Source organism: Corvus hawaiiensis, chromosome 33 (genome assembly GCF_020740725.1).
Source record: "Corvus hawaiiensis isolate bCorHaw1 chromosome 33, bCorHaw1.pri.cur, whole genome shotgun sequence".
Classification (NCBI taxonomy): Eukaryota; Metazoa; Chordata; class Aves; order Passeriformes; family Corvidae; genus Corvus; species Corvus hawaiiensis.
This window is the reverse complement of record NC_063245.1, coordinates 218673-360758: the sequence shown is the minus strand read 5'-3', so window position 1 is coordinate 360758 and position 142086 is coordinate 218673. Positions and strand designations below refer to the sequence as shown.

Below are 142086 nucleotides of genomic sequence, written 5' to 3'. Positions count from 1 at the left end.
AGAAGGCAAAGGGAAAACCATTTCCAGATTTTACCTCCATGGCCAAATGGAATTCCTGGGAGGTGAGGCTTTCTAAGGGGGAATGAGGAAAGATAAAAAAACCAAACCCACAGGAGCGCCCTGAGAAGAGACCCTCTGTCAGGGATGTTGGACATCCCTGACAGAGGGATGCCTTTGGACATCCTTGTGTCAGATAGCTGGTGTCCCCCTCAAGGAGGAATCACCAGTGACCCAGTGACGTCATTCTTTCTTCACAGGAAAGGAGGAGGAGGAAATTGCAAGTGCCCTGGAATCCAGGTTGCAGAAGAAGCTCAAGAATCTCTGTCGAAAAATTGAAGATCTGGAAGAGTATGTACATAAATGGCCGGAGTCCACGAAGCTTGATCTTCAGCTCCTCAGTGCAGACCTGGAGAAGATACACGGTGAGCAGGGCCATTGCCAAGCAGACTTTCATCTCTCTAAAGGCAAAAGCTGCTCTACAGCCCAACCACTCTGAGAGCTCACCCTGTTCAGCTGTTCAAAGGGGACAGGGAGGGGCCTGAGAGGAGACCCTCTGTCAGGGATGTTAAATCAGAGCCTTTGGACATCCTTGTGTCAGACAGCTGGTGTCCCCCTCAAGGAGGAATCATCAGTGACCCAGTGACATCGTTTTTTCTTCACAGGAAACAAAGAGGAGGAAATTGCAAGGGCCCTGGAATCCTGGATGGAGAAGGTATTCCAGCATCTCTCTCAAATAATTCAAACTCCAGAAGAAGCTTTGGAAGAAATTCAAACTCCAGAAGAAGCTTTACAGAAGAGGAAGGGGTTCTGAAAGCATTAGCTCCAGCTCCTCACAGGAGACTTGGAGAGGAATCAAGGTGAGCAGGGCCATTGCTGAGCAGACTTCCATCTCTCAGAAGGCAAAAGCTGCTCTACAGCCCAACCACCCTGTGAGCTTGTCCTGCTCAGCTCCTCAGAGGGGATGGGGAGGGACAGTCCCTATCTGGGTAGAGGCCCAGAGAAGCTGACTTTAGTTATGGGGTGCACCTCCACAATCCATCCTGCGACTAAAGTCAGCTTTTCTGGGCCTCTCAGCTTTTGTGATCCATGACTCTGAAACAACTCTGTGCTGAAATGTTCTCTGCAGGTGCTCAAGACCCCTCTTTGTTCTGTTGTCTTTGAAGAGAGTGTGTAGGTACAACGTGATGTGGTAAATGTATCCACGTCCTACCCACTCGCCTTCCTCATAACAGAGTGTTGTCTCCCATGGCCCACAGATCCTGTCTGGGGAGATGGAGGGAGAGGGTCCCTGCTCTCCATCCTGCCCCGCAGGCCTTTGCCAAGTCCTCAAGAATGCCCACAGAGCCTGCGCTCTTTCCCCAACCTCCTGCAGTCAATCCATCCAAACCAATTGAAAGAACCTGGGAAGGAATAAGCCCAGCACCATTCCAGGCTCAGGGCTGACCCGCTGGGAAGTAGCTCTGCAGAGAAAGACCTGGGGGTGCTGGTGGCCAAAGAGCTGTCCAAGAGTCAGCAATGTGTCTTTGTGGCCAAGGAGGCCAGTGGCTGCCCGGGCTGCCTTAGGAAGAGCTTTGCCAACTTCCAAGGGAGGAGCAGCCCTGGTGAGGCACATCTGGAGCTCTGTGTTCAGTGCTGGGTTCCTCAGTTCAAGAGAAACCTGGAGCTCTTGGGACAGGCCTAACTGAGGACTACAGAGACGATCAGGGGACTGGAGCATCTCTCTGGTGAGGAGAGGCTGAGGGAGCTGGGCCTGTTTGGTCTGGAGGAGAGAAGGCCAAGAGGGGACCTCATCAATGGACAGAAATGTTTGAAGGGTGGGTGTCAGGAAGATGGAGCTGGGCTCTTCTTGGTGGTGCTGAGTAATGGGATGAGAAGCAATGGGCAGAAACAAAAACAAAGGAATTTCCACCTAAACACAAGGAAGAACTTCATTACTGAGAGAGTGACTCAGCACTGAAACCAGTTCTGAGAGAGATTGTGGAGACTCCTTCTTTGGTGATACTCAAAATCCAACTAGACATAAATCTGCCTAATGGTCTCTAGGAGACCCTGTTTGGGCAAGAAGACTTCAAGTGGTCCCTTCCAATCTTACCCATTTGGTGATTTGTGAGGGTGGGAAGGGCTTTTTAATCCTCTCTCCTCTCAAGTGACAGAACCCCAAGGAAGGGCTGGAGCTGTGTCGGGGGGGGGGTTTAGGTTGGATATCAGGGAAAGGTTCTTCCCCCAGAGGGTGCTGGGCACTGCCCAGGCTTCCCAGGGAATGGGCACGGCCCCAAGGCTGCCAGAGCTCCAGGAGTGTTTGGACAACGCTCCCAGGCCCAGGCTGGGATTGTTGGTGATGCCTTGAAGGCCCTAGAAATAAAACAACACACTTTTGAGATAATATTGGTGTAGGAGCTAATATAAAGGCTGGTCTTGATTGGAGGCTTCCAGGAGCAGATAGGGAAAAATCCACAAAATGCCCACCCCCCACAGGGGTGCATACAGTTTTGTACGTTTAGGAAATTAGTATATTTGACAAAAATCACCATTTAGAGACATAAGAGGTGAGGTCATTTACCCCGATTCCACTCTGAATCGTCCCCCCTCAGATGGAACTAAAGTTTGTTAATGAAAATGTGTCTTGAAGAGCTATTTTCAGCCTTGGTTCCCAAGAAGAATCAAGGTAGCATAGAGGCCCTGTACCTCCCGGAGCTTAGAGCTCTGGAATGTGTTTTGTCTTTCTGCCTAAGGAAAAGGTAGGGAAATGCACTGGGACTAGCTACTAATACAATAATAAGCTACAAATATATGCGTAAAGAATACAGAGAATACATACAGAAAAAAGGCAAAAATCACTCAGCATCATTTCCTCCATTTTTTAGAGACTAACAAGGCTCTACCTTGTCTAGTCTCTACGCCATAGTTAACCACAGCATCACATCGTACAGCCAGCTACTATGCAAAGGACAACTACAGATATAAGTAGTATGAACAGTTTCTTTTATCCAGGCCCAGTTCAGTAACCATATATAGCAGATTTCACATTTGCTTACTATAGATTGTACAATATCTGTTATTTCTTTTTTTATTACTTCCTTCTTCAGATGTTTCAAAAGGTTTTCTGTTCTCTTATGAGTGTCTTCATGTTCTCACTGAGGTGGGACTACAATCTGTGCCTCTGGTGTAACAGTCCATTCGCTTTCTTTGATTTCAGCTTTTGTGCCAGAAAACTGATGGTCCTTTTGATAACACTTTGGGGAAGACATTAACAAATTAATTTCCCTCTGCGGCACCACCGTTAAGATGCCTTTTTCTGCAACCCCTTTTACTATTTTATCAGCAAAATGATTCTTTTATTTGGGACTTGTTTCCCTGTTTTGATGAACCTTGCAATGCATAAAAGCTGCTTCTCTAGGCTCCCAAATACTCCGTAGCCGTGCATGGATCTGTTCAGTGTGTTCAATTCCAGTACCTTGTATAGTTGCCAGTCTTCTTTCCTTCCAGATGACTTTGCTCAGCTCTAGATTTTTCATTGGTGGAATCAGTTTAGCTCCCTGCAATGACACATCTGATGGCAAGGCTTCTTCCCCAGTCACCCAGTTCGTGGTTGTCACTGGATAACTCGTTTGCTGCCTTGCATGAAGCTGCTCTCCTCTGCATACAGCGTCCAGTCTGGATCTTCTGGAGGCACGTTCCCCAGGTGTCAGAGACTGAAAATAGTTCATGCCTCAAACATTGATAGAAAGTTTTGCTCATTATAAAGAAGCTACAACCAAAGAAGCTTCCCTGAAGAGTTGGACTTTGAACTGAAAGTCAAACTGCTGATTAGATAAAGGGAAACGCATAGTTCAGTCATCTCAGGCTGAGGGAAAGGAATGCAGCCACAAAAGGCCAAAGCCACCAGCTGCGCTGAGAATCATTCCCGGCTGAGTTTGGGGTGGGGGAGAGCACAGCTCACAGAAGCCGGGTTTACACAGACTCCCCCACAACCGAGGAGGGAGGAGGAGTTTTCAGGGGCTGGCGTAACCTCTGCTCAGAGACACTGAACACCCATCCTCAGTTACACAAACCGGCCCAGCTGTGGCACCCTCAGCCCCACAGGCCACATTCACGGGACTTTCACGTGAGAGACAGCCCAGGGGGAGTCACAACCCGTCAGAGACCCCCCAAAGTGCTCCCCAGAGGCTTTGCACCACAGGACTGCACGTGATGCTACGGACCCAGAGTCTGCTGTGAGAGACTGCCCCCCTCCCCCAGGGGGACAATGCCTGGCCATTGCCACCTGGCTTGAGGGTGTATCAACCCCTGGGATCCTATGCTTTTCGGAGGGACCTTCACCACCAAGAAGACCAGCTGGAGAGGATCAACGGAACATCGCTGGGATCCACAGAGCAGCGGTATTTTCCTTATTCTGTGTCCATCACTCTCTTTCTGTCCCGCCCCCCCGCCACCTATTTTCTATTTCTTTCCCTCTCTCTCTCTCATATTTGCTACCAATAAAACCCATACTATTGTCACTGGCATATGGTCTCGTTTGCACCTCATTTCGGGCAGAGGTATTTCTAAAGAACCTTAATAATCGGATCTTGACACCAGGTCTGGTGTGCTGGAATAGGCTTCTTCCAGGGTCTGCAGACAGTCATACTCACATACATTATCGGTTGGTGCTGGGAACAGAGAGGTATCAGGGTTGACAGCAAACATTTTCAGAATAACATTACCCTATTTCAGTAACATGGCACGAGGTACATGTCGTTGATGTTCACAGCACAAACTCACGCTGAGTTGGATGCAACTGTTGGATGCAGCAATTCTCAGCTGCTGATTTCTTCAGTTCTCCAGTTTCTTTGCCAGCCGATTTCTGATCATAGTTGGGCTGTTCCTTAAACCCTCAGGCAGGACTGTCTTGGTGAGCTGTTTTTTTTCCCTGTGTCAAGATTCTTCCACATAATAGCAAAGAGTCCTTGGTCTCTCTTATTCACAGGGATGCAGGAGAAGGTATTTTTAAAATTTAATTCAGTAAATCATCCTGAAAGGGTTAAAATCGTTTTACTTCAGCATGCTTGGGTATACTGAGGCTAGAATAAGGTACATTGTAACCAGTGTAGAAGCTAGCTGAATAACTTGGCAAAAGAGATAGGGAACAGAAGCTGGCTAAAACCAGTGAGGAAACTGCTGAAACAGCTGCCAAGAGACTGCGCATGCTGAGGGGAGAAAGGTGAAAAGTGCAGAGCGAGGAGGACGTTCAGCCTTCATCAAATGCCCACCGAGCCTTCCTCAGTGTGACCACCAGGGAGCCCTGGGCCTGCGCTCCGCATGTGCTACTGATAATAACGAGTTCTGAGAAATGGTTTGCACAACCACACCTTTTCTAGGAAAAACAATGAATATACCTGAAATGGAACTGTTGGGGTCTCCTCCCCCGCCGTGTAGCCCTGGGAGAGGGGCCCTGAGGGGACAGACACGGGGTTTCCCTGCCCCTGCTCAGCCTCGTTCCCGTTGGTTGGTTTGTGTTCCCCTGCGCGGGCAGAAGGACCCTTGGTTCGGTGACTGTAACAGTTCCTGGGCAGAGCTCCGGCCATGCGGCTGGAGAAATAAACATCTCTGAAACATCTAGCAAGAAGTTGTCCATATATATTTCCTTTCCATGGGACTCCTGGTTTGATATATGCGTGTTGCAGTATCCCCACTGCAACATAATGGTGGAGATTTGTGAACAGAACGATCCCCGATCCCTAAGCGACTGATTTGTGTGAGTAAACCCTGGAAACTTTGGATTCCTCTTCTTGGTTTTGCTTTGCTATTCCATATCTAAACTATGGAGGAACCGTGGGAAGACTCTTGGCTCTCAGAGCCGCATACGGACATTTATCTTAAAATGATTCTTGAACAACGATTTGTAAATTTTAGCTTGATTCAAGCTCAAAAAGAACTGAAACACTTCCTGGCATGGTTGTTTAAGAACTTTTTCTATGTTTCTTGGGATTTAATTCTTACCAAGGGCTTTTGGAAAACCGTTTGGACACAGTTAATACTGGAGTCAAAATATATGCTGATGGAAGAATATTTTCGTGAATATTATTTAATTACTGAGACTGTTGAGCAATGTCAGCTGTGTCCTGGCTCAGGGACCATGCGGCCCAGGCCATGTGCACCGAGTGCTCTGCAAGCAGCAGCGAGGCAGTTCCCGCGCGCGGGCGGAGCCACGCGAGCCGCAGTGTCGGTGGCGGAGCGAGGCGCGGCGGGAGCAGCGGGACCCGGCGGTGCCCGCCCAGCCGCGCGCAGCGGGTGGTGGAGCGAGCCCCGTGAACGCCTGACCGAGAGGGGCGGCACGCGGGCAGCGGCGGGCGGCGATGGCGGTAGAACGGAGCCGCGCCCAGCCGAGACGCGCGCTGGAGCGGGGCGCGGGGGAGTCGTCGCTCGGGAGCCCGGCCGAGACGTGGGTGCAGCGCCCGGCATCAGCAGCGAAGCTGCGACCAGAGGAGGCGACGCACGGAGAACTGAGCGGCACGGCCCAGCCCGGCCCGCGCAGCCCCGAACACGACCCCGGGAAGAGCGCGCAGGCACCAGCAGCTCCGACAATTCCAACACGGGAGCAACCAAAAGAGAGAGCAAAGACGCAGCGAGACAGAAAACGGCAGCCACTCGAAAAAAGGAAAAAATCATACTAGCTAAGATCTTAGGGATAGTAAAATGGTATAATGTTAAGCAAAATTATGGTTTTATAACAAGGTGTGACAACCAGCAAGACATATTCATGCATAGAACTGCTATTAAAAAGAATAACCCTGAAAAATGCATCCCAAGCTTGGGAGATGGAGAAGTCGTGGAATTCAAAACTATACGAGGTAGAAAAGGGTTACAAGCATCGCAGGTCACTGGGCCTGATGGTGTTCCTGTAAAAGGCAGTATATATGCAAAAAATCGTAGTCATGTTAGACAATATCTCCATTGTAAGCCCCCCCTACAGTCTCCCTTTCCTAATCCCACTTTTCCCTTTTACCCTATGTCCTATTACCCCCAGTGTATTCCCAATCCGTTTTTTCATCCATGGTTTCCCTCACAAAACCATGCTTTTGCCAATTGTTTCCCCAAAAATCCCTTTCCAATGCCGAGTGGGGGATGAAAAGGGGGAGGGAAGAAGTTAAACCCTCTCCTGCCTCAGTTTCCCCACAAAGCATGCTCAGAGAATTCTGTCTCCCTTCTGTCAGCCCTAAGATGTTCCACAGAATCTGTTTGGACATTTAAAGACTCAGGAGGGTGGCTTGTTTTGTTTTGAAACTGTTCTTGTTATGTTTATCCAGTTGTTTTCATTCTCCTTTTATTAAAATAAAACGGGTGAAATGTTGGGGTCCCTCCCCCGCTGTGTAGCCCTGGGAGAGGGGCCCTGAGGGCACAGACACGGGGTTTCCCTGTCCCTGCTCAGCCTCGTTCCCATTGGTTGGTTTGTGTTCCCTGCGCGGGCAGAAGGACCCTTGGTCCCGTGACTGGAACAGTTCCTGGGCAGAGCTCCGGCCATGCGGCTGGAGAAATAAACATCTCTGAAACAGCTATCAAGAATCTGTCTGTCCATATATATTTCCTTTCCACGGGACTCCTGGTTTGATATATGAGTGTTGCAGGATCCCCACTGCAACAGTACATAACATGAAATCAACAAGAAAAAAATTTTTTAAAAAAGACAAAAACAGAAGAAAGAAAGAAACAAGGAAAAAAGAAAAAATAGAAAGAAAGACACAAGACAAAAGATACCAAAAAATTGAAAGGAAAGCAAAAAGGAAAGAAAGAAAAAAGAAAGAAAGCAACAAAAAGGAAAAAAGGAAACAGAAAATAAAAAGATAAAAAATAAAAGGAAGACAGGAAGAAAGAAACAGGTAGCAAAAAAAGGGGAAAAATTAAAAAATGAAAAAACAAAGTAAAAAGACAGAAAGCAACAAGAAAAGGAAAGAGAAAAGAAGAAAAGTAGAATAGAAGAAAAAGAAAGAAAGAAAGCAACAAGAAACAGAAACAGAAAAAGAAAGCAAAGAGATAAGAAAAGGAAGGAAGAAAGAAAATGAAAAGTGAGAAATCAACAAGAAATTGAAAAAAGAGAAGAAGAAAGAAATGAAGAAAAAGTAAATAACATGAAACCAACAAGAAAATAACAGACAAAGGAAAAGGAAAAAAGAAAGAAACAAGGAAGAAAGAAAAAAGAAAGACACAAGAAAAAATAAATGAAAAAAAGAAAGCAAAAAGAGAAAGAAAGGAACAAAACACAAAAAAAAATTTTAAAAAGATTAATAGAGGGAAGGAAGAAAGGCTCAATATCATGAAACCTACAAGAAAAAGGGAGAAAGAAAAGAAAAGAAAAGAAAGAAAGAAAGAGAAAGAAAGAAAAAGAAAAAATCAACAAGGAAGAAAGAAACAAGGAAGAAAGAAAAAAAAGAACAGAAAGAAGGACAGAAGAATAAAAAGTAAAAAAAGAAAGAAGAAAGACAGAAAGCAACAAAAAACAAAAAAGGACAAAAAGGAAAAAGATTTAAAAATTAATAAAGAAAGAAAGCTAAAAGAAATAAACAAGAAAATGAAAAAAGCTAAGAAAAATAAAAGATAAAGAAAGACTCAATCATGTGAAACCAAGAAGAAAAATGGAAAAAAAAGAAAGAACAAAGAAAGAAACAAGGAAAAAAAAGAAAGAAAAAACATTTAAAAATGAAGAAAGAAAGAAAAAAAGGAAAGAAAAAGATAAAAACATGAACAAAGGAAAGAAACAAGACAAGGAGAAAGAAGAAAAGTATGATAAAGGAAAAGAAGAAAGAAAAAGCAAGCAACGAGAAACAGAAAAAGAAAGAAAGCAAAAAGATTAAAAAATGAAAGCAAGAAAGCAGGAAATGAAGAAAGGAAGGAAAAAAGGAAGAAAGAAGGAAAGAAAGAAAACGGAAATGAAAAGAGAAATCAACAAGAAAATGAAAAAAGTGAAGACAAAGAAGGAAGAAAGAAAGACTCAATAATGTGAAACCAACAAGAAAAATGAAAAAAAAAAGAAAGAAAGAAAGAGACTCAGTAATGTGAAACCAACAAGAAAAAAGGAAAAAAAATGAAAGAAAGAAGAAAGCAACAAGAAAGAAAATGAAACAACAAGAAAGGAAATGAAAAGACAGAAATCAACAAGAAAAGGAAAAAAGTGAAGAAAAAGAAAAGAAAAAAGAAAGAAAGACTAAACAGCATGAAACCAACAGGAGAAGGGGAAAAAGGGGGGAAAAAGAAAGCCAAAAAAAAAAGAAGAAAGAAAGCAACAAAAAACAACAAAAAAAGGAATAACAAAGATTAAAAAAATGAAGACTCAAAAACGTGAAACCAAGAAAAAAAAGAATAAAAAGAGAAAGCAACAAGAAAGTAAAATAAAGAAAAAAGAAAGAAAAAACATTAAAAAATGAAGAAAGAAAAAAAGAAAGCAAAAAGATAAAATAAGAAAGAAAAAAGGAAGACAGAAAGCAAAAAGAAAAGGAGAAAGAAAAGCAGAAAAGTAGAATAAAAGAAAATAAGAAAGAAAGCAACAAGAAACAGAAACAGAAAGCAAAAAGGTGAAGAAAAGACTAAAAGAAAAAAAAAGAAAGAAAATCAAAGACAGAAACCAACAAAGAAAATGAAAAAAAAGAGAAGAAAAAATAAAAGAAGAAACAAAGAAAGACACATGAATCAGAAACAGGAAAAGAAAAGAAAGCAAAAAGATGGAAGGAAGGAAGGAAGGAAGGAAGGAAGGAAGGAAGGAAGGAATTCGGAAGGAAGGAAGGAAGGAATTCGGAAGGAAGGAAGGAATTCGGAAGGAAGGAAGGAATTCGGAAGGAATTCGGAAGGAAGGAATTCGGAAGGAAGGAATTCGGAAGGAATTCGGAAGGAAGGAAGGAAGGAAGGAAGGAAGGAAGGAAGGAAGGAAAACAATGTAAGTAATGAATGAAATTTAAAAAAGGTAAATAACTGAGTTCTCTTTTAAAAAATATCAGTTATCTCTGAATCCAAAGTTGCAGAAGACTTTTCACTCCACATTTGGGTTTTGTTTTACTCTCTCATAGTTTTTCTGGTTCTTTTCTTTTTTCTCTTGTTTTTAATAGATAACACCTGCTAGGAAAGGAATGCAGAGCAAAATGAGACCCATTTCTGGCAGGCAATGAAAGTGTCGGCTCCTGGTCTGGTTCCTTTTGTGTGGATCCCTCATCTCTGCGGCACGGGGGGAATAGCAGTGCTGGGAGGCAGCGGCGGGCTCAGGAGCATCCCGCTCTGGCAGCTCTGAGCAGGTGGCACATGTCCTGCTCTCCTGCTGCCCTCCAAAGCACAGAATGCATGGGCAAGTTTAGGCACAGCTCTGGGCACAGCCAGCATGGCCTGGGCACGGGAACGGGGGGCAAAGCGGGCGGGATCCTTCTGCAGCTGCCTGGTGGTTTCTGCTTTCTGTGCCCAGAGTGCCAGGATGTTCTGAAGAGGTGCTTGTCCATGCAGCCCTTGGCCAGGCTGTCCTTGGAAGAGCTCTTCAGTGAGCCTTGGCTGCAGGGTGTTCATGTGCCCTAGAGGATGGCAGAGAGCCACGGGCACAGTGTGATCCAGGGGCCTGGCAGGGAACAGCCCCACCCATCTCTTGGCAATCAGTGGCAAAGCAAAGCAGACTCTTTTGTCCTGCCTGTAGCTCTGAGCAGGGAGCATCAGAAGGGAACACGCAGCTCTTGGGCTGCAGCTGAGCTGGAGGCCTGCTCTGGCAAGCACTGGTGGCCACCATCCCCCCTGGTTTTGCTTGTCTGGTTCACTGATGGCTGGGGCCCTGGGCAGAACCCTGAGAGCCTGGTGTGGCCCCAGGGAAGGAGAAGGAGCCCCTGGAGAAGCTGTAGCAGGTGGGGCTGCTGCTGCTGGAGACACCAAGGACGAGCTCAAGGACGACAACCTCTTCCTGGAGCTGGCCAGCGGCAGCTGAAGATGATGGCCTTTGATTGTGGCACCTTCTCCAAAGACACGCTCCACGCCCAGTGTGCAGGTGAGTCCAGAGGCAGGGGGATGCTGCCAGAGCTGGGCATGGCACGGCCTGGCCGGGCACCAAAGGTTGCCCCTTTGCTGGGGCGGCTGCAGGGAATTCTGCAGTGGCTGCCAAGCTGCTTTTGGGCTCTGGGCAGTGTGGGAGTGTCTCTTGTTTGGTTCAGTCCGGGTCTCCCCTTTGGGTTTCGTGTTACTGTACCATCCCAGTTTATACCCTCCTGGTTTCGTGTTCATAACCCTGCTTTCTCTATTTGTCTCCTCCCAGACCCCTGCCAATCGCTCCGACACCCCTCCCAAGCTTCTAGAAAGTTCTGGCAGGGGCGTCGAGTGATTGGTCTTGGGGGGAGGATCCCTCCCTTCCTTTCCCAAGATAGGTTCCCTTGTGTGTCCCTCATCCCGCAGACCCGTCCTTCTCCTTCCCTGATTCGATGCCGTTGTCATCCCTCCCCTGTCGCCACCCCCCCATAAAACCCCTGGCAGGCGCGCTCAGGGTTGCTCATTGCTGGGTACCCCCGGGGGGCGAGGTCCCCTGTTCGGAGACACAATAAACCTTCCGGATTTCATCCACAATTGAGCCTGCCTCCTTCTTCCACCACCTGCCTCTATTGCCACGGTCCTGTGGAAGGACCCACGAGCCAGACCTCTGGTCTCCCGGATTCCGGAGGCTGGCCCCCGCAGCCTGCTGCGTCCAGAGCTGACCGGGCAAAGTGGGAACTGCTCCAAAAAGGACGCAGAGGCAGGGCAGCTGCTGAGGAGGTGGCTGTGCCATGGCTGGCTGCAGGCTGGGCACATGTCCTGCCCTCCTGCTCTGCTCCCAAAGGCAGCAATGCTGGGCAGCTTTGGGCCCGGCTCTGAGCACGGCCAGCACGGCCTGGGCACTGCGGGCGGCTGGGACAAGGGGACAGGAGGCTTCAGCTGACGGGCGGGTTCTGGTTTCTCTCCTTGCAGCCGGGCTCTGCCGATGCTGAGGCTGCTCCAGGCTCTGCCAGGGCTCTGCTGGGGCTCAGCCCTGGGCACGGCTGGGCCCGCTCTCCCCTCACAGGGCTCTGACAGCTTTGCATCAGACGAGCGAGCCCCTTGCGAGCTTTCTGCTTTTGGAGGTGAGTGAGACTCTCGTGCAGGCCAAGAGATTGCACTCAGGGACACACATGCCACTGGCAAGAACCCAAACTCTCCACAGTCCCAGCTGAACGCCTGGATCTGCAGAGGGTGTTCTGTCTGTCCCACTCTTCCTTTTGGGCTGGAATTGTGCCATTGCACTTTCTTCCTCCTCTGGAAGTGCCACGAGTGGGCCCAACCTGGCGAGTGGGCCGTGCTCCTGAGGCAGTGCAGTCTGGAGCTGATGGATGAAGAATTGCCCTTCTCCACTGCCAAAGCAGAGCAAAAAGCCCTGAGTGGGACTTTGTGTCTTTAAGAACCCCTGACAATTTCCAAGGGAATGTGCAGCTCAATGGCAGGGTGAGAAGGAAGGGCATCTTCTCCATGAGTTGGGGTGGGACAGAGTTTAGATTGCCAGTCCTGCTCGGAGCTGGCAGGGCATAATCAATTTCCTATTGCTTTGACCACAATTTAAAATAACAATGTTGGTAACAAAGCCCAAAATCTTTAAAAAAGGACTGCTGAGGTCAGTAAGATGGATCAATGCCCTCAGCATATTTACAAATACCCGAGTTGTCTTTCTGAAAAGATCAGTTACCTCTTAATCCAGAGTTACAAAAGATTTTTCACTCCACATTTGGGTTTTGGTTTTATGTGTCATAATATTTTCTGGGTTTTTTCTTTTTTGTTTTTCTATTAATTAAAACATGTCCTAAATGATGGAGCAGCACTGCTGAACATGGGGACACGCAGAGGGACCAGAAGCAGCTGCCTTTGTCCCCCTGCAGCTCCAAGGCCCAATCTCTGAGCAGACAGGGCTGGCAGAGACTCACAGGCTCCCTGTTTGCTGTGCTGCCCCACTTGTGAGCGGCCCAGCTCTGCGTGAGGCACAGGGAGAACAAGGGGCAGCTCCCTGCCAGCCCCGCAGCCCAGGGAGCCCTCGGGCCCCGGGGCTTGGGGCACTGTCAGCACCCACTGCTCCAGCGCCCGCTCCTGCTGGCACTGACAGCAACACCCAAACTGTGCCTGATCCCGAGGGAGCAGCAGCAGGGCCTGGATCTGATCCCTGACTCTGGGGCAGGGCTGGACAAATGACCTCCCCAGCAGCAGCAGCAGCAGCAAATGGAGCTGACTTTCAGCACAGCCCCTGCCGCTGTTCCCTCCCGTTGGCAGCGGTGTCACAGCAGCCTGGGGCACCTGGGAGCCCTCAGTGCCAGCAGGGACTGGAGATGGCAGCCCTGGGCTCCTGGAGGGTGGGCAAGGAGCAGAGGTGGGCACTCCCTGTCCATGTGGAGCTTGCAGATGGAAAAGGCTGCTGTGAGCAGGCAGCTCCAATTGCAGAGAAAGGAGGGTCTCAAGCACTGGATCTGTGCCAGTGCCACAGCCCTGGGCAGCAGCCACCGAACCCCGGGGGCACAGAGGGCACAGCAAGAGGGACAAAAGCAGTCAAGTGCAGAGACTGGGAAGGGCGAGAGCTGGGAGCAGGAACAGCTGCTTCATTGCACTCTTGGAGAAAGCTCTTGGCTGTTTCAAAGCGCTGAAAGGCGTGAAGGGCACAGAGGAGGCCACAGCAAACAATGCTCCTGTTTTCACAGCCTCCCCTCTCCGTGTTCCAGAAGGAATTGGATGAACTGTATTCTTCTCTCCGAGTCGTCTCGTTCAGCATGAGCAGCTCAGCACCAGGAGCTGAAGGAGCTGAAGCCTTAGGCCACAAGAGCTGAGCAAGAGGAGTCTTTTTGACCAAAGTAATGCTGGTGCCATGGACCTGGCTGAATGCAGCAGACAGAATCCTGGAATTACAGAATCCTTTCTGTTGGAAAAGACCTCTGAGCTCATCGAGTCCAACCATTAACCCAGCACTGTCAAGCCCAGCACTAAACCACATCCCTGAAGTGCCAAGGCCTGAACAAGAGGCCTGACTGAGGCCTGAACAACAGGCCCTGAGCCAAAGGTGACCTCTGGATGAACCTTCCAACCAAAGGTTATCTTTGTATCTCCTCATTACCAAACTATGCATGATCATTAGCGCTGTGATAGATGTATCCACTCATTAGTGAAACATGTATTGACCTTTCTGTGTTTAGAAGTGAGACAAGGCCATGAAATCCAACATCTGGCCTTGTTTGGGGCTGTATGGTCAAAGTCAGCTGCCTTGGCTCCTCCTTGAGCCCTGGCCAGGCTTAGGAGGAAGCCAAGAGGAGGATGAAAGCAGATGTTCCCGCACTAGAAGTGCTGTCAGTTTGTTTCTGCAGCACTGTCAAAGCTGGGCCCTCTCCCAGCGGGGTTGGAGCCTCAGCTGTGGCTGGAGGCAGCTGCAGGAATTCCCAGTGTCCGGGAGTGGCTCTCCAGTCCTTGGCTGGGACAGCTTCCCCCAGCTGATGGGTGGCTCTGGGTGATGGTAAAGTCTGAGGGGAACTGGGGCTGGATCTTGGTTAATCACTGCAGGCAATCTTCGGCAGTGATGATTGGGGGCATTGCTGAGCTGCTCCTTCTGCTGTCCCTGCTGCTTCTCCCCCAGCCGCTGGCGGGGCACCAACTCCCAGCCACCCACTCCTAAAGCCACAGGCTCACTGGGACACTGCGGGGGCTCGTGGAAGCCAGCGGCCACTGTGACACAGCGGGGCTGCACAGAACCCACGCTGCTTTGTGACCCGTGGCTCCCAGGAGAGCCTTTGTGATGCTGGGGACCTACACGGAACCCTGGCTCCACTGTGACACCAGCACAGAAGCTCAGGGAGCCCTGGAGACCGTGGGGACGCTATGGAAGCTGATGGAACCCTCGCTCCACTGTGACACCACAGAAGCTCGGGGAGCCCTGCAGACCGTGGGGATGCTAGGGAAGCTGATGGGATCCTGGGCACCACAGTGACACTATGGAACCTGGTGGAACCGAGGGGCCATAGTGACACTCTGGGGGATTTAGGAAGCAACAAGACCCTGGTGGGAACCCAGGGGATGATTAATCCTGGCAGGAACCTGCTCCAGGTGGGCTCCTCTCTCCCGGCTTCCACAGGTGCTGCTAGGATCCCACTGTGGCACTGGCTTGTCACGGGCTCACGGCTTCCTTTGGGAATGGCTCTGCTCCAGGATGGCATGCTGCAGAGAATGCAGGTAGATTTTGTGCTCACTCCTGGCATGCAGGTTGACAATAAAGCCTGATCCAGCCTCGTCCCAGCCCGTGTCCAGCTGTGTCATGGGAGCGGGGGAAATTTGGGAGCAGCCCCAGCTCTGCTCCTGGTCCTAGCTGGGCACAGAGCTGCTGGGACACAGGTGTGTCCTGATGGCCCTGCCTGCCCCCACACCCGTGGACAAGATCTGGGGCACTTCGAAGCCATTTTAAGGGTGAATTAGGTCGGTTCAGAGAGGGCAAAGGGACAATTTCAGAGGCTTTCTGGGCTGTCCTTGTTTTGCCCCCCACTGCAAATCTCCCCCCTCTATTTGTATTCCCTGCCCCGCCCCTACCGGTTCCTCCCGTCCCCTCCAAACCCCCCTGCGGAGGGGGAGGTACCCTCAATAGCTGCTGTCCCACGTATATGGAAACCCCCTCCCCTGTTACCCTCCGCTCCGTCCTCGTCCCCGTGGCCTTGCAGCCGTCAAATGGGACAAAGCCGGAGCGAGGAGCGGACCCCACGATGGCCCACTGTGGAGGGCTTCCCGTGGCTCCGCAGGCGCCGCCGCTCGCCCCATTGCCAGAGGGAATGCCTACGGCGGCGGGCGAGCAGCCAATCCAAATGGGGCTAGGAGGACAGGGGCGGGTCGCGGGGCCATGCCGCGGGGCCCGGGAGCAGGGTGGGCTTTGCTTGGGGCCGAAAGCGGGGTCGGAGGGCCAACGAGGGGGGGCGGACATACAAAGTCCCTTTCGAGTGTTGACACGAGCGGCCTGCTGAGCCCGCTCAGCGCGGGGAAATGCAGCGGTTTCAGGGCCACACGCGGGCGCGGGGCCGGCACCAGGTGCGGGCTGGTTGGGGGAGGCAGCGCACGAAGGGGTCGGGCAGGGCATGGGCCCTGCTCCCAGTCCTACACTTCTGCATTTGGTCCTGCTGCTTCCCATCACAGAGAAACACCTTTAAGTCCTTGTTTTCTTCTTGTTTTCTTGTTTTCTCTGTCCTGGAAGCCGGGAATACAAAGAACCTGTGGCTGGCCCTGGATCAGCTGGGAAATTTTGAGGATAAGTGCCTTCTGCTGCTACTTGCCGTAATCATGTTCCTCCACACTTGCCTTCAACCAATCCCTTCCCAACATACCAACACCATCCATCCTCTGTTGTCGAGACCCCTTCTCGACTCCCCTTTTTAGCAACCTGGGCATGGATTGTCGAGACTCTTTCTCAACTCCCCTGATTGCCTCTCCCCTCCGCCCCCACCCCCGATCATGGACTGTCTTTAATTACCTCTAGAAGAATGTGCAAACTACCTCAACATTCTCCCAAGGGACTCTTTGGAGATATTTCAGTATCATCATCCCTTTTGCTGGGACCCATTCCTGGCTTTATGTTTGCTACCCTCCATGGGTGCCCTGGTTTACCTGTGGTACCCTCCATGGGTGCCCTCCCAGGTTTACTCCCTGAAGATCCCATTGTACTCACCAGTGAGATTTTCAGTGGTCCTTCCCTGCAGACTCTTCATGGACCGCCCCTGGTCCACCACTTGTCTGTCTCCTGGACAGTCTTGGGAACCCAATCAATCACCCAGTGCTGCCACCACTGAAGGGAGCTGATCACCTAAAAAATAAGTGAGGTGTGCCTTTAGCTCCGCTCGTTGTCTGCTTCACCAGGATGGTGGAAGGATTGTAGACGAGTCCCCATTTTGTCAGGAAAATTAATCTACAAAACCAGAGGTTTATGTCCAAAAAGAAGACAGAGGAGTCCTGCAACATTATTCGAATAAAAGGAGAGGCCATGGGGCATTTCCCATAGTCTCTCAAATGATTGGGGGACGCAGCCTCCTTTTTTATCCTAAGTTCCCTGCCACATCGCCCTCTTTTTCTTCTCACTGGCTGAGGTACTCGGCAGGTACAGACTTCCTGAATTGCTTACTCCATGCCCCACTCTAATATGTGTGAAAAACAAGGTTCACTCTCCTGTGAGGATTTAAAAAGTTTAATATAAAGACAATAAGAGACACATAAAATAAAGCAAAGAGGTAACAACCAGGTGCCTTGGCGCTCTGCCAAGAGCACACCTGATGCTCGAGGTGAGTCCTTTTTATACCATTTTTACTGTCTGTTCTTTATGCATATTCAAACTTTTCCTGGAGCTGTTCTGCATGGCCACTCCTTGGTTCCGCCTTTTTAGAGCATGCATATTCTTCTGCCTGGAGGTTTTATTTCTTTTGATTCTTGGGCTTGGGCTCACTAGGTGAGAGTTGATAGTGGACTGGACCTCTTAATTCTCCAGACAGTCAGGGTTGATTGCAGCTTTGGGCCTCTTTGTCCCCGGGGCAGAGTGGTGATAGAGGCTCTGGACCCCTCTGGCCCCCCATTCTCCGGGCAGAGCAGCCTTTGGGCCCCTTTGTTCTCTGGACAAAGTGTTAATTAGCAGCTTCTAGGGCCTCATCCTTTGTTCGCTTGGAGGTTATCTTACTTGCTCACACTTGCTAATATTCTTGCTAAAAAGAAAGAAAACTACATACACACAGCAAAATGCATTTCTAACATTATATAATATCTACCTTAATACTTGCGAGAAGCCAATATTACAATATATGTTTATGACATATGCATCCCGCTTTTGTTATATAAAGGAAAGAAAAAGTAACTATTCATAGTTCTATTAAGTCTTGCTGTCCTGCTCCAGGTTTAGGAATTTAACATGGCCTTGGCTGAGCAACAGCTTATGTTGATTAGTAACAGTTTCTAGAACTAATAGTTTCTCCTGTTCTGTAAGTTCCTAGTCCTATCTACAAGCAGATTCACACAGTCTGTTTGTAAAGACACATTCATATCATTCCTTTCATTCCGACACCTACTCAGCGGCAGGGTGGCTCCCCCGGCACCACACATGCTCCCACACACACCCCCCCCCCGGCACACACACACACCCCTAACCGGCACACCACTGCACACACACACACCCCCCAATTGTTGCTGCCTGTTCTGAGCTTCCCCTCCCCCTCCCAAAGACACGTGCTCCTGCCATGTGCTCCGAGCTCCTTTGTTCTAAGCGCGGGCAAAACCAAATGTAACTCAGACTCTTTAGCAGTGTCTGATTGGCCGGTCACCCCGGGTCTGCCCCCAGTCCTCCCCTTTCCCCTTCTCCTAATAAAAGAGACAGTCGAGGGAGGCCCCGCCCTCTCTTGGCTCAGCTACCTTCCTGTGAACGTCTCTTGTTGTCTGTTTCTTTTGAAAGCTTCTAACTGCAGGAAATTGAGTGGGCAGGGAGCTATATTTCTCCATCTTTGCTTCTGCTGATGGTATTTGCTTTGCAGCTGATACAGGTACCGATTTTAGAGCTACTAAAGTGCTAGATCACCCGTGCTACCTCTCTAGGCTGCTCGAGGCTTTCTAAGGCATTAAACCACTAGCCTAGCCTATCTGAAAAGATACCTTCCACACCCCATCACACACACACACCCCTGCACACACCCCCCCCACACATACAGAGTCCCCTGCCACACCGCTCGCAGCTGCTGTACCCCTGCCACCATGGCCGGTTGGCAGAGCCCACTACTCACACGCTTCCCCAAACCTTGCATTGCATTGCTGCTGTCTCTGTAGCCCTCCCTCGGCCTTACTTCACTTCACTGCCTTGCATTGACTTGCTCACCCATCCCCCACCTAACTTCCCTTCCCATTTGTCTAGGTCAAACCTTTCATTTCCTTCTCCTTCGAGAACTCTCATTGCCTTGCCTACCTGTCCCTTGTTTTGCCTTGCAAAGCCACCACTTGCCTTGCCTTGACCTTGAAGCCATTCCTTGCCTTGCATTAATTTGCTCACCCCTCCCCCACCCGGAATTCAAGATCCCTTTTCTCCTGGCATTTCCCAGCCTTGTCCTGCCCTGTCTGCTCCTCCTAGGACTCTCAAGGCTCTCATATATCCCCAGTGTTTCAGGAGCATGTGAGAAGAGGCCCAGGGGAGAACACATGCTGCCAGACTCATCTTTATGGGCAGCTTTGTCTGGAACCAATCCTTGCATGTCTTGAATTTTGGAGGCAATTCATATTTTGCCCTTGGGCTCTGAGACCAGAATGAGAGTTCTTTTGTCTACAAAGGCAAGCAGGTAGCTCAAGTGTTTAAGGTGCAGATTAGAGATGGCCCATGCAGGATCAAGGCTGGATAGAGCAGTCGGTCCTTTGTCTCCCAGCAATCCTTGAATGTACCTGTCACTTGCCTTGCCGTGGCAACCAAAAAGTTTCCTTGCCTTGCTCTGCTAATTCTCCCTAGCCTTGCATTCCCTTTCATGCCCATGCCTCACCCTTGACCTGCCTACTGCTTTCCTCCAGGGCATTGCCTTGCCTAGCCCTTCTGGCCTACCCATCACTGGGCTTACTTTCTTATGCCCAGCTCTGCCTACAACTTCTGGGCCTTCCCTCGCCTACCCCTCCATTTGCTTTCCCCTCACTGCTCTGGCCTTGCCTCCTGATGCTTAGGCCACAAGATAATGCTTGAGCTATGGAAAAAGCTGTAGCTGTGTAGAAAGTAGTTACTTTGTAACAGGGTATGTGAATGAAGCACTTCTTAGAAATCAGCAAATTTAGCAGAACAAGCTAACTGCAAAAAGCTGACCACTGGCTATTTGAACAGACAATCTTACAGAGCATGTGCAGAAAACAGAGGTGAGAAGTTCAAGCCCGAGGAAGACTTATGAGCCTTCATCAAAAATGACCACCAGGAGGCTGACGACCGCCTTGTGCAGAAACCGCCCATGTGCTACAAGGACTGACATCATCATCATGTGATTAGAAAATTTGTTGCACTATGAAGGTTAGGAAAGTATAATGGGCACATTAAGTTAAGAAGTATAAAAGCTGGTACTGTGCAAAGAATGGATGAGTGAGTTCGTGGTGGAGCTATTCCCCTCACTCCTGGTGTTAAATAAACAAATACCTGCTCTCTAGGCCTTATAATATGGAGCACTGTTTTCTTGCCTAGTCCTTGGGCATCACTACCTCTCCTGTGACTTGCCTACAATTGCCTACACTTGTTTTGCATTGCATTGCCTTGCCTGCATGGAAGGCAAGGTAAAGAGTGGTAGGCAGGGCAAAGCAAAGCCAGCAAGTTGTAGGTAAGGCAGCCATAGGCAAGGGAAGCAACAAGGGTAGGTTAGGAAAAACTAGGCAAGGTACTGAAGGCAAGGTCAAGTGACTCAGAGTGCCTTTCCTTGGGAAGCAAAGGACATAGTGCCAGTGTTGCTGGAGCAGATGTTAAGGTACCATGGGGAGGAATAGTCCAGCAAGACATTTCTCTTCTGCCCCCTTCTGTGTAGGAGCAATTGTTGGATGTATGCAATAGTGGAGGTGGTAAGCGACTTTCACTTGGTAAGTTCCTGAACGAGAATGGCAATGCTTTTTCATGGGAAGGAAAGAGCGTAGCCCCAGTGTTGGGGGTGCAGAGAAGAAGCTGCCTGGTGGAGGTCAAGGGTGGCAGCAACTTTCTGTCCTGGCACATTTGGTGTGGAAGCATTCCCTCAATTCATACAATTATGAAGTCAGTATCCATCTTTGGAAGGTGGTCTCCTGACAGAATCAATTTGGCATATGGTTTCCGCTTCACAGAGGTGGCCTTCTGAAATACTGGCACCACACATCTTTTGGACAAGGTAAGAACCTACACTGAATCTTGGTGTGCAGCTGATCTGGTGCCCAGGCTGGTAATTCCCAATAACAGTGTTCTGGCACCTTCATATGGGATCAGTCCCTTGATGTTTTGTATTTTGGAGGAGGGGATGCCATTTGTTTTGAGATGGGCTTCTAGTTCCTCTCACTGGCAAAGAAAGCAAGTTTGGATACACACTTTGGGTGCTCTTAGTGAATTTAAAGGCTTTTCCCAATAGGCAGTTCCCTGGGTTAGAGCTGTTGAACTATCAGTGGGAATGCAAATGCCAAGCTGTTGAGCTTTTTCTCCTGGTACCTTTAGTGTGTGAGCAGTCCCTGGTGTGGTTGCATTTCCATCCTGACTCCATGAGGCTGAAGGCTTAGGATGGTACATAGATCTGAGAAGGAAAGTGCGGATAGCATTGGCGTGTGCTGAGAGTTCAATGGGTGCAGCTGAAGTTGTAGGCAGCAAGAGCTTTTTCTTTGTGAGCTCTGTTTTTGCCAGATGCTTTCAAGTTTGTAGCTGGACTCTGCAAGAGTGAAAAGATTTGTTAGGGCTGATAGGAAAGATGTGTGCTAATGCCTTTACAAACAATTCAATATGTGAAGGTATGGGTGTTAATGTCTCTACCAGCCTCACACTAGTTTGCTGCAGAACCCAGGCAGTTTGACTCCTGAAATAGACAAATAGGTCCACACAACCCTGATGTGTTGGTTTTGCACAGCCTGCTTTTTTTGTAGTGGAGGGGCAACAGAGGTGGCTTCTGTGAGAAGCTGCTAGAAGCCTCCACCATGTCTGTCATTGCCAGTCCCTGATGGCGCTGAAGATGGACATGCCGCTGGTCGAGGCTGGGCCAATTAGGGATGATGGTAATGCCTCTGTGATAACACATTTAAGAAGAAAATCAAAACCAAGTGGGGCATTCAGTTTTAATTCATGGTCAGTGGAGAAGGAAGAGGAGAAGGTGATCCAGGCGCCAGAGCCCTGGTTTCTCTGCAGGCCATGGTGAAGAACATGGTGAAGCAGCTGTGCCTGTGCAGCCCATTGGGGGTCCATGTGGGATGCAGAGATCCACCCGCAGCCTGTGGGGGAGGTGCCCACGCCAGAGCAGGTAGATGCCTGGAGGGGGCTGTGATTCTGTGGGAGACCTAATGGAGAGAGGGGACCCCTTCTTCCAAGCTGGAGAAGCCTGTCCTTGGAGGACTGCACCCTGTGGAAGAGTGATCCATGCTGCAGCAGTTTTGGGAGGACTCTTTGCCTGTGGGAGAGCGAGTGAGCGACTATCATGGTTGCCTGGCATTTGGGCAGTGTCAAACCACGACACCTGAGTTTCTGAACTTTGGAGGAAAATGACATATTCAGGGTGGGGAATATGTGATAGGTGGTTTGGGAAGTCTGTACCTTCCTAGTACCTCAGCCAGTGGGGAAAGGAAGAGGGCAACATGCCAAAGGACTTCAGGATAAAAGGAGGCTCTGTCCTCTGAAACCTCGAGAGAGAAACCCCATGGGGATATGTCCCAGTGGACTCTCTCCCTTTATTCAAATAAAGTCACAGAACTCCTCTGTCTCCTTTATGGACACTGGTTTTTCATAGCATGATTTTCTCGCACAAATGAGTGCTCGTCCGGTGTCCTTCCACCATCTTCCATGGCAAGGGGAGCTGGAGGAACGCCTCACCCAGTTTTGGTGATCAGCTCCCTTCTATGTTAGCTGGCACTGGATGATTGATTGAGTTCCCGAGACTGTCCAGGAGATTGACAAGTGATGGACCAAAGGGGTTTGTGAAGAGTCTGCAGGGAAGGACAACTGAAAATCTCACCACGGATTACAATGGGGTCTTCCAGAAATAAATATGGCTGGACACCCAGAGGGGGCAGTAAAAGAAAGTCGAGAAGGGGTCTTGACTATAGGGATGACGTTCCCGAAATATCTCTGAAAGGTCCCTTGGCAGACTGTTGAGGTAGTTTGCACATTCTCCCAGAGGTAACTGAGAACGGGGATGCCCAAGGGGGTTAGTAAGAGAAAGTCAAGAAGCAGTCTCAGCAATGAATGCCATGAGGGGGCAGTGAGGGAATGTCAAGAAGGAGTCTTGACAACAGGGGATGGATGGTGTTGGTTTGGGAAAGGATTCACTGAAGAGGGGTGTCAAGGACTATGGTTGAGGCAAATAGCAGCAGGAGTGTAGAGGGATTCCTTATGGAACAAGGGCGTATGATAGCCCTGGAAAGATTGGAAAACCCAGGGTTGCTGAGGAAAAACCCCTGAACAGGCCCCTGGCTGCAGGAAGGCCTGGAAAGCACCTGGCTGCAGGCAGCTCTGAAAGTCCTCGGTAAGTTATACACTGGTCGTCTCCCCCGCTGATTAGAGGCTGTCTAGAGGGACTGGGCGTGAATCTTTGCAAAAGTAGATATAAGCTTGCATAGTTGAACAATAAAGAGAGAACGATGCTCAAATCGCATCGGTGTACATGTCGTTTATCCGGCCAGCTCTCTGGACTCGGTCCCTAATGCAGGAGTCTATGTGATAAGGAAAGAAAAGGGAAACAGTGATGTTGGGATGTACTCCTCTCTATCTGCAACCTAATACAGGTCTGGCTGTAGGATTCCAGGACAGGAAAAACAGAGGCATTGTTCCTACAGCCCCCACCCCTCCCTGGGCCATTATGGAGCAAGGGTAGAAGGATTTGGGTTTGTATGCTTACTTCTCAGGACTCGAGGGGGTTTCTCTATGGCGAGGAGTGCCTAGGCCAGGTGAAAAAGTGCAGGACTGGAGGCATGGACTGGGGGCCTGTGGGGGAGGTGCGGGACTGAACTGAGGCTGTGGGCTCAGCGCTGGGCAGTGCCTGACACTGCCACCCCCACGGGCAGGAGCTGCAGTGGCCGCCTGGCTCCAATAAGGCTGGCAGGATGTCCCATTTGTCCCTGTGGTGCCTGCCTGCTGAGATGCGCTGGCACCTGGTGCTTTACAGCATTTGTGGTGCTGTGAGAGCGGCCAGAGGGCCTGGACGGGTGTGCTGGGGGGGTGCATCTGGACACTGCATCAGGACAGGGACCGGCTTTGGTATACAGTGTAAGGTACAATTTGTCACTAAAGCCTGCCTTTATGCAAGAAGGGATTTTTTTGCGGTCACCAGAGAAACGAGTGATTTTGCAGACAGCTCAGTGTCTTTAGGAGGGTAAGAGCCCACAGGCAGCGTGAGCACGGGTTGAAGAGGTGGCAGAGTGGGCCCCTGGAGGAGTTGGTTAAAAAGGCACATCAGGTATATGTAAGAGGTGATGAGGAAAAGGTAAAGGTAAGGGCAAGGATAATGGCACAGTTTTTACAACTCCCAACAGAAAAAATGCAGGGAGCCCCAAGACCAAAGGGAAGGAGGCTGCCACTGGGATTTAACAGGAATTCGTCTTCCCCAGTGGGATGGGGTCAGCCAAGACAGCAGTTGGGAAGGAATCAATGTGCCATATGTAGGGAAAAAAAAGAGAACATTAGAAATGGATTGTTAAGGGTGTCAAAGTCTCCTATTGTATCAGGGGCTACCCATTCTGGAGCCCTTGATAACATGCAGGGTGGGTCTGAACTGAGAAGGGTGTTTCCTAGTAGACACAGGAGCCACTTAGATTACTTTGAATTTTATGCCAAAGCGGGGACAATTGTCCAAATGGTTTTTTCCTTATTCAGGAAGTAAGTGAGAAAGATGAGCAGTGTGTTTTATTCAGCCACTGCTGGTGAATGTGGAGGATGGGTTTGAAATGTATACGTTTCTGTTTGTTCCTAGTTGTGGTTACGGTTTGCTAGGAGGGGATTTGATGACTGAGTTGGGAACGTGGTTGTGGGAAGTGTTGTGAGGGGTGATGGGGAGGCTAGCACTGTTGTGCTGATAAAGCTGATGCTAAAATAAACCCAGAAGTGTGGGCAGTCCCAGGGAAATTTGGAAAAGTGGATATGGAGCCTCTCCAAATTACTCTGAAGCAATTAGGACAAGTGGTGTCTAAAAAGCAATGCCCTATTTCAAGGGAAGGAAGGAAGGGGTTACTGCCAGTAATTGAGTCCCTGTTAAAGTGGGGTCTTTTGGTGCCATGTATGTCTCCCTATAACACCCCTATCCTGCCAGTTCTGAAATCAGATGGAACCTATAGAATGGTGCAGGACCTAAGAATAATAAATGATGTTATTAAACCCAGGCACCCCATGGTCCCAGGTCCTTATGCCACCTTGAACTTCCCTCCTCACACTGCTATTATTCAGTACTTGGTTTAAAAAATGCTTTCTGGGGATGTCCACTTACAGAGGATAGTAAACAGTATTTTGCTTTTGAGTGGGAACAAGAGGAAAAAGGGAAAATGGTAAAGCAACAATTGATATAGACGGTCCTTCTGCAGATATACATAAGCACCAGTTTTATTTGGGAAAGCCTTAAGAATTCACCCCACCCCCAGGGACTAGGTTATTGCAGTATTTGAATGACTCAATAAACCTGATGAGCAGAAACAGCCCGTTGGACCTCCTGCAGCACTCGTCGCGCTTCTGGAGTCAAGTCCTGAGGTGAATTCAGATCAGGATCCCCTTTTAATATATTAAAAAGTGAGGAAAGTTGCTTTGGGGTTAGACCTAGATAAGGTCGTAACCAATTGATGACACCCAGCAGTTTCTGAGCATCATTCAAGGTTTTAATCGAATCCGGGAATTGCACCTCTTGGCGTTGGATAGTTTGGTCCAAAATTTTCACTCCTAAATATTTCCAAGGAGGATGCTGTTGAACTTTCTCCGGAGCTACCTCTAATCCATAGGCATGCAGAGCAGCGAGCAGCTGAGGCTGTATTCTCAGCAGTTCATCCCGAGTGGACGCTGCCACCAGGATATCATCCATGTAATGGTAGCAGCGTGCATCAAGAAACTGCTTGTGAACTCCGGCTAAAGCTTGGGCGACATACCACTGACAGATAATTGGGCTGTTCCTCATCCCTTGAGGGAGGACCTTCCATTGGTATCTCTTAGCAGGTTCAGCATTGTTAATGGCAGGCACAGTAAAGGCAAATTTTGGTTTGTCATCAAGATGCAAAGGAATTGTGAAAAAACAATCCTTTAAATCAATGATCAGGATGTCCCACCCCGTAGGAATCATGGTGGGAGAGGGCATGCCAGGCTGCAATGCCCCCATACCTTCCATTACTGAATTAACTTTTCAGAGATCCTGCAGTAATCTCCATTTCCCTGATTTCTTCTTAATTACGAAAACAGGAGTGTTCCAGGGGCTAGTAGAAGGTTCAAGGTACCCCTGTTGTAACTGTTCCTGAACCAGCTGATGAAGGGCGTCTAACTTCTCTTTTGGTAGGGGCCACTGCGGCTCAAAGACTGGTGTGTCGGTCAACCACCGCAAAGGCAGTGTAGGATGCTGTGCGCCCTTACACACAGTGACCCCTGCTAAAAATTTGTCCCAATCCATACCCCCCAAGCTGCCAACACATCCCGCCCCCAAAGGTTAAGGGAAGTGGTAGCAACATAAGGCCTAATTGTAGCTGTGTGCCCCTCTGAGTCCTTCACCACCACAGGCCGTTCGCTTGGATAGCTCTGTGTGGATCCCCCTAATCCTGCCATGGCCGATCCCACCGGGGCTAAAGGCCATGAGGGAGGCCACGCAGAGAAGGAGATGACAGTTACATCAGCACCCGTATCAATCAAACCTCGAAGCTGAATCCGGGGCAGATGGGCGTTCGGCAGGATCAGGGTACATGTCATCTGTGGCCTTTGGTCAGAGATGTCTGCAGTCCAGAAGGCCTGCGGAAGTCCCGTAGATCCACTGCCGTTATCTTCGTGAGTTTGTTGTTCTATCCTGGGGACACAAGACTTAAAAGGCACTAATTTAGCAAGGCAGGTCTTTTCAGGAATAGTTACAGGGGGTTTTTGTGTGGAGACCATAGCACAAATCTGACCTTTAAAGTCAGCATCAATAACTCCTGAGTGCACTAAGATTCCTTGATGGGCAACGTCAGGTTTTCCCACCAGCATTGCACTGGATCCCTGGGCTAAGGGTCCATATGCATCCAAGGGAACCTTATAAATACCGCTGGAGTCTAAGACGACTGCGGCTGCGGTGTGGACGTCAAACCCATCTGATCCGTGGGTGCCGTCTGATCCCTGGGTGCCGTCTCTAGAGTGGCTGGGTAGGCCTGTGCCTGTACCACTCTCTGGGGGAGAGACTGCATCGGAGAGCAATTCCCCCTCTTTGCATCCTGGTGGAAGTTTCCCAACAAAGGCTGACCTTTGGCATGAGTCTGGGATCTACAATATGTAGCAGTGCAGGTGGCTGCAGCTATTCTTTCTCCTGAAGAGAACTCAGACAACCAGCTGTGGTGGTTAGCAACCCAAGTTTAGCATGTAACTTTGCAGTCATGGTGAGAACCCACGATTCCCTTGTTTTACCTTTTGCATGTTTTCCCCGACTGGTTAATATTTTGTTACCTTGTTTTATGTATGAAGTTATGTATATTCATTTTCCTTGTTTAATATGTATTAGTTCTAGAAAGTTCTTTGTTCCTCGACGCCCCATTGGATCCTTCCCTAAGTCCCTCCTATGTGTTGTTCCCATTGGTTCCCCTCCTGTCAATACCACCTGCTTGTCTATCCCATTGGCTGAGATCCCTTTCCCCACCTATTCTGTACCCAGTATAAGATCCCTGGACCCTCCCACCAATTGGTCTCTTCATCCCTGTCGTTTCACAGCAATAAACCTGCGTGGAACACATCTGGAGAGTCCCCTCTCTTTACTTCTTTGCCTTTGCCTGCGTGCCTGCTAAATAGCGACAGAAAGATACAGCCCCTTTTGGGTGAGGAGCTCTACCCCATTTTCATTGTGTGTTGGGCACTGAGTGCCGCCTTCCAGAGGGGTTTCAGCGTTGACCTCTGGGCTTCGCGTCAGCATGTGAGGGGTTAAAACCCCCTTCTGCCAGCTCTCAGTGGCTGCAAACCCCTCCAACAATAGTCTGAGCAATGCCCTGCTGTGCCGCACCTCTTGCACTGGGGGATCGGTGTGTTCTCTTTTTGGCTTGGCTTAGGCCATTTCCCTATTTTTGTGTGTTTGGGTTGCTTTGGTTCACGACCAGAAGATATGTGAACAGGCTGCAGGAACGCAGCCAAAGCAGACCTTCTCTGGTTCCCAGATCCCACCTTGGCACAGGCTTCGACCATGTCTGTTACCTCAGGGTCTCCTGGTAAGGCATCTATGATTTTTCTGCACTCCTTGTTTGCATTATCTCTCACTAACTGCCTTAACAACATCTGCCTTAACCTGTCATCCTCAACCTGCTTCTTGAGAGAAGCAGCGACTTCCCTTGACTGATTTCCCTTGAACTATTTCAGTATATCTCTTTCTGGGCGCTGACAACTCTATGGTTTTCAACAGGGCAGCCATGCCGACCTGTTGAGCTTGCTGCAGGACGCTAGAGGACAAGTTACCCTGTAGACTGGGATCAGAGAAGGGACCAGTCCCCATCAAAGCATCCACTCCTGCTGTCTGTCTAGTATCAGCAGCAGGGAGCTGCATATTCGCTAATGCAGTCCTGTCGGCCAGCTTTCTCCAGGTTTTCTCAAAAACTGTAAATTGTATAGGTTGAAATAGAATTTGATCCAGGTGTCTGATATCAAATGGAGCAAGCAAATCCGTGTTTATCACCCTTATTATCTGCATAACCTCAGCAGAACCTAGCCCATGTTGTGTCACCTTGGATTGCAGATCCTGTGCAACCTTCCAAACAATCACCTCATGCTTATCATGCTCGCCTGAATTTGGGAGAGCCTTATACACTGGGAAAGCTTGGATCTCCCCTTTCAGGGAGTCACTACCATCCTGAACTACTGGCACAGCCTCAGGATGCAGTCTAACAGCTTCCTGATTACTCCCATAATCCTCAAATCGGTTTGGCATCCCAAGTGTTTCCAATAAATTCCAATCACCCTCCTCCAATGCTTGCATCTTAACAGACTCTAAGAAGCGATTGTAGTGGGTCGGACGCACTGTTACCGTGCAGTCCTGAAAGGTCCAAGGGCGAGACCGGCGCAGCCTTTTCCTTCACTGCCTGGCTGCGGCAGCTTTACACCCTGGGGCCAAAGCCTCCTCTGCCTCACTGCCCGACGATGAGTCATCAAGTAAAGGCAACTCTGAGGCACTGGGAATGAACAGAGGTTGGCGGGGAGGAACGGACTGACCAGAAGCAGAACAGGAAGCACAGGTTACAATCGGCCGTGCTGTGGTTTGAACTGCAGGCTCTTTTGAGGATGCGATCTCGGCCGGCTTCGACCGATCTGGTACTGGAGTTGCTGCGGCCGTCTCTGGGGCTGCAGCCGCTCGCAGAGCTGCTGCTGTATCTTGCTCCACGGCAGTGTTCGGTGCTGCCGCTGGCCCCTGTGCTGCGGTCGCTTCCAGAACTGCAGCCATCTCCTGCGCCATGGCAGCTCTCTGCGCCGCCGCCGGCCGGGACATGGCCGCCACTGCTGTCGCTGGTCTCGGCTCCGCAGGCAGCTGGAGCGCCGGCCCTGCGCTGGCTGCTGACACCGCGGCCGTGGGTTCCGGCTTCGCCGGTGGCAGTGGCACTTCTGGGTTTGGCGCTGGCCGTGTCCCTTCCGGATTCGGAGCCGCGTCTCTCGGGGGCGGCGTGGGCCCGGCCCACCCCACACAGCGGGGTGCCTCCAGCCCCTGCAGCAGCTGCTTTTGCAAGCTGAGCAGTTCTGGTAACTGCCGTGAGATATTCGGCAGTTCCGTCAACAAAGGCAGATGACATCTTAGAATGCCAGCTGCTCGGGTCTGTGACTGCGCAGAACAGTCCGGCGCTATGGAAGGCGATGTCTTATATCCAGGCGTTCTCAGCGCAGCAGACACATGTGTGGATGGGCTAGGAGCCGCCATGGGGGTCCAACAGGCCAGACCGCTGACCTGCGGCCGCGGATAAGCTGCATCCGCCACTGAGCCAAACAGCAAGGCGGGCTGCATGCCCGCCTGCTGCCCCGACACCGCCGCCACTGCCGGCACAGGGTCCTTGCGGGGCGCGGAGCCCTGTGACTGCGCAGGGTGACCCGGTGCAGGCTCCGGGGCAGGCTCCGCCCGTGGACCCGGAGGGGTTTTTTCAGATCCACCACCACGCGCCCCTGGAGCCCGGTCAGTGGGGTCCACTTCGGCTATCTCTCCTTCACTCGCCACCAAGACAGACAAGCCAGCTCTGCTGCCACAGTTAAGGTCTGTCAGCAGAATAAACATTGAACACCAAGTTTGGAATAATTCCAACACTGCCAGGTCCCCAAACGAGAGCTTGTGCCATATAGCACAGCCGAGTTCCTGCCACAGCCCAAAGTCCAGGGCAGTATCTCTGTCCATGGAAATGCCATGCAGGGCAGCCCAGTCTAATAACTCACAAAGTGAGTTTTCAGGAATGGAGGTGTGCATTATACTGAAAACATCTTTCCAGACCAGGACCACAGCGTTGGTGTATGAGCCGCTGTTCGCCATTTCTCAGTCCCATCGGGCCTCCTGGTCCAGGGGTGGGGGAGGAATGGAACAGCGTGCCTCTAGAGGAATTCGGCTTGGCTCACAGCAGCAGGACATGTCGCAGCATGCAGATCACATCGGCGTACACCAATTAATGCGCAGTAAATATTACCATATCCTGCAGCTGTAGGGAGGAGGAGAGAAATCCAGCAGGCAGGAATTGTGCAGCAAGATTGATTTATTTAATTACTTTACAAACTCTTTTATAGACTTTTTTCTTCATAGTCTAATTGGACAAAGGATCAGCCACCCCTTGGGGTGATTGGCTAAAATCCTAAAATATCCATTATCAAAATATTTTCCTACTGTACTATAAACGAAGTTCTACAAGGTCGCAGGTGTTCACGGTTTACAGAACTTCTGCTAATCTCTTCATGAGAGAGAAAAGTATCCCACGGCTTAGAAAGCAATGCTAACAGCATTTTTGTATCCACACTGTGGTTAGCCCTAAATATGGACGTAACCAACTGATGATACCCAGCAATTTCTGAGCATCATTCAAGGTCTTAATATAACCCAAGAATTGCACTTCTTGGTGTTGCATAGTCTGATCCAGAATTTTTACTCCTAAATATTTCCAAGGAGGATGCTGTTGAACTTTCTCTGGAGCCACTTGCAATCCATAAGAATGCAGAGTATTGAGCAGCAGAGGCTATATCCTCAGCAGCTCGTCCTGGGTGGATGCTGCCACCAGGATATTATGGTAATGGTAATGGTAGCAGTATGCCTCAGGAAACTGCTCACGGACTCCGGACAAAGCCTGAGTGTCATACCATTGACAGATAGTCGGGCTGTTCTTCATGCCCTGAGGTAGAACCTTCCATTGATATCTCATCGCAGGTTCAGCATTGTTAACTGCAGGCACAGTAAAAGCAAATTTTGGTTTGTCATCAGGATGTAAAGGAATAGTGAAAAAACAATCCTTCAAATCAATGATCAGGATTTCCCACCCTGTTGGAATCATGGTTGGTGAGGGCATACTAGGCTGCAATGACCCAATACCTTCCATTACTGCACTGATTTGTCGGAGATCCTGTAACAATCTCCATTTCCCTGATATTTTCTTAATTACAAAAACAGGAGTGTTCCAGGGACTAGTAGAAGGCTCAAGATGTCCCCTGCTTTAATTGTTCCTGAACCAGCTGACGAAGGGCGACTTTTCTCTTTTGGTAGGGGCCACTGGGGAATCCAGATAGAGGTGTTTACTAGCCACCGCAAAGGCAGTGTAGGATACTCTGTGCCCTTCAGCACAGTGGCCCCCATTAAAAATTTGTCCCAATCCGTACCCCCCAGGCAGCCAATACATCCCACCCCCAGAGGTTAAGTGGAACTGCAGTGACAAAGGCTTGAACTGTAGCTGTTTGTCCCTCTGGGTTTTCTACCAGTACAGGTCATTCGCTTAAGTAGCTCTTTGTGGTTCTTCCCAACCCTGCGATGGCCGACCCCAGAGGGGCTAAAGGCCACACAGGAGGCCACGCAGAAAAGGAGATGATTGTCACATCAGTGCCTGTGTCAATCAAACCTCGGAGCTGTAGCTTGGGCAGCTGGGCATTTGGCAGGATTAGGGTACATGTCACCTGTGGCTTTTGGCTAGAGATGTCTGCAGTCCAGAAGATCTGCGGAAGTCCCATATATCCAAAGCCACCATCTCCATGATTTTGTTGTTTTGACCTAGGAACAGACGACTTAAAAGGCACAAGTTGAGCAATGCGCATCATTTCAGGAATAGTGACAGGGGGGTGGGTGTGGAAACCATAGCACAAATCTGGCCTGTAAAATCAGCATCAATAACTTCTGGGTGTACAAAGATCCCCTGAATGGTAACACTAGACCTGCCCACAAGCAATGCGCTAAAGCCTTGACCTAGGGGTCCATATGCATCCAAGGGATTGTTATAAACACTACAGGATTCTAAGGTGACTGTAGCTGTCGTGTGCACATCCACCCTGGCTGATCCCTGGGTGCTGCCTCTAAGCTGGCTGAGTAGGCCTGTGTTGGAGGAGCCATGCCCCGGGGAAGTATTTGTGTCTGAGCGCACATTCCCCTTGTGCTCCTGGTCAAATTTCCCAAGCGTGTCAGAAGTCGACCATTGGCATGGTACATGGATTCACAGTATTCTGCACAATGACCTGGCCTACCGCATCTCCTGCATTGAGCAGCTCCCCTGTTCTCCTTATTTCTCTGCTTTTTTCTAATCTGTTTCTGACTGCTCTCAACCTTAGATTGCTTTTTTGTCCCATGATCAGAATTTAACTGAATAGGCCACAGAAGTGCAGCCAGAGCAGACTTATGATCTCCAGATCCCACCTTAGAGCAGGCTTCAACCATGTCTGTTAGTGTGGGTTCTCCTGGCAAAGCATCAATGATCCTTCTACACTCATCATTGGCATTATCTCTTGCTAGTTGCCTGCACAACATCTGCCTCAAGGTCTCATCTTCGACCTGCTTCTCAAGGGCTGCAGCGTTCTTTTCCACAAAGGATAAGAAATGCTCCTTCTGCCCCTGAGAAATTTTCACATATCGTGTTTTAGGAGCAGCCATGTCTATGCTTTTTAATAAAGCTCCCATGCCAACATTTTGAGCCTGTTCAAGGACCAGAGGATCCCAATTAGCTTGGAGCTTGGGATTGGAAAAGATACCAAGTCCCGTAAGAGCCTCCACTTCAACTCCTGCTCTGGGATGATTTGGAGGTAACATCATATTCTGAGCTGCAGCCTTGTCAGCCAGTCTTCTCCAGTTCTCAAAAACTGTATATTGCACAGGTTGAAATAACACCTGAGCTAAATGCTTAACATCAAACGGAGAAAGCAGCTCAGTATTCAACACTCTAATAACCCGCATAACTTCAGGAGAACCATGCCTGTATTGTGCTACTTTGGATTGCAGATCCTGGACTACTTTCCAGGCAATAATTGCATGTTAGTCAGGCTGACCCGAATTGGGAAGAGCTTTCTCTACAGGAAATGCTTCAATAACTCCCTCTGAGGAGGCACTATTGTCTTTAACTACTGTTGCACCTTCCTGAGGTAGGTGAAACATAGATTTAGAGGAAACATAAAGATTTTAGTCATACGCTTGGGACTTCAATAGTAAGTTTGGGCCCAGTAAGAGTTAATCAAAATAGTTAGGAGAGCTGGACCTGAAATAGAGTTTTAGATGCTAGTAACTGATTACCAAATAATTGATGATCTGTCATTTGCATGTTTGTTCAGCTGTGCTTAGAATAACGAGCAGAAACATTGATAAGCTGGTGTATAGAATAAAGACAATTACCAATTTCCTCCCTTTGTGGGAGCCCATCCAAAAGTCACGCAAGAGGAAACTTACAGGTCACTAAAGTAATTAGAATTGTTAAAACTCAGAAAGGCAAAAAGGTCAAAATGAGGAAGATGAGTTACTTCATCTTTTTTGGGACCACTGACCCAATTCAAGACCACCGACTCAATTCAGGACACACACTACGCATGCTTAATGACATTTAAGGCTCATTTCCATACGAAGCAGAGAATGGGAGATGTTAATGTTATGAATATGCATTTTGTATTTTGGATATTCATAATATTTGGAAATAAAAGGTATCATGTTTGCTTGGATCGGGGCCCTGCATCTTAGGGAGCTATCCCACGCAGAGCCTGGCGCCAAATAAAACATGCACTTTCTAACTCTAAACTGTTAGAGAGTTTTTGTCCGTCTCAGTTGGATATCGGTATTAGATCGATATTCAGTTTTTTGGTAAATCATAGGAACCTGCATAGGTTCCTCCTGAGGCATCTGTACAGCTCCCTCTGTTTCTCCAGGCATGCCCACCTTCTCTACTAAATCCCAATCTCCCTCTTCTAGAGCACGCAGTTTAACCACCTCCCAGAACTGTTTCGCATGTCTTGGACGTACCGTCACCCTACAGTCTGGGCGTGTCCAAGGACAGTTTTGTGGTACTCGTGTTAGCAATTGCCGGGCCAGCGGACGGCGCAGCAGCGGGGGCTGTAGATGGTTGCGTGGAGCAGTCATGTGGCATTGCTGACTGCAGCGGTACCGGTGTCTGTACGGGCGCGGCCGGAGCCGCTGCGACTTCCGCGTTCGCCACTTCCGCCTTCGCCGCGTCGGTTTGCACAGCCGGCTCGGGTCTCTCTGGTGCAGGCCAGGCCGCAACACGTCCGGCAGTGCTGCAAGCTGCTGCATCATCTCCGGCAGCACTGCCAGCCACCGCGAAATGTCTTCTAGAGCTGCGGAGATTTCCGCCATCGACAGCTGCCCTGTCTGCGCTTGTGCGGGGAAATGCCCGGATGATGGCGCTTGCGCGGAGAAGCCGGGCGCCGCTGACGCATGCGCAGCGCGATAGGGCGGCTCAGGTGCATGCGTGGAGCGGTTGTGGTATATAATCCATAAACTACGGGTCCCGACGGCCGCGCCGCTGCTCCAGCTTAAAGGCGGCTGTGGCGGAGGCGCCGCGGGCGTGCCGGGCGGTGCCGCCAGGGCTGGCTGTGGGGCGACCGCTGGGACGCCTCCCGCTGCTGCGGGCTGCGGCATCGGGGGGGCTGTAGGAATTACGGATCCCCCCCTGCCGCAACTGAAGTCGGTGGCTGTGCAGCCATCTGGGCTGCGGAGGAGGGAGGGGTGGCCGCTGGGGCGAAAGGTGGGGGATGCTCCATCTTGTTACGTTGTTCGGTTATCTTTGGTAACTGCCCAGCAGGCGAGGAGTATTTCGGCATCACAAACTCATGCAGGGACGGATATTTAGGCGGAACATAGTTCTGGGGCAAAAGGTAGGACCCCTGCGCAGCCTCCGCGTTTCTCTCCGGTTCTGCCGGTACTGGAGCTGCGGGAGCGACCTCCATTTCAGGCGGCGCCGGCGATGGGTCCGTAGACTCGGTACCCACACTGCTCTGAGTCTCTAGACTCTCTGATGACTCTGTCTCCTCGGGAATTGTATCTCCCTCAGGACTCCCCGAACTGGGCTGTCCCTTTCCTTCGTGTTTCGCATAAAAGTCTTGTAAGACATCAAGTAAGAAACGCCATGCACGAAGTAGGTCATGCACACCAGTATCTCCATATATGAACTCATGAAGTAATCTATCCCCTAACTGTATCCAAGTTTCCAAGCCAAAAGCAGTATCAGGCTCTGCTGAAAAGCCGTGATCTGCCGCCTAACGCAATACATTACAAAGAGCGTCATCAGAAATATTGGCATTCGTGGCCGATAAAACAGCTGTCCAGGCAGCAAGGACCGTGCTTTCCTTTGAATTTTTATGCCCCATCTTTCAGTTTAGAGTTCCATCGCCATAGCCCCAGGGCAGGGGCGGGGGGGAAAATGGCACACGTACCTCCGAGCTGCCGGAGAGTCTCTGAAGTTCGGTTGTGGTCGTAGTGAAACATAGATTTAAAAGAAACATAAAAATTTTAGTTACAGGCTAGCTGTGTTGAAATTAGTTAGAATAAGAAAGAATTGGAGCTGGACTAGAGTTAATTAAAATAGTTAAGAGAGCTAGATTTGAAATGGTTTTTAAGATGTCAGTAACTGATTACAGAATAATTGATGATCTGTCATTTGTATGTTTGTTTAGCTGTGCTTAGAACGAGGAACAGAAATATTGATCAGTTGGTGTAGGGAACAAGGACAATTACCAATTTCCTCCCTCTGTGAGAACCTGTTCAAAAGTCACTCAAGAGGAAATGTGGAGGTCACTAAAGTAATTAAGATTGTTAAAGTTCAGAGAGGCGAAAAGGTCAAAATGAGGAAGATGAGCATGCTTCATCTTTTTAAGACCACTGACCCAATTTGAGAGCAGCGACTCAATTCAGAGCATGCACTACGCATGCTTAATGACATTAAAGCTCATTTCCATATGAAGCGGAGAATGGCAGGGGTCATTGTTATAAATATGTATTTGTATTTTGGATATTCATCACTTTTGTGGATAAATGAACTCTGTAACCGTTCATACCTGGACACTGCGCATTAGGAAGCTGTTCCACGCTGCTGTCTGGCGCCAATAAAACATTCACTTTCTAACTCTAAACTGTTAGAGAGCTTTTGTCTGTCTCAGTTGGATATCGATATGAGATCGATATTCATATGTTGGTAAATCAGTAGTACACATCACGGGCCACAAGATGTAGCTATTGTACCGAGAAACGGCAAGAATCACACCATAAGTCCAAGGAGAAATGGAATTATTTTATTAATTACAAGCTGGGTTATATAACTTGATTCACAAGAGAGCATGATACGATTGGTCCCTTGATCAACCACCTCTTAGAATGATTGGTGGAGGTTCCACAACGCCCATTCAAAATATTTTCTCCAGTGTACCAAATCAATAGTTGGAAAACAAGTTTGGAGGCGCAAGATAAAGTCTTGGTTTACAAAAATCTCAAATCGTTTCTCAGCTAACTTGCATGAGAAAGGAAAAGCTTTACAGAATGCTTCAGCAGCTGGAAAATTCCTCTGCTCCTAGCTTTTTAGCATCCACAGGGACGTCTAAAGGGAGGGCACAAGTGATGGAGAGAAAGGTTGAATGTTTGGAGCATATTTTGACTGAAGGCTTGCAGTGTGTTGGCCCAGAGGGGGTCCAGGGAATCTTGGAGGTGATGTTGCCCAGGACTGAAGGGGAGCTGTGACAATTTTTAGGATTAACAGGATATTGGAGGACCCGGATTGAGGACTTTTTTGTTCTAGCCAGACTGTTGTGTGATTTTTAACTCAAGATAGCCGCACTGTTGTGGTATGGACACCAGAGCAAAATTTGAGAAAATTAAAAGATGAATTGATTACTGTCCCAGCCTTAGCTTTTGCAGACTCAGAAAAGGAATTTGAATTGTATGTGGATGTTAAACAGGGCTGTGCCAAAGGAATTCTAGTGCTAAAATATTTGACCCATTGATGAGGAGGTGGCCCCACTGTTTGCTCTAAGGGTGACTGAGGCTCTGTTGTCTGCAGAACTGTGCAGCCACGACTTTGATGGCAACTGATAGCAGGATTGTTAAAGTCTAGCATCAAGTTCTAAATGGATGACCAGCACTAGATTGTTACAGTATGAAACCTGCTTAATGGAACAAGAGAGTTTAGAATTGAGAAGCGGGGAAGGGTTTAACTCAGCCTCCTGTTTAACTGGTCCCGAGGAAGGAGCCTTAAAGGAGGCTCATGATTGTATCCAGGCAATAGATCTCCAGACCTGAGCTAGGAAGATTTATAGGATACCTCTCAGCCAAAATTATTTCTATAACTTCAAGAGTAATAGAAGGAAGACGAATTACTGGATATGGTATAGTTAAAGGAACGGAACTGAAAGAAGAGGGTGTGAAAAATGAGGTTCACTCTTCGTAAAATTTAAAAAAAGTTTAATAAAAGGGACAATTAGGAGACAACAGCAAAAAGGGTATTACGGCTGGGTGCTTTGGCAGAAATCCAAAGGCACACCTCTACATCCAAAAGATCGTCTTTAAAAGTATATCTCTTATTGCATATTCAGCACAATCATGCATGAGTCATAAATTCTTTGGAGTTTCTGTGTATCATCCCATCTGCCTTATCTTCCTCCTTGGCTCCATTCCATCTCTGCTCCCTCCATAAATTCTTCTCTCTCTGGTTTCTGGTTTTTCTTCTTCTCTGATAAGATATTCCAGGAATGTGAAGGCTTTCTCTGCCTATCTTTTCTAAATTAACTACAGAAACAATAGACATTCTATATCATGTATTACATTACAGAACCTAGGTAAAGTTTTTCTAACTTTAAGGAACATGCAAAAAGCCAACATCACAATACATTCATAACAATTATATAACATGAGAAAAGCCATCATCACAATGCATTCATAACAAGGGGAAGTTACCATGCACATGGTCAGCACAGACTGCAGAATTATATGCCTTAACAAAAGCCTGCAAATTGTATCAAGGACAGGTGGTGAATATATTTTCAGATTCAAAGTACGCATGTGGGGTGGTAAATCTGTTTGCAAAACTAAGGACAGAGGTTTATTAATGTGTAGGGGAAAAAAGTTGTCTCAGGAGAGCTTTATTACTTACCTATTGGAGGTGGTGAAAATACCAAAAGAGGTAGAAATAATACATGTTAGGGGACATCAGGCAAGGTACTCAGCAGAGACTGGCAAATGGAGAGGCTCAGAAAGCACCACTTTTGCCAGAGGTCTTCGGGATCCTCCCTTTGCTGCCAGTGGCTCAGCCATTGCTGGGGGAACTGTCTTTTCCACCGGAGGAGTTGGAGATAATTATGAGTGGTGGGGCAGAAGAAAGAAGGGAGAATTGATTTACAAAGGACAGTAAGCAGTGGATTCCAGGAGCTTTGATCCTGCAAATATTAAAACAACTCCATGGGGGGAGTCATTTGGGCTCTCAAGGATTGGCAGAAGCCTTCCTCAAGATGTACTGCTTTGGGTCTTTCTGTTTTAGCAAAATGAGCAGTTGAGGGCTGCCTGATTTGGACCAAATTTAATAGCCAGTCTACAAAGGAGATTGCAAGGCCAGGGAGTGACCCTGGGCTACACATCCTTTCCAAGGATGACGGGTGTATTTTGCTGAGATGTCTCAGGTGAGAGGGCTTAAATATCTTCTGGTAGTGGTATGCCAGCTGGCTGGTGGCCAGAGGTGTCTCTAGTTGCTTCAGCAACTACTGGATCAGTTATTAAAGTATTTTTAGAACAAATGATTCCGGAATATGGGATTGTGGGGGCAGTGGACTTGGACAGGGGAACTCATTTTGCAAGGGGATCCTTCAAAGGATTATGGTTCCTTTGGGAATTCAGTGGGACCTCCATATCCCTGGCATCCTGAGAATTCAGGTCAAGTAGAAAAGAAAAGAACCAAACCCAAGGAGATAATTCTCAACCTAGTCAAAGGAACGGAGGTAAGTGATGTATGTTTAAACCAATATGTGACCAGAATATTGGGTCTAGTGAAATCTCTTTGACAGGAAGCCCAATTAGCACAGACACTGCCTTTGGACTTTGCTGTTTGTAGCATCCAACCAGGACCACAGAAACAGAAGTCAGGACAGCTGAACACGGGTGGACCCATCATACTCCAATCAAGGCCTCTAAAACCCCAGAGATTTGGACTTATCAGCAGGAGGGAAAGAATGGGAAACCTCAGCTAACTCCACAAAAGTGAAACAGATCAGTACCATGGATCTCTGTGGATTAGTGGGTTAATACACTATTTCCTTGCCACACTTGGTTCAGGGGCCAGATGTGGAAAAGCTGGGAAGGGGAAGTTCAGATGTTAATTTTTATACCATGCCAGGTGGTTAAAAAAGTTTAATTAATGATAAGTAAGGTTTGTAAAGATCAATTGAGAAATAAGAAGAGGGGGTATTCATAGGAAAGATGTGTGCTAGTGTCTTTAGAAACAATTCAGTGTGTGAAATTATGGGTGTTAATGTCTGAAAGGGGTCTTAATGTCTCTACCAGCCTCAAGCTATTTTGCCTCACTGCTCTGGCCTTGCCTACCTCTCCCTTGACTTGCCCACAATTGCCTGCACTTGGTTTGCAGCGCCTTGCCTGCATAGAAGGCAAGGGCAAGAGTGGTAGGCAGGGCAAAGCAAAGCCAGCAAGTTGTAGGTAGTGCGAGGCAAGGCAGACGTAGGCAAAGGAAACAAAGCAAGGGTAGGTTAGGAAAAACTAGGCAAGGTACTGAAGGCAAGGTCAAGTGACTCAGAGTGCCTTTCCTTGGGAAGCAAAGGACATAGTGCCAGTGTTGCTGGAGCAGATGTTAAGGTACCATGGGGAGGAATAGTCCAGCAAGACATTTCTCTTCTGCCCCCTTCTGTGTAGGAGCAATTGTTGGATGTATGCAATAGTGGAGGTGGTAAGCGACTTTCACTTGGTAAGTTCCTGAACGAGAATGGCAATGCTTTTTCATGGGAAGGAGAGCGCATAGCCCCAGTGTTGGGGGTGCAGAGAAGAAGCTGCCTGGTGGAGGTCAAGGGTGGCAGCAACTTTCTGTCCTGGCACATTTGGTGTGGAAGCATTCCCTCAATTCATACAATTATGAAGTCAGTATCCATCTTTGGAAGGTGGTCTCCTGACAGAAAATCAATTTGGCATATGGTTTCCGCTTCACAGAGGTGGCCTTCTGAAATACTGGCACCACACATCTTTTGGACAAGGTAAGAACCTACACTGAATCTTGGTGTGCAGCTGATCTGGTGCCCAGGCTGGTAATTCCCAATAACAGTGTTCTGGCACCTTCATATGGGATCAGTCCCTTGATGTTTTGTATTTTGGAGGAGGGGATGCCATTTGTTTTGAGATGGGCTTCTAGTTCCTCTCACTGGCAAAGAAAGCAAGTTTGGATACACACTTTGGGTGCTCTTAGTGAATTTAAAGGCTTTTTGCAATAGGCAGTTCTCTGGGTTAGATGGTCTGTTTCTTCTTTTTTGTGGGTCCAGCAGCTGAATGTGTCTAGTTTTGTAACTGGAATCTGTTAGACTGGAAGTGCATGAGGGTCCATAGAGTTGAGCGCACAGACCTGTGTGTGCTGCACTTTGTATGCTGCAGTGTGTGCATCCAAAATTAGTTTCTTTGCCAGAGGAAGCATGAGCCCATCTCAAAAGAAATGAAATCCCCTCCTTGAAAATACAAAACATCCGCGAATTAATCCCCTACAAAGATGCCAGAACACTGCTACTGGACATTGCCTCCCCTGGGCACTAGATCAGCTGCACACCAAGACTGAGCAGAGCTGCTTACCTTGCCCATAATAAATATACTGCCAGAAAGTCCAGAAGACGAGCTCTAAAAGCTGGAAACAATATGCCAAAAATTGAATCTTTCAGGAGACCACCTTCAATATATGGATACCAATCCATGGTTGTACAAGTCAAGGGAATGCTTCCACACCAAATATACCAAAAAAGTTGCTGCCACCCTTTACTTCCACCAGGCAGCTTCTTCTCTGCACATGAAACACTGGGGCTACATGATTTCCTTCCTGTGAAAAAGCATTGCCATTCTCATTCAGGAACTTACCAAGTGAAAGTCGCTTACCACCTCCACTATTGCATACATCCAACAGTTTCTCCTACACAGAAGGGGCCAGGACAAAAATGTCTTGCTGGAGTTTGCCTCCCCATAGTACCTTATCATCAGCTCCACCAACACTAGAACTGTGTCCTTTGCTTCTCAAGGAAAGGCACTCTGAATCATCTGGCCTTGCCTTTCCTTCAGTACCACTGCCTAGCTTTGCCCAGCCTACCATTGCTTTTGCCTTCCCTACCTACCTCTCCTTCCCTTTCCTTGCCTTCCATTCCCCTCCTTTGGTTTGCTTTGCCTTGCCATCCAAGTAGGTAAGGCAATGTAGTCAAAGTTTAGGCAATTCTAGTCGAGAGAGGTAGGGAAGTCAAGGCCATACCAATGAGGGGGAAGCAAAGCAAGGCAGTGGAGTGGCAGGCAAGAAAAGGCCGAGAAATTGTAGGCAAAGCAGAGCAGTTGCTTAGATGCTTCGTCCTTTTCCAGTTTCCCAAGAAAGACACAAGAGATCCAACTTTGGGTGCTCTAGATCACTTTGGTGAATTAATCTGTATACAGAAAAGTAAGAGAAGTTATGGTGGACTTCATCCTCTTCCCCCTGCCACACATCTCCTGATATCTCTGCTCTCCCAACTACCTTTGCCTCTCTAGCTGCTTCCTGGAGCATCCCAGTTGTCTTTTGCTGAAGAAGGTGAATGCTCTCTTCAGATTCTGGATCTTTTCTCTGCTGCTCTCCTTCCCCCCTTGTGGTGGTGCGATGTTTTGTTGTATGTTTTGTCCACATGCTCTGGATGCTTCAATGGTTTAACTCTATTACTCCCTTGCCCCCATTCCCAGTTGATACACCCCAAACCCTAGCTGCTCCCCCAGTGCTCCCTACATGGTTGTTCTCCTCCCCTCATTCTAGTTGGCTCTCCATCAATCACCCAAGCCCCTCGCATTGTTCCAGAGGGTTCTGTGTCCATCACCTAAGCCCTCCCTGATTATCCTTATATGGTTCTTGTCAATCCCCAGAGACCCTGCCCTTTGTGGTACCTCCCCTCTGGAAATCCCCTAAACCTCGATGCCCCATTGGGGCATGTGGCCCCTTTCCCTCCGCCCCTTAAGGCCATTGGTCTGTGTGTACATCTGTCCCTGTCCATATCCCTCCCCCAGAGGTCCCTATTGGCCTATGGTCGAGCCATTCCCCTTGTAACACCCTCCTTTGTAAGTTGTTGCCCGCCCTTGATCTGCGCTTGTTCTCCCTGGACTCCCTCATGGCTGTAAATGTGGATCTGTATCCAGAGGCAAACCTCCTCACAACCTTTTATCTTTTCCCTCGTTGGGGTTGCTGACAGCCACAGCACCTGGGGTTTCAGCTCCCCTGGGCAGAGCTGAGACTCCAGAGGAGCAGCCTTAAAGCCGAGTGCCTTTGGCTGCTCCCCACTCCTGCCGCACACTGCGAGTGCTAGCTGGGCTGTGGAGAAGTGGTCGCTGTGACACCCCCTCCTTTCACCATCTTGAACTCTGCTAGTTTGTGGACCCCACATCCAAAGTTCCAAAGCACAAATCCATAGCAACAGATCCCTGTGTCTGTTTCCCATGGCCCTGGTCCCTAGCAATGGGCCCTAGTGCAGGTTCCATGGCAACTGAACATCACAGTGCATCCATGTTTTGGCTGCTTTGGGACTTGAACCTGGGCAAGTGTCACATTGCAGGTAGGTATCGAACTAAATGTAAGAACAAGTCCTTATCATGGTTGCCATGGTAATCATCCTTAGTAATGGGAGCTTTGGATGGTTGCAGTGGCACCTGAGTCTAGCGGGGGGGGGGGGGGGGGTCCTTATGATGGTTGTCATGGCAACCAACATGTCAACAGGACTTTAGGGTGGTTTACATGGCAACCGACTCACGTAAGTGTCCATGGCATGGTCCCTAGGAATGGGCTTTATAGATGCCATAGAAGGTGACCACAGCAATGGATCTTCATGGAGGTTTTCATGGCAACTGATCCCAACAATGGGAACTTATGCTCATTGTTATTGGCACCTGCTGACAGAAAACTGTATCAGTGCAAGTGAGTGTAGCAACACTCCTTAGCAGCAGTGGTGTCGGTGACTGAGGCATGGACCCAGACCAGCAGGGAATCTGAATTGTTTATTCAAAGAAATGAGCTGGTTTTATACACTTTTTCAAGGCACAGTATTTCCTTATATGGCAATTCTCACTATGTGACCTATCCTGTGTTGCCACATCAGCAACACACTTTCCAAATATCCTTCTGTGGGATGATCACTCGCTGTTCACCTGTCCATCAGCTCCTGGCAGGCTCCTCTCCATAGGGGTCTGCTGTGTGACACCTCCCCCCAGGGTCCAGTGGAGACAAGCTTCTCTGTGCCGCCATGTGCTCCTTTGTGCTGCCATGTGCCTCTGCAGGCACATCCCACAGCTCACAGCTCGATTCTATCTTATCTCTCCCCATACAGGGGTTTACTGATGATTATCATGGCAACCGACTAGCAATGGGTCTCAGTTCAGGTATCCATGGCAACAGTCCCCAGCCACAGGCCTTAATACAGATTGCCATGGCAATCCACCATCACAACAGGTCAAGTGCTTGTTGCCATGGCAGCCGTTAATGCAGCAATGTGTCTCAGTGCAAATATCCATGACAACAGGTTTTATGTTGGTTTCTACAGCACCTGACCGTATTGATGGGTTTCAGTGCAAGTGTCCATAGAGATAGTTCATACCAGTGAGTTTTAATGATGGTTGCTAGAGCTTCCAACCTTGGCAACTGGATCTAAGGATGGTCTTATACCTTTTGCTATTATCTCGGCACTCTGGGTTCCTACACTGTTGCTCTTACTCTTTGTTTTCTTATCTCATTGCTTTTTCCAGTAAATTGTTCTTATCTCAACCCATGATCTTTTGTGCCTCCAATTCTCAACTCCATCCTGCTGCAGCAGGAAGAGGTAGAGGAAGCAGAAGTAAGAGAGTGATGTGTGATTTGGGACAGTCTTGCTGGGGGCAGTGAATTGGGAAGTTCCATTCCTAAACCACAACACAGACACAAGCAGAGATGAGGCTGAATGTGCAGGGCTCAAGAGAGGCAAGTGGTAGGAGGTCAGTACAGCTTTTGGAGAAGGGTCCGTCCTGCCTTGTGTAAGGCCCCAAAAACTTGCTCGAGGAGCCTCTTACATTTTTTTTATGAACTCTGAATTAGACACATGGGTGAAATAGTGACAAGATACTCTCAGAAAGTCAAAACAACAAAACTTTACTGGCAACTTCAATAAATCAGAGGACTTTAGCAAAAGTTTAGAGCAGCATTCAATCAACAGAAAACATTTCACAAAGCACTACCTTAGCCCATTCAACTTAGCAAACTCCAAGCCCATTCAATTTTAAGTTACTCAAAACTCCAAGAAGATGGAGCTAGAAAAAGGAGGAGAAAGAGAGAAGATTTAGAAAAGAATGAATGTAGCTACTACTCCTGAGTTCCAGCAGTGTCTCTGATGATATAAAATCCTGGATGAGGTAGGGTCAAGCCATGTGCTTTCCTTGTATCCTGGTTTAAGTACGTTTTGGTTTTCGTGGGCTGTGGAGAGAAACAATGGACTCTACATGCTCCAGTGTGAATCAGGCTGAGGCCATTTTATTGATGAACTACTGTCCCTAATACACAGTTCTTGCTTTCCTACACGCGATTGTGCATAATTATTATTGGTTAAGGCCTATTTTCACACAAAGCTGCTTTATGCTTTACGATTGGCTCTTGTATGTGTGTCACATCGTCCATTGTGTATGTCACAACTGTCCTTCAGTTGGCATTTTCTTATCCTTCCTTTGCTTGTTCCTCATTCACATCCTTCCCAATGCTGCTTGTTCCTTTCTCACAACCTTCCCATGGACTTTTTCCCCTGTGTATGTGCTTAAGTCCTTCTGTCTTACGTGCTCTGGATTTTCTATCTTATGGGTGGTTCACAATATGTATCATTTTCTAGTAAAAACATGGTTTCCACATTGGGCCCTTCCCCAGGTGCGACTTCTGGTCTGGTAGCCACTCTGGAGATGGGTTAGGGGCTCCAGGGCGGCCAGTGAAAGATCACCTCTGGTGTGCCAGGGATCGGCGGCCACTGGAGGGCTGAACTAAAGGCCCTGGGGGTTAGGGTGTGGGTAGCAGGGCAATTCCTCACCAAAAGCAAGGCCCGACCTTCCCCTTCTCCCACACATGCATCCAAAATGTTTTGAGCCAGCAGTCTCCTCCAGTCTTTCAAACTTTATCCTGAGCTATGGTTTCATGATGCTGGTTTGGGCCCTTGGCCATCAGAGTCTTCCACAGGTTCTCCAGGCATCACAGGGTCCTCCTCCAGCTCCCAACCAGGAAGGAAAACCAAGTCCACAAAGGCACCCCAGAAAGGGCTGAGCATGGCTGTGACCTTCAAATTGTCAGCTGCTTTCCATCGGAAATAACAGAAGCTCCCACAGACTCTAACCCCTGCCATGTAGCATGACATGAGGAGGAGATTCCTCCTTTAGAGGTCAGAGAAAGGAAAAGGAGCCCCAGAATTGAGGGACTGTGCCTTTGAGAGCTTTCCTTTACAAATGCATGGAATACCCTCTGCTCTAGGAGGATGTATCTCTCCTCAAACAGGGACATCCTTCTGGCCAAAATCACCCCAACCCGAAGGCCAGGCACTGGAAGGGGTTCTGCAGGTAATGTGCTCTGGGCACAGACCTCAACTGGCCTCGCTTCTCTCTGCAGTGACAATCACACCCCAGGGCTCTGCAGCACCACATGGGCTTTCACAGGGAGGTTGCTCGGGCCTCACTTGGCCCCTTCCCTTCCTGTGACCCCACACAGGGATTGTTCTGCTCCTGCCCTTCTCCTCCCAGAACCTCCCCAGAACAGCATTTTTTTTGTGCCTGGAAATTCCTTAACAAGTCAGTTGGGTTCTTCGGGCTTGACTTAGAACTTTGGTTTTTCCTCTGTCAGCACACGGCAGAGCTGCTCAGGGTGGAAAGGAGCACAGGAGGTGTGTAGTGGGGTCTCCTGCTGAGAGCAGGGTCTGCCCTGAGGACAAAGCTGAGGGCTCAGGGCTTCAGCCAAAGGGGTGGTGAACACTCCTGGCACCAGAGAGGTCAGGTTTGTATCTCCCAGTGGTGCTGCAGAGAGGAACCCCACAGCCAGGTGAGAGATACTCCAGTATGAACCTGGTATAAGAACAGTCCAAATGCCACCAGGAGCTTCTGCCAAGGTCACCAACACGGCCTGGTCAGGTGGGCTCTGTGCCCACGTGTCCACACGTGCCCCCAGGTGTCTGCCACAGCCCCATCTGCCATGGCTTCGTCAGCTGCACTTCTTCCTTCCCTTGTGTTCGCATGGTGGTCCCTTCCTGGGCATTTGTCAGCCCTTGGGGACCTCTCCAGATCCAGATGAAGCTCCATGCACAGATCTCAGAAGCTGTGAGTGGTGTGAGCTCAGGAGAGCTGTTAGGGTAGTGTCAGTCCTGCCTTGCCATGAGCAATGGTTTCCTGGGGCTGGTTTGGGCCCTTGGCCATGACACTCTGCCACAGGTTCTCCAGGCTTGGCTGGGCCCTGCTCCAGCTGCCAGCCAGGAAGGAAAACCACATCCACAAAAGCCCCCCAGAAAGGGCTGAGCATGGCTGTGCCCTCGGACACCACAGAGCTGGAACAGCTGGCACTGGACTGAGGAAACGGGACCTGTCTCCAGCCATGGCTGCAGAGGCAGAGATCTCTGGAGAGGCCCTTGCCAAGGTGGGAGGCACCACTGACACTTCAGGGAAAAAGGTCCAGCTGTGATGAATGAGCTCCACTGGAGGCTTGGGGGAGGATGAGAGCAATGAAGGCAGAGGAAGGGACCCTTCTAATTCACACCAGGAAAAGTCCCCCAATCCCATCCTCCTTCCTCCCCTTGCCTCTGGGTACCATGGTCCACCCAAGCTCTCAGCTGCCGTGTGGAGGCATCTCCCTTCTGCCTCTGGATAACAGATGAGCACATGGGAAACTTCTACCTGAGGAGAGCTCAGAGTGAGGAAGGTCTGTGGGCCAGAGCAAGACTTCCCTTGGTGTTTCATCCTACTTGTTAGACTAGTCTAACAAGGAGCTGAGAAATGCTCCCTTACAGTCAAAGAGTGAAACAGAAACCCAAAAGTGATGTGTAAAGCCCTCAGCCACTTCACCTGACCTTTGTGTAGAGCATTCCTCTACCAAGCATGAGGAACAGCCTCTGCTAGAGCAGGTTCTGCAGAGAAATTTCTCACAAGGATTGATCTCCCATGGCCTTGCTTCTGAAAACATGAGGTCCTGTGAACCAAGAGCCCTTGCCTTGAAATACAAGAACAGCACCAGCAGCCAATGTGAGAAGGAATAAAGGGAGTTGTATCCAGGAAGCAGAGACCCACTGAGATGCACCTGGAAAAACAGAACCTTTGAAAAAAATTATCTGAGTGTCATCTGGCAATGTTCAATCTTACCCCCAAACTTAAGCACCTGCCCAAAGAGTTTCTGTGGAGATGAATGCAGAAATAGTCCCAGTTCTTCATGGGTGGGTAGAGCCTGCCTTCCCTCGGGATGTGCACAGCCTGTGGGGCAAGAGGGACCCTGCTCATTTCTCACTGCAGCCTGTCCTGCCTGCAGTGCGCCGTGATGCTCTGGGATGGGTCTGGCTGGACTGGAGAGCTGTTGCCTTCCCTGGCACTGGGAAGGACCTCACAGGGCTCCTGTGACCATGAGCCTCCAGCAAAGACTTCTCAGGATGATGGGACTCACCTGAGAGGAGCACAGTAGTTTCCTTCTCCACCTGCAGCAGAGGGTTCAGGATTTGACAGGTGACTTTTCCCACTTGCTCTCCTGTAACTGTGGCTTTGCACACATTGAAGAGTTTCTCACTGTCCTTTCCAAATGAAATAATTTTATGATTCTATGATTCTGTGCTCTTTTTGATCAGTGAATCCAAGCTAAGCAGCTCCACCTGATGTTATCAACACCTGCATACAAACGGTGCCCACAGATCATCTCCTTAGCCCAGATGAGAAGTCACAACAGGGAGGGCCCCATTCCCCTCAGTTCCACAGCCAGGGATGCTGAGCACTCAGGCGTCTCTCAGGTGGGCTCACACCTCCCCAGCAGGGATTATTGCAGCTCGCCAGCCCCACATGGGTCAGAACAGGGCTCAGGCTGGGCATGGAGCATCCAGAGCATCTCTTGGCACAGGAACTCCCCCCAGGCTCTTTTGCACCTTAACCAAGCTGTTCCTGCCTGCTGCATTTCACCACACAATGAAACTGCCTTCGAACCTACTGCAGTCCAGGCTGGGTCTCCTGGAACATTCAGGTTTAGAGCTCCTTCCTTGCCTAAAACTCCCAGAGCTGCCATGACCATCATGGGGCTGGTGAGATCACCAGTTCCTGGGTTCCCTCCTGGGTGGTGGTACATGGGTTGAATTTTCATGGCTCCTTACAGATCTCTCAGTGACTCAGAAATAAAGTTATCACATTAAACAAAAGGCAGGTGCCATTTAGCCCACGAGCTGCTGGGAGCCGGCACATGAGACACTCTCTCCCATTTCCTCCACTCAGCTTCTCCAATCTCCAGCTGTCAATTTCCCAGACAGAATGAAAGTGCTGATCTTACTCCTGATCCTATGGAAAGACATTATAAGCTGTTTTTACATGAAGTAAGCAGAGGATCCTATGATCAGAACCAGGGAGACCCTGCATCCAGCTGGGAGAAGGAGAGGGACAAACAGTTTTACTGGAGTGTGTGCATCTGATGGCCTGGCACAGCAGCCCCACCAGAGTACAAAGTTCCAGCAGACACTGGGGCACAGAGTACCCCAACACCATCAGGCTACAGAGGGGTAGAACCTGTCTGTACTTCTGGAGTGATGTAGGATCCCAGCAAGTGACTGTAATGGAGGCTGGAATCAGCCTGACTGGGAATGAGTGGCTCAAAGTGCCCCACTGTTACTGTCCCAGAGGCTCTGTAGATTCTTGGCAAAGGCCATCTAAGGAGAAGGGATTTCAGTTTTCTATAGCAGCTTCTCACAGGACTTGTCCTCCAATGCTTGCATCAGTTTTGTTGCCACCCTTCAAGTACCTCCACTCCATATTCTTTTTAAATAGTGGGGCCCAGAGTTGCACATGAGGTGAGGCTGCAGCAACACTCAGTGCAGCAGGATCATTGCCTCTCTTTACTACTGGTTCTGATGTCTTTAATAAAACTTCTGCAGGGCTGCTCTGTAGCCACTCCTCTCCCAGTCTGTATTTTTCTCTGGCATTACTCTGCCCTAAGCGCAGATGTCAACACTTGTTCTTGTTGAATCTTATGCCTTTGACAATTGCCAAACACTCAAATCCATCCAGACCCCTCTGCAAAGCCTCCTGCCCCTCAAGAAACTCAGCAGCATCTCCAGTTTGGCATCATCAGCAAACTTGCTAATGATACATTCAATTCCTGCACCCAAATCACTGATAAACACAAGGAACAGACATACTCTAGGACTGAGCCTGCAGGAACTCAGCTGATGACTGTCCATCAGACAGAGGTAGCTGTATTTTCTACAACCCTGGAGCCCTGGAAATCAGGCAGTTCTTCACTTAGGGTACCATATACCAGTTTGTCTCACAGCTGGGCACCTTGTCCAGAAGGCTGATGTCAGGGTCACTATCACTATAACCCAGGAAAGCTTCATCCAGCACCTTTCTATCATGAGGCAGGTGACTTATCGTAGGATATCAAATTAGTTAGAGAAGACTTTCCCAATATCAAATAATTTCTAGGGCAATGAGAAATACTTCTGACACAGTCTTTGAAGGAAGAAACAGCTGAGAAAAGTGACACTAAGGGGCAAGTTGAATGGGAATCCAAGAGTACTTCAGATGTCATCCTCTAGAAAAACAGAATTTCTCCCATTTCAAGTTGATTTCTCTAAAGGGTGACTGTAAGTTCCAGGAAAACCCCACCTTCATTCCCTAGGTAACCTGTCAACAAAAACATCAGTCTAACAGAATAATGATCCTTGATCTTCAAACAGAGCCACACCCTGAGTTAATCCTCCAGTGTTTAATTCTTCATTTCGGTTTCGTTCTTGAAAGTTATTTCCTTAAAGAGCTGATCAAAGTTCACATTTCATCTATAGATTGAAGACGTGGAGATCGTTCTTACCTGACAACAGGTAAAATCTAGCTCTAATTCTAAAACAGGGCACATTTTGTGGGTGTTGAGTAGGATCTCTGCTTGTCTTAAACCTCTCATTGACATAGAAGCTCCATTTGCACTTAATTGCCTACATCACCAACACAGAGCCCTCATATAGCAGATGAGATGTGACCTTCAGGAAGCAAAGTGACTTTTAGGCAAAGAAACACCATATTTGAACTTCAGGATCTGATTCTTCTGTTCATTTTCCTTCCCTTCTGCAGCTGGAAATTTCTCTGGCAAGAAAATACCAGTCCCATATCAGTGCTCATCTTTGCTGACCGAGGCAGGTAAGCAGCTCTCTGTTGTTTCTTTCTCTCCTGAACAAGTGGTGAATGTGCTGCTGCTGTCGGGGTGGAAAGGAGCCACTCTCTTCCCTTCACCCCAGCTGTATACACAGGGCCCAGCGACCCCGAGGTGTCCTCAGGCAAAGGTGGCAAGAACTGGGGTCATCAACAGCACAGCTGTTCCAGAAGGTCTCGGAGATGAACTAAACATTATGGGGAATGGTCATTTGGGGGAGAAGTTGAGATATGGACTGGCCCTCTGGGTCTGGTGTTTGTTTCCCAAGGATCGTTCTGATGCTGTCCAGGGGGAGGTGGCAGAGCAGGAGAGAAGGGCAGAATTTCCCCTCTGGAAAGGGCTGTTGGGCCCAGGGACGCCCTTAGGGCAGGGCCTTGAGGCAAAGCAGGGCTGATGATAATGCTGGAACTTCCTTCTCAGAGAGCAAGGCTGGTTCCAAGTCTGGCCACTTGGAACTCTTTCCTGTTGGAAGCTTCAACAGTGTGAAACTGCCTTGATTTTATGGTAACTCAGGATGATGATAACTCCCAGAGCACCCAGGGGTCAGTTGCTCATACAGAAATGTTAACAAGCTTAAAATTTCTCAGTTAGTACCTTAAGTACCTTAAGTGATTGAGGTTGTCCGTTCATAAGCAGCAAACCTCAGGTCATCACAGCATTGTCTTTGTTTACCCATTAAATAATTCATCTCATAATCCCACCGTGTTCAGGGGTCTTTGTAGATCTCACAGGTGGTGCAGAGTCAATGTCATCCTCACTCAATTTTCTCCCCTTCTGGTCTAACACTGATTCTTGTCCTCAGTTAAACTGTGTCCCCGTGTGTCTATTTAGCAGTGCTGAACATGAAGTTTTGAGGGATGGAGAAACTCCGCCTCTGTGTGTTTTTTGTTGTGTTGAGTTTTTTAGACCTGTGTTCTCATGGCAGGGCTGGTTGAGAGGGCTTTAAACTAGGTTTAAAGGGGTAAGGGGATGTGTTGGAGAGGATGAAAGTTTGGTAAGAAAGTTTCACAGATATGTAGGCTTGGCAGAAAGATCTCTGAATGTAGAAACTGAGGATGAGATAGAAATGGAAGCAAGTTTTGATATAGAGTAAAAGATGTTTTGCTGAAACACTGACCACTGGATAACTGAGAAGGCAAAGGTTGGAGATGAGATGGAAGGAGATTTTTATGATTAGGACAAAGGTATGTGACTACAAACAAACACATGTTTTTCACCAAGTAAATAAGTCTCAAGAAGAGCATAAGTAAATAGAAAACATGTCTTTACCAAAAAGAGAGATATGGCAGGCAAACAAGAAATGTTGATGTAGCAAGAAGAAGAGAGGTCTGAGAATTTCCCATTGTAAGCTTAAACTGTAACTTACTCTTGAGATTGGATAATAATGACTAAAATATGGTGATGGTAGTAGTTATGATAGGCTATAGGCAAATGTAAAGGTATTGTGTATGGTGCTTATTGGTTGTTATGTGTTAAGATACTCCGCAAAGAAAAGTATAGAATGCTTTGTAACTTGAACAGCGGGTGGCTTCAGGTATGCCCACTGCTGGAGCTGGCAGCTGTAGGGCTGGCTCTGGATACCCACTCCCTGAAATGCTGTAACTTCGCCTATGCAATAAACAGCTTTCAAGAGAGCCGCCTGAAGTCCAGACATCCTTCGTGAAACTTTCTCCTATAGGGATGAAACCAGGCTGTCCAGAGATGAACCTAAGCATGATAAACCAGAGTCAGGTGAAGTCAGCAGCCCAGCTGAAGTTCATGTACACTAATGCAAGCAGCACGGGTAACAAACAAGAGGAGCTGGAAGCCATGGTACAGCAGCAAAGCTGTGATGTAGCTGCCATCATGGAAATGTGGTGGGATAATTCGCGTGACTGGAGTGCTGCAATGGATGGCTACAGGCTCTTCAGAAGAGACAGGAGAGGGAGAAAAGGTGGAGGGGTGGCTCTGTATAGGAGAGAGTCCCTTGACGTTACAGAACTTGTGGTCAATAATGGTAAGGTCAAGTGCCTATGGGTAAGAATCAGGAGAAAGGCCAACAAGGCCAACATCCTGGTGGGAGTCTGTTACAGACCACCCAACCAGGATGAAGAGGTGGATGTGTTATTCTATAAGCAGCTGGAGGATGTTTCAAGATCACCAGCCCTTGTTCTTGTGAGAGACTTTAACTTGACAGATATCTGCTGGGAACTCAACACAGCAGAGAAGAGGCATTCTAGGAGGTTCTTAGGAGGAGAACTTCTTGTCACAGCTGGTGAGTGAGCCTACCAGGGGTGAGGCCCTCCCAGACCTGCTGTTTACAAACAGAGAAGGGCTGGTGGGAGATGTGGTGGTCCGAGGCTGTCTGGGGTACAGTGACCATGAAATTATAGAATTCTCAACATTCAGTGAAACAAGGAGGGGCATCAACAAAACTTCCACTCTGGACTTCCAGAGAGTGGACTTCAGCCTATTCAAGAGACTGATTTGTAGAGCATCTTGGGAAACAGCCCTTAAAAAGAGCATCCAGGAAAGATGAACATACTTCAAGAAAGAAATCTTGATGACACAGGAGCATCCTGTCCCTATGTGCTGAAAGATGAGCTGGTGTGGAAGACGACCGACCTGGATGGGCAGGGAGATTTCGAAGGAACTAAGGGGGAAAAAAAGGCGTATCATCTTTGGAAAGAGGGGCAGGTAACTCAGGAAGTGTTTAAGGATGTTGTTAGGTTATGCAGAAAGAAAATTAGAGAGGCTAAAGCTCAATTGGAATTTAATCTGGCTGCTTCTGTAAAGAACAATTATAGGAGAAAGTTTCACGAAGGATGTCTGGACTTCAGGTGTCTCTCCTGAAAGCTGTTTATTGCATAGGCGAAGTTACAGCATTTCAGGGAGTGGGTATCCAGAGCCAGCCCTACAGCTGCCAGCTCCAACTGTGGGCATACCTGAAGCCACTTTCTGTTCAAGTTACAAAGCATTAGATACTTTTCTTTGCTGAGTATCTTAATACATAACAACCAATAAGCACCATACACAATACCTTTACATTTGCCTATAGCCTATCATAACTACTACCATCACCATATTTTAGTCATTATTATCCAATCTCAAGAGTAAGTTACAGTTTAAGCTTACAATGGGAAATTCTCAGACCTCTCTTCTTGCTACATCGACATTTCTTGTTTGCCTGCCATATCTCTCTTTTTGGTAAAGACATGTTTTCTATTTACTTATGCTCTTCTTGAGACTTATTTACTTGGTGAAAAACATGTGTTTGTTTGTAGTCACATACCTTTGTCCTAATCATAAAAATCTCCTTCCATCTCATCTCCAACCTTTGCCTTCTCAGTTATTCAGCGGTCAGTGTTTCAGCAAAACATCTTTTACTCTATATCAAAACTTGCTTCCATTTCTACCTCATCCCCAGTTTCTACATTCAGAGATCTTTCTGCCAAGCCTACATATCTGTGAAACTTTCTTACCGAACTTTCATCCTCTCCAACAGACAATAACAAGCATTTCCCTATATACTTTCCTAGCAAAAGGAGGAGCAAGGAAAACTTCCATTCTTTATTGGACTTAGGGGGGAATATAGTTACCAGAGAGGAGGAAAAGGCTGAGGTACTTCACACCTTCCTTGCCTCAATTTTCAACAATAAGACAGAGTGTCCTCAGGACAACTAGCCGCGAGCTAATAGATGGGGATGGGGAGCTGAATAGCCCCTCTGTAATCTAGGAGGAAGTAGTTAGAGACCTCCTGAGCCACTTAGATGCTCACAAGTCTATGGGACCAGATGGAATCCATCCTAGGGTGATGAGGGAGCTGGCAGAAGAGCTCATGAAGCCGCTCTACATCATTTATCATCAGTCTTGGCTCACTGGGTAGGCCCCAGAGGACTGGAGGTGGCAATGTGGTACTCATCGATTAGAAGGGCTGGAAGAAGGATCTGCGAAACTCCAGGCCTGTCAGCCTGACCTCAGTGGCAGGAAGGTTATAGGTGTTATATGTTATATGTTCTATAACAGATCACCCTGAGTGCCATCACACAGCACCTATAAGGGTGACTGGGAGATCAGACCCAGCCAGCATGGGTTTAGGAGGGGCAGGTCTTGCCTGACCAACCTGATCTCCTTTTATTAAGAGGTGGCCAGCCTGGTGGACGTGGGAAAGGCTGTGGATGTGTCTACCTGGACTTCAGCAAAGCCTTTGACATCATCTCCCATAGCATTCTCCTGGAAAAGCTGCAACCCATGGCTTGGACAGATGCATCTTTGCTAGGTTAAGAACTGGCTAGTGGCTGGGCCCAGAGAGTGATGGGGATGGTGCTGCATCCAGTTGGTGGCCAGTCACTGATGGTGTCCCCCAGCAATCAGTGTTGGGGCCAGTCCTGTTTAATATCTTCATTCATGATCTGTATAAGGGGATCGAGTCTACCATTAGCAAATATGCAGATGACACCAAGATGGGTGGAAGCATTGATCTGTTGGAGGGTAAGAGGGCTCTGCAAAGGGATGTGGACAGGCTGGATAGATGGGCCAAATCAAAAGATAATGAGATTCAAGAAGACCAAGTGGCAGGTCCTGCACTTTGGCCACGACAGCCCCTGCAGCACTACAGGCTGGGGACAGAGTGGCTGGACAGCAGCCAGGCAGAAAGGGACCTGGGGGTACTGGTTGACAGCTGACTGAACATGAGCCAGCGATGTGCCCAGGTGGCCAAAAAGGCCAGTGGCATCCTGACTTGGATCAGGAACACTGTGGCCAGCAGGACCAGGGAAGTGATTCTTGCCCTCTACTTGGCACTGGTGAGGCCGCACCATGAGTGCTGTGTCCAGTTCTGGGCCCCTCAATTTGGGAAGAATGTTGAGATGTTCCAGCACATCCAGAGAAGGGCAACAAGGCTGGTGAAGGGTCTGAAACACAAGTCCTGTGAGAAGCAGCTAAGGGGGCTGGGGTTGCTTAGCTTGGAGAAGAGGAGGCTCAGGGGAGACCTCGTCACACTCTACAACTACCTGTAGTCAGGTGAGGGTCTGTCTCTTCTCCCAGGCAACCAGCAGTAGGGCAAGAAGACACAGTCTTAAGCTGCATCAGGGGAGATTTAGGTTGGACGTTAGGAAAAAGTTTTTCTCAGAAAGGGTGATTGGGCATTGGAATGAGCTGCCCATGGAGGTGGTGGAGTCACTGTCCCTGGAGGTGTTTAAGAAAAGACTGGATGTGGCACTTGGTGCCATGGTCTAGTTGACAAGGTGGCGTTGGATCAAAGGTTGGAGTCAATGATCTTAAAGGTCTTCTCCAACCTCGTTGATTCTGTGGTTCCATATCTTCTTTGGAAAAGCATTCAACTTGTTAGGGAATGTGGTTTTGTCCTCCAAAGGAACTAATGACTTGTCAGGCAGTGAGAGATCTTTTGGGCCTTCCTTGGATGACAGGAGAATTTTGTAAAAGCTGGATGTAAAAAGACCATGATATTTGTGAGAAGTTTCAGTGTTGCTAAACAAGGTGTGTAAGATCTCAGCATGTTCTGGCTGGAGTTCCTGAGTCAGATGTTCCTGTCTTGTGACATTTTCCATTTCTAAGCCTCCAGCAGCTGATCCAGAGGGGAACAGGTATCTACAAGTCCTGTGTCACATCTGCCCCTCCCCAAATACCTGGTCTAGTATCACAACTCTAATAATATCCAAAACAGCCCCTGAGACCTCTTTTTAAGTGACTGAGGAGCAGCCCCCATATCTCTAATCAAGATAAAACTCTTTCCCATATTAGATCTCCAAACTAATGCCTCCAACAAAATTCCATATGGCTTCATGTGATAACTGTCTGCAAATCATGAACTTAGTGTGTGTCCAAGCCCATGAAAACCCCTGTGCAGTAGAAAGAGCAGAATTTGACATGACAGTTTCTAAAATTTTGTGCCAGTTTCATATTCAGTGCCCTGAGCGGTCTGTGTGGTTTATGGACATGTGGTTGGTGGCTGTGGCCATCTCAGCCTAAGACCCTTGGCTTCATGAATGATGTGAGACTTGATGGTGATTTAACACCAGATGGCCAAGAAGTACCACACAGGTGCTCATTCACTCCCTGGTGCCCTAGAGCCCCTTGGAAAGCTAAACCTTGTTGGCTGAGATAAGAAGAGCTTGAAGCAAAGTAAAATAAACAATGGCAATAACAAAAAGATGAATTGTGTTGAAAAGGAGAGAGGGAGAGAGAGAAAGAGAGAGAGAGAGGAAAAAAACCCAAGTGATGTCCAATGTAATTGCTTGCCAGCCACAGACTGATGCCCAGCCTGTACTCGAGCACTGATCAGCCCCCTTCCAGCCAACTTCCCACAGTTGACATAAAAGGCATGGTGTTCTGTGGTCTGGAATATTCCCCTGGTCAGTTTGGGTCAGCTGTCTTGTCTGTACTTCTTCCTCACTTCTTATGCACCTGCTTGCTGGCAGAGGAAAAGACATTGAAAAATCCTTGACCTGGGGTGAACACAATGGAGCAACAACCTTATCAACATTGTTCTCATCTTGAATCCAAAACACAGCCCTGGACCAGCTACTTGGGAACAAAACACCTCTATCCCAGCTGAAACCAGAACAGAGAACTCACAGTGCTCATTTACCTCCATGCACCATAAATAGAGCTCAGAGCAACCAGCTAAGAGCCTGTGCTATGGAGATCAGAGACATGAACCCCCATCTTAGTGATCTATGATGAATTTGAAGAAATATCTCTGGGAGTCCCTGTCTCTCCTTGGGAAGTGAAGAGGGAGAATTTGTTATTAAAACCATGTGAATTCAACACTTGCCCTGTCACTGCTCTTTATCTGTCTGCCTTGATCCACCACCATGCCTGTTCTAACAGCATCCAATTTAGTCACTTCAGATGTAGCTGTGAGGCCTGTAGGTCATCTTCTCTTCCAGACACTGCAGTGAAGGGTGATTGACTCCTGCTTGGAAGTCATCAGGATGCCCCAGCTTCTTTACTGCTCATTAAACATGGAATGTTAAACATTAATAAACTAATAAAGATATCACACCAAAAGTGTTGCTATGGGGACTGAGGTCAGGAACATCCTGGAAATGTGAAAATGCACTGAGAGAGCCAGAGCCAGAGAAGGGCAGGATCTTTAGTGCAGTGCAGCAAAACTGACCCTGGTGCAGCTCCCTAAATGATTTCAGGTTTGTTCTGGAGCTGATGCACTGTCACTCTGCAGCCTAATTTTTTCCAGAGAGTGGTAACTTTGGGATAGCAAGTGCCATGGATTGCCCTTTCTCCAAATGTAGGCTTGGGAGGGGATAAACTTTTCTTCCTCCTTTTCATCCCATTTCAGTGCATGGACAGAGAGACTCTTGTAACCCAGCCTTCCAGAAAGGCTGGACATATTTTAAGGAAGAAATCTTGAAGGTGTAGGAGCAAACTGTCCCTATGTGCTGAAGGAGACAGATCTGGCTGAATGGGGAGCTTTTGCAAGAAGTCAAGATAAAAAAGATGGTGTATGACCTTTAGAAAAAGGGGCAGGCACCTCAGGAAGAATACAAGCATGTCATTAAGTCATGTAAAAAGAAAATTAGAAAGACAAAAGCTCAGTCAGAACTCAAAGTGGCCACTGCTTCTAAAAGACAGTAAAAAGTGTTTTTATAAATATATCAACAACAAAAGGAGGACCAAGGAAAATCTCCATTCTTTATTGGATGTAGGGGAAATAGTATCACCAACAATGAAGAAAAGGCTGAGGTTCCCAATGCCTTCTCTGCCTCATTCTTTAACAGTAAGACCTCTTATCCTCAGCACAAACCTGAACTGATAGACAGGAATGGGGAGCAGAATGGACTGCCTGTAACCCAGGGGGAAATAGTTAGTGACCTATTGAGCCACTTAGACTCCCACAAATCTATGTGATCATACGGGATTCACCTGAGGGTGGTGAGGGAGCTGGTGGAAGAGCTTACCAAGCTATTCTGCATCATTTATCATCAGTTCTGGCTCACAGGGGAGGTCCCAGATGACTGGAGGTGCCAGTGTGATGCCCATCCTCAAGAGGGGCTGAGGAGGTTCCAGAAAACTCCAGGCCTGTCAGCCTGACCTCAGTGCTTGGCAAGGTTATAATACTAGCCTTGTTAGTATTACCTGCAAGGCAGATAATACTAACAGTGATCACACAGCACATACAAGACAACCAGAGAATCAGGCCCAGCCAGCCTGGGCTTAGGAAGGGCAGGTCCTGCTTGACCAAACTGATCTCCTTTTATGACCAGGTGACCCATCTGGTGCATGAGGAAAGGCTGTGGATGTGTCTACCTGGACTTCAGCAAAGCCTTCAACAGTCTTCCACAGTCTTTCCGGGAGAAGCTGCAGCCCACAGCTTGGACAGGTGCATCTTCACTGGGTTAAGAGCTGACTGCAGGCTGGGCCCAGACAGTGGTGGGAATGGTGCTGCACGCAGCTGTTGTCTGGTCACCAGTGGCTTCCCCCAGGGATCAGTCATGTTTAATATCTTTATTGATGATCTGATGAGGAGATTGAATGTACCCTCAGTAAATTTGTAGATGACACCAAGTTGGGTGGGAGCATTGATCCGCTGGAGGGTGGGAAGGCTCTGCAGAGGGATCTAGACAGGCTGGATCAATGGACCAACAGCATGAGGTTCAACAAGACCAAGAGCTGGGTCATACAATTTGGCCTCAACAACTCCCTGCAGCCCTGGCTGGGGGCAGAGTGGAAAGTGGCCAAGCAGATAAGGACCTCAGAGTACTGGTCAACAGCGTCTGAACATGGCCCAGGTAGGCAAGAAGACCAATGTCATCCTGGTTTGTATAAGGAATAGCATGGCAGCAGGACTAGGGTAGAGATTTTCCCACTGTACTTGGCACTAGTGAGGCCACACCTCGAGTGCTGTGTCAAGTTCTAGGCCCATCAATTCAGCAGGACATTGAGATGCTGGAGCGAGTCCAGAGAGAAGGGCAGTGAATCTAGTGAGGGGTCTGGAGCACATGTCCAATGAGGAGTGGCTGAGAGCATTGTGGTTCTTTAACCTAGTGTAGTGTGTTGGCTGGATGCCATATACCCACCAAAGCTGCTCTATCACTGCCCTTCTCAGCTGGACAGGGGAAAGAAAATATAGTGAAAGATTCAGGAGTTACTGACCAGGAGATATCACTCACCAAATACTGTCAAGACAAAACAGACTCGGGGATATTAATAGGATTTATTACTAAATAAAGCAGGGCAGGGCAATGAGAAGTAAAATTAATCTTAAAAACACCTTCCCCCCACCCTTCCCTCCTTCCCAGCTCTACCTCCTCCCCACAGTGGCACAAGGAGATGGGGAATGGAAGTTATGGTCAATTCATCACACCTTGTTCTTGACTCTGCTCAGGGAGAGGAGTCAGAATCCTTCCTCTGCTCCAGTGTGGAGTCAGAATCCTTCCTCTGCTCCCTCCCATGGCAGACACTTTTCCACAGACTTCTCCAGTGTGTGTCCTTCCCACAGGCAACAGTTCTCCGTGAACTGTTGCAATGTGGGTCACTCTTCCATGGGGTCAGTTCTTCAGGTACAGTCTGCTCCAGCATGGGTCACCCATAGGGTCACAAGTCCTACCAGGACCCTGCTCCAGCACGGGCTTCCCAAGGGGTCACAGCCTCTCTTGGGCATCCATCTGCTCTACTGTGGGGCTCTTCCAAGGGTTGAAGGTGGATCTCTGCACCCTATGCCCTCCACGGGCTGCAGGGGCACAGCTGCCTCACCATGAGCTTCCCCATGGAATCTCAGGGGAATTCCTGCTCCAGTGCCTGGAGCACCTCCTGCCCATCTTTTTGCACTACCTGGCTGTCTGCAGAGCTGTTCTCACATACTTTCAGCCCACTCTTCTCTGGCCTCAATTACATCTGCACAAAACTTTCTTTTCCTTCTTAAATATGTTATCACAGAGGCATCACCACAATCTGTTCAGAGCTCAGCCTTAGGCAGCGGTGGGCCTGTCCTGGAGCCAGCTGGCATTGGTTCTGTTGGACTTGGGGGAAGAAGCTTCTGGAAGCTTCTCACAGAAGGCACCCCCTGTAACCCCCCTGCTACCAAAACCCACCCACACAAAGTCAACACACCTGGAGAAGGGGTGACCTTATCACTCTCTATAACTACCAAAAAGGAAATTGTAGCAAGCTGGGGGTTGGTTTCTTCTGCAAGAAAACTAGCAAAAGGTCAAGAGGAAATTCAAGCCTTAAGTTGTGCCAGGGAGGTTCGGGTTGGATGTCAGGAAGAATTTCTTCACTGAAAGGATGGTCAGGCATTGGAACAGGCTACCCAGGGAGGTGGTGGAGTCAACATCCTCGAAGTGTTCAAGAAAAGACTGAATGTGGCGCTAAGTGCCATGGTCTAGTTGTCAAAGTGGTCTTCAATTAAAGGTTGGACTTGATGATCTCAGAGGTCTTTTCCAACCTAAAGATTCTGTGATTCTTTGATTCCAAACCAAAGATTTAAGCTACTGTGCCCCTTAAATTTCACAGCAGGAAGTGAGGACTGGGTTGAATTTTCTCTTGCATCCCCTGTCATAGCTCCTGGGAGCATATGTCTTGGAGTGACTTTATGATGCTGTATCCCCCTGTTGCCTGCTCTATGCACAGACGTGAATCCTGTGCCTTTCTGTGCCTGTAAGGGAGACTTGAGAGGCGGGGGGAAGGCAGTGGAATTCCTTCAGCGGCTGTGTTCAAAAACACAGATAACTCGCCGGCTCTTCTCCTCAGCTCTCAGCTTCTGCAGCAGGGAAGAGAGTTACACGGCATTGCTTTTTAGCTAGCTTCTCATTCATTAGCTGAGGAAAAAGGTTTTCTTGGGACTTCGGCTTCTTCTCTTCTGGACTGTTCAGCAACACCAGAACATCACTGGGATGTCCTACACTGCAGCCCAGAGGGGCCCACGCAGAATCCCAGCTCCAGAGAGGGCAGAGCCACACCCAAAGAAAAGACTTTGAAATCTTTCCAGGTCTTCTCCACAGTGAGAAGTTTTATTATTTAGCATTATTAATTCTTTTTTCCATGCCTGCATGGATTTTGCTTTTTAAGTAAATAGGGTTTTTTTCACTTTCCTCCGAGGAATTTCTTTCCGAACCTGGTTGGGGAGGGGCTGCTGAAATCTGCCTTCTATTAGAGGATATGTTCATTTTGGACGTTTCCTCCAATTTGTCTCAAACCAAGACAGCATATTAGACTGAAATTCCCAGAAGCTGCAGGAGTAACTAAGATCTCTGGAAAGGCACAAGTTTTCTTGATGTCTGAACTCAACTCTTTGAGCACTTGGCACCTTCAGAAGTCACAGCTGGTGCCAGGTGCCAGGTGAGAGAGATCAGAGGGCTTTGGGACAGGATTTCCCTTCTTTGCTCACTTCCCTTCTGTGCCTGTTCCAGGTCAGCTGCGGGATCATCCCACCCCGGGGACTGCAGGGATGGAGCAGAGGAGATGGCTCCTGTTGGCTCTGGCCCTGCTTCTGGCCATCCCTGTCTCAGGTAACGCTTCCAGGAGCTGTTCTGCTCCTTTCTGGGGGATTCCAGCCTGCAGATGATCAGAAGTGCAGGAGCTGAGGGCCATGGTCTCCTGAGCAGCCCTGATTTGAACTCCACAAGAGCCAGAGCTGCCCTGCCCCTCTGCTCTTGGGGAATCCAGCCCTTTGCAGCCGGAGTTTCTCTCCCTTGGTGGAGCCAGGGAAGCCCTAAGCCAAGGCAGCTCTGCCCTGTCCAGCCCTCCCCAGTGCCAGGAGCATTTCCCTGCCTGCGTGGGCAGTTGGCATTGGCACAGCTGCCCCGCTGCTGGTGGCACAGGGCTGCAAAGGGGCAGGGACAGCTGGGAAGCTGCATGGAATGGCTCTGGACATGCTCTTATGCATTTATTTTTTCTTTTTCCCCAAATAATCCCATCCTGTACAACTTCCATCATCCTGTTTTCTCCCTCTAATCTATTTACTTTCAGTTGTTCCCCACTATTACTCCTAGACCTGTTTCCTTCACACCAGTACATTTTCTGATTGATTTCAGCCAGATGCTCACTCACAGACAATTTTAAGCTCACCTCTCCTGAGAAAGTAGTTGGAATTGTCGGCCAGGATACAATCCTTCCTTGCACCATCTCTTCCACAAAGCCACTTGACAACCCCCAAGTGCACTGGATAAAAATCACAGATGGGCACACAGAGGACATCTACCCACATGGGCAGTTTGGGGGCGAACCAATGCAGAAATACTGTGGGAGAACATCAGTGCCAGGAGATGGATTTGCCACTGGGAACGTGTCCCTGACACTGAAGAACGTCCAGCCAGCAGATGAAGGAATCTACAGTTGCATTGTGACATCCAGGGACTGGAGCACTGATACATCCACCAAGCTCAGCATTGCAGGTTGGAGACTTTCTGGGCTGGGTGGGGAAGGGGGGATGCTCTTACAGAGGGAAAAGAGCTCTCTGAAAGGTCACTGTCCCCCAGCTGATGCTGCCTCATATGACCCAACACATCACCTCCCCACTCCCAGCAGCCCTTGGGCCACCTGTCAAGATTCTCTGCAAGCTCCATGCCCAGCCTGATCCCTGTTCTGACCCATGTGGGGCTGGCGAGCTGCAATAATCCCTGCTGGGGAGGTGTGAGCCCACCTGAGAGACCTCCAAGTGCTCAGCATCCCTGGCTGTGGGATTGAGGGAAATGGGGCCCTCCCTGTTGTGACTTCACATTTGGGCTAAGGAGATGATCTGGGCTGCCAGGTCTCCCCAGCTGGACAGTGGGCACCGTTTGTATGCAGGTATTGATAAAGCCAGGTGGAGCTGGTCAGCCTGGATTCACTGATCAAAAAGAGCATGGAATGACAGAATCAGGGAATCTTAGAATCACATGATAGTGTGAGTTGGAAGGGACTTAAAAGAATTTCTCATTTGAACTTCCCAGCCATGGGCAGGAACACCTTCCACTAGAGCAGATTATTCCAAGTGCTGTCCAACCTGGCCTTGAACACTTTCAGGGATGGGACATCCACAGCTTCTCTGGGCAAACTGTGCCAGCGCCTCACTCTTAGTCAAGAATTTCTTCCTAACATCGAATCTAAATTTTCTCATCCAAAGGGGATTAGAGATGCTTTTGGGACAGGAGAGAGAAAAAGCTTCAAGACAATGCCCATTTCCTACTATTGCACTGGACAAATTCCTGTAAAATCCAGCTTTGACCAGGAGCGTGACTCAGCAATGTGTGTGGTGCCTCCCACATCATCACACTGATGAAGCTTTGGCGCAGTCCCTCTCAGTGACCATCTCTGCCCACCTGTAGTGCTGGCATGGACTGGGGAGGTGCCCGGGAAAAAGATGACCGGGCTTTAGTGCTCTGTGTCCTGCTTTACCAATCCTCAAACTTGGATGGGGCTCCCACAGAGTCATTCCGAAAGAAGAATACAAACCACACACCTTCTCCCTGCTGGCTCCATGAAATAGTGGTGAGCTTAGACACAAACCCATCCCAAACTGTAGCTCTTTCTCAGCCAAAGGAAATCTGGCATTTATGGCAGATGGAGTGTGGGATGACAGAAAGACCATTGGAAAGGATGTGTGAAGGACTGACAGAAACTGGCAGAAAACTCTGGGTTAAGCAAGAGCTGTGAATCCAAGGAAGAGCTGCTTTCATGCCAACTTCTCCCACTAACAAACTCTCTTGCCTTTAAGGTACTGGGGAAGTGTTCATTGAAATTCAGGGCCCCCAAGGGCAAGGACTCGAGCTTGGCTGCAGATCACAGGGATGGCTCCCCAAACCTACTGTCCAGTGGGTTACTGAGGATGGACAGGGGCTCTCTGTGGACACGGAAATACACCAGGACAGTGAGAAACTCTTCAGTGTATGGAGTCGAGTCACAGTTACAGGAGAGCAAGTGGGAAAAGTCACCTGTCAAATCCTGAACCCTCTGCTGCAGGTGGAGAAGGAAACTACTGTGCTCCTCTCAGGTGAGTCCCATCATCCTGAGAAGTCTTTGCTGGAGGCTCATGGTCACAGGAGCCCTGTGAGGCCCTTCCCAGTGCCAGGGAAGGCAACAGCTCTCCAGTCCAGCCAGACCCATCCCAGAGCATCACGGCGCACTGCAGGCAGGACAGGCTGCAGTGAGAAATGAGCAGGGTCCCTCTTGCCCCACAGGCTGTGCACATCCCGAGGGAAGGCAGGCTCTGCCCACCCGTGAAGAACTGGGACTATTTTCTGCATTTATTTCCACAGAAACTCTTTGGGCAGGTGCTTAAGTTTGGGGGTAAGATTGAACATTGCCAGATGACACTCAGATAATTTTTTTCAAAGGTTCTGTTTTTCCAGGTGCATCTCAGTGGGTCTCTGCTTCCTGGATACAACTCCCTTTATTCCTTCTCACATTGGCTGCTGGTGCTGTTCTTGTATTTCGAGGTAAGGGCTCTTGGTTCACAGGACCTCATGTTTTCAGAAGCAAGGCTGCAGGATGTAATTTCTTAGCCTCTTGTAAGACTACTCTCTGACAAATAAGATGAAATACCATGTAGAGTCTGCTTCTGGCACACAGATGCATTAGCTTCCACTCAGCTGAAATGCTGAGTTCTCTTGCAGGTAGAAGTTTACCGTCTGTCACCCAGAGGCAGAAGGGCAATGCCTCCACATGCAGGTGAGGGCTTGGGTGGACCATGGTATCTACAGGCAAGAGGAGGAAGGAGGATGGGATTGGGGGACTTTTCCTGGGGGGAATTAGAAGGGTCCCTTCCTCTGCCTCCATTGCTCTCATCCTCCCCCAAGCCTCCAGTGGAGCTCATTCATCACAGCTGGACCTTTTTTCCTGCAGTGGTGCCTCCCACCTTGGCAAGGGCCTCTCCAGAGATCTCTGCCTCCGCAGCCATGGCTGGGGACAGGTCCTGTTTCCCCAGTCCAGTGCCAGCTGTTCCAGCTCTGTGGTGTCCGAGGGCACAGCCATGCTCAGCCCTTTCTGGGGGCATTTGTGGATGTGGTTTTCCTTCCTGGCTGGGAGCTGGAGCGGGGCCCTGCCAAGCCTGGAGAACCTGTGGCAGAGTGTCATGGCCAAGAGCCCAAACCAGCACTTCATTGCTGATTGCAAGGCAGGACTGACCCTTCTCCAAAAGCTGTACTGACCTCAGACCACTTGCCTCTCTCAAGCTCTGTGTCTCCAGCCTCATCTCTGCTTGTGTCTGTGTTGTGGTTTAGGAATGGAACTCCCCAGTTCACTGCTCCCACTAAGACTCTCCCTAACCACACACTGTTCTCTCACTCCCCTATTCCTTCTCCATTCCTGCTGCAGCAGGATAGAGTTGAGAATTTGAGGCACAAAAGATGAAGATCATGGTTTTAGATAAGAACAATTTATTGGAAACCGCAATGAGAGAAGAAAAAAAAACCAGTAACAAGAACAATATTAATAACAAAATTGTACAAAAGAGAGAGCGATTCATATGCAAAATGCACACCAAGGACCCCATGACAACAAACAAATACAGGCTGACTTCCCCCTCTGCCCTTTTTTCTTGACCAGAAGGAACCCCTTTTCCCCAGAAGAGACAGTGTCCCTTTCCACTTCCCCTACTCCCTGCCAGTGATCTGAGTTTGTAACAAATAACATTAGGGTCCTGCTCATGCCCCTTCCCCAGACACTGCAAAAATTAACCCTGGCCTGGCCTGAACCAGGACATTTTCCAGCAGTTAGTCTATACCATCTACTATAGATAGATAGATATGAAAGTATACAAACACAGGTATCATCTCCACAGTCATCCCACCCAGATATCTGCTGAGTCCATTTAGTCCATGACTGTGGGTTCTATCTGTCCTAGATGTCTTCCAGGGCTGGAGGACTGGTGTGTTGTCAGCTGTTTTGCTGCATCAGGAGCACCCACCTGGTGTATCTAGAATGGTCCATGCTCATTGTCCAACGTAATTATGACAAACAATGGAAGCAGAGAAGGCTCCAGGCAGACTTTAGACACCCTTTGTTACACCTTGGATACTTAAATTCAGGGGTTAAGCTCAAGGTTCCTTTATTCTAGCTAGCGCAAAGGAGGAATCCCCACCAGATATTCTCAAGATGTGAAAATCACAGAAAAGTTTACTGCAAAAATATAGAAGATTAAGGAAACTTTGGCAAAAGGATTAAATACAACACTAAATTCAACATGAAAGCACTTATAATAGCATCACTTAGCATTAATTTGGTATTAACTTCATTAACTTAGCAACTCAGAAACTTTTAAATCCTTAAGATACTAGGCTACCCACAAAGTTCCATGAAAAGAGAATTAGGAGAAGAGAGAGAGAAAGACAGAAAATATATAGAAAAACACAGATATAGCTATCATAGGGCTCCGGCACGAGTTAGATCACAACTCTGAAGCAGCTGGCAGGATGCGGCAGCTGGGCACAGCATGGTCACCCCTTTTAAACCCTTGGCACCCTGTAGGCCCCACCTTCTAGGTGGGACTTCTGGAACCTCAGCCAATCAGAGGCTGGATTGGGACAGCCCCACCCAATGTGTAATTGATTGACAGCCAAAATGATGGGGAGGGGCACTGTCTCACTGACCCGCCCCCAACCACACACAGAGAGACACCCACACACGGGCAGAGGGACACACAGACAGACACACACACAGATAGACACATGGACACACAGAGAGACAGACACAGGCACACCGACACATACACAGAGACACGCAGATGGACACACAGAGAGAGACACAGGCACACCGACACACACACACACAGACACACACACAGACAGACACCCGGACACAGGTAGAGGGACACACAGAGGGACACACAGGCACACCGACCACACACAGAGACAGAGACACACACAGACACACACATGGACACAGAGAGAGAGAAAAAGGCACACTGATACACACACACACACAGGCACACACATGGGCACACAGACACACACATGGATACACAGACACACACATTGACACGCACACAGACAGACACACACATGGATACACAGAGAGACACACACAGGCACACTGACCACACCCAGAGACAGACACACACAGACACACACATGGACACACAGACACAAACACTGACACACAGACAGACAGACAGACACCCAGACACAGGCAGAGGGACACACAGAGAGACACACACAGGCACACCAGCACACACAGAGAGACAGAGACACACACACACACACACACGGACACACAGAGAGACACACACAGGCACACCAGCACACACAGAGAGACAGAGACACACACAGACACACACATGGACACACAGACACACACAGGCACACCAACAAACACAGAGAGACAGACACACACACACACACACACATGGACACACAGAGAGACGCACACAGGCACACCGACATGGAGATACACAGATGCAGACAGACAAGAGACACACACGGACACACAGATAGACACAGAGACACACACACGGACACAGACGCACAGACATACAAACGCACATATGGACACAGAGAGGCACAGACAGACACACAGATGCAGACACAGATGCAGAGACACACACACACGGACACAGACACACAAACACAGAGACACAGACACACACATACAGACACAGGCATACCGATGCACACATACACAGACACACACATGGACACAGAGAGACACACACAGGCACACCGACCACACACAGAGACACACAGACACACGGACACAGACACACAAACACAGAGACACAGTCACACACACACATACAGACACAGACAGAGACAGACACACAGGCACACAGACAGAAACACAGACCCAGACAGAAACAGACACACAGAGACACAGACAAACACACACACAGACACACATACAGACACACACAAAGGCATTGGCTCACCACGCTAAACATACCCAGTCTCTGACACCCTTCCAGTAGCTAAAGGTGGCTTACAATAAGGCACATTTTACAAGGTCACAGATTACTAGGACAAGGTGGAATGGATTTTAAGCTGTAGGAGGGTAGATTTAAATTAGATAATAGGAAGAAATCTTCCCTGTGAGGGTGGTGAGGCCCTGGCACAGGTTGCTGTAGAAGCTGTGGATGCCTCATCCCTGGAAGGGTTCAAGGCCAGGTTGGGTAGGGCTTGGAGCAATGTGGTCTAGTGGAAGTCTGGAAAGAAATGGCAGGGGAGTTGGAAAGAGAGGATCTATAAGGTCTTGTAAAACCCAAACCATTGTTTGATGGTTTGATTCTGTGATTCTGCACTTATATGAGACTCATCCTCTTGTCAGACTATCGACAGATGGCCAAGGGGAGGTTCTATGTGACCTCCCCTCACACAAAGAGAAGCCTTTTCATGCAGATCAGTGCCAGGACATACCCACAATACTTGGAAAAAAACCCCTACCAGGCAAGAAGAAGATGCAGGAGGGTCTAGGGCAGTGAGATCAAACAATCTCACCCCTCCAGACATTCCCACTTCAAGGGCCTCCAGAAAGTCCTTTGTTATATTTCCCATCCCCAAGCAGATGCCCAGGAGCCCAGGCTCCCAGGGTGCAGAGCTGCCCTGGCAGTGGGCTTTTCCCAGCACAGACAGGACAGCCTGGACTCTGTGGGATCCCATCCCCCATGGGTTCTAAGGCCAGCTGTTCTCCTGCACAGGATCTTTCCAGCTGGGATGCTGGCAGTGAATGTTCTTTCCTTAAGGAACACTTGGCAATTTGCATGGCCTGGGCTCTCCCCCATGGCCAGGCTGTTGGGCAGTGAGGAGGCCATGGAGTTCCTTTCAATATTCCTGACCAGCAGCACAGGAGCTCCAAGCCCATGTTTAGAAGGGCTCACAGTGCTGCTGAGACTCCTTTCACCAGGTAAAAACTGTAAGAGAAAAAAATCTCCATGTCACATGAAAGACTAGAGGTCCAGAAGAGAGGCCAAGGCTCCTTCCCAGAGAAAACTCGTGGTGGAAAAGGATTTGAAAGCCAAGGAAGAGATCTGTAATTGTGCCCACAGGTCCATCAGAATGTGAACTCCTCATCTCTGTTTTTTAGGGCTGAGTACTTTTCCAAGGCCTCTGAATTAGAAAGGATTGTCTGAGGAAAGAGAAGGCTGGAGAGTATAAATTAGAAACAAGCAGGACATGAGGGAACTGAACTGAATTTCTTCTGCCCTCCCTGCATAAGGAAAGAAAGCAAAAAGAAAAAAAACAGATAAGCAGGGCCATTCCCCAGCAGGCCTTTATCTTTTTGGAAGCAAATGCTGCTCCACAATCAAACTAACTTGTGAGTTAGTCCCTGGAGTGGATGCCTTGTGCAGAGCTTCCTTGGGAGCAGCTCTTATGTCCCATGCCAGTGGAACACCTTTGATGCTGAGATGGCAACTGGAGGTGGTCAATGTCCCTCTTCTCTCCCTCGTCATTGAAGGCAGTGTAGGAACAGTGTCTTCTTGGTCCTTTCTAAGAGGAAAGGCCCCGTGTCATTAGTGGAACAAGACCTCCCCTCAGGGGAGGAAAAATCATTATCTCAGTGACACCAGTCTTTTTTCACAGGAAGAGCAGTGGATGCCCTGGAATCTATTCGGCTGAAAGACCACCAGCACCTCTACCAAAAAATTCTAACTCTGCAGGAAGCTTTCCAGAATGAGCAGGAGTCCACACAGCGTGATCTTCAGCTCCTCAGAACAGACCTGAAGAATGAACTAGGTGAGCAGGGCCATTCGCCAGCAGGCCTGCATCTCTCTAGAGGCAAAAGCTGCTTTACAGGCAAACTGTCCTGTGTGCTTGTCCTCCACAGCTCCTCAAAGAGGATGGAGAATGACAACCCTTATGTGGGGAATTAACGCAGTACTTGTGCTCGCTGCAACGAGCTCTGGCGTGCCCCACGTCAGAGACAGTCCAACTGCGTTACTTCTGCGTGTCGCTGAACTTCGGCATCAGGAAGGAGCTGCTGGCTGAGCTCGCTGGCTTCTTTGCAGAGGGAACACGGCAGGAGCCGATGGTATCAGCTCACGTTAGCTGATACCATTAGGAAGAGAGAGGCTGTTCTGGTCTGGCTCCTAACAGGTTTACTGTTAGAAGTTTCACAACCAGAACAAGCTTGGAAGGGATGGAATGCGATGGGACCCTCCCCGAGGCTTGTCCTCAGTTTTATAGGCAATTTGAAAACCACAGTGAAAGGGGAAAACAACCAATGAGTTAGAAGCCAGGGGTCAGATACAATTTACCAAGAACCACTGGGGTAAACCTAGAGGCAGGAATTATAACAGAGAACCAGTGAACAACCGAGTAACCGAGAATTTTCCCGAACCGGAGGAGGCGGCTTGTACCCGGGCACTGCCCAAGGGGTGCAGCTTAGGCTTCTGAGCCGCCCATCGACCCACCCTCTGAGTCTGCCTCTTCGGGAAACTCGATCCAGGGGATGGGCTGGGATTGATTGGCATCACGCTGCCCCCGCCCCACAGTGGGCTGGGTCACCACAACAGGGAATAGCTTTTTTGATCAAGAATACTCAAAAAACCCTAAGAAGAGACTCTCTGGCAGTGAATTTAAATCTGATCACTGGTCTCCCCCTCAAGAAGGTAATGAGAGTGTCCCAATTACACTGTTCTTTCTTTATAGGATTGACAATACAGGCAAATACTACAAATGCCCTGGAATCCATGTGGAAGAAGGACCTCCATGAAGTGTCCCAACAAGTTCAAACTCTGCAGAAAGCTTTTCAAAACACCCAGGTGTACACGCAGCGTGACCTTCAGATGATCAGAACAGATCTGAAGGATGAACTAGGTGAGCAGGGCCATTCCCCAGCAGGCCTTCAACTCTCTGAAGGTCAATCCTGCTCTACAGGCAAACTGACCTGTTAGTTAATCCTTTGCCTTTTGTCAGAATCGGCAGAACTTCCTTGGGAGCAGCTCTTATGTCCCAGTCATGGGGAACACCTTTGATGCTGAGGTGGCAACTGGAGATGGTCAAGGTCCCTCTTCTCTCCCTTGTCTTAGAAGGGAGTGAAAGAACAGCATCTTTTTGATACTTTTTAAGAGGAAAGCTCTGTGTCATTAGTGGGACAAGACCTCACCTCAAGGGAGAAAAAATCATTGTCCCAGTGACACCAGTCTTTTTTCACAGGAAAGACGGTGGAGGCAAATGTCACAGGGACTATAGCATACATCTGGCAGAAGGACCTCCTGCAGCTCTCCCAACAAATTCAAACTCTGAAAAAAACTTTCCAGAACATGAAGGTCTCCACACAGCGTGACCTTCAAATGATCAGAACAGACCTGGAGAACAAACTAGGTGAGCAGAACTATTTCCACAACAGGCCTTCATAGCTCTGTAGGCAAAGGCTGCTCTACAGGCAAATTGTCCTGTGAGCTTGTCCTCCACAGATCCTCAAAAGGGATGGGGAAAGACAGCTCTTACATGGGGAACAGTTTTTGTGCGGTGTGGCACCACACCATCCTCATGTTGTCTCCCAGGGCCCACATGTGTCCTCTGGAGAGATAGAGATCATTCCTGCCCTCCATGCTGCCCAGGAGGCCTTAGTCAAGCCATTAGGAAGACCCACAGGCACTGGGAGAGCCCTAAGAAAAGCCTTGACATGGACTTTATATCAGAGCTTTTGGGCATCATCATTATGGATCAATGGTCTTTCCCTCAAGAAAACCATGACTTTGTCCCAGTGAAACTGTTCTTTCTTTGCAGGAAGGACAGTGGAGGCAAATACAAGCGCCTTAGAATCCAGGCTGGAGAAGGACCTCCATGAAGCCTCCCAACAAATTCTAACTCTGCAGAAAGCAATCCAAAACATGGAGGGGTCCACACAGCGTGACCTTCAGATGATCAGAACAGACCTGGAGCACGAACTAGGTAAGCAAGACCATTCCCCCCGAGGCCTTCATCTCTCTGAAGAAAAGAGCTGCTCTACAGGCAAACTATCCTGTGAGCTCATTCTCCAGACCTCCTCAAAGTGGGTGGAGAAGGACGGTCCTTACACTGGGAAACAGCTTTTGTGCTCCGTGACACTTGAAACACCTTGTTGAAGTGTCCATGACAAGCCCCACCCCATGCTCCCCTGCTCAGCTTGGGGGCATCTCTGTGGGCAGTGCATGAGGGGGGGCAGGGGAGGGCACGGGCAGCACCCAGCACTCTCTGCCAGGGACCTTCCCCTGACCAGGCACAGGGCCCATGTCCGATCCCAGGGGCTACTGACCAAGGCTGAGGCCCAGTGAACATTCCTGAGACCACAGTGGGGTCCGAGGGGCAGGTGGGAGATGCCCCACCACACCTTCGTCCTGACAAAGAGCGTTGTTTCCCAGGGCCCACAGATGGTGTCTGGAGAGATGGAGTGGGGTCAGTGCTGCCCTCAGTGCTGCCCAGCAGGCCTTGGTCAGGCCTTTAGGGAGGTCCACAGGTAATGGGAGAGCCCTAAGGAAAGATGCTCTAGCAGTGAATTTAATTCAGAGCTTTTAGGCATTGTGATTGCAGGTTGCTTGTCTCCCCCTCGAGATAGCAATGAGACTGTCCCAGTGAGAGGGTTCTTTCTTCACAGGAAGGACAGTGGAGGCAAATACAAGGACCATGGAATCCATGTGGCAGAAGGACCTTCTGCAGCTCTCCCAACAAATGCAAACTCTGCAGGAAGCAATCCAGAACATGGAGGTGTCCACACAGCGTGACCTTCAGATGATCAGAGCAGACCTGGAGAATGAACTAGGTAAGCTAGGCCATTCCCCAGCAGGCCTTCATCTCTCCAAAGGCAAAAGCTGCTTTACAGGCAAGCTCTCTTGTGAGCACATCCTCCACAGCTCCTCAAAGGGGATGGGGAAAGACAGTCCTTACATGGGTAATAGATTTGTCATTGTTATGAATAGGTGTGAGGGGTTTAGATAAATCCCTTCCTTTTCGCCAGGCCTCTGGCAGCAGGCAGTAGCTCCATAGGGATGGCCAGTGCCCCAAAACCCACTCTCGTCTGCAAGTTCTTTAATAACGACTGATTTGGTCTATTATAGAATTAATTATTTATTTAATAGAAACAAACCTAACAGACATAAGACCTAAAATAAACTATTATTACACAGGAATAAGGACAAAAAGAGACAACTAGTATTACATGCAGGGTTAAAGCTACCATTAATTTTACAGCTAGTGAAGAAATAACATAACATAGGATCCAATGTTTCTTACCATCCAATTGTGATGGAGCACACATCAAAATCCTTTCCCTCAATTCCCAGAAAAGTAACCATGGAACCTGTGTCCAGACTCCAGGAAGAAGTCTTGCACACTTTCAGGGTGTGTGTGTAGAAGGCATCTGCCTCTGTGATAATCTGTATTACTTTTATAGCGTAAAGCAGGCCTTTAGGGTACCAGTGTTTGTTTTCCTTTATCTCTTCCCACATCTGCTCTCCAGACTAAGATGTTGATTCTTGGTTAGGCTGACAGACCCTTTGGTACCAGGAGATGATTCATGCTGGGCCTTGCCTGCCTGGGTTATCTCTCCTATCTGCACTGGCCACCTGTGGTGGGGAGAGGGGGACTATACCCTGCCACAGTCATCCATGCCATTGGAACACCTCCTTGCTAAAGTGTTTTCTGCAGCGGCTCAAGGTCCCTCTTACCTCGCTTATCCTTGAAGAGAGCTGGAACTCTTAGTTCTCTCACTGTCTGATATTCATTAAGGTTTTGTTGTAGCTGCTAGATTTTGCTTAGCAGGCTGTAGCTCCCTGAGAGCTCAGTGGGGGTTGCCTAGGGCAATGCGACTTGTCGCATCCCGCAGTCCGTTTTCGATGGCCCCGCAACCTTGCTCTGGTCAGCTATCAGTGTTACAACCAGTGGTGACAGAGGAGATGAGAAAGGTCTCCCCATGAAGGTTGAGATGGCTTTAATCACATCTTGAGCCGGCAACCCTCAGAGGCAGAGAGACCTCGTGGTCTGGGCTCGGGGGGGTTTTGTCAGGGGCCCAGGGGCGGTCCCTGGGCGGGGTTGGGGTACAGGAACCAAGAGGGAGAGTCTGAGGGAGTGGCCACGGCTAAGGGCAGGGAATAGGGGGAGCACGTGAAATAGGAAAAGCAATGGATCACCACAAGGTTTCCCCTGGAATCCCTGTCCCTGTCTCTGTCCCTTTCCCCATTGCCCTTCTCCTCCTGCCCCACTCCTGACGCCACTTTAGGCAAGGCCGGGCTGTGCACACCCTGTGTGTCTGTGCCCATGACGAGCCCCGCCCTGTGCTCCCCTGTTCAGCTTGGGGGCATCTCTGTGGGCAGCGCGTGAGGTGGGGGCAGGGAAGGGCACTGGCAGCACCCAGCACTCTCTGCCAGGGACCTTCCCCTGACCAGGCACAGGGCCCATGTCCGATCCCAGGGGCTACTGACCAAGGCTGAGGCCCAGTGAACATTCCTGAGACCACAGTGGGGTCCGAGGGGCAGGTGGGGGATGCCCCACCACACCTTCGTCCTGACAAAGAGCGTTGTTTCCCAGGGCCCACAGATGGTGTCTGGAGAGATGGAGTGGGGTCAGTGCTGCCCTCAGTGCTGCCCAGCAGGCCTTGGTCAAGCCTTTAGGGAGGTCCACAGGGAGTGGGAGAGCCCTAAGGAAAGATGCTCTGGCAGTGAATTTAATTCAGAGCTTTTAGGCATTGTGATTGCAGGTTGCTTGTCTCCCCCTCGAGATAGCAATGAGACTGTCCCAGTGAGAGGGTTCTTTCTTCACAGGAAGGACAGTGGAGGCAAATACAAGGACCATGGAATCCATGTGGCAGAAGGACCTTCTGCAGCTCTCCCAACAAATGCAAACTCTGCAGGAAGCAATCCAGAACATGGAGGTGTCCACACAGCGTGACCTTCAGATGATCAGAGCAGACCTGGAGAATGAACTAGGTAAGCTAGGCCATTCCCCAGCAGACCTTCATCTCTCCAAAGGCACATCCTCCACAGCTCCTCAAAGGGGATGGGGAAAGACAGTCCTTACATGGGTAATAGATTTGTCATCCATGCCACTGGAACACCTCCATGCTGAAGTGTTTTCTGCAGGGGCTCAAGGTCCCTCTTCACTCCCTTGTCCTTAAAGAGAGTTTGAACTCTTAGTTCTCTCACTGTCTCATATTCGTTAAGGTTTCCCCTGGAACACCTGTCCCTGTCTCTGTCCCTTTCCCCATTGCCCTTCTCCTCCTGCCCCACTCCTGATGCCACATTGGGTGAGGCTGGGCTCTGCACACCCTGAGTGTCTGTGCCCATGATGAGCCTCTCCTGTACTCCCCTACTCAGCTTGGGGGCATCTCTGTGGGCAGTGCATGAGGTGGGGGCCAAGGGTGATACCTAGGACTGGCTACCTGAAAACAGAGGCTAGACAAGATTAAGAGAATGAAAGGGGGTATTTACAAAAGAGGGCCTTCAATAGGTACACCCTGGGAGTCAAAAAACCCTCTGAGGGGATACACCCAAGATAGGCTCTAAGTCATGGGTTTTTCACACTCTTATAAGTTTGGTCTATTGCCTATCAGGGTTAATTCTCCAATTACAATTTCAAGTAATGATGTAATTACCCCAAGTTTGCTCCTCCTGTTCAGAGGCTTGGTTTACATGTTTCAGGGCCTGAGACAACAAGGTGTCCTTGAGTCCAGGCCCAGAGAGGGTTTGTTATGTCTAACCCGAGTGTGAGAACAGTAGCTAACCGGCTATGGAGTTTTAGAGTTACAAACTAAAGCAGCACTGTTGTAACCACTGGACTCTGCCTAGCAGGCTGCTGAGGCCTGAAAGCTCAGTGAGGGTTTCCTAGGGCCGTGCGATTAATTGCATCCCGGAGTCCATTTTGGACAGCCCCGCGATCTGGCTCCAGCAGCTAGCAGCGTTACAATGCAGTGGATGGTAAAGAAGGTAGAGAATAGTCTCTCATGAGGGTTTGAGATGACTTTAATCACATCTTGTCCCTGTGATGTTCAGAGGTAGAGAGACAGCATGCTCTGAGTGTGGGATGGTTTTGTCAGGGGCCCAGGGGCGGTCCCTGGCCAGGGTTGGGGTACAGAAGCAAATAAGGAGAAACCGAGGGAGTGGCCAAGGCTAGGGAGGGAACAAGGGGAACATCACAGAATCATGGGGTTAACAGGCCACCACTCAGTACAGGATCTGAAAAATATGAAAGCTAAATCCTACGGCATCAAGGGAGGGCACCAGCCGGCACTCTCTGCCCAATGTCTGGGGACCTTCCCCTGGCCAGGCACAGGGCCCATGTCCGATCCCAGGGGCTACTGACCAAGGCTGAGGCCCAGTGAACATTCCTGAGACCACAGTGGGGTCCGAGGGGCAGGTGGGGGATGCCCCACCACACCTTCGTCCTGACAAAGAGCGTTGTTTCCCAGGGCCCACAGATGATGTCTGGAGAGATGGAGTGGGGTCAGTGCTGCCCTCAGTGCTGCCCAGCAGGCCTTGGTCAAGCCTTTAGGGAGGTCCACAGGGAGTGGGAGAGCCCTAAGGAAAGATGCTCTGGCAGTGAATTTATTTCAGAGCTTTAAGTGTGGCTTTTGTCGAGAAGGACATAACAGCACACACTTGTTGTAATCCAAAGTCGAGAGAGATAGAAAGATTTTTTATTTTCTCTACTGCTATTCTTATACGTCTTCACAATTGCAGTGGCCTGTTGAGATTGGCTGCTTAGCAATGACAAGGCTGTCTAACAAACAATGACCATTCAAGCATTAAAACAATCAGCTATACAAGCAAAGGTATAGTTGCTACATACTATCTGCCAAGTTCTTCCTTGTACACTCTTAATGTCCTAACAAGAACATCCTCTCCTTGTGTCCAGAACATCTACTCTCATTGATGATCTTCTTGGCTTTCTCTGTGGGTTTCATTGAAGCTGCAAAATTTCCACTCTAAAATTCTCACGGGTAAATTCTGACCGATTTCAGGCTCTGTGAGGCCCTCAGTCCATCTGTCAGCCTCATCATTTAGGCATTGTGATTGCAGGTTGCTGGTCTCCCCCTCGAGATAGCAATGAGACTGTCCCAGTGAGCGGGTTCTTTCTTCACAGGAAGGACAGTGGAGGCAAATACAAGGACCATGGAATCCATGTGGCAGAAGGACCTTCTGCAGCTCTCCCAACAAATGCAAACTCTGCAGGGAGCTTTCCAGAACATGGAGGCGTCCTCACAGCTTGGTCTTCAGATTGCCGTAGCAGACCTGAAGAACAAACTAGGTGAGCAGGCCAATTCCCCAGCAGACCTTCATCTCTCTGGAGGCAGAAGCTGCTCTACAAATGTCCTGTGGCTAGTTCGTTGCTTTCTCCAAGTGGGTGCATGGAGCAGAACTTCCTTGGGAGCAGCTCTTATGTCCCATGCCAGTAGAACACCTTTGATGCTGAGATGGCAACTGGAGGTGGTCAATGTCCATCATCTCTCCATCACATTTGGAGGACGTGGAAGAACAGCGTCTTCTTCGTCCTTTCTAACAAGAAAGGTCCCATGCAATTACTAGTACTACACCTCACCTCAGGTGAGGAAAAACCATTGTCCCACTGACACCAGTCTTCTCTTACAGAAAGGACAGTGAAGGAAAATACCCCAAGGGTCTTGGAATCCCTGCGGCTGAAGGACCTCCAGCAGCTCTCCCAAGAAATCCAAGCTCTGGGAAAAGATATGCAGACCACTTTGGGGTCCCCAGAATATGACCTTCAGCTCCTCAGAACATATTTGGAGAAAGAATTAGGTGAACAAGGCCTTTTCCAGCAGAACTTCATCTCTCTGAATGCAAAAGCTGCTCTACAGGCAAATTATCCTGTGAGCTTATTGTCCACTGCTCCTCAAAGGGGATGGAGAGGGACAGATTTTCTTGGCAAGTAGCTCTTGTGTCCCCACCTGTCGAGACACCTGAACACTGAGGTGGTGACTGCAGGTGGTCAAGGCCCCTCTTCATTACCTTGTCTCTGAAGGGAATGTGTAGTGTGGGCTCTCTATGACCCAATATGTAGTAAAGGAGTCCACCTGCATGTCCTGCTATTGTCTCTCTTGCTTTCCCCACTTCTCTTCCTCTTAACAAAGATTGTTGTCTCCCACAGCCCACAGCTGCTGTTTGGAGAGATGGAGGGGGGACAATCCCAACCCTCCATCCTGCCCATCAGGCCTTTGCCAAGCCCTCAGGAAAGCTCACAGTGCCTGTGCTCTTTCCCCAGCCCTCCAGCAGTCAGTCTGTCCGAACCAGATCCGAGGAGCTGCAAGGGTCTTTGTTCTCCTCTGTCCAGAGCCCACATGCCCCTGAGCCCTGGGAGTTGGACACTTCAGGGAGGGAAGGACTACAGGAGTGTGAGAGCCCCAGATGAAATGCAGGGGGTCAGGCCTTGGGCAAACCCTGCTCCCCTTCCCTTTGCCCAGGAGCTCACGATAAGTTTGACAAGTGTCTCCAGGGGTAACTGGTGAAGGAAAGTCACCTTTGCTTCCTGGCAAATCCTTCTCTGTGAAAGCCCATCTCCTTTTTAGTCTAAGGTCTGGCCATTCCTCTGGCCTCTCCTTCCCATCTGAAAAGGAAAGAGGGGCTGAGCTCATCTCACAGCACCTTTTAGTCCTCCTCCGTCCTCAGAGGAAGCAAGGTGGAGCCACGTGCTCCATGTCTGGAAAACAAAACTATCACACAACCTGATTTACTGTTTTCTCTGGGAGTCTGGTGAAATGAGAGTAGGTAGAAGTGGTTAAGAGAACAGTGTGTGTATGTGGTGGGGGAGTAGGGGAGCATGGAGGTGGCATGAGTGTCATGGAGGGGAGATAGTTGGGTGTCACATGTAAGAGATTTCCTCAATCCCATTCTGTTTGATTGGACTGTCAGGGCCCCAGCAACACTAAGAGCCTTGTGCCTGACCATACTGTCAGTGTCGGCGTAGGGGAGAGTGAGAGTGGCATCATTGTCACTGAGAGGAGAGAGTTGGCCAATTTTGTTTCACTGCCAGAGCAAGCCTTGACAAATCCACTTACTTCCTGCTTCTCTCCTTTCCTACAGACCTTCAAGAACTACGGTCCTACAGAGGTAAGCATAGGTGAGATGAGGAAGTGAGTACTCAAGAGCCTGAGTGCAGCTCTGGAAAACACATCCAACCCCCTCAGAGAGCTGTTTGAAGAAGAACACGCACAGGGAAGGGGGGTTTGATGACTTTTTTCACTGCCATGTGCTGCCCAAGGCCTTGCCTGTGCTTGTCAGGAGCCCTCTCAGCTGTGGGAAGCAGGCACAGCTGGCTTGCAGTGGCCACTGCAGCCCCGCCTCCCACTCCTGCTTTGGCCTCTTGGGGCTCTCAGGAAAAGTCTCTGGAACTGATCTTGCTCCACAGCAGGAGCAGCTCCTTCTCCTTTCAATCTGAGCTGAGCTAGAGGAGCTCAGTTCATGATATTGCACCTTGCTCGAGTCCTGTCAGAAGTTCATCCCATCCCCCGATGAGCATGGAAAGCTGAGGCAAGAAACATTCCCTTATCCTTGTGGCAGTGGATCACTCTTCCACTCTAATCCATGTGCAAGCAATATCCTACACTGGTGCTCTCCTGTTATTGAGGAAAAAGTACTTAAATCTTGAAAATCCCCTTCACACTTTGCCAAGGAGTTAATCCAAACCTAATTCCAGCTCCTGGCGCCCAAATGTAATTCCTGCTGCTGCCAACTCCTGGTCCTTTTCCTCACGCCATTCCCACCCCCGCCCGCCCCCCCCCCCCCCCCCCCAGCAATGCAGAGATGGAGGGAGAGGGGGTTCAGCCTCACAGCTGCCTCCTTGGAGCTGCCTGCTGCAGTCCCAGCAGCACTGGAGCAGTGCCTGGCATTTGGTGCCTGCAGGCTGCCACTCTCTCTGGCAGCAGCCCAAGGAAGGGACATGGTGGGAGGGGAGGGAGAAGCTGGAGGTGCCCTGAGGCTGCTGAGTGCTCCTGAGTGTGGAAGGGGGAAGGACAAATGAGAGTGGCCTGAGGGCACAGAAGGGAAAGGCTCAGAAAAGCAGAGCTTGTGTTTTCTGCTCCTCATAGCCTGACCTGACCATTGCAGGGGATGTCACCCTGGATGCTGACACAGCTCATCCCAGATTGGAAATCTCTGCGGATGGGAGGAGAGTGAAAGATACAGGTGTCATCACATTCTTGCTCAGCAATGAGAAGAGATTTGATTCCCATCTGTTTGTGCTGGCAAAGGAAGGATACACATCTGGGAAACACTACTGGGAAGTGTCTGTTGGGACAAGAAGAATCTGGGCCTTGGGTATTGCCCGGGAATCTGTGACTCGCAAAGGGACTTTGACTCTGTGCCCTGAGAATGGCTTCTGGGTTATTGCGTGTGCAGATGGGCAAGATTATTGGGCCTACACGAATCCTTGGACCCGTCTGATCGTGACTGGCAATTTGTCAAAGATTGGGATCTTCTTGGACATCCCAGCCAAGCAGGTTTCTTTTTATGATGTCTGTAAGGCAAGAGCTTTGTACACTTTCAGCATTGCTGATGGCAGAAGCCAGGAAGGCAAATTAATTCCCTTCTTCTCCACAGGCCTTGCTGCTGCTGAGCCTGACACTGAGCCTCTGGTAATAGTGCAGTTTTCTGATGATGATGAGTAGTTTACTCTGCATGTCAAAGGTCAATACTGTGATAGAATCACATTGTAATGAGGCAGCTGCCAAATTTGTGTCTTCTGAACAAAAGTATTGAAGGAGAGGGAAAATCTATCATAGTGGTCAGCTTTCTACATTATGCATCAGAATGAAAAGTTTTTTGAGGGAAATTTTATGTTGTCAAGGGAAATTTTCTTTCATAGTAGTATGAAAAAAGCACTTCTGTGGATTGTGAGTTTTCCTGAAAAATTACTGTCTTGCGATGGTTTTTTTTATCCCATACCATTTTTGGTTTGTTTGTTTGTTTTGTGTCCAAGGTGGTTGCTGTCCCCCCCTCCTCCCACCCCCTCCATCTCCCTGACTGTCAGGAGTATTGAAATGAGTGAGAGCTAGACTGGGGTTTCCAGAGAGAGTTGGGGGGCGGGGGGGTGGGTTGAGGGGCGGCTCCTTCCTTCTGGGTGGGCTTTTTGGCTGGCCTCGTAGCTTTGTGGGTTTTGTCTTTTTCTTTTTTTTTTCTTTTCCTTCGGCACTGTTGCTGTGCTTGCTGGCTTGCTTCTCTGCTTCTCTGCTTCTCTGCTTCTCTGCTGTTGGGGAGCCCAGAGCCAGTGCGTGTTGTGCCAGGACCCAGGTACACCCTGTTCCCTGCTGGGGCCGCCTCCTCTGCACAACCTGGACCCAGGGGCCGCCAGCTATCACCGAGGAGCAATTCCCCGCTCAGCCCTGCTGTTCTCTGCTGCTGCTTCAGGGCGTCTTGCTGCACTGTAACTAGACACCCCGTGCCTGCTGGGACATCCCACAACTTCTGCTACAGCTGTGGAGTTTCTGATACCTTGCATTTGATACTCTGGGATCTACTTGTCCCTGCCATCCCAGCTTGCTGCTTCTGAGGTCCCGGCTACATCTCATTTTGCTATCCGGAGAGGTACTGGGACCAACTGCCCGGGGGGGTTTGTAAAGGAAGCCCCTTTTCCATCCCGTCCGACGGCGGCAGCCATTACCCACATACAGAGAGGAGACTGAGCTCGCTCCGGAGCGCCCCCTGCAGCCGCGGGGGAACCATCGCACCCACCCTGCCCGGCCGGGAGCCACCAGCGCCCCTGCCGGCTGTGACCGGAACTGCACCGGGGGGAAAGGGCCTGTGGCCGGGACAAGGCTGTCACTGGGACTCTGGTTCTGTTTGTTGTGGCCGCCACTGTTGTTGTTTGTTTGTCTTGTTATCCATATACATACTGGTAAAGAACTGTTATTCCCTTTCCCATATCTTTGCCTGAAAGCCCCTTAATTTCAAAGTTATAATAATTTGGAGGGGAGGGAATCATATTTTACATTCCAAGGGAGATTCCTGCCTTCCTTGGCAGATGCCTGTCTTTCAAACTAAGGCAATTACTCTCCTTTTCCTGATACTCTGTGATTTGTCATTTTGCTGAGGAGGGATACCAATAAACATCTTGTTGGGCACCTACGACCAGGCAAGGTCACCCCACCACACATCTCCACATAGCTTTGTAATATCTCCAAGGACAGAGACTCCACAGCCTCTCTGGGGAACTCGTACCTGGGCTTGGTCCTCCACAAAGTAATAAAGTGTTTCCTGTTGTTCCTCAGGAACCTACTGTGTTTCAGTTTTTCCCATTGCCTTGTGTTCTGTCAGTGGCACCTCTGGGAAGAGCCTCCTTCAGGTGTGGAGACACATTGCTGAGATCTCCCCAAGCCTTCTCCTCTCTGGGCTGAACAGTCCCCTCTCTCTTAGTCTTTCCTCCTGGCAGAAATGCTCTAATCCCTTAATCATCTCTGTGGGTCTTCCCTGGGCTCTCTCCAATAGTTCCATGTCTCTCTTGTACTGGGGAACCCAGAACAGCAGCTGTGGCCTCTCCAGTGCTGAGAAGGGAAAGATCCCCTGTCTCAACTCGTTGCCTCATTCCTCCTAATACTGCCTGGGATATCAATATCCCATTGCAGGAAGAGCTTATTCCTCAACTTGGAGCCCACCATAGCCCTAAGACCCTTTTCTTGCCCAGATGTTTTGCAGCTGGGTGTCCCCCACGATGTGCTGGTACCTGGCCTTGTTCCTCCCCTTGTACAGGAATCTGCACTTCTCCTTGTTGAACTTGAAATTGTTCCTGTCAGCCCTTTTTTCTCCAGCCTGTTCAGGTCCACCTGGATGACAGCAGAATCCCTCAGTGTATGAGCCATCTCTTCCATTCTTGGATCATCATCCAAGATGCTGAGGGGACTCTCCACCCCTTACTCACAATCACTAATGGAGATGTTAAAAAGGCCAGAACACGAGTATTGACCCCTGGACCACACTGCTGATTACTGGCCTCTGCCTGGGCTACCCTGTGCCCTGTTGTCTGCTGGAGCCTTGGACTGCCGTGGGGCTGATGTTCAAGGCCATTGGATCCACCCAGTCCAAATCTGGTTGTCTTTCTTGTCCAACTGGTTGGAGACAGGGTCCCTCTAGTCCTGATCATGGGATTCTCCACTTTCTTCTTGTAAAAATTAGTTTAGAATGCCCTTCAATAAGATTATGTGGGAAAAAGACTGGGGGTAGATTTACATTTTAATAAACAGAGATTATGTTTGGTGTGCCTGACTCCCCTACATGCTAAGGAGACTAACAGAGGGAGGGGAATAGAGACCCCACTGCCAGGCTCTGCCAAAGCCCTTGCAGAGGAGGGAATTTGGTGATTATTTGAAGCTGAAAACCAAGGGAGATACAGGAGGATGTCTTGCTGTTGAACTAGCAGCCATTGGGAAATCCTTCTCCTTGGACTGATCATGTCCCCATCCCAAGGTTATCTTACGTACTGAGAAACTCACCCCCAAGGTACGACCACCACTCACTGAGTAATATGTATGACTAAAGTCACTCAAGCTCCACCTAAATGTAAAGAAAGAATACAAAAGTGAGTTAAGAATGGGGAGAAGTTGGGATTAACTCCTTTGTAACTTCTGGGATCAGTGGATGGCTGAACCTGTCTTCTCCCCCTGTAGGGATGCTGATTGGGTAAGAACTGTACTCTGTGCATGTGGAATGATTATTTCAAGCTAGTTTTTATTGGGGATTAGAGCTTGATAGTATTTCGCTTTGAATGTATTTTTTTGTTCATATACTATCACTGGCAATTCTCAAAATTTAACCTGTCAAAGTTTTATTCATAAAGAGTGTGTACTAGTTTGAAAGCACACCAGTGGGAGATCCCAAGTTGGAATTACAATTAAATGGAAAATTAAGATATAGGCAATAATACAGAAACACTGTCTTAAACGGACAGAGTCAGGATACAACCTGACACCCTGTTGGTCAGGGTGGTGGTAGCAGTCCGATAAGATGGTGGCTGCAGTCCTTCTGAAGTGGTGAATGTGGTTCTGTTGAAGCGGTGATCCTGTAGAAGAGTCTGGTCTTCCTCTGGTCGCTATGTAGCTCTTCTCTGGGAATTTAGTAGGTAAGGGCTGCCTGTGGTGTTCCAAACCTCAGATTATATCCAGGTAGGAATGACTATTCCAAATCAGCAGAAATGATTCTGTGCTTCCATCCACCACAGATCTTACCTTCCTCATGGCTAGGAAGTCACTCAAGTTCCCAGTGATGTTTGAATTCAGCCAGAAAGTTTGGTCAGATGATCTGTGGCTTTCTTGTCCCACTGCAGCATTGTTGCTCAAACCCAGAGCTGCTTGGCAGCTACCCCCATATAGGCCTGATCCTTTCCTTTTCCTCAATTTTCTTTTCTTTTTCCTTCTATTGCGCCTCACAGCTTTTTCCCATTGACCATCTGTCCCAGTGTGGGTTGGGTTCTCCTCCCCAGGAATAAGCTAGCCAGCTGTTAGAAACCTTAATTGCTCCATTGTTAGTTTTTGTTAATCTTATAAATAAAGTATGTAATTCGTGCTATTATGTATAAAACTGAAATGTAATCAGACCATACAGAGACAGAATTTCAAAATCCCTCCACCAGCCTGGCTGAGAGAAAAATTTCACAGCACCAAAAGAAGTTCTCTCACAGATGTAATCAATAAGTGAGGATTCCACCTAGGTGGGGTTGGATCTTATCACCGGGACATTTGCACCATGACGACTTGATCACCACCTTCTGATATCTACATCTCATCTGATAAGGGATCGGACATTCTGGGAACTAAAAATAACTGTTCCAGGAACCAGAGATGGCCCATCCATCACCAGAAATGGCCCACTCATCACCCAGGATGGACAGTCCATCAGACCCAGGAAAGGCTTTGTGCAGCCCAATTCCGGGACAAGAAAACTTCATGAATATGCTAAAATTACGAGAAGAATAGAATTAATTCAGACTCTGCCCAAAAACTGTATAAAAAGGGACCAGCCGAAGCAGCAGCCGTGAACTTGGGAGCTCTGATGCGATACAGATCAGATCTATGCATGTTCACCCAGCTCCGACCCCGGGCTCGGTGCTGCTTTTCTCGATCGTGGCTTTTGAGACTGATATTTCGGTCGCATAATACATGTTATTTCTTTATAAATTTTGATTGGGCAATCTCGTTTATCTCATTAATAAACCTGCTTAGCAGGAAATTTGCTACAGTTGTTTCTTTCAGCTTTTTCTGCTCTGCCGTCGGGAAGCCCAGAGCCAGTGTGTGCCCGCCAGGACCCGGGGCCACGCTCCTCCGCATGGCACTGACTCAGGGACTTGCCAGAGCTGGTGAGAAATCCCAGGGAGTCTCTCTCCGCCGTGTTTGGGAGTCGGGCTGCTGCTGCTGCCCAAGCCCCGCCATGCCTGTGCTGCTGCTCTGGGGTTGTTTGCTACGCTGTAGCTGTTTCACCCCTGCCTGCTGGGAGGTCCCGTGGTCCAGCTGCAGCTGCAGAGTTTCTGCTGCCTCTTGCTTGCTGGTCCCGGGAGAGTCCACCCTGCCATTCCAGCTTGCTGCCCCTGAGGTTTCCTACTACAGCTCCTTTTGCTATCCAGAGGAGGCACCGGGATTGGCTGCCCCTGGGGGTTTGTGAAGGAAGTTCCTTCTCCATCCCTTCCTGCCGGCTGTGCCCGCCATCGTCCACACGGAGAGAGACGGCGGGACCCGCGCCACAGCGCCCCCTGCAGCCGCGGGGGAACCATCGCACCCGCCCTGCCCGGCCGGGAGCCACCAGCGCCCCTGCCGGCCGTGACCGGAACTGCACCGGGGGGAAAGTGCCTGCGGCCGGGACAAGGCTGTCACTGGGTTTTGGGGGGTGGGGGGTAAGATTCCACAATTTCAGTATCTAGCATTTATTCAATTTTTTTTTAATAAACAGGGTTTTTTTTTTCACTTTCACCCTCTCGTATCCATTTCTCTCATTGGCAGAAGAAAAGGGAGTTATTGAAGCCCTTTCTCCTTAGAGGAAACACTCATTCCAGGGTTTTTTCCTGAAATTTGTCAAAACTGAGACACACAGCAACAGCTTAAGGCCAAAACCAAAGTCATAGACGGTTTTCCACTCTTCATGTCTAGAGTTGACCAAGAAATGTCCCATGGTGGGATGCCCCTCTCCTACAGTCACTGCAATGACCAATGGCAAACTGACCCCTTGCTGAGGCTTTCTCCAGGAGAAGCCGCATTTGTTCCCCCACAGGGCAGCCTGTTCTTTCTAGAGCCGATGGGCACAGGGGCAATGGCAGCCCTTGAGGGAAGTGGGATTGCCTGTGGAGCTGCCTGACACATAATGGACCTCAGTCACTGTGAAATTTTAAATGTTCCCCGAATTGTCAGTTAGTGCAATGAAATTTAGCAAACTATTGAGAGTGACCTTTTACTATCACTTCCTCTTTAGGCTTGTGCATTGTTTTCCACCTCATTGACTGTTAGAGTTTCATTGACACAATTTTTTCATGTGGGTTGTAGTGAATGAAAAGACTGGATTTTAAAGCATTAGGAGATGAATTGGAAGGACCACCTAGAGAAAGAAATAAAAAACTCAGTTAAACCAAAGAAGGATGAGAAAATGCAGGAGAAACTGCAGTGGGCTTCTCACCCCCAAAACATTTTCCAAAATATTATGGCAGACCGAGACATAACAGCAGAAATGCAGAACACTGTGTGTATGTCCCCGCACAGATGCATGCCCGGAGCTCTGCTGTTGAGGAACACATCTGGTGCAGGAGCTGGGTTTGCAGCTGCAGTTCCAGAGGCAGACGGACATGCAGGTTGAGATGCAGGCTGAACTCTGGCTGGGAGCCTGGAGAGACCAGAAGCTGTGCATTGCCAACCTTTGTAACAAAGGACAGAAACCCAGTGACCGCAGCGAGGTGGATGGACACTGAGAGACAAAGCAGGGACCCTGACCTGCCAAACCTGATCGATAACAAAGGAGACCAAGGCCTGTGATGCCAGAGAGGTGGATGGACATGGAGACACTCAGCAGAAGAAAAAGACTTGGGAGGAAAGGAGAGACTTTTGGGCTGGAAATATGAGGGGGAAGAGGTGACAAATATGAGAGGACAAAATGGTAGGATATGTGAGGTAAAAAATGGGAAACAAGAGGGGACAAAAGGGTGGGAAATGTGAGAGAAAAATGGTAGGAAATGTCAGGGGAAAGAAGAAGGGAGAAAAGGGCAGAAAACTTGAAGGGGAAAACCAGCAGGAAAAATGAGGGAAAAGGGATGGAAGTGAGAGGAAAAATGGGTATGAAACAGAAGGAGAGAAAAGGTGGAAAACGTGAGGGGACAGAAGAGTGAGAAGTGTAAGAGGAAAAATGGCAGAAAACGTGAGGGGAGAAAAGGGTGGAAAGTGAGAGGAAAAAAGGTTTGCAAAAGAAAGGGTGGAAAACACCAGGGGAAATAGGAAAAGTGCAGGAAAATGATGTGAGCCCAAGGGGTACTTTACTAAGATGCACCAGCTCAAGCTGTTTCTGTGTTATTGCACCACAAATCAGTGGCTTTGTGGAATGAGACTTCTGAGACTCTGCCATGGGAAACCTGGGGTTGAAGCGGTGAGGAAACCTGGTGTGACTGTGTGAGTGGGGGGTGTGGGGACTCAAGTGGGGACCTGTCAGGTCACTGGAGCCACCAGTGAACCAGCAATGAAATAAGAAACGAGCAGTTACAGCAGCAACATGAAGGGCAGAGTGTATAAGAGAGACACGATTCACACACAAGTGCTCACCACGTGCAACCTGGTGCTTCCATGACCACTCACTCCGCCTCTGCCCTGAGTGGAAAGGATCCATCCCCCCCAGACCCTGAACATGGTGTGAGGTGGTCTAGAATAACCCCGGGGTCGCATCCAGTCCCCTCCTGGCTCCTGCCAAATGAACCCTATCGTGGCCAGAACCAGGACACTCCCGCAGTACCGTGCCGACAAGAGCGCGCTGCGGGGAGGCTGCCCAGCTGGCCCAGGGAAGCAGAGGCTGGCCCCAGGTGCTGCTGGAGCACAAGGAGCAGAGGGCAGCCCCTGCCTTCCTTGCTGCCCACCAGCTTTGCCTGGGGCCTTTGTGCCAGGCCTGCCAGGGCTCCCAGGGACAGGATCCCCCCTGCAGGCTTTGCCTGAGGGCACAGGAAGTCTGGAGGGACGGTTCAAGTGTGTTTCAGGAGCTGAGCCATGCCACTGCTGCTGGAGCAGGTGTCTGGAGTTGGACCAGGTGATCTCTTAGGGTCATTTCCAATCTCAACTACTCTGTGTTTCTGTGATTCTGCACAGGGCATGAGACATCTGAAACCACAATTTTCAGAATCTCCAAAGTCAGATGGAACTGTATCTGTACCCAATTCCTTTGTGTATTTAATTTTCATTTCCTCTGTTTCTTTGCAGACATGGTGATAGAAAGTGCGTAAGAAATGAGTGGTGTCATACAGAGGTACTGAATCCTTCTTGGAAGGTTATTGATCACCAAGCAGAATGGAAGTCAGGAAGCAATTCCAAAGTGTTTGGAAAAATCCTTTTAGTGTAAAGTATCACTTTACTCCATAATTCTGGTTGTGATTGAAGAAGGAATGGAGCTGGAATTTAAATGTCCTCCAGAGAAGCCATTAAGGGAATTGTGTATTGCTTCCTACTTCTGTCCAGCCTTCTTCACATTTGTCCTGAGCTTGACCTCCCACCCTGCCTGCATTCCCTGGGCTCTCTGTGTTGGGAAGTGCTCGTGCTGCCGGAAGACTCAGATCATTTTTAGGGCATTCCTATCTCCTGTGATTTGGTGTGTGATCCTCCTGTGCCATGGCAGATACATCGACTGTGTGATTTCAGCAAATGAAGGAAACAGCAGCCAAAGTGCCCCCCAAAGCAGAGCAGCTGAATTACCCGGTGAGTTCTACACCAAATCTCAGGTAAGAGTCCTGGGAAGCTTGGATTGTAAGTGTTTTACCAATTCGTGTGTGTGAAGAATCTGGGATGTACAGCAATTGCTAATTTCGAATCCCAATTTTGCTGTTATCTATACCCAGAAATTGTTGTTCTAGTCCTTTATATAGAAAAATCTCAACTATTCAGATGTTCCCTTGGCATAAAACAAGGAAGAAAGAAGAAAAGAAGAACGAACAATATTTAGGCTTAAAGGGCAGAAGAAATGTGAGCAGGTCCTTGCTGAACATTGTGCTGGTTTGCCCTGTTCCTGTGGGCAAGGACTCAACAAAGGCCGGTGGCAGGGCATAACGCCCTCTCCCCACCACAGATGACTGGTGCATATAGAAGAGATAACCAGGCAGGTGGGTGAAAAGCCCAAAGGGGTCATCTCTGGAGCCAAAAGGGCCCAGGCCCCCACCTAAGAATCAACATCTTAGTCTGGAAAGCAGATGGGGGAAGAGATAAAAGAAAAATAAATACCTCTGACTGAGAGATACTGTTTTACAAAGACTATAAAAGCACACAGATTATCACAGAGGCAGAGTCTCCTACGCACACCTTGAGAAGCATGCGAGACTTCTTGCCAAAATCTGGACGCAGGTTCCGTGGTTACTTTCCTGGGAATTGAGGGAAAGGATTTTGATGTGCGCTCCATCACAACTGGATAGTAAGAAACATTGGATCCTAAGTGTTATTATTTCTTTGCTGGCTGTAAAATTAATGGTACCTTTAACCCCGTGTGTATAATACTAGTATTCCCTTTCGTCTTATTCCTGTGTAGTAATAGTCTGTTTTAAGTCTTATGTCGGTTAGTTTTGTGTCTATTAAATAAATAATTCATTCTATAATAAACTGAATCAGCCATTATTAATGAACTTGTGAATGAGAGCGGGTCTTGAGTTGGTGGCCACCTCAATAAACCTACTGCCTGCTGCCAGAGGCCTGGGCAAAAGGCAGAGATTTAAACCCCCACATCCATTCATAGCAATAAAACTTTGTGAGCCCAAGTCAGGTGTCCGTGTCTGTATCACCCTTGCAGGGTGAGCGATACATTCAGATGCTCCATTTCTCCTCAGGTGGATTTGCTGTCTGGGAGGTTCAGCAGCAGCGTTCTGGAAGGAAAACAGCCAGTCTGACCACAGCTCCAAAGAGGGGACACAGGGAATGAGCATTCCCAGCTGCAGGCACTCCTGGCCTCTGGGTTCAGAATTGGAAACTCAATCCCAGGGTGAGTTTTCCATCCCAGCAGAGCTCTGCCCCTTCATTGTGTGCCTGCAATGTGGAGGCTGCTGCTGTTCTTTCAAAAGGTGTTGATGTGGATGAAGTCGTCCAGGACAGAGGAGGGACCTTGAGCTTCCTCAGGTGTTTTTCACAGAGACAGTCCATGGGTGGGGGTCACTGGATCCATGGCCAGGCACGGCCATGGCTGCAATGGAGCTTGAGACAAAAACACCTCTAGCACCGCTCAGACAGGGACTCAAGGCCCAAGCTTGAGCTTAAATGGAGTTTCTGGAATCTAAATGGAGCTCCTGAAGCTAAAATGGGTTTTCAGGCTATGTGGACAGGGCTCCAACCTAAGAATATTACTCTCTGCTTAGTTGTTAATCAGCACTCAATCCTGCTGGATCATAAATCACAGTTTCTAGTGAAAATATTTTGAGAGCCAGCACAGCCCATGCTCATGCTTTAGCTGAATTTTCTCAATCACTTCTGCGCCCTTATTATGGGAACTATCAAAATCTGGAATCTGGCCAGAGCCAGTGCAACACAACATGCAAATACCTGTACTTTGGTTCCGTTACATGACAGAGAACATTAAATAGTTCACATTTTTTCTAGCAAAAAAACCTTCTATGAATTTCATAGTATGTTGGGGTCCCTCCCCTGCCATGTAGCCCTGGGAGAGGGGCCCTGAGGGCACAGACACGGGGTTTCCCTGTCCCTGCTCAGCCTCGTTCCCGTTGGTTGGTTTGCGTTCCCTGCGCAGGCAGAAGGACCCTTGGTCCCATGACTGGAACAGTTCCTGGGCAGAGCTCCGGCCATGCGGCTGGAGAAATAAACATCTCTCTGAAACAGCTATCAAGAATCTGTTCGTCCATATATATTTCCTTTCCACGGGACTCCTGGTTTGATATATGCGTGTTGCAGTATCCCCACTGCAACATAATGGTAGAGAATTGTGAGCAGAACGATCCCCGATCCCTAAGCGACTGATTTGTGTGAGTAAACCCTGGAAACTTTGGATTCCTCTTCTTGGTTTTGCTTTGCTATTCCATATCTAAACTATGGAGGAACGGCGGGAAGACTCTTGGCTCTCAGAGCCGCATATGGACATTTATCTTAAACTTAAAATGATTCTTGAACAACGATTTGTGAATTTTAGCTTGATTCAAGCTCAAAAAGAACTGAAACACTTCCTGGCATGGTTGTTTAAGAACTTTTTCTATGTTTCTTGGGATTTAATTCTTACCAAGGGCTTTTGGAAAACCGTTTGGACACAGTTAATACTGGAGTCAAAATATATGCCGATGGAAGAATATTTTCGTGAATATTATTTAGTTACTGAGACTGTTGAGCAATGTCAGCTGTGTCCTGGCGAAGGGAAGCCTGGCTCAGGGACCGTGCGGCCCAGGCCACGTGCACCGAGCGCTCTGCGAGCAGCAGCGAGGCAGTTCCCGCGTGCGGGCGGAGCCACGCGAGCCGCAGTGTCGGCGGCGGAGCGAGGAGCGGCGGGACCCGGCGGTGCCCGAATGGCCCCGTGCAGCGCGTGGTGGAGCGAGCCCCGTGAACGCCCGGCCGAGAGGGGCGGCACGCGGGCAGCGGCGGGCGGCGGTAGCGGTGGAGCGGAGCCGCGCCGAACCGAAACGTGCACTGGAGCGGGGTGCGGGGGAGTCATCGCTCGGGGGCCCGGCCGAGACGTGGGTGCAGCGCCCGGCAGCGGCAGCGAAGCTGCAACCAGAGGAGGCAACGCACGGAGAACTGAGCAGCGCGGCCCGGCCCGGCCCGCGCAGCCCTGAACGCGACCCCGGGAAGAGCGCGCAGGCACCAGCAGCCCCGACAATTCCAACACGGGAGCAACCGAAGGAGAGAGCAAAGACGCAGCAAGACAGAAAACAGCAGCCACTCGGAAAAAGGAAAAGATCATAGTAACTAAGACCTTAGGGATAGTAAAATGGTATAATGTTAAGCAAAATTATGGTTTTATAACAAGGTGTGACAACCAGCAAGACATATTCGTGCATAGAACTGCTATTAAAAAGAATAACCCTGAAAAATGCATCCCAAGCTTGGGAGATGGAGAAGTCGTGGAATTCAAAATTATACGAGGTAGAAAAGGGTTACAAGCATCGCAGGTCACTGGGCCTGATGGTGTTTCTGTGAAAGGCAGTATATATGCTAAAAATCGTGGTCATGTTAGACAATATCTCCATTGTAAGCCCTCCCTACAGTCTCCCTTTCCTAATCCCACCTTTCCCTTTTACCCTATGTCCTATTACCCCCAGTGTATTCCTAATCCATTTTTTCATCCATGGTTTCCCTCACAAAACCATGCTTTTGCCAATTGTTTCCCCAAAAATCCCTTTCCAATGCCGAGTGGGGGATGAAAAGGGGGAGGGAAGAAGTTAAACCTTCTCCTGCCTCAGTTTCCCCACAAAGCATGCTCAGAGAGTTCTGTCTCCCTTCTGTCAGCCTTAAGATGTTCCACAGAATCTGTTTGGACATTTAAAGACTCAGGAGGGTGGCTTGTTTTGTTTTGAAACTGTTCTTGTTATGTTTATCCAGTTGTTTTCATTCTCCTTTTATTAAAATAAAACGGGTGAGGTGTTGGGGTCCCTCCCCTGCCGTGTAGCCCTGGGAGAGGGGCCCTGAGGGCACAGACACGGGGCTTCCCTGCCCCTGCTCAGCCTCGTTCCCACTGGTTGGTTTGTGTTCCCTGCGCGGGCAGAAGGACCCTTGGTCCCGTGACTGGAACAGTTCCTGGGCAGAGCTCCGGCCATGCGGCTGGAGAAATAAACATCTCTGAAACATCTAGCAAGAATCTGTCTGTCCATATATATTTCCTTTCCACGGGACTCCTGGTTTGATATATGCGTGTTGCAGGATCCCCACTGCAACATCTGACCATCTCCTTTCTCCCAGCAGAACTTCCTGGCCCTGCTGAGCAACAAGGGTTGCTCTGTTCCTCTTCTCTGCCTCTGTCCCTTGCCCCCAGCCCAGGATGTGCTCAGGCAAGAAAGCAGCAGACCTTACAGGTGCCCCATGTGCAGCTCTGCTCCTCCTTTCCTGAAGCCTCACATCTCACAGCTGCTCTGATGAGCCAGAGGAAGAGGGGCAGCTGCACCAGGGATTCCTTCCAGTTCCCAAAGACCAACTCCATTGCAATCCCAAGTGCTTTGCAGAGCAGAGATCCCCTGTTTGACTCAGTGGGCCCTCACTGCTGCCTGCAGTGGGCATCCACGCTCCTGGCATTGCGAATACAAAATTGAACAGTTCTGTGCTCTTTGGCTTGGCCAAGATATTTCACTCCCTCCTCCTTGTTTTAGAGCTTTTCCTGCATCAAGCCCCATGTTCAGCTGCTGCAGAAAAGTGTGTGTCTCCTGTAAGCCTTGTGTCCTGCTGATCACATCTGGGCATGCGATCTTCTGGACACCCACACAACACCCAAGTGCCACCAGAAACCTCCATGCACAGCACTGGATCTTTCAGGGTAGGATTCCCACGGCTGCCTGTGCTGCAGCCAGGAATTTCACTGCCATTCAGCCAGAGACACAGGACATGACAAAGTTCCCTGCATGGGGCCAGAGCCCCTGAATCCAGAGCCCTGTGCAGCTCAAGCAGATACAATGCACATTGTGCCCTGTCATTGAGCTTCCACCACCTCTGGTGTGAATCTTACCTCAAAACCTGCCCATGCCCTCAGGATACTCTCTGAAATCCCTTTTCTCACCTCCAGCTCCTGCTTTCTTCTACATGTCCCAGTCTAAGCCACAAGAAGTTGCAGGAGGTCTTCAGCCCTGGTCAGACTGGCCACTCAAATCCCAAGATGACAAAGCAGAATGGGAGAGACCCCAGAGACAGTGGGATCTCATCTCAGACCACTCCAAGGAGAGCCCTTCTGGTGTCCTGGACCCCTGGGAGTGCTGCTGGGGATCTCTGATCTGCTTGTCTCTCCAGGGCACTCTTGGTCCATGCCTGAGAGCTCAATCTTCACGTCATTTCTGGTTGGCTCCCAGTTTTCTCCTCACACTTTGCTTGAATTATGCTCCCTTCATCCCTTTACACAGAGGTAAAAGAGCAACAAAATCAGGGCCAATAAATAGGAAGAAGAATATAATAAATACATCACATAGAAATAATAACTGCAATTTAACGCTTCGTTCTCCAGATTAAATGATTACCATATTGCTGTACATCCCAGATGATTCACACACAATAAATGCTAAAATACCTAAAATCCAAGCTTCCCAGGGCTCTTACCTGAGATTTGGTGTAGAACTCGCTGGGTAACTCAGCTCCTCTGCTTTGGGGGGATACTTTGGATGCTGTTTCCTTCATTTACTTAAACCAGGCACTCGATGTAGCTGCCATGGCACAGGAGGATCACACGCCAAATCACAGGAGGCAGAAATGCCCTAAAAATGATCTGAGTCTTATGGCAGCATGAGCACTTCCCAGCACAGCAAGCCCAGGGAATGCAGGTGGGGTGGGAGGTCAAGCTCAGGACAAATGGAATGAAGTCTGGACAGAAGAAGTCAGAAGCAACAGACAATTCCCTTAATGGCTTCTCCTGAGGACACTGAAATTCCAGCTCTATTCTTTCTTCAACCACAACCAGAATTATGGAGTAAAGTGATACAGGCAACACACTAAAATGATTTTTCCAACATGTTGGAATTGCTTCCTGACTTCCATTTTGCTCAGTGATCAATACTGCACCAGTGTGAGAAGCCAATTTAATTTTGATTTCTGTCTCAGCATTGTTTGCCAGAGGTATGTGGGGGAGGGGCTTCACACACGTTACCTGCAGAAGGCAGCTAGGAGAAGATGGAGGAAAGCCTTGTCTCTGGGAGACTTTGCCTGACAGCCATTTCAGTAATAGGCAGTCAGTAGGAGACCAGCAAGGACACTGTGGTGGTCTCCTACTGTGTCTGTGTACTGTGTGGACTGTGTCTTCTAGAAAGGTTCTCCAATCGGATGGCAAAAGGTCTCCACCAACGGACTGCAATCGAGTATTTGACTGGACCAGCGGTCTGCCAGCAAGCAACCCTTGGGAAGAGCCAGGGGGTGTAACAGTAACTGTGTCACAAGCTCCAGGCTCTTTTGGTCTTTGGGCTTTTTTGCCCTGGAGGCTTTTTACCTGTTGCACTCGCTGAAAGCTTTTTGCTCTTTTTGCTTTCCCTTGCTCACTCGCTCGGTCTCCCTCTCAGCTAGCTGGACACGTGCTGACCACCTAGCTTGTGTCCTGCCCTGCCGCTTTGTCTCGCTCACCTTCTCCAGCCATCTCCTGTCCTGCCTCCCTGCATTCCTGCCTGACACCCTACGTGCTTCGTCCCTGCCTGTCTCGTTCCTGCCTGAGCCATCTGCTTCCAACCCCGCTTCACGGATCCAGCCCGCCACTGTGACGCCGCCATGGCCCTGTCCAGGGTTCTGCACCTCCTGCCCGATCCCCACTCACCTCGTGTCTGGCCGCCCGTCGACGTGGGAGCTGTGCCTGTGGAGCCGCGTCCCTCCGAGAGCTGCGCAGGCTCCCCCCGGCAGGGAGTGTGTGCACACCTTCTGCCGGTTGGACATTGACAGCACATTCCAGAGCTCCAGTGGTAACTCCTGCTGTTTCTCTCTGTCTCTGCTCTCTCTGCTGCTCTCCCCTATTCTTTTTCCTTTTCCTTCTTCCTTTTCTTCCTTTCCTATTCTTCTTTGGTAGGGCAACACCATTTTCATTACCAATAAACAATTCTCAGATGGAATACTCGCCTTGTTCGGCTTAATTCTGTCCTAGGTCATCCATTTAAAAAGAACCCCCTGCAGTTCCCCAGAGTAGAATGCAACAACAGGCTCAGAAGCATTCTGTGCCTCTGTATCACACCACTCATCTTCTAAAGCACTTTCTATCACCACATCTGCAAAGGTTAAACAGTCAAGAGGAAGTGAAAATTAAACACACACCAGAATTGGGTATACATACAGTCACATCTGACTTTGGAGATTCTGAAAACTATGGTTCCAGGTGTCTCGTGCCCTGTACAGGATCACAGAAACACAGAGTAGGTGAGGTTGGGAGTGACCCCAAGAGATCACCTGGTCCAACTCCTCTGCTCACCCAGGGACACCTGGAGCTGGTTGGTCAGAACCTCTCCCAGAGGCTTTTGAGTATCTCCCAGGATGGAGGCTCCACCACCTCCCCAGGGAACAATGTCTGTCAGACCCAGGGAGCAGTCTGGGGCTCAATGGCCTTGCTGCATTTCTCTCTCCATTTGACATCTTCTTGGTGAGGTGCCTTGATTGGCCCAGAGACACAAGCTGCATCATGAGAATTCCAATTAAATATACAGAATGTTTTTGGTAGTATTTCGCCATGAGGGTGATCAAGCGTTTGAACAAGCTGAGGTAATTTGATCCATGGAGGTTTTTTCCCCCTTGTTACTACCTCATAAAGTGGAGATTGTAAATAAAAATGAGAAGCCATTGCCTCTTGTCATTGCATTATTGCCCTAACTGGTGGCATGTCATAAAGTTTGTCAGGATGATGAGAGCTGGAACCACGTCCCAACTGTGCTTGAACAGACTGAAACTCCACAATAAAGTAATATGGAATTAGAGGAGGAATGCAGATAGTGCCCTAAACTGGAAATTTAGGATTTTCAGTAAAACGGGAATTGAATGAGATGGGATGAGAGGTGCCTTGAGAAAGAACAATAAAGTCAGGGGATGCTGAGAATGATTTTGGTGGTGAACATGGGATAAAAAATTGGATTTACTCATCCAGCTTGAACTATTTCATACACAGATTAAGAATGTCTTTTAATGCTTAATTAGTAGTTAAAAATCTCAGTAAAAATGACTAACCATGAATATTTCTGACATCTGAACTCAGAGCAATAATAAGAAGCTATTTTGCCATGAGACAAAGGAGGTGCAATAGAGCAACACGTGAGGACATGCTCCAAACCCACCGTATAAGATCAGTTATTACCTGGGACATATCTGCACAGGATGAAGGTGTAAAAATTAAAGACTGTTTCTGATGAAAGCTCAGATTGTGGTTTCAGGTTTTGATGGCAGTTATTTCAACACTTTCTGCACCCTCTTTCTCACACCCACCTTTGCTCTCTGTTCATCTGTGCTGGGCAATAACTCACTGGCACCAGGGCTCTGAACTGTGTCCATTTCATCCCAAGGATGTGCACAGGCTGCACCAAATCTCACCCTCTTCTCCCAGTGCCACCACCACAGGGTGGTCCTGCAGCCCTGCACTCTCCTGTCCCATCTGGGACACTTGTGGCCATGACCTGCAGCTCCAGGCTGTGCAAGATCTGCAGCAAAGCCGTGTCTCCTCTTCGGTGCACTAAACCACTGCACAGGGGGACACAACAGAGCCTTCCCTCCTTCTCAATCCCCAGTCTCCTGCCTTCACCTGGGAGGGACAAATGGCAGTGGGGGACTCAGGGCACCAAAATGTTCTCCATAAATAAAGCCAGGCTCGTTGTGCTGCAGCCAAGGGCAGGTCCCTGGGCATGGGCCAGCTGGTTACAGTGCCCCTTGCAGAGGCACCTTGGTCAGCAGAACAGCAAGTGGCTTGTGCTGGGTGAGCAGGAGATCCAGCAGAGCCCCACTCCTCACTGGCTCCTCTATCATTGGAGGTGGAAGTATCAGGAAGCTGCAGGATTGCTGGTGTCCTGCCCTGTTGTCCCTCCAGCAGCTTTCACGGCTCTTGGTATCCCTCACAAAGACCAGGCTCTGTGAACAAAGGGGCAGGTTCAGGAGGGCTTTGCAGGGAGGAGGCTGCCCCAGAGGGACAGGCACACATGGCTCATGCTCCATGTCAGAAACAGGCTGACAATGTTGCCAATTTTAATAGGTTTTATTAACAGTGACTGAGAACAGGAACCGAGAGTAGCTAAAGAACCCAAGACGACAAGGCAGGCGAAGAAGCGCGCCCAATGCTGGATGCTCCCCTGAAAAGCACGTCAGCAAAGGAGGACCCCGTGCCTGGCACCGGAACAGTTTATGTAGTCTTTTGGCCCACTTTGGATTGCCCAGTCACTTTTGATCCTCGCTGTCACTGGCTCGTTTAGAGGTGCGTTCTTTACCAATCATTTGGCCACAGGGCAATTTCATTGGTTGCTCTTATAGTCCAATCCGTGTCCTCTCTGGTGCGATAAATGATGATGTAATGTCCACCTCAGAACTTTCCAGATACTCCAACCCACCGACCGGTCCCACGTGCCATCCAGTGGTGATACATATGTGGTACCCCAAATACAAATAAATTTCCAACATTGAAATTCAGTTAGTAACTAACTATACCCCAACCCCCAATCCAAAAAAGTCCACCAGCTCAACCAATTAGCTCATTAACATTATTGATTAACAGGGGCCAAACTGCTTATGACAGTCTAGGCTCGCAGGGTGTGGAAATGAAAGCGGGAGCTCTGCAGGTGCGGCGGCCACAGCGGGGGCTGAGGCAGGGCCCCCGCTGGCCACAGCCGCTCGGTGTGGGAAGGTCCTTCCACCCTCAAAGATGCAGCAGGACCAGTCCCAGGCACGCTGCAAGCCCCGGGCCAGGCAGCTCTTGCAGCGCTGGGCAGAGCTCAGCCCACAGCAGACGCTGCAAGGAGAGGCTGTGGCTGCAGTGCCCCAAACAATGCTGGCCCAGGGGGGATGTGCCAGGCTGTCTCCTGCTTGCCCGGCCTTCCTCCTCCTCCTCCTCCCCCTCCTGTTGCTGCTGCTGGGTGAGTTGGGGATGGCTTTGCCTTGGGGCTCAGCACTGCAGGGCTGCTGAGTGGGGCAGGACAGGGCCCGTGCTGGGCCCAGGGCAGGCCCCAGGGGAAAGGGTGTGTGGAGCAGCCGTGCAGCACTGAGGGGCAGAGCTGCTCTGGGGAGGGCAGCAGGACCAGTGCTTCCTCCAGCTCCCATGCACCTCTGAGCCAAGGGGAATTTCCAAACCCTTTAAGGTGGCTTGTCTGATAGTGAGGGACATGGTATATGCTGAAGTGCTTTAGGGAGCCAGAGGCATCCATCTGAAACCACAAACCCACAAAAAATGGGCGTGGGGAGGTATCAAGCCAGGAGACAAAGGAGATGCAGGATGGAGCTGCATGGGTAGGAAGGTGCGGGCCCAACAAGGACTCAGCAGTGGGAACATGGACAGGGGCACAGGCCTGAGCTGGGCTGCTGCCCATCTGACCAAACCCCTCTGTGCCCCACAGTACAGGTGCTGCTGTGATGGCCCAGGATATCAGCAGCTCCCCAGGGCATGGTGAGTACGGGGATAGGTCCCATCAAGGAATTTGTGTGGGGCTGAAGATGGGAATGGAGAAGTTCTTTGTTCTTCATCGGAGCCATTTTCCAGCTCTGACAACAGAACACTCTCCCAAGTTGTCCCTGTGCCCTGTCTCCAGGTGAACTCCCACCTCCTGAGCTCTTCTTGAATGCCTCCAATGCTCAGCAAGGAGAATGGGTTTTCCTTCACTTTCTCATTAAACATCAGACTCCTAATATAAAAGTAGTTTTCTGCAAGGATGAGGTGGAGATGCTCAGCCCGAAAGCTCAACAACATCAGCTGATTTACTCTGTGACCTTGTCCATGATGACAGAGAGCTCAGGAACATTCACATGTGGATACCAGCACAAGGACAACAGCAACCGAGTGAGGAACTCTGCCCTCAGTGCTCCCACAAACCTGAGGGTCACAGGTGAGTTGTGGCACTGGGGCACACACAGGAAACACTCCAGGGCTCCTGAGACCCCAGGTGAGGGAGGGGATCCTGCCCTGCCCCACAGCATGTCCCTGGGCAGTTGGGATGCTGGGGGTCAGGGTGCACTTCAGCACAGCCTTGGGCACCAGGGACACTCCTGCCAGTCCCAGCAGAGCATCCTGCTCCTCTCCTGCCCCAGCATCACAGAAAGGGCAGAGTGGTGGTGCCAGATCTAGTGCAGAGCCACAGCTGAGCAGGGCATTCATTTATTGATCCCCACAGTTGATAGAGGGTGGATTGGGGGTCCCCGCAGTGGCTCAGTCTGTGCAGTACCTGGGGTAGCTGCAGACTCTCTCCCTGTCCCTTTCTCCTCCCAGGCAGAGAATTCAGCTCCCAGGCAGGGACATTCACTGATGGTGAGTGATTCCCTCCCTCACACCCAATGTCCCCCAGCATTAGGCCAAGACTGCCCAGTTGTCAATACCAGGACATTGGGAGGTTCATAAGCTGGAAGTTTGTTTTCCTCTAAGGCCATTGGCTGTTCTCTGCTTCCTCTTCTCCAACAGATCATGTTCCCACAGCTCCTCATTCCAGGCAATCCCACATCTTTCCCATATGCATGCTAGTGGGAGTGGTGACCATCTCCCTCTTCCTCCTCATGGCTGCAGCCAGCTACTGTGTCCTGAAGATTGGTGAGTGATTTGGGGAAATTGAGGGTAAAAGTTTAGGCCAAAATTGTACCCTGGTGCAGGGTTGCTGCTGTCTGACACACGGCTGTTTAGTATGGTTGCCTCCTAAAGCCCATGTCACAGGAATGTGAGGCCCTCTGGCCCTTCTTTTGCTACCTGAAGAGAGCAAAGTTTCTTGGATGTGGAAGACTACCTCCAGCATGATTGAGCTCTAATTCAAAGAGGGAAGGGACAGACCAAATACATCCCTGCCCCAGGCACACATTGGCTCCCATCCTCTGGGAACAAGAATTGAGTCTTTGAGCTGCCCTGAGTGCAGCCAGCACAGCTCCTCCACACTCTGGCTGAGCACAGCTGCTGAGAGCTTGGGAGAAACCAGGCTGGGAAAGGGGAGTCAGGGTTGTGAAGGCTGGGACAGAAAAATCCCTCTGCCAGTGAGATGTGCAGGTTCAGCCCATCATCTTCACTGCACAGCCCAGAGCAGGGAAAGGCAGGGCTGTGCAGGAACTCTTCCTCCCACCTCTGCCTTTCTTTTCCTTGCAGGGGCCTGCAGAGAGAGATGCCAAAGGTGAGCAGCAATCCCTGGGGGCTGCTGGGCTGGGGCTGATGGAGACGGGGGCATCCTGGACACTCTGGGACTTGTACATGGGGAATTGCCAGCTCTTGGCTTGGGAGAGCAACACAAGGCCTGGCCAGGCCAACATAGCCACACCCAGCCTTCCACCAGGCACAGCCTTTGCCACCCATCAAATATGTATTCTGGATGCCTTTAGCCAAAAGTGTTTTTGTTACTAGCACATGCATTTACAATATCTGATGGATGATCACATATAAAATCTAATCCCCATATTGTAAATGGACACATGAGCACCTGGAGTGAAGACATCTCCATCCCTCCATATGGAACATGTGTGTCCATAAACCGTGGGATCCAACTCCATGTGTTCTTCTTCTCTCTGCCCACCCCAAAGCTCACATGGATGCACAGGTCCACAGGGACACAGGCACTGCTGTGCTCAAACCCCAGGACACGCCCAAGATGCTCCTTTCTCATTGTGTTCCTGGTACTGTTTCCTAGAGGTTCCTGCCTGTTCAACAGCGGCACCTGGGAAAGGAAGACACCTTTAAGAGGTCTAGCTTTCTTCCTGTTAAAGGAATTTTCCCCCATTCTGTTAGTAAGACGATAAATCGCTGGGTTCTTGACAGCAAACAAAAGACCTGGCTACCCTTTTGTTTCACCTGGGTGTGGGGTCAGTTGGCTCTGAGCGTTCGGGGAGAGAAGCTGCAGAGAAAGGAGCTGCTGGTTCTTTTTTTTTTTCGCCCGTTTTTCTTTTCTGCTGGAAACAACGCCGGGATCCCAAAGCCGCTTTCCCTGCCCTGCTGGAGGCTGGGCTGTTGCCGCCCTGCCCCGCTGCTGCTTTGAGCCTTTGCTACGCTGTAGCCCTGCTCGCCCTGTCTGCCCGACCTCCGGGGGGTTCCCCGCTTGGATACATCTCATCTGCCCTCTGGGATCTGTGCTCATCCCTGCCGCTCCAGCCTGCCGTTCCAGCCTGCTGTTCCCGAGAGCCCGGGATCGGCTGCCCAGGGGTTTGTGAAGCCTTTGTCCCATCCCTTCCCGGGATCCCAGGGCACCGGTGCCGCGTGCTCCCCGAGCTCGCTCCGGAGCGCCCCCTGCAGCCGCGGGGGAACCATCGCACCTGCCCTGCTCACCGGGAGCCGCCAGCGCCCCTGCCGGCTGCGAGTGGAACTGCACCCGAGGGGAAAGGGCCTGACAGCCGAGAAGGCTGGGACTGGGTTTGTGATTGTTTTGCTGTTACTGCCATATTGTAGTTTTGTTTGATTGGTTATATATATAATAGTAAAGAACTGTTATTCCTATTTTCCCACATCTTTGCCTAAAAGCCCTTGATTTCAAAATTATAATGACTCGGAGGGAAAGGGGTTACTTCTGCCATTCCAAGAGAGGCTTCTGCCTTCCTTAGCAGACACCTGTCTTTCAAACCAAGACAACACCCCTGGAGGAGATTCACCTGCATCCCCCCATCTCTGAGGTCTCCTCCTGCCTGATGGGGAAAAGGGATGGAGATCCTTCACTCCCTGAGGTGCATTGACAGTGCCCTGCCCAGACACTGCTCAGCCCCACACAGGGGCCTGTGCAGGACCCCCTGGGCTGGGGGGCTCAGGGCTGAGGAGGGATCCCCCTGGCCAAGGGCCCTGACAGCCCTGGGGGCTAAGTCCCTGCCAGCCCTCCTGCACTGGCAGCCACCCTCATGCCTGCCACAGAGGGCTCCAGCCCTCTGGCCCTGCCCTCAGGAGCCTCCAGGATCACGGTGGTGCCTCCAGGGAGGCTCTGGCACTGCCCCAGGGATGTGGCTGCACCCACACCAGCACTGGCACCAGTGCCACCAGCCCACAGGGCTTCCACAAAGGCCAGGACACAAGGGGACAGTGTGGAAGTGAGAAGAGCCCAGAGCTGACAAGAGCACGTCCTGCTCTATTCCCTTGCCAGCCCTGCAGGGAAGCAGCAGCCCTGACTCCCAGGCAGCAGAGAGGCAGCCGAGGCCGTGAAGGGCAGCGCTGGGGCTACCAGGGCTCTCCTCAATGGGACCTTGTGGGAATGGACACAGGCAGGTGGCCAGAACAACCACAAAACCATGGCTGCAATGCAAAGAGTAAATTTATTTCATTACCTCAGTAACTGGAAGATGCCAAAGCGACACCTGGGCAGAGACACACAAGTGGGAACAGGGCTGTGTCTGAGGAGAGAGCAGGGGCTGAGCAAAGCAGAACAGGGCAATGGCAGCACATCCCTTGGGCACAGGGCCCCATGGGCTGGTGTTGATCACACTCTGCTCCTGGTGCAGAGATGCAGGGACAGCAGGGACAGCAGGGAGTCCAGGGCAGGGAGGGCATCAGAGGGCCCTTTCTGAGAACTCACTCTGTGAGTTATTAGACTGGGCTGCCCTACATGGCGTCTCCCTGAACAGAGACGCTGCCCTCGATTTCGGGCTATGGCAGGAAGTCGGCTCTGCACTCTGGCACGAGTTCCCATTTGGGGATCCGCCAGTGCTAGAATTACTATGCACATGGTGGGGTTTGTTTAATCTGCTGATGGACTTTAATTGTAGCAGTGGAGCTGGCTCGCCTGTCTTGGTGGTGTGTGATGGAGAGATACCTGAAGGAGACCCCACTGACCTGGCTCTAGGGGCGTGTGGTGGCAGATCTGAAAAATCCCTCCCGGCAACACGGGCGGAGAATGCCCCGGAGCCTGCACTGGGTCACCCTGTGCTGCCGCAGGAACCCACGCCCCCCGAGGGCATCATGCTGGCAGAGCAACTGGCGGGGGTATGTGGGCAGCAGGGTGTCACACAGCCCGCCTTCCCTTGCAGCTCAGCGGTGGTCGCTGCTTTTTCAGCACCATGTTTTAGTGGGCTCACATCCTGGACCCCTGTGGCTGCTCCTAGCTTGTCCGCACAGGCCTCTGCTGCACCAAGAATGCCTGGATGGACACCTTTGGCTGGTGTAGCGCTGGACAGCGCTGTGCATGCATCTGCTATGCTGAGAATGCCCGGATGCGGCTCGTTGCCCTCCATAGCCTCAGACTGCTCCGCGGAAGCACAGAACCAAGCAGTCAACCTTTTAATACAGCATCTGCCTTTGTTGACAGAGCTGCCGAATGTATCACAGCAGCTGGCGGAGCTGCTCAGCTTGCAAAAGCAGCTGTTGCAGCTGCTGGAGATGCCCCTCCGTGCGGGGCTCGCCGGGCCCACACCGCCCGCAAGGGCTGCTCCCAACCTGGAACCCGCAGCAGTGGTCGCGGTGTCAGTGACCAGCGCAGCACCAGCGTCCCAGCTGCCAGCAAAGCTGAGACCGGCAAAAGAAGCGGCAGTTGCGGTGGCTGTGCCCCAGCTAGCAGCGGCTCCTGGCGCGACAGCAGCACTGGAGACGGCCGCAGCAGCCCCAGCGCCGGATCGGTTGAAACTGCCTGAGATTGCATCCCTGACAGCAGCTGTGGTTCAAACCCCTGCACAGCCAACTGCAGCCTCTGCTGTCAGTTCCTCTTCTGGTCAGGTGATTTCCCCCCACCCACCTCTGTCCGTTCACGGCTCCGCAAAGCTGCTCATAACTGACGATTCATCATCAGGCAATGAGGCAGAAGAAGCTTTGGGCCCAGGGCGTAAAGCAGGTGTAGCCAGGCGGCAAAAGTAAAGGCTGCTCCAGTCTCACCCCTGGACCTTCCCGGACTGCACTGTGACAGTGCACCCAACCCACTACAACCGTTTCTGGGAGTCGCTTTAGATGCGGGCTCTGGAGGAGGGTGATTGGGATTTATTGGAAACACTGGCGATGCCAAGCAGATTTGAGGATTCTGAGAGTAATTGGGAAGCTGTTACCCTGCATCCAAAGGCTGTGCCAGTAGTTCAGGGTGATAGTGACTCCCTGAAAGGGGAGATCCAAGCTTTCCCAGTGTATAAGGCTCTCCCAAATTCAGGCCAGCATGATAAGCATGAGGTAATTGCCTGGAAGGTTGCACAGGATCTGCAATCCAAGGTTGCACAACATAGGCTAGGTTCTGCTGAGGTTACGCGAATGATAAGGGTGATAAACATGGATTTGCTTGCTCCGTTTGATATCAGGCACAAAATTCAAATAATCCTGTTATTCTGAATCATTTTCTCTGACTGCAGTCTGCAGGCAAAACACAACTGCCTCGAGCGAAAATCTGAGTACGGAATTTACTTACTAACCAGTGGGAAGGCCCGCATGAGTTTATCGTTTGGGGTCGTGGGTATGCTTGCGTTTCCACAGATACTGGGGTGCGATGGCTACCTGCAAAATGTGTTCGCCCTGACCTACGGCACCAGAGGCAGAAGAGTCAACCTCCAAATGATGACCAGAATGCAGACCATCCAAATGGTGACCAGAATGTAGATCATCAGCCTACAAGGATGTAAACCATTAGGCGATGGTCCTTCCACAAGCAGGGACTGGGACGGTCCTTCCACAAGCAGGGACTGAACTTTAAATTTCTTGTTATGGAGTCAGACAGTTAAAGCCCTTAAGGCTATATTTAGAACGAATAACTGCTGTAAATTTCTATTTAGGATTAATAGCTAGTAGAATTTTTATCCTATAAAACAAAAAAGGGGATTTGTGGATACAAATATTGCTGCTAGCAAGAATTTTCCTTGCTTCTTTCCAGTCCTGTGAGGTATTTTTCTCTCTTGTGGAAGATATTTGTAGCGTTCTATAAACTATGAACATCTGCGACCCTGCAAAGCCTTGTTTATAGTATAGTAGAAAAATATTTTGACAATGGATGTTTTAAGATTTTAGCCAATCACCCCAAGGGGTGGCTGATCCTTTGACGAATTAGACTATGAAGAAAGAAGTCTATAAAAGAGTTGTAAAATAATTAAATGATGAATCTTGCTGCACAATTCCTGCCTGTTGGATCTCTCTTCTCCTCCCTACCACTACGCACCACCATGATAGGCCCTGGGGATGGGGATGTGTCCAGGCTGGGCAGCCCCAGTGGCCTGGGGGCTCCGCCTCTCCAGGATGAGGGTGATGATGGGGGCAGATGAGAGGAGGAGCAAGGTGAGGACACAGTGCCGGATCCAGATCCAGAGGGGAATGGCTGATTCTGGAAGAGGGGAGTCAAAAAGTGGAAAGGGCAGTTTCAGGAGGGAAGTACATGGTAGAAAGGGTTCAAGAACAACCACTTAGGTCTGAGAGGAAGCACTGCTTTGGTCAAGGGATTGCTACCTGTCAGAGAAAGGCAGGCCATTCTGAGTGTCCCTGTCCTGTGCAGGGACCACCCCAGAAACTGAGCAGTCCCCCTAGCTCACATCTTGATTCAGTGAATGAATGTGGAAACACTCAGATCATGCAAGTATCCACAATTTCCCTAGCAGTGGCTCTCAGAATTAAAGGGGAGATCAGAGAAGGCAAGATGGCGAGAGGAAGAGGAGAACAGGATATGCCCTTAAAGCAGAGCCAGATCCCACTTATGACCCTTCCAAAGTCCTGGTGTTGGCAGCTGCCAGAGCTTAACCCAATGCTGAGCAACACTGAGTGTATGGAAAGGGAATCACTCACTGTTGCTGGATTTCTCTGCCTGAGATCTGACCCACTGCCTGGGAGAAGAAAGGGACACGGAGAGAATCTGCAGCTCCCCCAGGTACTGCACAGACTGAGACACTGTGGGGACCCCCTGATCCATCCTCTATTAACTAACAAATGAATCATAATATAATAATATCAATAAATGAATGCCCTGCTCAGCTGTGGCTCTGCATTACATCTGGCACCACCACTCTGCCCTTTCTGTGATGCTGGGGCAGGAGAGGAGCAGGATGCTCTGCTGGGACTGGCAGGAGTGTCCCTGGTGCCCAAGGCTGTGCTGAAGTGCACCCTGACCCCCAGCATCCCAACTGCCCAGGGACATGCCATGGGGCAGGACAGGATCCCCTCCCTCACCTGGGGTCTCAGGAGCCCTGGAGTGTTTCCTGTGTGTGCCTCATTTCCACGACTCACTTGTGACCCTCAGGTTTGTGGGAGCACTGAGGGCAGAGTTCCTCACTCGGTTGCTGTTGTCCTTGTGCTGGTATCCACAAGTGCTCCCCTTTGTCATGGTCAAGTGCATGTAGTAGCTCCCCTGCCCCTGTTGGGCTTTCAGGCTGTGCACCTGCACCCCATCCTTGCAGAAGATGATTCTGGTGACAGGAGATTTCCAGGAAATTTGGCACCAAAATATGACCTGTTCTCCTTCCTGTGAGGCAGTGGGGGTTATATGGAAGGCAGGAGCTGGGAGGTCACCTGGAGAGATGGCACAGGGATGGCTCGGACCAGTGTTACTGGTGTCAGGGCAGGAAGGGAAAGAGTTTCCCCTCCAGGGCTTCACACATGGGGGACAAAGATGTTCTCCCTCCCCATCTCCAGTCCCACACAGCTCCCTTTACAGGACCTATCCCTGTACTCACCATGCCCTGGGGAGCTGCAGATGTCCTGGGCCATCACACCGGTACCTGCACTGTGGGGCACAGAGGGGTTTGGTCAGATGGGCAGCAGCCCAGCTCAGCCCCGTGCCCCTGTCCATGTTCCCACTGCAGAGTCTTTTGTTGGGCCAGCACCTTCCTACCCATGAGGGCTCACCCTACATCTCCTTTTGCACCTGGATTTACACCTGCCTAAGCCCATTTTTTGTGGGTTTGTGATTTCAGATGGATGCCTCTGGTTCTCTAAAGCACTTCAACATCTGACAAGTCTCACACCATGTCCTCAGCCTCCTTAGAGGATTTGGAAATTGCCCCTTTTGCTCAGATGTGCATGGGAGCAGGAGGAAGCACTGGTCCTGCTGCCCTCCCCAGAGCAGCTCTGCCCCTCAGTGCTGCACGGCTGCTCCACACACCCTTTCCCCTGGGGCCTGCCCTGGGCCCAGCACGGGCCCTTGTCCTGCCCCGCTCAGCAGCCCTGCAGTGCTGAGCCCCAAGGCAAAGCCATCCCCAACTCACCCAGCAGCAGCAGCAGCAGCAGCAGCAGGAGGAGGAGGAAGGCCGGGCGAGCAGGAGACAGCCTGGCACATCCCCCCTGGGCCAGCATTGTTTGGGGCACTGCAGCCACAGCCTCTCCTTGCAGCATCTGCTGTGGGCTGAGCTCTGCCCAGCGCTGCAAGAGCTGCCTGGCCCGGGGCTTGCAGCGTGCCTGAGACTGGTCCTGCTGCATCTTTGAGGGTGGAAGGACCTTCCCACACTGAGCGGCTGTGGTCAGTGGGGGCCCTGCCTCAGCCCCCACTGTGGCCGCTGCACCTGCAGAGCCCCTGCTTTTATTTCCACACCCTGTGAGCCCAGAGCATGAGCCATGTGTGCCTGTCCCTCTGGGGCAGCCTCCTCCCTGCAAAGCCCTCCTGGCCCTTGTTCCCACCCTGCTCTTCCTTCTTCTCACTACTCCTCCCAGCTCTTCTGCCAGGTTCATCTAAGGGATTTTGCCAGGGCAAACTGAACACGGGTGCAAGTGGCTATACAGCTCCAACGGTGGTAGTCAAGGCCATGGGGGCCCTTATCGTTTTCTACTCAGTCCTGATGTGGAAGGTGTCTCGAGAGGGTATAAGCAGGACAAAACCAATACTACAGGTCAAGAATTGGCTGTGATGCTGATTTGGGCAACAGAACTTTGGGCTCTCTGAACAGTGGACACTGTTTGCAACTCAGCATCCACTGTACAGAGCTGGGGCCCACCTCACCAAGCAGGGAAAAGCTGCTTCTTCCAGTGGCATGGGTGATTCTGTAAAGAGGACTTTAAACTGGGAATGATGGGGGAAGGAGAGGGACTGGCTGTCCTGTGAGGGAGTGACAGACAGGGCTGATGAGCAAAGGCCAGGGGGTGATGGGATACTGTTGTGGTTTGACACTGGCCCAGCGCCAGGCACCCTCGAGAGCCGCTCACTCACCCTCCTCTGGCACAGCTGGGCAAAGGAGGTGTCTTGGTTTGAAAGACAGGTGTCGGCCAAGGAAGGTAGGAGTCCCCATTGAAATGAAAAAATATATGCAACCCCCTTCCCTCTGAATTATTACAATTTTGAAATTAAGGGGCTTTCAGGCAAAGATATGAGGAACAGAACTAACAGTTCTTTACTATTATATATCTATACGTGTATAACAAGTCAAACAAACAACAATAACTATGGCAGTAACAGCAAACAGAACCACAAACCCAGTCCCAGCCTTCTTGGCTGTCAGGCCCTTTCCCCTCGAGTGCAGTTCCGCTCGCAGCCGGCAGGGGCGCTGGCGGCTCCCGGTGAGCAGGGCAGGTGCGATGGTTCCCCCGCGGCTGCAGGGGGCGCTCCGGAGCGAGCTCGGGGAGCACGCGGCACCAGTGCCCTGGGATCCCAGGAAGGGATGGAACAAAGGCTTCACAAACCCCTGGGCAGCTGATCCTGGTTTCCAGCCGGACCCTCGGGAACAGCAGGCTGGAACAGCAGGGATGAAGACAAATCCTAGGGGGCAGACGAGACGTATCAAACTCCAGAGCTGTGGTGAGAACCCCCCGGAGGTCTCAGCAGGCAGGGTACAGCGGGGCTACAGAGTAGCGAAGGCTCGAAGCAATGGTGGGGGCAGGGCGTCCGCAGCCCAGCTCCCAGCGGGGCAGGGAAAGGGAATCCTGGAGTCTCTCCAGTAGAAGGAAGGCAGCTGAAAAAGCAGAAGCCTGCCATGCTGACGAATTCCTTCCAGCCTCTCTCTCCGTCCAAAACGCCAGGACTAACAGCCCACTAGCCCAGGTGAAAGAGAGTAGCCAGACGGACCCCTCCCCCTCTGGCCACGTCTTTCGTTTTTCTTAAGCACCCAGTAATTTGCTCCCTGGCAACATGTATGGGGAAAATTCTTCAAGAGAAAAAGAAAACAGAGGAACTCCTAAAACCCCATCAGGAGGGAAAAGGAAAAACAGTTAACGAAGGCTTTATGAGTCAGATAAGGACCGTGAGAAACACTTCACGGCAAAACAGGCTCAATTTAAGTTGCAAAGTGAATTTATCACTAACAGAATCAGAGGAGCATAATGAGAAGTAAAAGAAGCCCTTAGAACACTTTCCACCCCCCAGCTCCTCCCTCCTTGCCACCGACAGCGCAAGGAGACAGGGCATGGGGCTTTGGTAAGTCCTCACCAAGATTTCCTTCTGCTGCTCCGGGAGAGGAGTCCTTCCCCTGTGAGGCCGTGGGGTCCCTCCCACGGGAGACAGTTCTCCGTGAACATGTGTTCATGTTCTCCCCAGCGTGGGTTCACTCTCATGAGCAGCAGCTATACCGCACCTGCTGCAGCGTGAGCCCCTCCCACGGGCACACAGCCCTCCCAAAACTGCTGTGGCGTGGGTCACTCTTCCACAGGGTGCAGTCCGCCAAGGACAGGCTGCTCCAGCCTGCGAGCAGGGCCCTCTCTCTTTCCACCGGGTCTCCTTCTGGATCACAGCCTCCTCCAGGCATCCACCCACTCCGGCATGGGCACCTCCCCCACAAAATGTGGGTGGATCTCTGCATCCCCAGTGGTGGATCCCCATGGGCTGCAGGGGAACAACCTGCTTCACCATGGTCTTCACCACGGCCTGCAGAAGCATCTTGGTTCCGGCACCTGGAGCACCTCCTCCCCCTCCTTCTTCACTGACCTTGGTGTCGCCATGGTGTTTTCCTCACATGTTCTCACCTCCTCCTCCTCTTCTTTGAGTAGAATCCAAAATCTTGTGACTTTGATTTTCTTCTTACATATGTCATCACAGAGGCATTACCGACCTCTGTCATTGGCCCAGTTTTGGCCAGCAGCATGTCCATCTTCAGAGCCACCTGCCAGACATGGTGGGAAGCTTCCAGCAGCTTCCTCACAGGAGCCATCTTTGTGGGCCCCCTGCTGCCTAAAACCAGGCTGTGCCAAACCAATACAGACACCAAATGAGGCTCCAGCAGGGTCACCTCCAGCACTGGCATTTTCATCAGGAAGTGCTGACAATTGCTCCACTGGGGAGAAACCCCCAAGCCCTTTCTGGGCAGTCCCTGTGCTGAGGGGGTTTGGGAAGGACCTATCACCTAATGCAGCCCTTGTAGGGAATAAAGAGGATGGGATAGAGAACTGGGTGTGGTTTCAGGTCTGTGATCTTGTCTGGATCGAGGAGACATAATTCAATGGCTCCTGTTACTGGAGCGGTGCAATGGAGCCACATGGATTTTAAGAAGGCCAGACTGGGAAGATGAGGAGGGGCAGTTTCCTGTTATGTGAGAGAGCAGCTGGAGTCCATGGAGCTGCCCTGGGGATTGGTGAGGAATAAAGGGAGACCTCATGAATTAGGGCTAAAGAGAGCAGAGGTCTAGATGTCCCATCTGATAACTGATCTTACATGGTGGGTTTGGATCACGTCCTCATTTCTTGCTGTATTTCACCTCCTTTATCTCACAGCAAAATAGCTTCTTACTATTATTCTGAGTTCAGAGGTCAGGAATATTTATGATTAGTCATCCTTATTGATGTCATACATGAAATCCCTAATTGTGCTTGGTCTTTGCATATTAAGTGCCTTAATTAATTAATTCTGAGTTAAATATTTTTAAATTGAATGTTAAAATTAACCCATCAGCCTAGGCACAAAAATCAAGTTCCATTATCAGTGTTTTCAATTGTTCAAAGTAGTTTATTAAGAGAGTTGCACCCTTCCCAGTTAGAAATTCCCCAGTTAAAAATCCCCAACTTATGTCCCCTTCTCAAACTTTAAACCACCTGTACACCATAAGAGTTATCTTTCCTATGTTCATTGTCTACTTTTACAAGTGTTTTACGATGTATTAGATGTATTTTAATATTTTTTCAAGTGTTTTTACTTTGCACTTTAGTCCAAGGGCTAACTCCAAAACCCCAGTTTCTAACAGCCAGCAGCTATTTTTAGCCCCATAGCCATTACCCTGCAGGCAAGCTCCGTGGCAACCTGAATTTTTAATGAAGGCATGTTACCACCCTTGTTTCAACTGATACTACCCCTCTGACAACGATGAGCTATTGGTGGACGGAGATGATCTGTCAAAGAGAAAGCACCAATCACTTTAAACCAAAGGGGTGGGCTGTAGGTGGGCTGTGGGCGGGCTGTGGGTGGGCTGGGGCGGAGCAAAGGCACTATAAAATAACGAGACAGGTCTCAGAGAGAGGAGTTCTCTGCAGGCTAGCTGTGGTGGACATCAGTGCTGGGCATTAAAAGCCTTACTCCCATTAAGGAGCCTTTAATAATTTTTTTCCTGACTTTTGGACCAGCTAAAAGTCAGCTCAGCACTGAAAGTCCTTTTTCTCTACCTGAGGTCCAGTGCTGTCTCAGCCAGAAGGTCTCAGATCCGTGCGCTCCTGGGGCATACCATCTATCGAGCCACAGGATCCCAAATTTTTATATTTTTCTAATTTCTGTAATTTTTCAATTTTTCTGTTTTCAATAAATTATTTTAATTTTTTATTTAACTAAGAGTTGTCTCTATTCTCACATTGAGATTTTTAACCTTTACTTATGAATTAGAACAGACATTCCTAACCTGTCTATGATGCTTCTCAAGCTGGATGAGCAAACTCCGCTTTGCATTCTTTCTTAACCATGTCAATCTATATCAGCATCCCAGGGCTTTCTTGCTCTTCAGGCATTTCTCAACTCTCCCCAATGAGTTTTCCATTTCATTGCAAAATGTAATTTCCAGATTTGAACATCCTCTCGACTCTTTCCCTAATTTGTTTAATTTTATACCACTGAAATTTGGGGCATAAGTGTGTAGAAATACAGCTGAGACTTGGTTTCAGCTCTCATCATCTTGGCAAACTTTATGGCATGACACCAATTAGAGCATTAATGCAATGGCAAGAGATAACTGCTTCTCATTTTTATTTACATTTGTATTGGTTTAAAAGACAGGCATCTGCCAAGGAAGGCAGGAACCTTCCTGGGATGGCAAATACAACCCCCTTCCCTCCGAATTATTATAACTTCGAAATTACAGTGCTTTCAGGCAAAGATATGGAAAAAGGAATAACAGTTCTTTACAAACATATATATAGATATGTGTCTCAAGACAAACAAACAACAACAGTGGCGGCCACAACAAACAGAACCAGAGTCCCAGTAACAGCCTTGTCCCGGCCGCAGGCACTTTCCCCCCGGTGCAGTTCCGGTCACGGCCGGCAGGGGCGCTGGTGGCTCCCGGCCGGGCAGGGCGGGTGCGATGGTTCCCCCGCGGCTGCAGGGGGCGCTGTGGCGCGGGTCCCGCCGTCTCTCTCCGTGTGGACGATGGCGGGCACAGCCGGCAGGAAGGGATGGAGAAGGAACTTCCTTTACGAACCCCATGGGGAAGCCGATCCCTGTGCCCCCTCTGGATAGCAAAAGGAGCTGTAGCACGAGCCTCAGGAGAAGCACGCTGGAACAGCAGGACCTCCCGGCAGGCAGAGGGTGAACAGCTACGGTGTAGCACAAACGCGGAGCAGACGGCAGAGGCACGGCAGGGGTTGGGCAGCAGCAGCAGCCCGGCTCTGGGACACGGCAGAGAGAGACTCCCCGGGATTTCTCATCGGTGCTGGCTGGAACCTGGGTCCGGGCTGTGCAGAGGGGGGCGGTCCCTGGCGGGAAGTGGGGTGTTCCCGGGTCCTGGGGGGCACACACTGGCTCTGGGCTTCCCAACAGCAGAGCAGTGAGAGAAGCCAAGCCGGCAAGCTCAGTCACAGTGCCAAAGCAAAAAAAAACCAAAAAGAAGCAGGCAAAACCCACAGGAACAGCAGGATCTCTGGCCCGAGATACTGGCCATGTGTGTCTCGTCGAACAGCCTATGCTGGAAGAGAGGGGCTGCCTTTTGCACCGCCCCTGACGCCCTCCAGAAACGCCGGCTTGGCTCCCGAACATCGTGATAGCCCCAGAGCCAGGGAGGATGGGGGGTGGGGACAGCTGCCACCCCTGGCCACAAACAAAACAAAACAGATTAAAACCCCACAAATGGGATGGGATGGGATAACACATCATCCCCAACACAAGGAACCTCTAGAAAATCTGGCTCGGACATCAAAGCGCCTCAGCAAAATGCATGCAAAGGACATAGATGCAATCCTCTTTAAGAGGAACCTGGATAGAGGGGTGTCCAAGGCAATCTGAGCAGGAAAGGATTTGGGTCTCCCTTGATGAGCAGTTTTATATGAGACCCACAGTTCACAGTCAGTGAAAGTCAGCACAACATCTGAGCAGTTGGGAGCACAAGAAAAAACCATCATTTCCTATTTGTTTGTCAATCTAATGAAGTGAAAGATGGAGTGCAAACAGGCAGGAGGGGTAAATCCAAGGGAATGACAGCTGCAGAAACTGTGCATACATCTCCTTGGTCCAGGCTGACAGCTCCTGGTGGCTCCTGTGGGGAGGGGATGGAGCAGGTGGCACTGCAAATGTCATGCACGGGGATGTTTTGGTCTCAGTGAATTTCACAGCCCAGACATGTCTGACTCTCCCTGTCCTGGAACAAGGAGATATCCTGCCATGTTGTCCCTCCAGCAGATATTGGAGCTGTAGAAATTCCCCACAAGGACCAGGCCCTGTGAACGTGAAGCTGCTCCTGTCTGTCAGTAGAGGCCTCATCCCCTTGTTCTCCCTGCTCAGAAGGCCTGGAGCAGACTCTCACTATAATATCACCTGGAGCTCTGCTCTCTTTAATCCTCACCCTGGCGCTCTCCCTTGGCTCCTCACCCATCCTCAGGGAGCTCCATGCAATCCAGGTTCTCTCTCATATCTGGCAGAAGAGCTGGGAGTAGCAGTGAGGAGAGGGCAGAGCAGGGTGGGAACAAGGGCCAGGGAGGAGGCAGCCCCAGAGGGACAGGCACACACGGCTCGTGCTCTGGGCTCGCAGGGTGCGGAAATGAAAGCGGGGGCTCTGCAGGAGCAGCGGCCACAGTGGGGGCTGAGGCAGGGCCCCCACTGACCACAGCCACTCGGTGTGGGAAGGTCCTTCCACCCTCAAAGATGCAGCAGGACCAGTCCCAGGCACGCTGCAAGCCCCGGGCCAGGCAGCTCTTGCAGCGCTGGGCAGAGCTCAGCCCACAGCAGACGCTGCAAGGAGAGGCTGTGGCTGCAGTGCCCCAAACAATGCTGGCCCAGGGGGGATGTGCCAGGCTGTCTCCTGCTCGCCCGGCCTTCCTCCTCCTCCTGCTGCTGCTGCTGCTGCTGCTGCTGCTGCTGCTGGGTGAGTTGGGGATGGCTTTGCCTTGGGGCTCAGCACTGCAGGGCTGCTGAGCGGGGCAGGACAGGGCCCGTGCTGGGCCCAGGGCAGGCCCCAGGGGAAAGGGTGTGTGGAGCAGCCGTGCAGCACTGAGGGGCAGAGCTGCTCTGGGGAGGGCAGCAGGACCAGTGCTTCCTCCAGCTCCCATGCACCTCTGAGCAAAGGGGGCAATTCCCAATTCCTCTAAATTGGTTCTGTTCATAGTGTGAGACATGGGAGATGCTAAAATGCTTTAGGGAGCCAGCAGCATCCATCTGGAATCAGAAGCCAATCCACAATCGGCTTAAAGTATAAATCTGGGAGATCAAGCAGATGCAGTACGGAGCCCCATGGGTGGGAAGGTGCTGGCCCAGCAGACTCAGCAGTGGGAACATGGACAGGGGCATGGGGCTGAGCTGGGCTGCTGCCCATCTGACCAAACCCCTCTGTGCCCCACGGTGCAGGTGCTGCTGTGATGGCCCAGGACATCTGCAGCTCCCCAGGGCATGGTGAGTACAGGGATAGGTCCTGTAAGGGGAGTTGTGTGGGACTGGAGATGGGAAGGGAGAACATCTTTGTCCCCCATGTGTGAAGCCCTGGAGGGGAAACTCTTTCCCTTCCTGCCCTGACTCCAGCAACACTGTCCCGAGCCATCCCTGTGCCATCTCTCCAGGTGACCTCCCAGCTCCTGCCTTTGACATGACCCCCACTGCTGCAAAGGAAGGAGAACAGGTCATATTGCAGTGCCAAATTTCTTGGAAATCTCCTGTCACCAGAATCATCTTCTGCAAGGATGGGGTGCAGGTGCACAGCCTGAAAGCCCAACAAGGGAAGGGGAACTATGTCACCTTTTTCCCTATGACAAGGGAGAGCGCAGGGACATTCACATGTGGATACCAGCACAAGGACAACAGCAACCGAGTGAGGAACTCTGCCCTCAGTGCTCCCACAAACCTGAGGGTCACAGGTGAGTCGTGGCACTGAAGCACACACAGGAAACACTCCCAGGCCCCCTACACCCCAGGTGATGGAGAGGACCCTGCCCTGCCCCATGGCATGTCCCCGGACATTTGGAATGCTGGGGGTCAGGGTGCACTTCAGCACAGCCTTGGGCACCAGGGACACTCCTGCCAGTCCCAGCAGAGCATCCTGCTCCTCTCCTGCCCCAGCATCACAGAAAGGGCAGAGTGGTGGTGCCAGATGTAATGCAGAGCCACAGCTGAGCAGGGCATTCATTTATTGATCCCCACAGTTGATAGAGGATGGATCAGGGGGTCCCTGCAGTGTCTCAGTCTGTGCAGGACCTGGGGCAGCTGCAGACTCTCTCCCTGTCCCTTTCTCCTCCCAGGCAGCGGGTCCAGCTCCCAGGCAGGGACATCCACTGCTGGTGAGTGATTCCCTCCCTCACACCCAATGTCCCTCAGCACTGGGCCAAGGCTCCCCCGCTGCCAACACCAGGACATTGGCAGGTACAAGGACCAGTATCTAGGTCAGTTCTAAGGGCATATCCTGCTTTCTGCTTCGTCTCCCCATGATGCCTCCTGTTCTCCAACAGCTTCTGTGCCCCCAGCTACCAATCCCCAGAAACTCCACACCATCATAGGAATCATAATTGGAGTGGTGACCCTCTCCCTCCTCCTCCTCCTCCTCCTGATTGCAGCCTGTGCCATGAGAAAAGGTGAGTGATTTGGGGAGATCGAGGGCAAAAGATTAGGACAAAATTGTACCCTGATGCGGAGTTGCTGCTGTCTGACACATGATGCTTTAGAATGCGTGGATCCTAAAGCTCATGTCCCAAGAAGCTTAGTCTCTAAGGCTTTTCCTTTGTCATCTGAGGGGAGAAAAACTTCTGAACTGAGGAAGATTCTACTTTTCAGAGTTCTTGTGCTTGAATGCTAAAGTGGGGAGAGATAGACCAAATGCATCCCTGCCTCAGGCACACATTGGCTCCCATCCTCTGGGAACAAGGATTGAGGCTCTGAGCTGCCCTGAGTGCAGCCAGCACAGCTGCTCCACACTCTGGCTGAGCACAGCTGCTGAGAGCCTGGGAGAAACCAGGCTGGGAAAGGGGATTCAGGGTTGTGAAGGCTGGGACAGAAAAATCCCTCTCCCAGCGAGGTGTGGAGGTTCAGCCCATCATCTTCACTGCTTGGTCCAGAGCAGGGAAAGGCAGGGCTGTGCAGGAACTCTGCCTCCCACCTCTGCCTTTCTTTTCCTTGCAGGGGCCTGCAGAGAGAGATGCCAAAGGTGAGCAGCAATCCCTGGGGGCTGCGGGGCTGGGGCTGATGGAGACGGGGGCATCCCGGCCCCCTGGGGTGGTCCTTGTCCAGGGGCAGCATGGTCTGTGCCCGTGGGGGGATTCCCCCATGGTGCAGGCAGGGAGGAGCAGGGCTTGCCTTGGCCTTGACTCCAGCCATGGATCTGATGCAAGACAGAATCATCCATGGCAATGACTCCAATGGGCTCATCACAGTCTGAGTGCAGACCCCAAATCCCTTTCTCCCAACTCTCTCCAGGCAGCAGCAAGTTCCCAGCCACGAAGTTGAATCAACAATTTATGATGAAGTAGAAATGTGATTTCCTCCTCTTCCCTCTGGGTGACCCATGGACCCCTCTTTCTGTGGGATCCCCTTCTTGTGTCCTGGCACCAGCAGAATCCCCGAGCCTGTGAACCTGCCTCAATTTCTTGTTTTGACTCTGCCATAATCAGTAGATCAATAATATAATATCATTCACCAATGTAATGGTGAACAATGATAGCACCTGACCAGAGCTGCTACAGCAGCTTCCACCCGCTGGTGGCAAATGGAGGGACTGTGTTTACATCTCTGAGGGAATACCTGAAAAGTGCATTGTTTTTGTTGCCAGGTAAAGGCAAACTGGGTCCTGATTTTCTGAAGCAATGGGTTTTGAAAAGCAGGCATTGGGAAGACCTTTAAACCACCTTCCTGGGTTGTTGATTTTTGCTGATTTTTTCTATGAGGGTGTCTTGGTTTTGAGAGACAGGTGTCTGCTAAGGAAGGCAGAAGCCTCCCTTGAAGTGGCAGATCTAACTCCTTTCCCTTCGAGTTATTATAATTTTGAAATCAAGGGCCTCTAGGCAAAGATGTGGGAAATAGGAATAACAGTTCTTTACTATTATATATATATAACCAGTCAAGCAAGCAATAATAACTATGGCAGTAACAGCAAACAATCACAAACCCAGTCCCAGCCTTCTCGGCTGTCGGGCCCTTTCCCCTCGGGTGCAGTTCCGCTCGCAGCCGGCAGGGGCGCTGGCGGCTCCCGGTGAGCAGGGCAGGTGCGATGGTTCCCCCGCGGCTGCAGGGGGCGCTCCGGAGCGAGCTCGGGGAGCACGCGGCACCGGTGCCCTGGGATCCCGGGAGGGATGGAACAAAGGCTTCACAAACCCCTGGGCAGCCGATCCCGGACTCTCGGGAACAGCAGGCTGGAACGGCAGGCTGGAACGGCAGGCTGAAGCAGCAGGGATGAGCACAAATCCTGGGTGGCAGACGCGATGTATCCAAGCGGGGAACCCCCCGGAGGTCCAGGCAGGCAGGGCGAGCACAGCTACAACGCAGCGAAGGCTCGAATCAGCGGTGGGGCAGGGCGGCCACAGCCCGGCCTCCAGTGGGGCAGGGAAGGTGGGCCGGGGGTCCTGGGATCTTTCTCCGCAGAAAGAAAAACGGCTGAAAAGAACCAGGCTCCTCTCCCCGAGTATGCTGAGAGTGAACTGACACCACACCCAGGTGAAACAAAAGAGTAGCCAGGTCTTTTGTCTTCTCTTATGCACCCAGCAATTTGTATCTTAGTAACAGAATGGGGGAAAATTCCTTTAACAGAAAAAAAACCTAGATCTCTTAAAACCCCAACAGAGGGTCACCATGTGTGGTAACGTAACTGCAAGCTGGGAGGGACTTTATTCAATTCTCTGTAATCAACAGTCATCCTCCAAGTGCCATCTGACTTCCAAACCAGCCAAATGGGGTTGTTAAAAGCAGCTACAGTTTCTCTAATGATTCCCACTTGTTGGAGTGCCTCAATTGTTGGAGTAGTTTCCTGTGGTCAGGGCATGAGCCGCCCCCACCTACCGCAGCAAACCAATCCCTTCTTCCATTGTGCACCAGGTCCCGAGGGACAACCCCAACTCAGCAGGATCAGTGTGTGCTGTTCAAACGGCTGCAGGTGGCCAGCGATACAAAGTAGTAACAACAATATCCCATCCATCAGGACTCCTCACATTCTGTAGCTGAGCATATTCCCACGGGATTTGATTGTCAGTGGCTATAGGAGTTAATAGATCCTTTTCACAGAATCACAGAATCATGGAATAAGCTAGGTTGGAAAAGACCTTTGAGGTCATCAAATCCAACCCGTGACCCAACATTACACTATCAGCTAAACCATGGCACTGAGTGCCTCATCCAGTCTTTTTATAAACACCTCCAGGGACGGTGACTCCACCACCTCCCTGGCAGCCCATTCCAATGCCGAACCACTCTTTCCGTGAAGAATTTTTTCTAATATCTAGCCTAAACTTCCCCTGGCTATGACCTCTCATCCTCTCACCTAGAAGAGACTGACCCTCGCCTGGCTACTATCCAGTGATAAGGTCTCCTCTGAGCCTCCTTTTCTCCAGGCTAAACAGCCCCAGCTCCCTCAGCCGCTCTTCATAGGGCTTGTGTTCCAGACCCTTCACCAGCCTTGTTGCCCTTCTCTGCACACGTTCAAGCATCTCAACATCCTTCCTAAACTGAGGGGCCCAGAACTGGACACTGCACTCGAGGTGCGGCCTCCCCAGCACCCAGCACAGGGGGACAACCACTGCCCTGGTCCTGCTGGCCACACTATTCCCGATACAGGCCAGGATGCCATTGGCCTTCTTGGCCACCTGGGCACACTGCTGGCTCATGTTCAGTCAGCTGTTGACCAGTACCCCCAGGTCCCTTTCTGCCTGGCCACTGTCCAGCTCATAGCTCTGTAGGGGGTTGCTATGGCCAAAGAGCAGGACTCGACACTTGGACTTGTTGCACCTCATATTGCTGGACTTGGCCCATCTATCCACCCTGTCCAGGTCCCTCTGCAGAGCCCTCCTACCCTCCAGCAGAGCAACACTCGTGCCCAGCTTGGTGTCATCTGCAAATTTACTGATGTAGGACTCAACCCCCTCATCCAGATCATCAGTGAAGATATTAAACAGGACTGGCCCCAGCACTGATCCCTGGGGGACACCACCAGTGACTGGCCACCAACTGCATGTGGCACTGTTCACTACCACTCTCTGGGCCCAGCCTCCAGGCAGTTCTCGACCCAGTGAAAATGCACCTGTCCAAGCTGTGGGCTGCAGCTTTCCCAGGAGTATGTTGTTGAGACAGTGTCAAAGGCCTTGCTGAAGTCCAGGTAGACAACATCCACAGCCTTCTACCAACTGGATCACCTGGTGGTAAAAGGAGATCGGGTTGGTCAAACATGACCTGCCCCTCCTAAACCCACACTGGCTGGGTCTGATCCCCCGGCCATCCTGTAGGTGCTGTGCAATGGCACTCGGGGTGATCTTGCCAGGTACTGAGGTCAAGCTGACAGGCCTGGAGTGTCCTGGATCCTCCTTCCTGCCCTTCTTGTGGATGGGCATCACTTTGGTATCTCCAGTCCTCTGGGACCTCCCCAGTGAGCCAGGACTGATGGTAAATGATGGAGACTGGCTTTGCAAGCTCATCTGCCAGCTCCCTCATCACCCTAGGATGGCTCCCATCCGGCCCCATAGACTTGTGAGCATCTAAGTGGCTCAGCAGGTCTCTGACTGCTTCCTCCTGGATAACAGGGGGGCTATTCTGCTCCCCGACACCATCTATCAGTCCAGGAGGACAGTTGTCCTGAGAACAACCTGTCTTTCTGTTGAAAACTGAGGCAAAGAAGGTGTTAAGCACCTCTGCCTTTTCCTCATCTTTAGTTACCAAATTCCCTTCCACATCTAACAGAGAATGGAGGTTGTCCTTGCCCCTCCTTTTGCCATTAATGCATTTATAAAAATATTTTTTATTATTCTTCACAGAAGTGGCCAGATTGAGTTCTAATGGGGCTTTTGCCTCTCTAATGTTTTTCCTACATGCCCTAGCAACCCCCTTAAACATTTTCTGAGATACCTGACCCTCCTTCCAAAGGTGATATACCCTCTTTTTCTCCTTTAGTTCCTTCAAAAGTTCCTCACTCATCCAGGCTGGTTGTTTTCTTCATCGGCTCATCTTCTGGCACATAGGGACACTCTGTTCCTGTGCCTCCAAGATTTCTGTTTTGAAGCATGCCCATCTGTCCTGGGTTGCAGTGTATTCTATTACCATCCTCATGAGCTGTTGAAACCAGGTGGGGCAGTGTTTCCTTGCCTCCTCCCTTCGGACTGTCTTTCTGTTAATGGGCCCATCAATGCCTTGCCTCATTACTCATCATCCCATTGTGAGATGCTCCACCCAGAGGGAGGAACCAAGCATTCCATCCTGGATATAATCGGAGATTCTGAACACCACAGACACCTTACCACTGGATTCCTAGAGGACAGGAGCTACATAGCCACCACTGGACCTTCCGAGGAAGAGCAGCCCTTTCTACAGGATCACTGCTTCAACAGAACCACATCCACCACTTCAGGAGGGCTACCGCCATCCTGACTAACAGGGTGTCAGGTTGTATCCTGACTCTGTCAGTTTAAACCAGTATTTTCTGCCTTCATTTTTTTTTTAATTTCCCTATTAAATTGTTATTCTGACTTGGTGCCTCCCACTGTTTTGTTTTCAAACTAGTACACCATCCTTTCTGGTCTCCTTTTTTTTAAAGGCTGCTTCCCAAGGTACTCTCTGAATAAGTCTCTTAACTAGGCCAATGTCTGCCCTCCAGAAGTCCAGTGTGGAAGTTTTATTCATGCCCATCCTTATTTCACCAAAAATTGAAAACTATAATTTCATGATCACTGTGCCCCAGACAGCCTCCAACCACCACATCTCCCACCAGCCCTTCTCTGTTTGCAAACAGCGGGTCTAGCATAGTCCCTCCCCTGGTAGGCTCACTCACCAGCTGTGACAAGAAGTTGTGCTCCTAAGAACCTCCTAGAATGCCTCTTCTTTGCTGTGTTGAGCTCCCAGCAGATATCTGGCAGCTTAAAGTCACCTACAAGAACTGTGCAGGTTCTCGACCCCCACATGTCCTTCCCAGATGGGGGAGAAAGTCCTTGCCAGGAATAAGAGATGAATGGGACTTTTGGATCTTCTTGGTCTTCAGATTGTTTCTTATATCTTATCAGTAATTTACATGCCGCCAACATAGCATGAAGCAGAGCAACTACCAAAAGACAAAAAGCAGAAAATGGAGTAGGTGAAGAAGAAGGAAGAGACCTGAAAAACGGCAGGGATCCTCCATCTTGCCTTCATCTACTTACCATACTAATAAACCTAAGAACTCTGAATTTTTCACCCTGTAACAAACTATATATTATACTACCACCTAATTCACACTCTTGTAGATTCTAAGTCTTGAGCTTTGGCAGCTTTCTCCATGGACGAAGGTTAAAAACGGTGTTTTCCTGGGAGGATGGGTCCTTCTGGACAGGCAGAAGAGAAACATTCCCTGCATTTTGGGTTCCAACAAAGAACAAGGGCTGGTGATCTTGAAACATCCTCCAGCTGCTTATGGAATAAGTTATCCACCTCTTCATCCTGGTTGGGTGGTCTGTAACAGACTCCCACCAGGATGTTGGCCTTGTTGGCCTTTCCCCTGATTCTTAGCCATAGGCACTCAACCTTATCACCATTAATCTCAATTACCATGGCTTTGAGAGCCTCCCAAATATAGAGAGGCACTCCTCCACCTTTGCTCCCTCTCCTGTCTCTTCTGAAGTGCTTGTAGCCATCCATTGCAGCACTCCAGTCACACAAATTATCTCACCACATTTCCATGATGGCAGCTACATCATAGCTTTGCTGCTGTACCATGGCTTCCAGCTCCTCTTGTTTGTTACCCGTGCTGCGTGCATTAGTGTACATGAACTTCAGCTGGGCTGCTGACTCTGGCTTACCCCCTTTGGGCTCATTTCTGGAGAGCCTGGTAGCATCCCCTTCCCCTTTCAAACCTGGTTTAAAGCCCTCTCAATGAGTCCAGCCAATTGATGGGCTAGAATCCTTTTGCTCTTGTCAGTTAGATGGAGCCCATCTGGCTCCAGCAGGTCAGGTGCCATAAATGTTGCCCCATGATCAAAGAACCCAAAATTCTGCTGATGGCACAAGCCCTTAAGCCACTTGTTGATAATGTGGGCTCTCCTGTTCCTTTAATCATTTGTCCCTGCTACTGAAGGGACTGAGCAGAACACCACCTGTGCTCCTGCTCCATCAACCAATCGACAGAGAGCCTTGAAGTCCCTTTTAATTGCCCTGGTGCTCTTCTTTTCCATCTCATCACTGCCAGCCTGGAGTATAAGCATTGGGCAATAATCAGAGGGCTAAATCAGCCCAGGGAGTCCCCCTGGTGCTATCCCATGTGCGGGCCCCAGGGAGGCTGCAGACTTCCCTGTGGGATGGTTCCAGTTGACATATGGGACCCTCTGCTCCCCTCAGAAGGGAGTCGCGTACTATTTTTATCCTTTTTTTCTTTTTAATGCTAGAGGTGATGCCATGATGATTTTTTGCCTTTTTTATACATACCTTTTATATACCCTTTTATATAGCTTTTTTTTATCTCCAGTGCTTTTAGCATGCATACTACTTGTCATTCCTTAAGTCTGATAACTTAGCTTAGACCCAATATTCTGTTGAGCCAGGAGACCTAACATCCTGGAGGCCTCACAGTGGGAGGCCAGAAAGCCCTATGCTATCCTGAGAAACCAAGGTCTTCCCTAGAACATCCTGTAAACTAAGATAGGCCCATCCAGGGGGGAATTCCCCGGGATGGGGTAACGCTGTCCACATCATTAATTGTTGTCTTCCCTGATAGGGGAGACATGTAGATTTTTGCCAAGAGAAAAAAGGAGGCAAATGGGACTTCATGCTTCTCAGTCTCCACATAGGTGTTCATTAATTCTTATCTAAGGACTCCAAGCCACTGGCATGGCTTAGACATAGCACAGAGCAGAGAATGCAGCAAGAAGACAACTTATCAAGATCTCACAGCCTTTTTAAAGGTAAATTACCCAATGAAAGCTTAAAATGCAAGATATTTTCACTTTTTTACCAATGTCCAACAAGTTCCTAAATCACGTAGACAGGAACTGCGGAATTCTTTATCCACTCATCCCAAACCACTATTGCTGCAAAATATGGAGTTAGTGAAGAAGGAGAAAGAAGCTTTTAACTACAACTTATCCTCCATTTTGAGGTTTTCTACTTCTATCCGTTTACTATGCAAATAGACCTAAAAACTCTAAATTTTTCACCCTGTGATAATTTCACATAGTATTCTATCACTTAATTCACACCATTGTGATTCAAAATCTACACACCATTGTAGATTCAAATTCTTCCCAGAGGCTAGGCAAATTTTCGCATGGACAAAGGTCAAAACCAGTACTGTGCAGGGGGGTAAAACCTTTCATAACAGGCAGAGAAATACTCTCTGCATTCTAGGTTCCCACATCTCGCCCTCCTGTTTGAACCAAAACCACTTCTTTGACAGCTTTGTCCATGGCTCGTCCAGCACAATGAAGTATACAAGGCACACATACTAAAAGAACTACAACAATAATCAATACATACAAACCTATCTTCAAAATTTTTCTCCATAAGGGTGTAAGGTCAAACCAATTGAACAAATCATTCAACAATGATCCGCTTTCTTCTCCAAGTTTAGCCATTCCATCCTCTAATTGCCGTATACTTTCATGGATGGATTTCAAATGATCTGACAAATTCATACAACACATACCCTCAAATTCTTCACATCCATGTCCATGCTCTAATAGAAGATAATCAATTGTTGCTCTGTTTATCAGTCACTTGTCTCACACTCTGAACATCAGTTAACACGTCGCTCAGTGCGAGAGAGACAGCACGAGAGTTCTCACTTAGCCAACAGCCCAATTGATCCAATTGTCTCAAGGCTGCTCCTGCAGCAGCACCAGGTAAAAGGAGAGCTGCAGAAAACCTTTGTCCAAAATTCCAAGCTGCAAATTTGTCATTACAATCAGATGTATATTACTCAGCAAATCTTTTCTCCCTACTCTTATGTTCTTTTATCATTTTTGCATTAGGCGTTAGCAAAGAAAGCTTTCCAAAGCTCCATGGACCACCTCTGACATTTGAGGGGATTGCAGGCCAAATTCTGTCCCCACAAATGAGAAACATCCCTCGTGGCAATTGTAATGGATCCTGGTTGGACGGTGTGTTCATTTTACTGTCGAATTGCACCAAGATGTTGCATTTCTATATATTTTGTAATTTGGAGTGGCATCTATTATCTTGTTTTTATTTTGTTTCAACCCTGGAGAACTAAGTATTACACAAAACTCCATCTTTATTGAACGAAGAATTTCCAATTCCTGAGGTTCGTAAGGAGCCTCTGGAAGGGATTTGGTCCAAACATCCCAACTTTCCACTGGATTCGAACTGTATCGTGAAAGTTTCAGATGGGCATGTTTTGAAATTGGCCACTTGTCTGCTGGTAAACCAACCAAACATGTTGAGAATGGTTTCTTTGGCCTTGAGTGAGTGAGACAAATGGTATCTAGGCCTGATGCATTGGCCAAAGTCTCCCAGACATTTTCTTTTGGTTGTTTCATTGGGAAAGCTGCATTGCTTAAGGCAATCAGTGAGATGATAAGGCAGAAGTGTAATACCTGATTCAGCTTCATTCTCAACAGCTTTATCCCACATAGGAATCTCTGATCTGCAACATAACTTATACCACACTCTTATATACAAAATTTACACCCTTAATTTTCTCACACTTTTGCATAAAATTCAGTCTACAAGTCTTGCCCAGAAAGAAAACTGATGTCTGTGGCATCAACAACAGTGTTGACACTGATTCACGTCTGCGTGCTCCACCGACTGAGCTAGCCGGGCTTCACGTTCTTTGCTGGAATCCACTTTGGTCCTGCACCTGTTAAGACACAAGCATACCCTTTGCCCTAGGTTATTAGTTGAAATGCACTTTCAATTTTCCCTGTCTCTGGATTTCGGATCTAAACCAAAGGGTTTGCCTTTAACTTTGCCTATATGGTGCTGGAGAAATGTCTAATTATAGGCGAATTTGGTTTTGCAAAAGAGCTGTTTAAAAAATTTAAAGCGTACAGTGCTTTATTCAAGCGCATTTGAGGTGTAGCCTCTGCCTCCCCCTTTTTTTTTGTTTAACCAAAAGGGGATTTTTAAAGTTTGGTGTGTTCTTTCAATGATTGCTTACCCTGTAGGAGAATGAGGAATGCTGAAGGAGTGACATGCACTCTGACTCATTAAGAATTAATGTAGCTCTTTTGCTATATAAGCTAGACTATTGTTTGTTTTTATCTTTTAAAGTATACCTAATGATGCAAATGCTTGCAGAAAATGCTGATATGCATGTTCTAATATCTCTCCCGTATGCAGGGAAGCAAATACCGCATAGGAAAATATATTCACTGGCAGATGAATATTTTTATGTTTCCCAAAAAATGAGCATTTGCCATTTGCCATTCTGTCAAGAGCCTTACTCCTTTTCAAGAGGAGTAAGAGTCCTTGGAGACATGATGTCACAGTCTCCTCTTAGCAAGTCAAAAACTGGAGCAAATCCATCATTAGTGTTCTCCAAAATTGTCCTGTTTCAATTAATTTTTCCTAAGAGCTACTGTAGATGCTGCAGATTGTTGAAGCAGGTTCTAAGCGCTGTATCTTGCGCAGTGATTCGGTACTCCTGTATCCTCTGCAGACTCAGGGCAAAATCTTTAGATGTATCCAAATTTTCTACACCTGAAGCATGGCCTTCTTGAGAATTCTGCTGCCATTACTTCTGAAGTTAAGTTGTTTTAGATCTGAACGAAGAGCTGCGAGGGTTTTTGAAAGATCTTCATTTCGCGCTATAAGAATTTTTTCTGATTTCTTGTCCTATAATGCTTGCTTGAATAGTTGCAATATGCTGAGGTGTGCACACCTTACTGCATGCTTCTGTCATGACTTGATGATTCAAAGGATGCCATGCAGGATTTTGATCTTTTCTGGCATATGTAACTGGCATTACAATGCTATCTGTTTCTGCCATAGTAAAGTCTCTCTCTTTGAGTCCTTGTTTCCTAATACGTGCCCAGTCTGATGAACCGGACGAATATCTTGAATGCAACCAAATCCATAACAGTATCCTGTGGATTTGTAACTTGCCTGGATGCAGTTTCTTCTTGACCAAAGAATCCATGCATTCCATCTTCTCCTCCCCCTCCTCGATGAGGAATAGGGAAGGGTGTCTGTGGTTGTGCACGGTGAGGGAACAAGGGAGGATTGGCTGAACCTGCCATCGCAGGTGGCAATGATGTAGACATGGGAGGAGTATGTACAGTGGATGTGGGTGGGGACCTGCCACCGTGCAGGAAATTTGAGGGATGGGGACCCAGTGCTCCAACCTGTTGAGGTTGAATCTTTAGCACATTCTCTGAGTTGGAAAAAAAGATGACGGACGAAGTCATCTGAAACCTGAAAATGAAGGTGATGTGATGAAGCACTCGAGGGTTGTTGTTGTTGAAAATAAAGTTTTGAAACAGGCATGGAAAAAGTTTAAACTGCACTGCCTGTGGTAGAAAAATAAGACGAGGCTTGAGAAGATATAGGAATGCCTTCTGAAGCTGTGACACTCACCATATCCTCGCAACTAAGATGTTGAACAGGAGCTTCTGGTGGAAAGGGTCCCATAGGTTCAGATAAATATCCGTGAAAAGTTTGTGGAGAATGTGCTTGAAATTACATGTCTCAATCCGAGACTTCCCTTATAACAGGGACGATATAAGCCTGATCTTGTTGTTCTGGACAAGGAGTTAAAACAGATTTTAAAAAGTCCTTCATTTCTTGTGGAGATAGGATAGTGTTTAATTGTCCTGTGCTTTATGTAACATAAGGTTTAACATTTTGCAGTTGTCATGCCGATCCAGTGGGCTGAAGGTCTGCTGCAGCGTGGTGCTGAACAGCAGATGGCTTTGTTGGTGGGATGGTGGAGGCTGGTTGCGCTGCAGACGTAGGCTGAGACGATGCAAGGCTGAAGGCTGAAAGCTGAAGCAGCAGCTGCTGAAGGCTTCCCGGTGGGGCTGCGGCTGCCGTAGGAATCGTACTGCCGGCTGTAGGTGCAGAGCCGACGGGCCAAGCCGGAGCCACGGCTGCGCCGCCTCCTTCCCGCACTGCGTGGGGGGGCAGCCGGGACCGCGGCTGGGGATGGGTTAGGGCCAGACATGCCGGGGCTGGGCACTGGTACAGCGGCCTGGCGGGGGCCGGGGACGTGGCTGGAGCCAGGGGTGGGGGTGGGTTCCGCCGAGAACCGGCTGCGGCCCAGCCGATCGCTGTTACCGGGTACCGGGGCAGCCGCGGCTCCTGGGGCGGCCGGGCCGGGCCGCACGGCGCAGGCGCGGGAGCGGGAGGGTCTAAAGCGGAATCGGCTGCGGCGGGCGCGATGACGTCAGAGGCCGGCGCGCAGTTCGAACGCGGGAGTGAACCTGGCCTCGGGGCGCGCCGGGGCCGCAGCGGGGATGGGCGCTGGCTCCGGGACCGGCCCTGGCTGCGCGCATGGCTGGTCGGGTGGCAGGACCCCCGAATCGACGGGTAGGGGCTTACGCCGTCTGAATCGCTACGGGTGGCTCTGCCGCGATTCGAGCTGGAAGGGGCGGGGAAACCACGCCTTCAGGGGCGAGCTCCGCTTCCCGGTAGCAGGTAAAGGATACCCCATCCCCGCCCTGTTCACCTTCGGGTGGAAAAAACTCAAAAATCACTGTCTTATCCTCCTCTTTTGGACCAATTAAAAGCTTTAACTTTGGGTCCGGTGGAAGAGACTTTTCTGTCTGCGCCGTAACCGCGCCCCCCCCCCCCCCCCCCCCCCCCGCCTGTGGCGTCCGCAGGGACGAATAAACGCCTCTGCTTAGACTCAGGAGGATCTTTACGCGAACATCGGGTTTTATGTCCGTCCCGGGGACTCTCGAGGCTGTGAGCGAGGTTTTACAGCCTTCTGCCGCCTGCACAGATTCCTGTGCACGCTCCGCGGTGGTTTCAGAGGTCCCAGATCCCAGGGGAACGCGTCGGGGTAATAATAAGGGGTTTTGGAAAAGGTCCTGTTTAGGGGAAGTAGAAAACGCTGCCTTCTTAATTAGTTCATAGATCACCCGAGCAGGTGTTAGTAGCCTCAGAGATAATTCATATCTTAGAGTTGCCGTATGGTATAGAGTAGTATTAACATTTTCCCAGAAGGATGGTACTTAGAGGTCTCCTAATAACAGCATAAGGGAACTCCTTCTTTATCCAGCACAACAGATCCTTAGTTCCTTCCTGGAAACAGGTGTTGGATGCTTCAGAGAAAGAATCTCGAAGTTATAAATTACATTTGCCTCTGATTTTGAGAGATCCCCTCCCATTATTGTTTATAGGTCTAGTTTTGGACAGCTCACCAGATTTTAGGTGTTGTTACCGGCTTTTGAAGTCCTGGTCCGTGTTCCGTCCAGCAGCTCACGGCTCCTCCTGTTCCTTGTGCACCGAGGTCAGGAGATCCTGGATTTTCAAAGCCGACTGTGTGGTTTTTTTCCTTTCTCTGGCTCGCTGCTGTCCAGTATCTCCTGGCTTAGCTCTTCCTTAGTGAGGCCTTACACAGGGGCACCAGATAACGCTGTCCACATCATTAATTGTTGTCTTCCCTGATAGGGGAGACATGTAGATTTTTGCCAAGAGAAAAAAGGAGGCAAATGGGACTTCATGCTTCTCAGTCTCCACATAGGTGTTCATTAATTCTTATCTAAGGACTCCAAGCCACTGGCATGGCTTAGACATAGCACAGAGCAGAGAATGCAGCAAGAAGACAACTTATCAAGATCTCACAGCCTTTTTAAAGGTAAATTACCCAATGAAAGCTTAAAATGCAAGATATTTTCACTTTTTTACCAATGTCCAACAAGTTCCTAAATCACGTAGACAGGAACTGCGGAATTCTTTATCCACTCATCCCAAACCACTATTGCTGCAAAATATGGAGTTAGTGAAGAAGGAGAAAGAAGCTTTTAACTACAGTTTATCCTCCATGTTGAGGTTTTCTACTTCTATCTATTTACTATGCAAATAGACCTAAAAACTCTAAATTTTTCACCCTGTGATAATCTCACATAGTATTCTATCACCTAATTCATACCATTGTAGATTCAAATTCTTCCCAGAGGCTAGGCAAATTTTCGCATGGACAAAGGTCAGAAACAGTACTGTGCAGGGGGGTAAAACCTTTCATAACAGGCAGAGAAATACTCTCTGCATTCTAGGTTCCCACAATGGGGGGGTTCATTCGAGCCTCTCATTGGGGAATCTTTGATAGATATACTAATTTGCACGGCCTATAAATTGTATACGCGATCTATCGTTGGTGTGCATTTCGGTGCATTCCACCTGGATGAAGTGGTGCACCTTAAGGATCTTTAAATAAATACTGAGGTAAAAACCTCTTTTCCCTTAAACCATGTTTGGTTCTTAATTTTAACACCAGGGAAAAGCAACAGAGGTAGTGATCTGTCTGACAGACTGTAGCGGGTTGGGTTTGTAACTGGGCAGGAACACCAATGTAGTGTAGTGGTTTGGCCCAAAATACTCATTACTGTTTACGTTCTGTGAGATAAGAGTTAGGAGAAATGCAAAGCAGGCACCAAACTTGAAAGAATATAAAGAAGTTTATTAACAGACCTAAAAGAAGAAATAAAATTTATACCACACCTTCAGAACTCTTCTCCTCCCCCCACCTTCCTCCCTTCTCCCACTGACAATGTAAAAAGACAACCCTTGAGATGTTCAGTCTGTTCACCACTTCCATAATAACCTTGTTCAGTCCATTTAGGAAGAGGAGTCTCTCTTGCCCATGCTATGAAAACATTATCACAACGAGACAGCCACCCACTTCCAAATAACTTTGTTCAGTCCATTTAGGAAGAGGAGTGTGGTGATGCGATACCTTTATTGTAGTTTTATATCAGTTTTCTGTACCCCAGTGGTTCATCCCTACCTTCCACACTCCTATTCCCAGTTGGTTTCCCCCAGACCCAAGCCGCTCCCCCGGTGCTCCCTACATGGTTGTTCTCCTCCCCTTGTTCTAGCTCTTTCCCTATCAATCACCCAAACCCCTCCTGTTGTTCCCAAAGGTCCAGTGTCCATCATCTGAAACCTCCCAGTTTACCCTTATATGGTCCCCATCAATCCCCCGAGACCCTACCCCTCTAGATACCTCCCCCTTTGGAAATCCCCTAAACCTCGATGTCCCATTGGGGCATGTGATCCCTTTCCCTCCTCCCCTTGAGGCTATTGGCCCAAGGAAATGTCTATCCTTGTCCATATCCCTCCCTTAGAGATTTCTATTGGTCCCCAGTTAAGCCATTCCCATTGTAACACCTCCCTTTATAAGAGGTTCCCTGGAGCTGCTCCAGGCTTGTCTCCTGGGAGTTGCCTCCAATAAACTTGGATTATCCCGTGTGGCAAGCCTCCTTGCTACTTCTTATCCTCTCCCTCATCCGGACTGCTGACAGCCACCGTTCCTGGAGCTTCAGCTCCCCTGGGCAGAGCTGAACTCCTGAGGAGCAGCTTTAAAGCCGAGAGCCTCCAGCTGCTCCCCACTCCTGTCGCACACCGCAGGAGCTAGCCTGGGCAGTGGTCAGTGGCGGTCATTGCGACAGAGGAGCATCTCTGCTCACATGTGAGTCTCTTCTCCCTGACTTGCAGCTTTTCCCACAACTGCTTTCGAGGGTCCGCTTTTGAAGGTTTTTGGGGTACAATTTTAAGGTTGAGCTGTTCAGAAACAAAAGTTCTCTTCACCCATCTTTGGGAGCATTTCATCTCTAAGAACAAAGGCCCTTCTCCTTCCCTGGGAGCAAAGGGTCTCCCTCATCTTCGTCTTTAGGACTCTGCCTTGGACTATTCTTAAGTGTGCATCACAGAGGCAGTCACAACTTTAAGTGACTCAAAGAATTGTCCATATTCAACCTGGCCATCTGATAGGTTCTGTCAGGTCACAGAGGAAGCTGTAAGCACCCCTTAGCAAGGACATCACTTCCAGGACTATGCTTGCTAACCCATGACACAGACCGATGAAAATTAGGAGGCTCTCGGGGCAGATTATTTTCTCCGATGTCATCTGACTGACCCTCTGGATCCAGGGCCTCGTATCTATTCTGAAGTGGCAGCTGGGTAGGTGATGGGGGTCACTTTTATTAACTCCCTGATTAGGGACTCATTTCCCTACTCCTTTATCTAATAGGTCTCCTACTTCTGCCTGCTGGTTGGAGGCATGGGAGTCCGCTGGCTCCTGGTGGGCTTCTCTGAGGGACGGAAGGGTGAAACTCCATCAGTCTATTTCCCTTTCACTTTCCCTAATGCTCTTTTGTCTTTCTACTTCCTCCTTAAGCTTGGCCACCAGACAGAGCAGATCATTCGCCCGTTTGCACCGCACATAGGTGTCATTTGCACCATCCCCTGGTACTACTGAGTCCTGGGATGATGTTATAAAGCCGCTTTATTCCTTAACTGTCCACTCACTGCCCAAGGACACTCTTTCTTTAAGATGGACCCAGGGGCAGGGCCACGGGACCCGAGTGCAGGGCAGTTTAACAGCTGAGCCCAACAGCTTGGGGGCTCTGGGGGACTCTGTGGGGCTTGGGAGGGAGCATGCCGGGAGCACTGTGCTGCTTTTTTCGGTTTCTTTTGTGTTCCGGCTAGCTGGGAAAAGGTTCTGTTGGCTTTTCTTGTTCTTTTTCCCTTCCCTCCCCTTGCCTCACTGCCTCCCCTCCCTCCTCGCTGGTCTGAGGGATCTGGGGGTAGCCCCAGCTGGTCTGAGCCATGTGTCTGTTCCCTCTCTGGGAATTTGTTGTATTTTGAGGGGGTTTTTTGTGTTCTACCCTGTTTTGTTTGGTGTTAATAAACAGTTTGGTTTTTTTCCACTTTCACTTGCTGTGACCTACTTGTCTTATTGGTGGAGGAAAAGGGGAGGCTCTTTTCCCTTCAGAGGAGACACTCACTCCAGAGTGTTTCCTCCTGAAGTTTTGTCTCCAAAACTGAGACATAAATTTGGCACCCAATGTTGGGCATGTGAAAGTGGAAAAACAAAACAATACAAAAACCCAATGTTTTGCTTTGAATCACTTTGTGTTGAACTACAGCAGTAACACCATGCTGTTTGATTTAATAATTTTTCTGTGGAACTTAACCATAAGTACATGTCCACAGCTATGGGTAGTCAGGTCCCTGGCTTACACCTTTTATGAGTCAGGAATAAGAATCAGGACTGCCATTTTAATATGCTTGGTTGTAGTGATTCATCGAAGTTTGATGTAAGTAATGGAAACCATTGAGAATGTGAATGTTACGTTGTTTTTCCATCCTGACCTTGGTAGTTTTCCTTTGGAATGTATTAGTAATTACACCCAGTTTGTCAGGGGAAAGCGGGGGATGATAATTCCCAGCCCTTCATCTCCTTCTTCCCCTTCAGATCCGGCATGTCACCTTTTGAAAGTATCCAGTTTCTCCTGGATGTCGAAAATGCCCCCTTCTTATTATGTTATCTAGCAGGGTTTCTCTATGTGGTCTCCAGCTTTTCTAAAATAAGGGCTGAGATTTCCAGAGGGGTTGCCCAGACACCTGCCCCAGTTGCGGAAAATCCTAAGTGATGTGGGGTGCGGGAGGACATAGGCCAGACCCTGAAGCAGTTTTCTGACCCAGTAGCCTGGAACTTCCCCCCTGAACGAATTCAGAGTCCAGCTGAGGTGGGGAAATATCTGAAGGAAAATTGCACCCGATGGCCTGATGAAACTATATTAAGTTGGATGGTCCAAATCTGGGATGTTGCATGTGATGGTACAATTCTGGATGGCACTGAAGCGAGGCATTTGGGGTCTCTGTCACATGATCTAAGTATCGACCAAGGGATGACAAGTGGGTCTGAAGCTCTCAGTCTCTGGACATGGCTTTTAAGAAGTGTGAAGGAAAGATACCTGTGCTGAGATCTCCAGCTGCAGCTAAAGCCCTGGAAGACCATGGAACAAGGGATTCAATGCCTGAGAGAACTGGCACTGATAGAGATCATATTCTCAGGTGACCAAACAGTTAGGAGCCCTGACATGGAAAAATGTACACCGGTGATGTGGCTGAAACTTGCATGACACACACCACCAGAATACGCCCCTGCTTTAGCAATGATGACATGGAATGATGGGGACAAGACAGTGAGTTCTATGGTGAGAAGGCTCTGGGCATAGGCAGACACTGTGCACGGCCCAACACAAGCAAGTATCGCAGCTGTGGAAAAGAGTCTGTCAGAGACCATACAGAAGATGGAAGCTAGGATGGACAAGACTCATCAGAAAGTCAGGAAGGAGCTGAAAGAGGGCCTTCTCCAAATCGCATCAGTGCAGATCAGAGGCCCTGTTACCAGAAGCAGATGTCCCATGGCTAGGGAGAGAGGGTACACCCCAAGAGCTGAACTATGGTTCTTCCTGTGTGACAGTGGGGAAGACATGAGGAGGTGGGATGGAAAACCAACTTCTGTCCTGGCAGCACGGGTGCGTGAATTGAAGGATGGTAATGCTGAGAGAGGGAGTTCTACCAGAAGGGAAGTAGCGAGAGTTTTGAATGATAACCAGGACTGGAGGGGCCCTGCCTCTAGCCAGGTAGAGGCCAGGGAAAATCGCATCTTTTGGAGAATATGGGTTCAATGGCCTGGCACATCAGAACCACAGAAATATGAAGCCTTGGTTGACACGGGCACGCAGTGCACCTTGATCCCATTGAGACATGTGGGGGCAGAACCACTTTCTATTTCTGGAGTAACAGGGGGATATCAGGAGTTGACACTACTTGAAGCTGACGTGAGCCTAACTGGAAAAGAGTGGAAGAAACATCCTATTGTGACTGGCCCAGAGGCCCCATGTATTCTGGGCATAGACTTTCTCTGGAGTGGGTATTCCAAAGACCCAAAAGGACTCAGGTGGGCCTTTGGAATAGCTGCTGTGGAGGCAGAGGGCATTCAGCAATTGAACACCTTGCCTGGGCTGACCAAAAATCCTTCTGCAGTTGGGCTCCTGAACGTAGAATAGCAGCGAGTGCCAATTGCCACCTCGACAGTGCATCACCGGCAGTACCCAACAAATAGAGATGCTGTGATTCCCATCCACACAATGATTCGTGAGCTGGAGACCCAAGGGGTGGTCAGCAAGGCCCACTCACCCTTCAACAGCCCCATCTGGCCTGTACGCAAGTCAGAAGGGGAATGGAGATTGACTGTGGACTATTGTGGCTTTAATGAAGTGACTCCACTGCTGAGTGCTGCTGTGCCAGACATGCTGGAGCTCCAGTACGAGCTGGAGTCCAAAGCAGCAAAGTGGTACGCCACTATTGACATTGCCAATGCATTTTTCTCCATTCCTCTGGCAGCAGAGTGCAGGCCTCCGTTTGCCTTCACCTGGAGGGGCGTGCAGTACACCTGGAACCGACTGCCCCAGGGGTGGAAGCACAGTCCCACCATCTGCCATGGACTGATCCAGACTGCATTGGAAAAGGGTGAGGCTCCAGAACATCTGCAGTGCATTGATGACATCATTGTGTGAGAGAACACAGTATCAGAGGTATTTGGGAAAGGAGAGAAAATCATCCAGGTTCTCCTGGAAGCCGGCTTTGCCATCAAAAGGAGCAAAGTCAAGGGACCAGCCCAAGAGATCTAATTCCTAGCTGTATATGTATGTATAAACGTGTGTGTTTAAAATTGAAATGTTTTAATTTGGGCATTGAGCAGACAGTATGGAATAAGGGGTGGAATGTCCTGGGGTAATGTTATGAAGCTGCTTTATTCCTTAACCGTCCGCTCAATGCCCAAGGACACTGTTTCTTTAAGATGGACCCGGGGGCAGGGCCACGGGACCCGAGTGCAGGGCAGTTTAACAGCTGAGCCCAACAGCTCAGGGGCTCTGGGGTCTCAGCAGGGCTCGGGAGGGAGCATGCCGGGAGCACTGTGCTGCTTTTTCCGGTTTCTTTTGTGTTCCGGCTAGCTGGGAAAAGGTTCTGTTGGCTTTTCTTGTTCTTTTTCCCTTCCCTCCCCTTGCCTCACTGCCTCCCCTCCCTCCTCGCCGGTCTGGGGGATCTGGGGGTAGCCGCAGCTGGTCTGAGCCATGTGTCTGTTCCCTCTCTGGGAATTTGTTGTATTTTGAGGGGGTTTTTTGTGTTCTACCCTGTTTTGTTTGGTGTTAATAAACAGTTTGGTTTTTTTCCACTTTCACTTGCTGTGACCTACTTGTCTTATTGGTGGAGGAAAAGGGGAGGCCCTTCTCCCTTCAGAGGAGACACTCACTCCAGAGTGTTCCCTCCTGAAGTTTTGTCTCCAAAACCGAGACAGGCTTAAACACTCCTTACAGGAAAAGAGTCTGGACAGATATGTCCTTCTTGGGAGGTTCTGTTTTGGTTGGCACACTTTTACTAGCTATAGCTTTTGATCATTTGGAGACCATTGCTGAAAAAAAAACCCAAAACAAACAAAATCCCAACACAAAATAAAAACCCCACTACCAGGAGGATGACTGCAACCCTGCCTGTGTGAACTGCTGTGCAAACTGCCGTGCCACAGCCTCAAAGACGTGCCATGCCCCTGTTTGCCTACTCCCAGTTGGCCGCGCTCCCTAGAGACTTCTTTAAAGCACCTCTGATGGCCAGAGCAAGCCCTTCTCTGTGCCTGAGTGGCTAACGAGAGGAGGCCATTCTGACACTGCAGAACCTCATGGATCCAAAGATGCATTGTGACACAGCAGGGTCTTGTGGAACCAAGGAGACCATTGTGACACTGTAGGGCCTCATGGAACCAAGTGGTCATTGTGACACTGCAGGACCAAGGAGAACACTGGGACCCTCCAGGGCCTCATGTTTCCAAGGGGCCACTGTGACACTGCCAGGTCTTGTGTAACCAGTGGTCCATTGCAATGCTGCAGAACCAAGGGGACCATTGTGACCCCATGGGGCCCAATGGAAGCAAGGGGCCTCTGTGATGCTGTGGAACCTGGGGCTCCATTGTGACACCATGGTGCCCCTTGGAACCAATGTCCACTGTGACACTGCAGAACCTGGTGGAACCAAGGGTCCAATGTGACAAAGCAGGGTACCATGGAACCAAGACCACTGTGACACTGTGGAGTCTCACAGCACCAAGTGCTTATTGTGGCACTGATGAATGAAGAAGAGCATTGTGACACTGCAGGGTCTCATGGGACTGAGGGGCCCGTGTGACACAGAGGATCCAAGGAGGCCATTGTGACACTGGGGAACCTTGTGGAACCAAGGGACCAGTGTGACACTGTGAGCCCCATGCAACTGAGGGGCCTTGGTGACACTGCAGAACCTCATGGAACCAAGGGGCCATTTTGACACTGGGGGGGCCCAAGGATCCAAGTTGGCACTGTGACACTATGGGGCCTCATGAAATCAATGTGACATTGTGGCACCCTACAGTGGGTTGACGTTGACCTGACTCCAGGCACCCACCAAAGCCTCTCACTCCCCTCTGCAGCTGGACAGGGGACAGGACATATAATGATGGGTTCATGGGTTAAGATAAGGACCGGGAGGGTTCACTCATCAAATACCATCAGGGGAAAAACAGGCTGTAATTAGAGATATGAATTAAATTTATTACTAACAAAATCAGAGCAGGATAATGAGACGTAAAATAAACCCTTAAAAACATCCTCACCCCCACACCTCCCCTCCTTCCAAGCTCTACCTCCTACCTCAGCAGTGCAAGGAGACAGGGAATGAGGTTTATGGTCAGTTCATCACCCATGGTTTCTTAGGGAGAGGAGTTGTTCCGCTGCTCCCTCCTGGGGTCCCTCCCAGGGGAAACAGTTCTCCATGAACTTCTCCAATGTGAGTCCATCCCACGGGCAACAGTCCTCCCCAGACTGCTGCAGAGTGGGTCACTCTTCCATGAGGTGCAGTCCTTCAAGGACAGGCTGCTCCAGCTGGGGCTTCTCTACCCATGGCACTCACAAAGGGTCGCAGCCTCCTCTTAGGCATCCACCTGTTCTGGCATGGGCTCCTTCATGGGCTGCAGGTGGATCTCTGCATCCGCATGGATCTCCATGGGCTGCAGGGGCACAGCTGCTTCACCATGGTCTTCAGCACAGGCTGCAGAGGAATCCCAGCTCTGGTGCCTGGAGCACCTGCTCCGCCTCCTTCTTCACTGACCTTGGTGTTTGCAGAGTTGTTCTCCTCACATGTTCTCACCCCACTCTTCTCTGAGCACAGTTACATCTGTGCAAACATTGTTTTTTTCCTTCTTACATATGTTATTACAGAGGTGTTACCACCATTTCTAACTGGCCCAGCTTTGGCCAGCAGCATGTCCATCTTCGGAGCTGTCAGGAGTTGACTCTGCCAGATATGGAGGAAGCTTCCAGCAGCTTCTCACAGAAGCCACTCCTGTAGCAGCCCCACTACAAAAACCAGGCCATACAAAACCAATACGTCCTGGAAAGCGGTAGGAGATCTTGCTAATGACTTCTTTTCAAGACCCATTGCTTCAGGAAGTCAGGACCAGTTCTCTTTTACCTGGCAACAAAAGCAATATACTTTTCAGGTATTATCTCAGAGATACAAACACAGTCCATTTGTCACCAGACAGTGGCGGCTGATGCAGCAGCTCTGGTCCGGTGCTATCACTGTTCACTGATATATTGATGATTGATATTATATTGATCATATATTGATTATGGCAGAGTCATAACAAGAAATTGAGGCAGGTGCTGAATTTGTTGCAGCATCCCTTGCCATCTTGGAAGGGCAGGAACATCACTTCTACACTGACAGCTGGGTTGTACACAAAAGCCTCAGGATGTGGTTACACCTCCCTCTGGGCCCAGGAAGATTGGCATGTACAGAAATACCCTGTATGGGGACAGATACATGGCAACAAAACTGGCAACATGTACAAGATCATCCCTTTAAAATAAGACATGTCTCAGCCCATCAGAAGGATGACTCGCTTGAGCCACAAAGTAATAGGGAAGGGGATGATAGGACTTCTGCTGAGGAACCTGCACAAGCTATGCATGCACACCCAGCTTGTGGACATTGATCAGCTCCCACTGCACATGCCTGGGACATGACCCACAGCCAAACCCCTTTGCCTATGGGGAGGTGCCTTGACTGCTGAGTGGTTAAATTCCCTGACAGGAGGACTGGGACATTCCCCTTAGAGAATTGTATGTTTATTTCTCTTTTCCAACTGCTCCATTAAGTGTCTCTGCAAATTGCCCTGTCCTACACTTCCAGCCCCAGGGGTAGTGGTTTCTTGAGCGAGGGGGTGGAATGTTGGGAGGAAAGTGTTGAAAGCAGAAGAATGGAGAGAAGGATGGTAGATGTGTTTAAGAGACCTTGCAGCTGGAAATGCCAAGGCCTGGAGAAAATCAGCATGGGAAACCCCATCTATTACACATATTGCTGCTTATCCTCTGTCTGTTTTGAGAGGTAGAATTTCTGTGTCAAGATAATGTAGGTGTTTGGAGAGACTTGGAGGCACTCTCATTGACATACCTGAGCTCCCTCTTTTGGGAGAGAGAAGGTCAAAGCTCAGAGATCATAAAAAGCCCAGGGAGGTCACAGCATGATGGGAAATGATGTGTGTGCAGGCCCTTGAACAAATAGGTGCAAAGAGCAGCCCCGCCGGCTGCTGGCATGGCCTCTGGGATGGACTGAGCCTGACGGTGGCCTGCGTTCCCGCTTGTGTGTCTCCACCTGGGTGTTGCTTTGGGATCCTCTGGTGAGAGTAATGAAATAAATTTACTCTTTGCTTTGCAGCCATGGTTTTGTGTTGTGGTGGCTGCCCCTGAGCCGGGGGCGGCCTGTGGGCCAGGGGAGCCGGGGGTGGGGAGACAGCCCCAAAGTTTGACTCAACCCCCTTGGGTAAGCCTTAAGGCAGGGTGATCGAAAGGGCCTCTCCCAAGGTGCTCTGTCACTTTATGTTAATGTACCCCAGTTCTGTTACCCCGATTGGTTTGCTAACTCTCCACCCTCTGTACCCCTCATAAGTTCATGTCCTAGAATGTTCTACCTTCCCTGCTTTCCCATTAGCCCTTGGTCCTTGGACCTTCCCTCCATGTTTCCCCATTGGGTTGTATACCCTAGCCCTGCCCAAGCTCCTCCCCTCAGCTCTTTCTCCATTGGTCCCTGGCCCTTACTCCTCCCCTCATACTTATACCCTGGACCCTCCTGTATCCTTGGTCCTTCACCCCAGGAGCCCTTCATGCACTCGGCAATAAACACCAGTGGAACTCTGCGTGAAGGGCCCCTCCTGCCCATGGCTTTGTCAAGATAAACATAACAGCACAAACTTGTTGTAATCCAAAGCCAGAAGTTTTTTTATTTTCTCTACTGCTATTCTTATATGTCTTCACAATGGCTGTGGCTTATTGAGATTGGCTGCTTAACAAACAATGACAAGGCTATCTAATAAACGACCTTTCAAGCTGTAAAACAATTAGCTATACAAGCAAAGGTATAGTTGTTACATATTATCCACAAGTTCTTCCTTGTACACTCTTAATGTCCCATAACAAGAACATCCTCTCCTCGTGTCCAGAACATCTTCTCTCATTGATTATCTTTTTGGCTTTCCCTGTGGGTTTCACTGAAGCTGCAAAATTTCACTGTAAAATTCTCCCAGGTAAATTCTGACTGTCTTTAGGTCTGACTCTGTGAGGCCCCCAGACCAGCTGTCAGCCTCATCACCCTCCTCTTTCTTCTTGGTGACACACTCAAGAGCTATCTGGTGCCATACGTGTGCGTGGCTTCTGTGGGCATAGCCCAGCTCTGTGGTGCAGAGGCTGAGTGCCAAGCGGCGTGGTTCCAGCTGAAGCAGCCTCAACTGGGACGCTTTCTGGAGGACGCAGCGGCCTGCAACCACGACAGGCCGGCAGCGGTTTTGTGGTTGTTCTGGCCACCTGCCTGTGTC

At 49.7% G+C, this 142086-nt stretch overlaps 3 protein-coding genes and 1 long non-coding RNA gene across 4 annotated transcripts in view; 3 read left to right on the top strand and 1 right to left on the bottom strand.

The window, feature by feature from the left end:
• The window catches only part of LOC125318973 (myosin-4-like), an 11130-nt gene extending 10283 nt beyond the window's left edge, over nt 1-847 (top strand). The window contains exons 7-8 of the mRNA XM_048289944.1: nt 258-422; nt 663-847. Of these exons, the coding sequence (XP_048145901.1) occupies nt 258-422; nt 663-811 (314 nt within the window). The 3' untranslated portion in view covers nt 812-847. The remainder of the gene's footprint in view (nt 1-257; nt 423-662) is intronic.
• Nucleotides 848-44135: 43288 nt separating this feature from the next.
• LOC125318967 (butyrophilin subfamily 2 member A2-like) lies at nt 44136-81726 on the top strand. The gene is made up of 16 exons (XM_048289934.1): nt 44136-44142; nt 50781-50846; nt 62229-62327; nt 62853-63212; nt 64514-64789; nt 65133-65234; nt 70308-70460; nt 71376-71543; nt 71883-72050; nt 72459-72623; nt 73306-73470; nt 75467-75631; nt 77784-77948; nt 78290-78457; nt 79739-79765; nt 80762-81726. Exons 3-16 carry the CDS (start codon nt 62267-62269, stop codon nt 81319-81321), a joined length of 2703 nt encoding a protein of 900 aa, XP_048145891.1. The 5' UTR covers nt 44136-44142; nt 50781-50846; nt 62229-62266; the 3' UTR covers nt 81322-81726.
• Nucleotides 47682-48212, bottom strand: LOC125318982. The gene is made up of 2 exons (XR_007200558.1): nt 48127-48212; nt 47682-47769 (listed from the first exon to the last, which is right to left on the bottom strand). It is a non-coding gene; the product is annotated as an uncharacterized LOC125318982 (long non-coding RNA).
• Nucleotides 81727-100432: 18706 nt separating the features above from the next.
• Nucleotides 100433-118863, top strand: LOC125318976 (leukocyte immunoglobulin-like receptor subfamily B member 2). The gene is made up of 6 exons (XM_048289947.1): nt 100433-100520; nt 116415-116459; nt 116624-116917; nt 117299-117337; nt 117506-117628; nt 118173-118863. The coding sequence occupies exons 2-6, from the start codon at nt 116426-116428 to the stop codon at nt 118199-118201; spliced, it is 519 nt and encodes a 172-aa protein (XP_048145904.1). The 5' UTR covers nt 100433-100520; nt 116415-116425; the 3' UTR covers nt 118202-118863.
• The last annotated feature ends 23223 nt before the right edge of the window (nt 118864-142086 follow it).

Bases quoted from the DNA above. Each gene is read 5' to 3' on its own strand.
- LOC125318967 (XM_048289934.1), top strand. From the start codon at position 62,267: ATGGAGCAGAGGAGATGGCTCCTGTTGGCTCTGGCCCTGCTTCTGGCC. The intron at 63,213-64,513 runs GTTGGAGACTTT...CTTGCCTTTAAG, and splicing joins CACCAAGCTCAGCATTGCAG to GTACTGGGGAAGTGTTCATT. The intron at 70,461-71,375 runs GTGAGCAGGGCC...CTTTCTTTATAG, and splicing joins AGACCTGAAGAATGAACTAG to GATTGACAATACAGGCAAAT.
- LOC125318976 (XM_048289947.1), top strand. From the start codon at position 116,426: ATGGCCCAGGACATCTGCAGCTCCCCAGGGCATG. The intron at 116,460-116,623 runs GTGAGTACAGGG...CCATCTCTCCAG, and splicing joins CTGCAGCTCCCCAGGGCATG to GTGACCTCCCAGCTCCTGCC. The intron at 116,918-117,298 runs GTGAGTCGTGGC...TTCTCCTCCCAG, and splicing joins CACAAACCTGAGGGTCACAG to GCAGCGGGTCCAGCTCCCAG.